The 144179-nt window shown below is 45.0% G+C and overlaps 2 protein-coding genes across 3 annotated transcripts; both read left to right on the top strand.

The window, feature by feature from the left end:
* Positions 1–6258: 6258 nt before the first annotated feature.
* Positions 6259–108461, top strand: DMRT1 (doublesex and mab-3 related transcription factor 1). 2 transcript variants are annotated; one of them, XM_005604978.4, is made up of 5 exons: positions 6259–7446; positions 10925–11108; positions 45697–45980; positions 66126–66270; positions 107298–108461. In XM_005604978.4, exons 1-5 carry the CDS (start codon positions 7114–7116, stop codon positions 107450–107452), a joined length of 1101 nt encoding a protein of 366 aa, XP_005605035.1. In that variant the 5' UTR covers positions 6259–7113; the 3' UTR covers positions 107453–108461. The 2 variants fall into 2 exon arrangements, with proteins under 2 accessions (XP_005605035.1, XP_005605034.1); XM_005604977.4 differs by having other exon boundaries at positions 6876–7446; positions 66123–66270.
* Positions 108462–116117: 7656 nt separating this feature from the next.
* DMRT3 (doublesex and mab-3 related transcription factor 3) lies at positions 116118–130229 on the top strand. The gene is given in 2 exon segments (NM_001317265.1): positions 116118–116615; positions 128532–130229. Coding segments are annotated over 2 exon segments (1425 nt in total). The 5' UTR covers positions 116118–116155; the 3' UTR covers positions 129497–130229.
* Positions 130230–144179: the final 13950 nt, after the last annotated feature.

Raw genomic sequence — 144179 nt, forward strand, 5'->3', positions numbered from 1 at the left:
GGAGTATTTATCAATAGTTGGGTAGACATGTATAAGTGAATGTAATTAATTTTTGTCATTTTATAGTTGCAAGGGATTTTTAAATCATTTGTGTCAATAATTGCAATGATTACAGTTAGTCTAATTCTTGGCATCAAATACCATAGTCCCCTTACTAATCTGCTTCTTCGCTCATCATTGTTTCTTCTGGAATTAAATGAATTTTTGTTTTTATAATGTATCTCTAAAACAGTGTAGTTTCTTCCATCCTTTGATGGAAAGTGGAAAACTGACAAGGTTTTCTTTGAAAAGAAAAAAAAAGGCCCAATAAAATACATAATAGCTGATATATATGTGTTTACTAAAGGTTTCAATTTTTAAACTTTGAATCAGCCACAAAATGTTCATTTTACTATTCCCAGCTCTCCAATTCACATAAATGGCCTTTGGTAAAAATACAGGCATACTTACATTGTTATTTATCCTAGCAGTATTAGCTTTGCTAATCTCTGTCTTGTTTTTATCTTGTTAGCAAACTGAGAAATCAGCAAGATAGTGGCTATTGAACCCAATGGAAAATGCATCTGAGCACCTCTGATGATGTACATTTTAACTTCCAATTCATTTGAAACTCTTCAATGAGATTTTATTTTAGGATTAGTTTTCACTGTTACCTCTGTTCTTTTAAATCTATTACAGCTGAAGGCACAGGAAAACTCTTGCAAGGGCCTTAATTTACCAGAGCATCAATTGTATAAGAAAGTACTTAAATAAGTAGATGGCAGTTTTGGGTGGCTTATTACATTTAAAAAAGTAATCATCTTTGTTTTTAAACGGTCAGTTAAAAAAAGGATTTGTAAGTTAAAATCTAAAATAGCAATTTGACATTTATTTCCTCTTCACAAATATCAAACAGTAAAGGTATACTATTACTTTTCCCCCCATCAAACTGTAAAATAAATATTTTTTAACCAGATTTCTTCTTGAAATTTTAAGCAATTGATCCTACGAGAAAAAGTTATGATGGTAAGCCAGTCCTTTTTCTTTAAGTTAATGGAAAAGGGTCAGTATGCTGTTGACAATTTCAAAATAGCAGTTAATACTGAAAAGTCATGTACAATTATCTTCAAAATATATTTTTTAATTTCTCTGGATTATGAGTACTTTTTCTCTAGATCACTTCATTTAACTTATATCATGTTCAGTGATTTTTTTTCTAATTAATAAGCTTTCTCCTTTAAATGTCATAACTTTCACATTTTCAGCGTTTTTATTGGAAGAGATGATGAAATATCTATACTCTTCTTAAACAGAGAGTAAGGAACTGAATGTGATTTAATCTTTTGTTGATAAGTCATGGGGCATTATTTGTGAAAATCAATCCTTGTGCAGTCTTATAAAACAGCGATGCTCCGGGATCCACTGTAGATGGTGAGCCTCTGCCCCAATGACACAGACCTGGCCTCCCTGCTTATGGCTGGGCTCTCTTCCTCCTTCCCACCAGCTCTCACCTTTGCTGTTCTGCCAGCGTGCTGCTTCTGATATGCCACCTTCTTGTGACTTTTTGTCTTCCCAAGAGCCTGAGACTGGCTCCAGATGCTCAGATAGTGTAAAGACGATGCGCTTTGAGACAGATGATTGCGACTCCGAGGTTCTGTCACTTATTTCCAGGTTCCAGGCTGGGCCCCTAATCACTGACCTTGCTGGGAACGGTTTCCTTGGGAGAAACTAGCAAACTGCCCAGATAAACTACTTCCCAGTTCCTCTCATCGTCAACCTGTGCTTCTCCATTCCTCCTATAGAATTCTAAGCCAACAAGACTCACGCTTAGATGGTGCTGACTCTCTCGCAGGCACTGCTCTAAGCCCTTCACATACATCAATCATTGCATCTTTACAACCATTCTCTGTTACTTCCAATTTCCAACTGAAGAAAGGGGGGGACAAAGAGAGTGGGTGACTTGCCCACGGGCACATCGCTGGTAAGTGGCAAAGCTGGGACTCTCACAAAGGCAACCTGACCACAAGGCCTGTGTTCCTGTACACAGTAGCAGCTTTCCAGGATTCTGACTGCTGCCCTCTGTCTATGTGGACACTGCGGGGAACTGGAATGCATAAAGGAAGGTGGCTGGTAATTAGATTTCCCAGCTGCAGCCTCAGGCCTAGCCATCTTCCTGAACAACTGGAGAATGCCAGCATTCTCCGCTTTCAACTTTCTCCCGCTCCTCCAATCCAAACTGGAGTTAGCATCAGCTACCCACAATGATCAAGCATTTTCTGTGTGGCAGGCCTGGTTCTGGGCATCTTACAAATATCTCTGATCCGCATGGTAGTGTTGTCTCCTCATGAAGACCGAAGGCTCAGAGACATTAAGTGGCTTGTTCAAATTATGTGGTGATTGGCAGACCTGCCACTTCATTCCTCAGACACCTCAAGGACAAAAGCTTCCATCATTCTCCATTTGCCTATAGGATAGAAGCCAAACTCCTCCCTGGCAGGCAAGGTGCCCTGCTATCTTTCCAACCTTATCTCCTGCTGGGCTCCAGCTTGACTCCTCTATTCCAGACTGGCATGTCTGTGCCCTCTCCCCCAACCCACAGGCTCACTCCCAGTGCCCAGCCTTCTGTCTGTTGTTCCCACGACCTAGAATGTCGTGTTTGCTTCTTTGTGCCTACCCAGATCCTGTGCCACTGCAGGGCACTGTCAGGTTTCCCTGTCGCACGGGGTACTCCTGCGGGAAGTGCTTCAGGCCCCAGCAGTCTGGCTTCTCTTTCATTCATGCTGCTTGCCCCAGTCCCAGAGCACTGGGCAAACACACTTGTCCACCGCATCGTTACTTTAGGCCGCTGGCTCATGGCTCCACACTGGACACTTGGGCTGAATGTTTTGACTCCTGTAGTATCTTGCTTCATATATGTGGTCAGAAGCAACACAGAGAATTTTCACTGTGACCTGTTGCGCCAAGACCAGGGGCACAAACTGCTTTCTATGGACAAAAGGCAAAGTGGATGAAATTTGTCATTGGTGCTTTCTAACACAGTTTCCACTCCACGTAAGTTACTCCAACATGAGGAAGGTTCTTTGTCTATGTACCCTGCTTTCTCCCTACTCTTTTTCTTTCCAATATGGAAATAATAATAATAATAATAATAACAGACACTTTTCTGTGTGCCAGTCACTTTTCTAAGCACTTCGTATTAACTAATTTAGTCTTCCTAACAATCCTTTGAGGTAGGTATTATTATTACTCTCCTTTTACAGAAGAGCAGACTGAGTCACAGAGAGGTTAAGAAACTTGCCTAAGGTCACACAGCTGGGATTCAGAGCTAGGCATTTATCTATGATGCGATGCTGCCTCACCACTAAAATAATATATTGTTTTTTTCTGATAGTGAAAATAATGCCTGCTAAGTATTTTTAAGAAATCAGATAATAAAAAAAGTATAAGGAGAATATCTTCCATAATCCTATCACCTGGGGAAAATTAAATAACCTGCTCAAACGGATATACTCATTAGTTCCTATTTCAGAAACGGAACCATACTGTAAATAATTTTTTGTTTGTCTTTTAGTTCAAAATTTTAAACAGTTTCATTGAGGTATAATTTATATACCATAAAATTCTCTTGTTTTAATCATACAAATAATTTTAGCAAATTTACCGAGTTTTGCAACCATTCCCACAATCCAATTTTAGACCATTGCATCACCCCAGAAAGATTCCTTATACATATTTGCATTCACTCGCCATTCCCACCCCCAGCCCCTGGCAACTGCTAATCTATTTTCTCTTGCTATTGACTTGCCTATTCTGGACATTTCATATAAACAGGAACATACAGTATGTGGTATTTTTAATCTGGCTTCTCTTACTTAGCATAATGTTTTCAAGGTTCATCCTTGCTATAGCACGTATTGCTACTTTATCCCTTTTGATGACTGAATAATATTCCATTGTATGGATATACCACATGTTGTTTGTTCATTCAACCGTTGATGGACATTTGGATTGTTTCAAATGAATAATGCTGCTATGGATATTCATGGACAAGTCTTTGTGTGGACGTATGTTTTCATTTCTCTGGGGTAGATAGCTAGGAGTGGAATTGTTGGGTCATATGGTAAAGTTTTCCAAAATGGCTGTGCCGTTTTACACCCCCACTGGCAATATATGAGAATTCTAGTTTCACCATATCCTAGCCAGTTGTCACTACTATGTTTTCGATTATAGCCATCCTAGTGGGTGTGAAGTGGTATCTCATTGTTTTGATTTGCATTTCCTTAATGACTAATGATATCAAGCATCTTTCCATGTGCTCACCACGCATTTGAATATTTTTTTTGGTGAAATGTCTATTCAAATCTTTTGCCCATTTTTCAATTGTATTATTTGTCTTTTTATCACTGAATTGCAAGAGTTCTTTATATACTCTGCATGTAAGTCCCTTATTTGATATATGACTTACAAATATTTTCTCACAGTCTGTGGCTTGTCTTTTCACTTTCTTAATGGTATCTTTAGAAGCACAAAGGTTTTGAATTTTGATGAAGTCAATTTATCAATGTTTTTTAATCCCTTGTGTTTTTGGTGTCATATCTAGGAAGTCTTTGCCTAACCCTGACATATTTTAGAATTGGTCCCCACCCCTGCTACTTATCAGTATGTCTTGGACATTTTTCTAAGTCAGCAGCTACAGATCTGCGTCATCAACTTCCTAGTTTGGGTTTCTGAGGTGACAGTTGACAACAGAGCGCATAGTACTCAAGATATCCAGGAGGATTCCCTTCATCCTTGAGGCTTTCATACTTCTCCTTTGGCTTGTCTGGTTTCTAGTTCCTCCTCTGTGGTTTGTGAATAAGAACTTTCCTGTAAGCTATTATCCTCACCACAACATTTTATATTTGGAGAGCTTGGTCACACAGATTCCTGGCCCCACGTGTTCTGTAGGCTTAAATCCTTCCATCACAGATTCTAGGGCTGGGATGCTCATGAGGAACATACGTTCCCCTGTAATTTGGGCTTTGACAGCCACTACTTCCTGCATCTACTTCATTCTCTAAAACTGGACTGGGCCTTCGAAGGTTTCAGCTCCGGTTTATGTATTAAAATGTACATGTGGAAAAAGAAAAGTAAATAGTGGATCACAGCAATTGGCATGCATGTTTTAATGGAAGACTTAGGGATATTCCTGAACCAAATAGTGGTTATCATTTAACAGGTTCCAGAAGGGGGTGAAGGGTTGCATCCTGGCCTCTGTCAAGACTAAAGCTTCACTGGCTTGATGGATAGGATATGAGGTATTGTGTAAAGCTAGAATCTTCTTTAGGAAGTAATTTTCAGACAGAGAATACTAATGGAGAAAATCCAGGCTGAGGGAAAGAGCCTGTGAGAGGGGCCTCAGAATAAGAACGGGGAAGGCAGGCTAGAGGATTTCAGAATGCAGCGATGAAAATGCTGACGTGCTGAAAGAGAGGGTCACTGGACAACCATGTTGATGAGAAGCCAAGTGAGGTGGCCAGATCTTTGGGAGACTTAACCCCCTAGGATTGGGGCCCAGAATTTGGAATCTGACTACTAACACAGGAGAAAAGCAAGGAGACTGGGGGAGAGATGTGAGGGCAGTCCTCTGCCTGGACAGTGGCCATTGCAAGATTAGGGAAGTGGTACAGAGCAGACAGGTACCTAAAGGCCAACAGAGCTCCTGCAAGCTGGTAGGTAACTACATGAAGCTGAGAAATGCAGAGTGAAATCACTCTAGGTCCTTTAAGACGCAGCCTTAAGTTTTCAACTTTTATTTTTCACATAGAAGACAATACCACGCCACTGTAGGGGCCTGCGGCTGTGTGCATGGAATACACTGGAAGACTGGAAAACAGAGAGACCAACTGGAAGCTACTGCAGAGATTCAGACTTGGAAAGGGGTGGCCTCAGAGAGACACATGAGTGCCTAGGAAGAAATGTACAGAAGACCTTAGGGATGGATTTGCTGTGCAAGTGCAGAGAGAGGAGACAAAAATGTGTCTGCGGTGGGGGTGGGGGGAAGGCTGTAAGATGATTGAGGGGTTTCTGGAGGTATCATTATATACTGTAAAGTGCACAGATCTTAAGTGTAGAATGAATTTTGATAAATGTCTACAACTGTGTAACTACTTTGCTAAAAGAGTGTTTTTCAGAGGCTGAGTTTCACACGCCTACAGAGCCTAAGCGAAGATCTCTACAAGGCAAGAAGCGATAGGCAAAAGGCAGCAAGAGCTGGACCTGCAGATTTGCAAGTTCTCTGGAGCCAGTAGGTGGAAACCTCATCAGCAAATGAACGCAGGTGCAGGAACAGCTAACTGCAGAACAGAAAGGTCCAACCTTTTACATTTTTGGCGCGCTTGAGCCCCCCACACTGAGAGTCTTATTTGCTGATAGAAATGCAGAGACTTCTCTTTTCTGAGGCTTTCAACCTCGTACTTAATTCTCCTAAGTGAGAAAGAAACCACTCTCCGAGTTGGCTTCTGCCAACGTTTGCCCTACGGAACTTGGAGCATAGGGCTCATTGCGGGGAAGGGAGTTAGAGGACCCCACAGGGTGGTCTGCACCTCCTCCAAGCTGCATGCACGACTATGATGCGCAACTACGCCCTGGACCTGGGGAGCCCAGCTTCCTCGATGCAGCGTGCGCTGGCAGCTCAGCCTGGGCACCTCAGAGAGTATAGGAATCACACTATCTCCAGGTCGCTCTGCACCTCTCGGTGCGCTTGCAGCGACCCTGCAGCAATGCCCTCGATGTTTGCAGCCAGTGCAAGCTTGCGGGTGGCGGGAACTCGGTGGCTAGAGTTGGGGGGCGGTGGGCGTGGCCGCGTTCCCTCGAGCCCTCTCCCGCCCAGGCAGTCCCGGGAACGTTCTGAAAAGTATCCAAAAGTTCTGCGCCGCGCGCGCGCGCGCCAAAAGGAGAAAAAAACCCTGCACAACCCCCCACCACTCTGGGAGTTGCGCGTCGCGACCTCGCCACTCGGGCTGCACCTCCGGTTCCAGCGCACACGCCTCCGCGCCTCCTTCTCGGGAGCCTTGCCGTCGGTTGGGTCCCTCCTCTGCAGCTGTGTCCAGACCGGAGAGGCCAGAGACTCCTCGCGCTTCTCCTTGGGGCACCATGCCCAACGACGACGCATTCAGCAAGCCCTCGGCACCGTCGGAGGCCCCGCACGCCCCCGGGGCACCACCGCAGGGCAAGGCCGGGGGCTTTGGCAAAGCGGCAGGAGGGCTCCTGGGCTCTGCTGGCGCCGGGGGCAGCGGCGGCGGCTCGGGGGCGTCGGGCATGGGCGCTGGGAGCAAGAAGTCCCCACGGCTGCCCAAGTGCGCGCGATGCAGGAACCACGGCTATGCGTCGCCGCTCAAGGGCCACAAGCGCTTCTGCATGTGGCGGGACTGCCAGTGTAAGAAGTGCAACTTGATCGCCGAGAGACAGCGCGTGATGGCCGCGCAGGTGAGTGCGGGCGCCCAGGAACGGAGGCTCAGCCCTGAACTTTTGGGATTAAATCTTTGCGGCGTGGCCAGTGCCACGTAGGACCCGGGTTTGGGAGGCAGGCAACTGTGCTCGCCGACGGCCGCATTGCGCTCGGGACGCGGAGCTCCCAGCCACGCGCTGACGCCGGCTCGGATGGCCGGGATGCGTCTCCGATCCTGCCGGCGGAGCAGAGAGGTGCGCGGGTTGCTTTTCTCGGGGAGGCCCCGGGATCCCTGACTCTGCCGTCTAGCAGAGTTGCGGGGTTCACCCCTTCAGGGCTTCCTCAGGATCCCCAGGATCTCTGATCCTCCTTTCAGAGCAGAAGTTGCGGGGTTCAGTCTGCTCGGAGTCCCCGGGGATCCCTGATCCCACCCTCCAGCGAAGAGTTGGCGGGTTTGCCCTTTGGAGGGTCCCTGGGATCTCCAACTCCCCGCAGCATAGAGTTGCCGGGTTCGCGCCTTTGGGGGTCCCCGGATCTCTCACTCGACCCCCCCAGCAGAGAGTTGTCGGGTTCGCCTTTTAGGGGACTTTGGTATTTCTGACCTCGCTCTCTGAGCAGAGGGTTGGGGGTTCTCTCCCCGCGCGGATCCCCGGGACCCCTGACTCCGCCCCCCCCTCCCCCGAGAGTTGCGCTTAAACTGGGGAGGGTGGTGGAGGGTGCCGGCGCCGGCTACGCGGTGAGGGCGAAACGGAGACCCAGCCTGGCTGCGGCTTATCCGGATAATGTATCGGGCGGCTTTGTCTTTCTGGAAAAGTCGCTGTAATGGACGCCAACGTGGCGTGGTCCGGCTTGTGCTCTTGGGTCGCTTTTCGTGTTCGCCCCCAGTGGATCCAGGCCGAGCGCCTCAGCCATTTTGAGCACTAGGGAAATTTTATTAGCATTTTAAAGTTTACTGTGTCGACCTAAGTTTTGCAAAAAGTGTGCTGTCTCGATCTAACTTATTCAAGTACGAATTACTTTGCGTATAGTTTAAAAAATTAAGAATTTAAAAAAAGTATGCGCAGGGGAGAAAATGCAAGAGTTTGAGGATTTGTCTGTCGTTCATAGCTTTTTTTTTAAGCATCATAAACAGAACGGTATTTAACGTTTTATCGGAAATAATTAACGGCGTTGGTATCTTAAAGGATTTTTAGAAGAGAATAATACGCATTCTTTCCAGGTAAAAGTTGTTTTATCTTTTTAAGACAGTTTTAAATCAAAAGACACCGAAGAAATGTTTACGAACGATGTGCTACTTTTGATTGAAAACGTGTAAATATCCTCCAGTGAAAATGATTAAGAGCGTTGAGCAGGACCGCACAAATGCTTGAAGATGATACTTTTTCTATACATCTGATTTTTAAAAATGTGTTTTAAACTAGATATATTTTGGCTTCACAGATGGCAAGCGCAGTCATGGAAATGTTATTTTCCTTAGTTTCTTCTTTATAGGTTTTAAGCTTCATTTATACTGAATGAAAAGAATACATTGAGTATAGCAGTCAAACGCATCAAAGTGAACTTACTGGAAAAAACTTATGGACATTTGAATTATATTTGTAGGGAGAAAAATAGTCTGAACGTCTAGTCGTTGGCTTAAATATTTAGTATGGAGAGTATGCTTGGGAGGGGAATTTTCCTCAAAATGTAATAAAAAATATTTATCCAAGTAGGGCCATGAATTTTGAATAAGCTTTATTAGTAGGGACACTAACTTGGCAGAAGGCTGTTTGCTATTTTAAAAACAAAAGCCATTTAGGATTACTTTTATGATATGAAACCTCAGTATTTTCTGCATCAGAAGGGTTGTCCTGTGCTGGATGAAATCCTTTAAAATCCATATAACACTCATTTTTTAGTCATTCTAAAATAGTTTGAAATTGATCTTAGATATGACTCTAAAATAATTGCATTTTTAATCAATTGCCCCACCTTTCTGTTTAGATAACATTTTCTAAGAACCCTTGAGAAGTCTTTTTGTAAAAATGTCCTTGGTTTATGGGGTATATAATACCCCGTGCGTTTTGTGCGTGCATGGGATTTGTGTAAATCAGGGTATAAGTATGCATTGACAGAATTTAGAGGTTTGTGGGTATTTTTTAAAAAATTTTATTTCTGGTCAAAACCTTCCTATTCTGTTTCTGAACGTCTTGGTTGATAATATAAAATCCAAGATTTAAGCTTAGTCATTTACTCTTCATTGATTACTTAACGATATTTTTTCTAAGTTGAAGACTTCTCTTGTTCTGAGTAAAATTACTTCCAAATTAATCAGCTTTCTAAATTTGGAATACAGTTTTTCTAACAGAATATATAAATTCCAGTTGTGTTTCTTGTTTACCATTCTAATTTCAACTTTTGGGTTGTATTTGGGCCTCTGAGGTATAAGTATGTCACTTTCTCATTTCATTATGGTTAATAGCCAATTTCAACAGAGTCTCCCTTTTTTGTTACATGTAGTAAGCAAAAAGTTTATTTTCTTTACAGCTCTTTTCTCAACCTTTAACAATGTGATTTAACACCACCTTCCAGCCCGTTTCCCCTTTGTGTCTCTACATGCTCCCTCCACCCCAGAGAACCAGGGTTTTCCCAAGCAGTCCCTGCCTTTCGTGCCCACTCTACTCACTTTTTCTGGATTGTTCTGCCCCTTCATCCTTGCCTGTCCAGGTCCTTCTCATCCTATTCTTGGAGGCCCTGTTGCAATCCGTGCTCTGGCCGATTCTTGCATCTGAAGCCATTCTGTCTCTGAATTCTTCAGTAGGACTGGTGTCTACCCCTTCTGGGGCGTTTGCCATATTTTGTCTTGAGTCGCAATTGCATAGTTGCCTTCCTCCTGTTTCTGCTTTTAAACAGCCAGTACCTTGGGATCTAAACTATTCTTACTAAATCTTGCTGGTCACGGTTCCCAGTACAGTGGCCTTTTACAAATTTGTGGACCCGAGTGCGTGAGCTGATTCTCCTTCCTTCCTAATCTCTCAGGGCTGACTTCCTTTACTCTTCAGATTGAACACCTCTGCTTGGCTGACTATGGTTTTCCTGAGCCTCCCTAGCCAGCATTATTCCCTGCTACACTACATACTCTCTTGGTTAACCAGCGTTTTTTGAGCACCTGCTGTTGGCCAGACACTCTGGTTCTAAACCATTTCTCATCGTTAGTTGTACATCATAGTTAACAGTGTAGCTTAAAAAAAAAAAGGAGAGGCCAGCCAGTGGCATAGTGGTTAAGTTTGGCATGCTCTGCTTCACTGGCCTGGATTGCGATCCATCCTGGGTGCTTTCCTACACCACTGTCAGCCACAGATGTTAGCTCAGGGCGAATCTTCCTCAGGAAAAAAAAAAAAAAATTTGGAGATTCCCAGGCCTCGCCCCTGGAGCTAATCAGCCATAATGTCTGGGGTGGGTGGGGTTTCAGTTTTCGCCAAGCTGTCCAAGTGATTCTGGAGTGTTGGAGGATGACCGGCTGCCCTGTGCTTCCAGGTGGCCCTGAGAAGGCAGCAGGCTCAGGAGGAGGAATTGGGGATCAGCCACCCCATCCCGCTGCCCAGCGCGGCTGAGCTGCTTGTCAAGAGAGAGAACAGCGGCAGCAACCCATGCCTGATGACTGAGAGCAGCAGCTCCTCGCAGCCACCGCCGGCCAGCACCCCCACCACCGCAGCGTCAGGTAACCTGGGGGCTGGGTTCACGTGGTGGCTGGGCGTGAGAAGAAGGGCTGTGGCCACGGAAACAGTCTCAGGACTGTCCTGAGTCACATATCACATTCAGAGCTCAGAGGCTTTTCTTCAAGGATTCTCCCTCTGAAGGTCTGTTTTTGGCTGCCTCACAAAAGAGGTGGTCGTGAATTCTAGAATTGGAAGTTTGAGAGCTTCGCTTTCCTGTTGGTTATTAGCCGAGACTGAATATGGACAGCCCGCATCCCAGAATGCCAGAGGGGTGAGATTCCAGATTTCAGCTCAGTCTTCTCCTCCCTTTTTGGGTCCTCTCCCTGGGAGCTAAAGATCCTTGTTTTCTAGAGCTGGAATTCCATTTCTCTGGCAAGGACTGTAGTTGATTTGGGGGGGTGTATCTTGAAAAGACTAAATTCTAGGTGTCAAGTGGCAGTGGGGACTGGGTGGTGAGGGATGCCTGACCCATGGCTTCAGTCCTCCCCCATGTGCTACGACTTTACCGGGGCTGTGGGTATGCTCATTCATTCCATTGCATTCTCTGAAGAAGGAGGTATTAATCCTACTTTACCCATGGGGAAACTGAGGTGTAGGGAGTTGAAGTGACCGGCTAAGTCTGCAGAACTGCGAAGTGACTGAATTGGTCCACCTGCCTCCGAAGCTCACTGTGCCTTCTGCACTGGGTCTCCAGTTTACCTCCAGAACCGTGAAGTCTAGACCTGCACTGTCCAGTAGGGACGCCCCTAGCCACATGTGGCTGTTTAAATTAATTACAAAGAAATAAAATTAAAACATTCATCCAAAGAAGATATACTCATGGCCAGTAAGCACATGAAAAGATGCTAAACATTGCTGATCATTAGAGAAATGCAGATCAAAACTACAGTGAGGTACCACCTCACACCCATCAGGATGGGTACTATGAAAAAACCCAGAAAATAATATAAGCAAGGATGTGGAGAAATTAGAAGCCTTGTGCACTGTTGATAGGAATGTAAAATGGTATGGCCGCTATGGAAAACAGTATAGTGGTTCCTCAGAAATTAAAAATAAAATTACCTTGGGGCCAACCTAATGGTGCAATGGTTAAGTTCACCAGTTCGGATCCCAGGTGCAGACTTATGCACTGCTTATCAAGCCATGCTGTGGGGGTGTCCCACATATAAAATAGAGGAAGATGGGCACAGATGTTAGCTCAGGGCCAGTCTTCCTCAGCAAAAAGAGGAGGATTGGTGGCAGATGTTAGCTCAGGGCTAATCTTTCTCAAAAAAAAAAAATAAATAAAATAAAATAAGATTACCCTATGGTCCAGCAATTCCACTTCTGGTATGTATCCAAAAAAATGAAAGCAGGGTCTCAAAGAGGTATTTGTACACCCAGCAGCATTATTCATAATGGTTAAATGTGAAAGCAGTGCAAGTGTCCATTGACAGATGATGGATAAGCAAAATGCGGTGTATACATACAGTGGAATATTATTCAGCCTTAAAAAGGAAGGAAACTCTGACACAGGCTACAACATGGATGAACCTGGAGGACATTATGCTAAGCCAAATAAGCGAGTCACAAAAAGGAAATGCTGTCTGATTCTGCTTATCTACTTAGAGTAGTCGAAATCATAGAGACAGAAAGCAGGACAGCGGTTGTCAGGGGCTGGGGGAGGCGGGGATGAAGAGTTAGTGTTCAATGGGACAGAGCTTCAGTTTTACAGAATGACAAGAGCTATGGAGATAGTTGGTGGTGATGGTTGCCCAACATTATGCATGTATTTAATAACTGTGCACTTAGAAATGGTTATGATGGTAAATTTTATGTGATATGTATTTTACCACAAGAAAAAATAAAAGAGATCGAAAACACTCAGTTCTTCAGTTGCACTAGCCACATTTCAGGTGCTCACTAGGCGCATGTAGCCGAGGCCTGTCCTGTTGGATGGTGTGCATTTCCATTTCTCACAAGGTTCCATTTGACGGCACTAGTCTAGAACGCAGGAGCTCTAAGAAACCAACAAAGATCTGTGAAATCCTGTTGGCAAATAAATACATATATTACGTATTAAATCCGTATGCTGAGATGCACAGAATATCATTAGAACCTGCTGAGGCTCCATGAAATACAGCCATGCCGCATGGTACCTCTTAACTAAGCTTTTCAAGAGTTGCTAAGGTTGCTGCACTTAACCCCTGGGCTAACGTTGCTCAGTTACCTGTCATGAACTAGCTGTGCAATTTTGAACAAGTCACTTAAGCTCCCTGGGCCTTTTGTTTCCTCTTTTCAAAAATGGGGGAAGAGGTTTTTGAGGGTTTGGAAGATTCTATGAATCTTGACCATTATAAAGAAGGAGAAGGTAAGCAGGCACCAGAGAAAGCAGATGAGAAGTGGAACTGTCAGCTCTGTGTTGCAGGTAGGTCTGTCTGTGTATCTGTCACTGAGTGTGTTACTGGGGCTATAGTTTGTAGTTTCTAAAGGACACGGTATTATTTTCTTTTTTTGGCTTGGCTTCTCATAATACATACTTATAACAGTTTCCAAACTTGCCTTTTCATAGGAAGGAAGGAGTATATTTATCAGAAATATGATCTTTACACTTTGGGATTTTAAGCTGTGTCTAAGGTTAATTACCAAATAACCCTGGTCAGGGCTGATGTGGTGGGTTTAGCTGGAGGGCTGAGTTGGGAACAGAGGTGTGTCAGAGGAGAAAAGAGGGGAGTAACTCATTTGATGTTCATAAACATCATATACGGGAGGAATTATTATTCCCTTTTACAGAAAAGGAAACCGGTGATAAGGAACCTGCCCCAGAATAAAGCTGAATGAGCTAAGATTCAATGCAGGCCTGTCTGGTCCCAAGGCCCATGGATTTTCCATTTCATCTGCCTGTGAAGAGAGGCTGTGGGAACAGTTGGCATGTTTTCTTGGAAAATGGACAATTATGATTAGAAGCTACGGTTTAATCCTCAGAAGGGATTTAAGGTTAATGGGCAAATAGGAATAATGTTAGGGGCAAAAGTCCCTGCCATTCTCCCTTGGCATGGAAGGCTGCAGCCACTGGTCTTCACGGGGAGAAATACCGGGAAGGGTCCTTGGTGGAGAAATGTCAGTGCTGGGCATTTTGTAGGGCAGCACAGATGAACCTGGTCTCGCCAGCTGTCCTGCGTTCCCCTCTGGTGGGAGGGATGTCAGAGTTTGAAATGCCAAGAGAGCAGAACTTTAGAGAAGGATTTGAGGCTGGATGGAGTTCAGAATGACAAACGAGTTCTCACAGGGTATTGGGGTGGCAGTAGGGAAGGTTACAAATAGGAGCAGCATGGGAGCGAAATAGAAGGTTCAGGGTCAGAGAGGATGTGACCAGATTCCCCTCCTTGCCTCTGGAGCTGATGGACCTTCGAGTCATTTTGGAGTCGTGAACCAGCACTCAAAGAGAGGGGAATATGGAAGCCAATGGTGTGTTGAGCGTGTGTGCTCAGGCCTGGGCGGGGCGGCCTCTCCCTGGAGACGGCCTGCCAGGGGAAGATGGGCTTTCCTGCGGCCGGTTCATCTCCACGGAGGGGGAGCCTCAGCTACATTGTCATCACTCCCTGGACCTCTCCCGCAGCTCTTGAGTTGGGAGTGATAACTTCCGGGCTGGGCTGGGATATGAGCTAGAGAAAATCAAGAATGCCAGTAGAATTAAACTACATAAATGTATAGAGGGAGAAAGAGAGAAAGGGAGGGGGGAGAGCGGGGGAGACAGACAGACTGACTGACTGACCCATGAATGTCCTTCCAGTTTATGGAGAACATGGGGCCCAACTTCTTAGATAGCTTGCTGTTAATAAATCTGTACTTACATTAAATTTCCAGAGATGAGGATTTATTTTAAATAACATTTAACTTTGTGCAGCTAAATGGTAAACATTTGTAGGCTATAAAAACATTTCCAACAAAAAATAATAGTTCTTCCAATCCCAAACTGTGGGTCTCTTCTATCCATCATCCCAGGGTTACTTGCTGCAGGTACAAGTTTATATGTCTGATTATTGTTTTCATGTATATATAGGATTCATATATTTAACATAATGGGAGTGTTTTGTTCCCACTCACGTATGATTAGTTTTTTTTTTCTCTGATTTAAAGTTGCTTGAGGGGCTGGCCCTGTGGCCGAGTGGTTAAGTTCGTGTGCTCCACTTCAGCAGCCCAGGGCTTCACTGGTTCACATCCTGGGCGCGGACATGGCACCACTCATCAGGCCACGCTGAGGCGGCATCCCACATAGCACAACCAGAGGCGCTCACAACTAGACTATACAACTGTGTACTGGGGTGCTTTAGGGAGAAGAAGAAAAAAACAGGGAGATTGGCAGCAGATGTTAGCTCAGGGCCAATCTTAAGGGAAAAAACCCAACCAAACAAAAAAAAAACCTGCTTGGAATTTTTTAACGGCCATTTTAATATAATTCCATTATATAGGTCCGGAAGGCTAGGATTTGAAATGATTTAGGGAGAGGTGAAAGTTGTAGTTGTCATGGATTAGTTAAATCTACTACCCTGGCTCGCATGGGGTCACGTTGTTAACCTTCTAAGACCTAATATTTAATGTCTCCAAGAGCAAGAGCTTAGTGAAATTCAGTAGATTTTTATGTCCTTGAAGTTTCTTCGTTATCTCAGTTTGGCTCCCGAAAGTGCCAAAAATGAGAGTGAGAAAGGCTCAAGAATTATTGCCAAGATTATTGGCTGGATTCTAAGGACACTGAAGAAAATGGATTTACCAAGCTGTTGTTTCCTTTATTGGAGAACTGACCCCTCTGAGGAGGATTAAGTGCTTTAGAAGAAAGTCTCTACAATCCTTAGCCAAAGATTGGCTAAGATTGACCAGAACACTGACGGGAGATTCCTCAAATAATAAGTATAAAAGATTTTTGTTGTGATTTTCATCTCTGATTGTGGGCATGACTGCGGAAGAAACAGCCTTTTGAAGAAATGCCCTGTTCGTTCCTGTTTCTAGCAGGATTGGATGTTAGCAGATGCACCATTGATGAACAAATAGTTTCTTCCTGGCCATTTTGGGGGCAGCCAGAAAAAAATGGTGAGCGTTTTTGGTCATAAATGATAATGAGTTAATAGCTACTTCAGCATTATCTCTGTAGTTTTACTTTTTAAATTTAAGCATAAAATATATATTCATTTCAAAAGTTATCAACTAACTTAAAAAAAAAATCTTTTGGGCATTCTTCCTCTTTGAGATTTGTGCTCCTCTTTGTTTTACTGTATACTCTGCTTTTCCTTCAACCTCCTGTGCAACTGGTAGAATGGTGTTTTACCCAGGGCTTGTGTTAGGATCTGCATACTTCTTTGCCTCTCCTTTTCCGTGCAGAACTGTCAGATGAAGGGTTGCATTACAGATAATTGGGTTCTGCACGTGTCCTTTGTAAGTAAGGACCTGAATGTTATCTCCCTTGGGGCCCTCCCTTCTGGAGCACCCTGGACTTGCACACACACACTCACATTCACACTCCCCCTTATCGAACCACCTCCTGCCCTCTCTGGCCTTCCCCGGCAGCCCAGCCTCCTGTGGCCTGGAGCCCACTTTCACTCACCTTTCTCCTGTTGGAAGGGTCAGTCAGGTCTGTGTCTGGTGATGGTGGGACCCCCTGCTTCACTTGCCTTCTTTAGCAGTCATTCCACGTCAGCACACAGAGAGAGCACATGCTGGTAGGGGAACACATTTCTTTGTGTGTCTTCTGAGTGCTTAAATACTTAACAAACATGTCATGTAGTAGTTTGAAAATGGACTGATGTCCCCATGCAGTTTTTCCCAGTAAGAACTGTGACTGATAAACTAACAATTGAAAATATTGACTTATTTAAATTTTTAAAAAATAAGCTTTATTCCTTAGAGCAATTATAGTTTCACAGCAAAATTCAGAGGAAGGTCCAGAGATTTCCGATATACCCCTTGCCCCCACACATGAACCTCTCCCCCATAATCCACATCCCCCAGCAAAGTGGTACATTTGTTACAATTGATGACCTACATTGACACATCATAATCATTCAAAGTCCACAGTTGGCATTAGGTTCACTCTTGGTGTTGAATATTCTGTGGGTTTAGACAAATTAATGATGATGTATGGCACAGTTTGGTTTCACTGCCCTAAAAATCCTCTGGAGTCATTTAAATTTAAAATCACATTTCCATTTTTGTCTTTTCAGTTTTCCAGTGTTGTACATAAAGAAGCACTTCATTCAAATGAACAACCAAAATGTTATATCCAGATTGGTTCAAGAGGTTATTTTTGAAGGATTCTAGTTACTTAGATGAGCTCCATCTGATTGTAGACCGAGCTCTCAATTTTAAGTAGAAGAGAAAATGTGTAGATATTTGGCTTAAAAAGGCCTTCAGATAAAAAAGCATTGGCCAATTTTACTTTCAGAGTCAAAGAAATTTCCAGAATGTCTAGCAAAACAAAATTCCTTAAACTGAAGCAATAGTTGGAGGCTTGAATGAAGGAAGACAGTTAAGATTAATGGTACTGATCATTTTGATAGCCTGTTGCTTTAAATAGTGCCCCAATCAATTTAATTTATTTTGAGGGCAGTCTTTGCTTACATGTCAAATATAGCAATTCACTGGCCTGATAGAACTTCTCTGTAGACAGTATTTCCATAAAGCAGTTACAACAAGAAAGTATATAGGAAGTAGCCATACTGGTCTCCCTTTGGCTAGAAAGGAAAGTTAGGAAACATCTATTGCCGCGAAAAAGATAAATACAAGATTTAAGGTTATGAATTAGTTTTGTAACAGCATATGTAAAAGACGTAAAAACATTTGATTGGTTTATACCTATAACTTCTTTGTAGAAATGTAATCTTAAGGGAAGGGATTGCATTTTATCTATCATTTTATTCATGTACATAGTACAGCACCTGGCTTTATAGTAAATAGTCAGTAAACCTTTGCTGAATGAGGGAATAATGATGGTTAAATTTGATTTGTTGTAAAACACTAGATTAGTGGTATGAATCCACCTGCAGATATCAGAGTAAAATCATTGATGTTCAATGTGCATTTTTGTTTTGTGATATGTTTTAAATGGATATGAATTTTTAAATGGCTAAAAATTCAAATATGATTTAGCAGCTTAAGGTTAATTTGTATACTACACAATTCATCTATTTAAAATGTACAGTTTATTGTTTTTTAGTCAATTCAGAGAGTTGTGCAACCATCATCAAAATCTAATTGTGGAACCTTTTCATCTAAAAAAAACTCTGTACCCATTAGCAGTCACTCCTCAGCCACTCCCCACACTAGCCCTAGGCAACCACTAATAGATTCTTTTTGTCTCTATAAATTTGCCTATTCTGGACATGCTATATATTCTGGACATTTCATATAAATGAATTATATGATATGTGACCTTCTGTGTCTGGCTTCTTTCATTTACCCTAATGTTTGCAAGGTTTATCCATATTGTAGCATGTATTTATTATTCCTTCTTTTTTTGCTAAATAATATTCATTATACAGATGTATCATATATATATTTATTCATCAGCTGAATGGACATTTGGGTTGCTTACACTTTTTGGCTGTTATGACTAATGCTTCTATAGCATTTTGGTACCAGTGTTGTATGAATATGTGTTCATTCTCTGGGGTATATAGTCATGTGTCGGTTAAGTACAGGGACACGTGAGAAATGAGTAGTTAGGCAGTTTTGTCATTGTGCGAGCATCATAGAGTGTACTTACACAAACCTAGATGGGATAGCCTACTACACACCTAGGCCATGTGGTACTAATCTTTGGGACCACCATTGTACACGTGGTCTGTTGCTGACCAAAGTGTCATTACGTGGCTCATGATTGTATACCAAGGCGTGGAGTTGCTGACTCAGGATAACACTATTTTTAACCTTTCGAAGAATTGCTGGAATGTTTTCCAAAGAGGCTGCATTATTTTACATTCCCACCAGTAGTGTATGAGGGTTCTAGAAAATTCAAACAAGTTTTTTAAAATTGAAAGATATAAGGTGCCTTCATCTTGGCAAGCCTACAGATATAAAACCTAGTGAGACTCTCTTTGATGACCAGCAGTTTAGATCATGGAGGATTCTCTAGGTTTGCATTTTATTGTCACTAGAAATATGCTAACATTTAGTCTTTTAAAAAAATTTCTTCTTTCACCTCATTGTCACATCCAGTTTGTAGTGAAAGGAAGTGTTTGTGGAAGTAAACCATAGAGGGACCTGGTGATGGGCGGTCTTTGTTGTCTGAAAGGCTGATAGAAATATGGTTTGTTTCTGAAAACCTAAAGTGACTTTTCAGACCTTGGGTGACAAGCATTTCCTCAGAAGGAGGGAGAGGAAATTCTATTGCCCTAGGAATTTGGCAAGAATAATTTTTATCATTGGATTTTCGAAAATGGAAGACCACTGTCACTTTTGTGGAAAGCAAAAGAGAAAACCTGAGAGTTGGTAAAACTGGACAGCTGTCCTTCACATTGCCGATGGGAAGAGGGTAGTTCATAGACTGTTCTAGAATTTGCTCCCACCGCTGGTCATAGCTTTGAAGGACTTTTATAGATGGCGACACTAGATGTTGTCGTGGTGTGGTACAGCCTTGCATTTGCTGCTGTAGGAGACTTTGGGAATGTCAAAAAGCTCATCTGTGTCGTCACTTTCGCTTGTCTGCTCCACACTGTCCACCGGAACCTTGAACCTGGTTGTCTGCTGCTTCAAGAATCCTGTGCATTGACCACCGCCTCAGCCACCTAGTACTGTTTGGATCTTGTGCCACCTTGCTGTCCGACCTGTTGTTTTATTAACTAACTCATTTTAAAAAATTGTTATTTTGACAAAATATACATAACATAAAATTGACCATTTTAGCCATTTTTAAGTATACGGTTCAGTGGCATTAAGTACACTCACATTATTTGTGCAACCATCACTACCAGCCATCTCCAGAATTTACACCTCCAGAAATCACACCTTATTTCATCTTCCCAAACTGAGTCTCTGTACCCATCAGGCGATAACACCCTCTCATTAACTTTGACTAATGACAGCCTCTTTAGCTAGCCCAGCTCTCTTCAAAGCACTTGGCCTTTGAAATCACCTGTAGACTCACGTGAGCTAAGATGCTTCCTTTTCTCTCTGTCAGCATCCTTTCTTTCCTCTTGTCCCTCTCCTAGGGCCTCAATTTTCCCTTTGTTGCTGCCTTCTCTCTCTTAGCTTCATACACTGGTCTAACCTGTGCCTCTGGGGTAATGAGGACTCTGAAGCTTCTCAAGGGACTGAGGTTTATAGGGAATGGGGTGCAGGGCAATGTCCCTGACGCCTTATGCAGGAGACTATAAATTCTGTACCTCGGCCGGGGGATCTGAACTCTGAACCTGGCAGGGCTCCCTGTGGTGCCATGAAGCAAAGGAAGCAGGGCAGGGGTGCCTGTGGGCCCCCCGGGGCTCCAGCTGCTGTCTCTGGTTCTTGACTTGTCAGGCTTCCTTTGGCCATTGTCACAAGCAACTGTGTTAAGTGCAGATCTGCATTTTGTGTCTCAGCCAGAAGGTGCTTTACTTTTCAACTTGTAAAAAGATTCAGCATGACAGCCTTTTTGACTCCCCTAAGGAAATTCACATGAATATTGATTCCTGTTGCTGAACCGGTTGCGTTTCAAACCCAGTTTAGTCTCTTCTGTCTCTTGGCGGACTTCCAATCACTCATCCAGTCTTATCACACAATACCACTGAACATGCTTTTCAGAAAAAATGCATAAGAAACAAAGTAGACTATGAGTAGCTGGTTTGTTGTCAGAAGAAAATATCGATTCAGTATTATAGTAATAGCAGAGTTTCTGATTTTTACTGGCAGTAGGAGTTCTTCGATATTGCTTCTGCCATCCTATGTCAGTTCAATCTGATGCCTATTAACAGATGACTCTTGATTGATTTCAGCACTTAGAAAACTACTTCCTGTTTTTGCACCACCCCTTACCTCTGGGCCTGAGGTTTGGGGGTTTACCTAAAATGTAGAATATGCTTTAATTCAGGGAAGCAGGTTAGATTTATCAAACACCAATAAATGTTTGCTGAACCGAATTGAATTCATCTTGCCTGGTGAGTCTTCTGTCTGAGCAAGATTCCCTCCCTCCCTTCTTCTCTATCTTCCTTCTATTTTTCTGTTTTATTTTTTATTGATTCGACACATATCCACTGTGTGACTACTTTGCGTCAGACCCTTCTCCCTAGGCGTGGGAATATACAACAGTGCAGAAAACCTCTGCCTCGCATGGGTCTTATATATTCAGCAGGGGAGACAGTGGATAAACAAGTCCACCAGTAAATAGGCAAAATATTTTCAGAAAGTGGTACGTGCTATGAAGAAAGACAAAGCGATGTGATGGATATGTCCGAAGGGACAGTGGCCGATGATGGGTTCTTTAGGGAAAGATGGCCTCTCTAAGGACATTAAGTTGGAGCTAGTTCCAAATGATAATGAGCCATTGTGGTCAATATCTGGGGAAAGCTGTGCAGGCAGAAGGCACAGCCAGGTCCGAGGGTGCTTAGAGCAGGAAGGAGGGCAGTGTGCTGGAGTGCTGAGAGCAAAGGGTGATGTCACTGGGGCCTGCATCTCGTGGGGCCTTGTAGGCCAGGGAAAGAGCTGGGATTTTATTAAGAGTGCAATGGAAAGTCATTGGAGTGTTGAAGCGGTGAATGGTGTGATCTGATTTACTTTCTTAAGGATCTCTCTGCTGCTGTGTGGGGTGTAGTGTGAAGGGGGATGTGTGGGAGCAGAGATTGAAGTGAAGGCTGGGCGGTTGCCCGAGCAAAGGGGAGAGCAGCTGGGCCTGGGGTGGTGGTAGTAGATATGGAAAGAAATGGTGGGGCAGGAGGTCTACTGTGGAGGGCAATTTACGTGTCATTTTGGTACATATTGTTGATGCCACTCCCTTCAGAGGGCGGCTGCCCCAGCATTGCCAGTACTAGGTTATCCCTGGGGCTTTACCAGTCTGAAAGGTGAACAGTTGTACATTGGTGTGGTCAGCAGAATAATAGCCCCTCAGAGATATCCACACTCCAATTCCTGGGACCTGTGAAGGTGTTATCCTACATGACAAAAGGGACTTTGCAAATGTGAAGAAGTTGAGGATCCTGAGATGGGGAGAGGATCCAGATTTCCCAGATGGGCCCACTAGGGATCCTTAGAAGTGCAGAACTTTTCCTGGCTGCCCCAGAGATGCCACGACGTAGAGGAGTTTCCGAGTGGGAGAGAGACATGACCTGTGGTTGCTGGCTTTGAAGATGGAGGAAGGGGCCCCTGAGCCAGAGAATGCAGGAGTTCTCTAGAAGCTTGGAACAGCTCTCTGCTGACAGCCAGCAAGAAAACTGGGCCCCAGTCCTACAGCTACAAGGAACTGAGTTCTGCCAGCAACTTGAATGAGCAGGGAAACAGAATGAGCAAGCGTAACTCTGTTGACACCTTGATTTCAGCCTAGAAAGACCCATTATCAGACTTCGGGCCCACAGAACGGTCAAGATAATAAAATTTGTCTCATTTTAAGCCACTAAATTTGTGGTGATTTGTTATACAGCAAAAGAAAACAAAAATTGTTGATAGAGTTTATGATCCACGTTTTCCTTTGTTAGTGAGGTTGAACATCTTTTCGTAGATTTAAAGGCCATTTGTATTTTTGTCTGTGAACCATGTGTGTATGTCCTTTGCCCGTTCCTCTACTGAGTTCCCCGCCTCCCCCATAATGTGGGAGTTCCTTATTTATTATGGAGATTGCCCCTTTGTGATGTGAATGGCAGTTTCCCCCCACTTCTTGGTATTTCAACCTGAGACTAGATGGAGTAGCTGGGGACAGAGTGCAGAGACCTAGGAGCCCAAGGACTGAGCCCTGGTCCCTGCGCTCTGAAAGTCAAGCAGAGGACCGAAACCTGTGACCCTTCTAGTTCCCTGTTAGCAGACCATTAGCTGAGTGAAAATGGCCATAAGAGAATGGCTAAACTTGTGCTCGTATTCTTCCAGCGTCTCCTCCTCATTTCAGTGTAATCAGGAGCAGATCTCAATTTAAGCTAATGACCCCAAAGATTAAACCGTTTCACCGTCACGTCATGTGTGTGGTCTAGACGTTTCAACACAGTAGTCCCCCCCATCCATGGTTTCAGTTAGTCGCAGTCAACTCTGGTCTGAAAATATTAAATGAAAAATTCCAGAAATAAACAACTCAGAAGTTTTAAATTGCATGCTGTTCTGAGTAGCCTGATGAAATTTTCTGTCACTCCACTTTGTCCCTCCTGGGACCAGAATCGTCCCTTTGTCCAGCGTATCCACCCCATATATGGTATCTGCCCATTTGTCGCTTAGTAGCCCTCTTGGTGATCAGATCGACTGTTGCAGTATCACAGTACTTGTGTTCAAGTCACCCTTATTTTACTTAAGAATGGCCCCAACGGCAAGAGTGGTGATGCTGGCAATTCAGATATGCCAAAGAGGAGCCGTAAGGGGCTTCCTTTAAGTGAAAAGGTGGATGTTCTCAACTTAATAAGGAAAGAAAAAAAGTCATATGCTGAGGTTGCTAAGATCTGCAGTAACTTTTATTACAGTGTATTGCTATAATTGTTCTGTTGTTAATCTCTTATTGTGCCAATTTATAAATTAAACTTTATCATAGGTATGTATGTATAGGAAAGGACATAGTGCACTTGGCCCTCTGCATCTGTGGATTCAGCCGATCTTGGATTGAAAGGCCTATGATGGTGGTATCTGTAATGAACATGTACAGACCTTCTTAGATCATTATTCCCTAAACAATACGGTATAACAGCTATTTCCACAGCATTTACATTGTATTAGGTATTATAAGTAATCTAGAGATGATTTAAAGTCTGCGGGAGGATGTGCGTAGGTTATATGCAAATACCGCCCCATTTTATATAAGGGACTTGAGCATCCGTGGATTTTGGTATCCCAGGGGTGCTGGATCTGATCTCCCAAGGATACCGAGGGACAATCGTGTATGTGGGATTTGGTACTATCCACGGTGTCAGGCATCCACTGGGAGTCTTGGAACATTTTCCCCACGGATAAGGGGAAACTACTGTATTACTATTTGGTGTATAATAAACTGGTGTCGCCATGACTGAGGAATGGGATAGGTTGTCTAGTCAGATATTCTGGTTACTAGAGACTGATCTTATTCTTATCAGTGTTACGTGAAATTAGACACACATTACCCATCAGCTATTTCAAAGGAATTTTACTGCTTTCTTTGACTGATGTGGAACACTTCAGGGCCGCACTTCCCCCAGGGTGAATCCTTATTATGGCATGGCAGGGCCAGGTTTCCCCCTGGGAGAGTGGTGTCTGGTCGTGGAAGCTTGATCAAAAATCTTGAAGATGGAAGACACCAAAAAAAAGAGTTTTTCTGTTATCCGGATAACTTTATCCCTGGGGAGGAAGCTCGTTGAGAGAATCTAAGATCTAGCGTCCAGGAACCTGGCTCGGTTACTCGCCATCTCTGATTTTCATCACTTCACGTAATTTCTTTGTTTATTTCCTCATTTGTGAAATGGATAAAATATTAATGCCTGCCCAGTTTATCTTACAGAATTGTTATGGTGCTCAATTAAGGTGTTTATGTAAAAATTCTTTGTAAACCACGATGAAGTACAGAAATAGGCCAGAGATCTTGAGTTTCAGATACTAATGTGAGGAGCAGCGGAATGAGCCTGGATGGGATCCACCCTATGGCCATAAACTGTTTTTGCAAAAATGAAGCTACGTGGACTGACCACAAGAATTATGTCTGTGGGTGAGGATTATGTCACATTTCCCTCCCCCCTGCCCCCAGCCCGGCTGCCTGGAATCTCGGGCATAGATCTTAATGCTCACACCTAGTAAATGTATTGAGCCCTCACTTTAGAATATGAGTAAGCTTCCCCCTTGCTTTCTTCTCTTCTCTTTCTCTTCTCTTTCTGTTTTATTAATTTTCCTGATCTATGTCTTTCGTGTTAGCCATCTCTTAGCCTTTCTAAAGGGAGTGGGGACTGTTGATAACCACACAAGTACTCAGGACTCTGAGATGAGGAAGTTACCTTCAGCAAGATGGGTAAAGACGGTCAATATCTTGCTGCCTCTCACAGTTTGGACACATTTTAGAAACCTTCGGACACGCATGTGGGATTAAGAAGCAGGGGCTCTCGGCACAGACCTGTTGGGTGGCAGACACTTTGACATCACCTTCCAGAAGAAATGTGGGGAAGCTGAGCTCGGTGAGTCTGACTATTGCCCACCGTGAAAGGGTGTCTGCCTGGTGATAAGGATAGTATTTTTTTTTTTTAAAGATTTTATTTTTTTCCTTTTTCTCCCCAGAGCCCCCAGTACATAGTTGTATATTCTTCGTTGTGTGTCATTCTAGTTGTGGCATGTGGGACGCTGCCTCAGCGTGGTTTGATGAGCAGTGCCGTGTCCACGCTCAGGATTCGAACCAACAAAACACTGGGCTGCCTGCAGTGGAGCGTGCGAACTTAACCACTCAGCCACGGGGCCAGCCCCTGAGGATAGTATTTTTAAGCGTTTAGTTTTAGAAGTTTTCCTTTTAGAAATCCTCCCCAAACTGTGTGTATTTTAAAATAAAGTGTCAGATTTTTCTTTAGAGGTAAAACAGAAGACATCAAGGGAGGCTCAAGGACACGCTTCTAATATACTCATATCGAATGCAACGGACAGGGAAGGAATTAACAAGTAGAAGTGAGGCGCACTGTGCCTAATTCCTCATTACTGAGTTGGAGATGCATCTGAGAGTGTCCCATCCCAGAGCTGCTGTCTTTTAGGGCCCCCGCCATTCACTTGAGGAGGATGGTGTTCGTTTCCCTTATCACTCTCTGCCTCAGTTTTTATCTGAGAGATGGAATTATGAGTTACAGGAGTAAAGGGCTGAGAAGCACATCAAAGAATTTTCTTGTGGCTTTTGAATAAGGGGCCTTATTGGTTTAGGGTTGTTAGCTTTGGGTGTGCTGTTTTCATCATGAAGCACCTGGGGTTTGTTTTTCTCTAAAAGATGTAGATAAACTAGAGAGAATCCAGGGGAAGGGCAACAAAAATGATGTATGGCTTGGAGAGAAGGAGAATAACAGTCTATAAATATTTGAAAGGTAATATAACAGAGGGAGAGAGATTATTTACAGCGATGGTGAGGAGTTTGACAGGGAACAAAAGCTTGCATCTAGGAGCGGGGAGAAAATGGGTAGAACTGAAGAAACAAAGCATAATAAGGGTGATTAAGCAAAGAAATGTAATTCTCATGTTAGTTCGTGCTGCCAGGAACCAGAATGGCAGGAGTAAGTGATGTTTCTCAAACTGAGGATCCACTCACGACTGTGAATAATGTTTCCCTAATTCGTCTGCGTGAAGTGGGGACAGTGGGCACTGCTTTATTCTTTCCCATCTGAGTGTGTAGTTTGTTTAATTCCCGACTCTTTGGCATTACGTTTTCAGAGGCGGCAGTAATAATTACAGTGCTCCTAGCTCTCATTTACTGAGTGTCTGCCTCATGCCAGGTATTGTCTTAGCCGCTTTGTTATTTATGTACTTATTTAATCTCTACAGCAACTCTGTAAAATAGGAACTATTTTTTCCACTTATGAGGAAATTGAAGTTCAGTAACATGGTCAAGGTCGCACGGGTATTAAGGAGTGGTGTTGGGATTCAAACCCAGGTCTGTGGCCCACAGCCCACACTCAGGCCATAGATTGGACTCCATTACCCGCGTCCTGGTGGTAGTAATTTGGGACCCACTAAATAGCCAGGTAAACAGTTTGTATCCAGGTACAGGGGTTAGAAAGATAGTAGATGTCCAAAGTTCTCTTTATTTTTCTTTTCTTGAGATACGTTTTCTCGGTATCAGTAAGTGCTGTTATTAGAATGTTACGTTTTCTCATTCTGTAAATCCAGTTATCCCACAAGCTTTTAGTCCTCCTTGTGGTTAGATGGTGATCTATACAATCTCATGGAGGGAAGCAAAGTGTTGTAAGGCAGGTATTATTTTTGATCTTATGTGCTGGTTGTAATGGGATTCCTTGGCAGTATTCTGTATTTCCCTTGGCTTTCTGATTCTGATATTTTATAACATCCAGTTATACTGATGAATACTAAAAAAAAAAAAAAAAGAGAGAGAAACCCAAAAACAAAATACACAGAATTAACTACTCAGAATAAAAGTGAAGAGCTGGGTGTGTGGGTTTTTCATGTCATTGTGAGAAGGTACCAAACCTGGAATCAAAAGGCCTGGGTTAGGACTGGCCCTGTGGCTTAGTGGTTAAGTTTGATGTGCTCCACTTGGATGGTGTGGGTTCAGTTCCTCGGTGGGGGCCTGTGCCACTCATCAGCAGCCATGCTGTAGTGGCAGCCCACGTACAAAATAGAGGGAGGTTGGCATGGGTGTTAGCTCAGGGCAAATCTTCCTGAAGCAAAAAGAGGAAGATGGGCAACAGGTGTTAGCTCAGGGCCAATCTTCCTCACCAAAAGAAAAAGAAAAAAGAAAGAAAGACCTGGGTTAAATCCAGATTCCAACTTCTACCTATTCCTTTGTATGCGCAGCATTTTTCTAAGCCACGGCCAGCTCCGCTTTCCAGGGAGGCATATAGTTCCTGCTCTTTCAATCTCACAGACCCGTTGTAGGTAGCAACTGAAAGAATCTATGTAAATTGCAGAATATTCCATAAATGAAAGATAGTATTAAAATTAAAAGTTAGCATCATTTGCATTAGCAGCTCTTTTCTTAGCTCACCTCCTCTAGGTTAAAATCTAGAATAATCAGTAATGGTTGAGATTTTTGAGGAAGTGGACATTATTCACTGGGGGCAGTGTCACATTTTTATTGGGGGCAAAACAGAAAGTGCCAAGTGAGTTTCAAGGACGCTTTTCTACTAATTCCATAACCCTTGCCTATGGTGGCATGTCATGAAGATCACACTGAATTTCCTAGCCAGAGGTTGATGGTATAGAAATCCAAAATGTGGCTCAAGGCGCTGTGGCGTTTTTCATTTGCACTTTTCACTTGCCAGTCCTGTTCGCTGCTCTGCATAGAAGTCCGTTCCCTTCCCTCCAGAGGTGCATGCCTCTTTAAAATAAAGAGCTTTTTGATTTCTGTCCCCATGCTGTTCTCGCAATAGTGGTCTCTCTCTCAATAGTGAATTTCTCTCCCAAGTCATCCCTAGATTACTTTTACTGTAAACTGTAATGATCTTACCCTGGTCGTATTTCTCCCAAGGTCTCCTATCTCGGTTACTTGTAAGGCTACTCCTCCCCTCTCTTGTTCTCTTTGATCTTTTATAATTGGCTTAAAACTCTCCATATTTAATCTGCAGTGACTTTGTTTCTCCTCCCTATTTTTGCTTTTTCAGTCCCTGAGAATTTAATAATCTGTTGCTTATTATTTTCTTAGTTTTTCTTAAGGTGTCATATTTTCTGTCGCACTGTTTAATAGTCTTTTTCTCCTTTGTCTACACATTTGTTTTATTTTAGCTATTAAGGCAAGGCTGCACTCTCTCTGTATTTTGGCTTGCAATAAATAAAATGTTACACATTCCGTGGAGTCGGTGGGCTTCCTCATTTCAGACTCAGCGGAATCTGAAGGCACCTTCCTGTGCATATGGTGATGTCATGATAAAATGACCCTTCCTGCCTTGGAGATAAACAGTTGAGCGCTCAGTTGGGAATGAATGAATGAATGAATGAATGAATTTGTTGAGGGCTTTTTCCCACAAGTTGACCTTTCTGGGTCAAATGATTGTGACCGCTCAACCTGTACGAAAGAACCACTCTGTTAGCTCCTCCGTGGCTGGCTTTTGTGCATCCTTCCTGTGGCAGCATCCGTAATGATCTCAGGAAACCCGGCCCTCCAGCTCTGAAATCCTTTCAGTCACAGCATTGTAGTCTCTTCCCAGCAGGTCAGCCTTTCCTTTCCTGGTCTGTGTTCAGTCCAGGGATGAAAGAGAACCCCAGGGGAGTCTCGAGACTCTGCCTATGTGGTTGTTTGCCTTTCCTGGGGGGTGGGAGGGGGGAACAACTTAATCTTAAAACTTGTATGTTTGTAGGAGTATGTGCTTTTTTGTTGATAGTGTTCAGATACTTAACCTTGCCTCATTGTTGGTTAAAAAAAACACTTGATTTTCTCGCTTGTCAATCCGGTATTGTTTCTGTGATAGAGTAAACCTTGAGAAGCACGGGTGTGGCTGGTGGTTGACGCAGCCACAGATGATACCACTGCTGCCCACAGCTTACCGACTCCTCTGCCGCAGACAGGGCTCCCTTTATGCAGGCCCAGTGGTTGCGGAGTTCCTGTCCTCCTCCCACTGTGCCACGGGCTGCCCCCCAGCGCAGAGCTGCTCCTAAGGCTCTGTGTTGACTTAGAATACTGCCAAACAGTCCCTGATCCTGGTGACGTTTCTGTGAAACGCAGTGTCTGAAAGTATGTTAGATTTCCAGTGATCCAGATGGACAAAATCCACAGGTACAACACAGGTCACTAGATGTGGACAACAAAGATAGAGGTGATGGGGTATGACGGTGGTTGTAAGAAATTAGCCAGTTACGTAGCTTCTGTTGTGTTGTTTCTTAGTCATCATGATAACATTTTAGTTGATAGGCCCACTTGGCTCTTGGTAATTGTTTCTTTTAGTTAAGATTGGGCTTTCTGTCCAGTTAGATGTTGATTGATAGATAGATTTAGGTATAGATATCGGTATAGGTATAAGTATAGATAGACCTCTGTGTGTGCATGTGTATGTGTGTGTGTGTGTGTGTGTATATGTATGTGTGTCTCTGGATATATGTACATATCCCAGGTTGTCAGAGCCTTCAGGGCTTTGCATCTGTGGCCTCTGCCACCATTAAAAGCCAGAAGCCTCTGGCTTCAGCCAAAAAAAAATAGAAAGGGCATTGTCTTAATTGAGGTCTCCCTTGGGTGATCTGATTGGCAGAGCTTTCTTTGCATGCCTTGGCCCTAAGCACACAGAGGCTGGGAATTTGAGTTCTGGCCCCCTACACTGAGGAAGCAGGAATTGTCATAAGTATGGCATTTTTCGCTAGGGCCTCCTATCCGTGTGGTTGGTGACGTGTTTGGTGGAGCAGGTAGCTGTGAGGAGATAACTGAGAGTGTGGAGACAATCCTCTTATATGGTGTGTCATGACTTGTGCACGCACTTTGAGCACAGCACAGTGGGTTGGCAGCAGCTGGCAGACAAGGCTGCAGGGTGCAGTGCTGAACGAGGACCCAGGGCTGGCGCGAGCTGCTTCAGGGAGGAGTCAGAAGAGCCCCCAGCTGGGGACTCTGGGCCGGTGTGATGTGCCCTTGGACCACGTCGCGGCTCTCAGCCGCTGCCCTACCTGATGCTTCCCAATGGAAAGGATGAGGTCCTGACCATTACGGTCTCTGTCTTCGCAGTCTGAGGACTCTCTTGACCTCTGTGGTTGATGCCCCTCCACGCCACTGTTTAAACAGTTAGTAGTCATTTAGATTCTTCTCCGGGAAATCATCAGTGTTGACTCCTTGTCAGTAGCGACAGATGTCTTTTAACTTACAAAATTCATTGGCCACGTCTGTGTAGCTTCCTTTTCCCTTAATGACACAGCCTAGTGGTGAAGTGTGAGGTTGAAGACGGGGGCCTCGGCCGAGGTCCCACTGTCAGCTTCACGTACTGTCTTGGAGTGGCTGCTTTAACTTCTCCAGGCATCGAAAGGAGGGATAAAATTACTTCTGGGTCTTCCCTGTTGTTGGATTCTGTGAAAAGCTATTAGCTTCAATTCTCTGTGGTTCGCCCTACTTGACTTTGGTAAAAATGATGGTTGAAAGAAGGGACAAGTGTTTATTTTTAGAATCAACTTCTTTTAATTTTGGAGGAGCTTTATTCAAAAGAAGGAAAGACAAAAGGAAAATAATGACAAATGCACGTGTAAAGAGTGGACACATGGAGGAGATTTGGTGGACAGGCTCAGAAGCAGTGGGAGTTGTTTCGATTCTAGCCGCGTACCCTCTTTCACACTATTTCTGCGAACTTTATAGAACTTCGAGGTACCTCTCAACCCTCACACCTGAGCAGTGCAGTGAGGGCTTCTGAAGAAGGTGAGGGATGATGAAGACACAGAAATGCCCATGACTAGCTCAGCATCTCGGCAGCCACGTGTACAGCCAGCAAATCCTCATCCCCTTTTCTCTTATCCTGCTAATGTCGAAAACTGAGATAAATGTAAAATGACGCTTTGGGATGTGTCACCTAAGGTCAGTTCTAGAATTAATATTTTAAATGCACATGGAATCCCCAAATCTCATTTTAATCATTGATTTGAACATAGTTCCTCCTCCCACTCAAAAAACAGTAAATGTAGGAGCATATATATTGAATTTAAGATTTAAAGTTTCACCCTTTCTCTCTTCCCTTTCCTGTCTCCACCTTCTCCAAGTAGCAATCTTTAAAAGGCATGGTGCAATTAAATAGCCAAATGAAAGACAAGGGTGTAAAAAGAGTTCCAGATAATTCCCAGTTTGGGTTATCAGCTCCCACATAGTGAAGAGTTGATTATGCTTTATTTTCCTGTTGTTTGAGGGGAGGTTAAACTCCGTGGAGGTGGGAAAGGTACATCTGGAAGAGATCTGAAATACTCCTGATTCGAGATAAGCATTCTGATATCGGCTTTGGAATATACCACGAAAAGGGCTAAAGGTCAGAAAAGCTTCCTTCACAAATTTGGTAAGAGAGCGGTTGGCTGTAACAGCGGTGCAACCCTGGAGGTCATAGACCAAGCTCGGAGAAATAATTATGCATGGTAATGGGCAATTACAGATAATGGCCTTCTGGGGGTGGCAGAAAATACACAGCCCCACCGTCTTGCCTGGAATGAACATTGAATAGCACATTAACTTTATAGCAAGCTAAAAGTTCAGCCCTGAAACAGCAGCAGTCCCCCCAAATAAATGAAATCCCTGCCTTCCCGGAGGGAAGCACCCTGGCTTCTCAGAGGCAGAATTGAACACACAAGGAGGCGGGGCTGGGGGAGCTGGGATTTGGGGAAGGGAAGGGGCGGCCAGCTCTTCTCCACCTGGCGGTGTTAGTCTCACTATGTAGAGATGGTTCCGGGCTCACGTCAGGTACACAGTGAAGAGGTTGTTTGCTTCCCTGGCGCCAGGTTCATATTTGACGTTTAAAATAGCCCTGTCATGATTGCCTTGTGGGAGAAACAGATTGTTCCCGCGTTTCCTGATTATGACTTTAGGGAGTATATCGCAGCGAATGCACTCAAGGCTACCGTCTGACCTCGGAGGAGGCCGGGAGCGGAGGACTCTGCTCCTCTCCAAGTTCAGTAGTACTCGGGCGGCCCTGCCAGGTGCAGCCCAGCCCTCCTGCGTCCCCCAAAGATGAGCGTTTGGAACAAGGATAACTTCTTTGCAGAATTACTTGGTGGCTCTCTTGCTTGATGGCAGGGAAAGCTATCACTGGGTTGTGATTGTGATCATGACAACAGCTAACCTGTCGAGTGCTTATGGAGTGTCAGAGCCTCTTCTCCACTCTCGCGGCATTATCCCCACGTGACACATACTGGGGCAAGGAAGACTTAAGTCGCTGGATCCAAGGTCACAGGGTGGTAGATTCCAGACCTGATGAAGCAGTTTGATTCGGGATCTGGTGCCCTCAACCCGAAGTCCTGCTGCCTGGCCATACTCTGTAGTGGTTAAAGTCTATTTCGCTGGAAGAAATGTTCCAGGCTTAAGGATAAAGCCAGAGGTGCCCAATTGGGACTTTACTGTTGACTGTGCAGCTCAGGGAGCTAGCTCAGAATCAGACTCTGGCCGTCAGTTGCTCTGAAGTCGGTCCTCCTGCAAAGAGAAGAACCTTTAGGACAGAGGTTCTCAAACTTTTTAGTGCCAGGATCCCTTTATACTCTTAAAAATTATCGAGGGCCTCAAAGAGCTTTTGTTTAAATGGGTTATATATGTCAATGTTTGTTGAATTAGAAACTAAAACTGAGAAATTAAAAATATGTTAGTTCCCTTAAAATAATAAATCTGTCACTTGTTAACATAAGTAACATTTTAATGAAAAATAATTATATTTTTCCAAAACAAAAAAAATTGAGGAGAGTGGCATAGTTTCATATTTTTGCAAATCTCTTTTATGTCTAGCTTAATAGAATACAGCTGGGTTCCCATATCTCCTTGTTTATTCATTCTGTTGTTTTGATTGAAATACATGAAGGAAATTCAGCTTCACATAGATGAAGAGGTGGAAAAGGGAGAGAAGTGTTTGAATAGCATTTTAAGATCGTTGTGACTATTCCTTGATACTAGACCAAAGTTTGACATGCGATTCTTTTTTTTTTTTTTTTGAGGGAGATTAGCCCTGAGCTAACGTCTGTTGCCAATCCTCCTCTTTTTGCTGAGGAAGACTGGCCCTGAGCTAACATCTGTGCCCATCTTCCTCTGCTGTATATGTGGGACACCTGCCACAGCATAGCTTGCCATGTGGTGCCTTGTCCGCACCCGGGATCTGAACTGGCAAACCTTGGACTGCCAAAGTGGAACATGCGCACTTAACCGCTACACCACAGAGCCGGCCCCCGATTATTTCTTAAAGATTCGTTGCAGTGTGGAATCTGAAACCATGCTAATGAGCTTTTCATGCTCTGTTCAATTAAAATCCATTGGTCTATCTTGCACTTTAAATGGATCTTCCACCCATGGGTTATTTCATAACGTCATGCATTGGTCATTTGGAAAATATTAGTTCATTGAGATGTACGGATCTTCCAAACATTGACATATTCCATTACAAAATATCAGGAAATCCCATTCATTAATATCACTACTGATCTTGTCAGAGGAGTCTTTAAGTTTGGGAAGTTGTCAAGCACATGGTGGCAGACATAAGTTTTCCAAATTCTAAGTTTTACTTGAAGCTCAAATTTTTGGCAATAAATTCTGTCGATTGTTTTTCTTGAAGGGATAGGCTCGCTTTGTACATTTTCAAGAAAATGTCTGCCAAATACCAAAGTCTCCATGACCGTAGTTTGTCGTCACTCGTTCTTCCGAGTACGGTCGTGTGTTGCTTCATGAAGGGATGTATTCTGAGAAATGCGTCAGCAGGCGATTTTGTTGTTGTGCGAATATCATAGACTGTACTTACACAAACCTAGGTAGTATAGCCTCCTACACACCTCGGCTCTATGGTACTAATCTTGTGGGACCACTGTTGTATCTTCCATCCATCGTTGACTGAAACATCGTTATGCAGCGCATGACTGTCTATTATGTTCCATAAAAAAAGCAGTGCGTACAGCTCTTAACTCAAACATTTGCACACGTGCCTATTTGAAGGAAACCACCCTTGGGTGTGCGCTAGAAGTGTGATGAGTCCTTTCCACTTTGTCACAGAATATTAAAAAGACTCACTCAAAGGTAGGGATTTAATCACGTTATTTTTTTTTTTCTGCTTCATCAAGGGCATCTTTAAGCAAAATTGGCATAAAAAGTTTTTAAATATTTTATTTCATAGCGATGAGGAATACAATGTCTCTTAGCACCGTTTGGCTGAGCTAAGGCACCAGTGGTTTTCCCCACCACGGCTTCCGCATCGTCAGTGCAAATGTCAACACAGTGAGAAAGGCAGAAGACATCTTCACGTGATTGTGGAGATGCTTTTGACCTTGTGGGCCCTTGAAAGGGAGTTGTGGACTGGATGCCTCCAACCACGTTTTTGGAAGGGCTGCAGGGTGAGGTGTCAGGTGTCACCTCGGGGCATTCAAACACCAGCCTCTGCTGGGTTTAAACCAGTTCTCGTCCTGCTGGTGCTGGACTCACCCTGGTCCTCTGAACAGTTCTGGGGCCTGCCCCCATCGCCAGAGGCTCTGTGTAAAGTGGTCTGGGGTGTGGCCCGGTCTCTGAGGAATTCCCCCGCCCACTCTGCCTCGTGGAGCATGAGAGCTGCCTGCTTACAGGCAGATTCTGTTCCTGGGGGCCCCAGTCCTTCTCAGCAATTGCTTAAGTTGTTGTTCGGGATGACGTGAAACATTTTACAAAACAAATACCTGACTGAAAACCGGGATGTTAAATCGAACTGGGTATAATCTCGAGTTGAACGAAAGCCGTGTGAAACAATATGTTGAGATGTAATTTGATTTTTTTTATTATGCTTATTTTATTGCAGTCACGTTGGTTTATAACATTGTGTAAATTTCAGGTGTACATTATTATATTTCAGTTTCTGTGTGGACTGCATCGTGTTCACCACCGAAAGTCCAGTCATCATCTGTCACCATACCTATGTGCCCCCTTCCCCACTTCTCCCTCCCCCCACACCCTTCCCTGCCAACCACCCATCTGTTCTCCTTATCTGTGTGTTTGTTCATCTTCCACATATGAGTGAAGTCAGACGGTATTTGTCTTTCTCTGTCTGACTTATTTCGCCCAGCATAATACCCTCAAGGTCCATCCATGTTGTTGCAAATGGCACGATTTTGTCTTTTTTATGGCTGAGTAGTATTCCATTGTATTTATATACCACGTCTTCTTTATTATTCACGATAGCCAAGACTTGGAAGCAGCCCAGATGCCCATCAACAGGTGAATGGTAATTTGGTTTTTTTATCTCTTCACGTTTACTTAGGAATCCACTCCTTCACATCACATCTCTGTCTCAGAACTATAGGGGCAAAGAGAAACATCTGTGATCTTATTTTTTAAAAGAAAGTTATAAAAGCAGAATCTAAATCCAGAGTCTTCAGGGGGCTGGCCATGAGCAAACAAAAACTGACACCCCTCTGTCCAGCACCCTTCATGCCTGAGAAAAAAGCCCCTGATAAATTAAGCCCCTACATTTTAAGTTGTCTGAATACAGTACAGAACAGACCTTTTCTGTGGAGACCTAAATATATGGACACAGCCAGTCAAAAATGCTCCTAATTTAAAATTTTCCTAATGTGAGAGACATTAAAAAGATCCGAGAAGGGATTTTCTGTAAGACCTCTTTTAGACTCGGCCACTTGATGGAGAGGAGATGTGTTGGGCATCTTCCCTCTCTTCTCTCATCCACTCTTGAGCTCGAGCCTTGTGGCTGGCCTGTTTGGGGCACCGCTGCCTCCTCCAGTCTGCTGGGAGGTGTTGACAGAGTCACAGACTGTCTCTGGCATCTTGCCCACGATAGGAAATTCTGAACTGGCCTCCAGAGAGAAAACCTCTTTCTCAGCCAGGAGATAGGCTGTCGCGGCCGTGAGACTTTTTCTCGTAGTCAGAGAAATGGCATTTTCTCCGTATCTGACTCCCACTGGAGGGCCAACAGTTTCCCTGGATGGCGCTTGGGAGTTCTGAGGCGCACACAGGGGAGGAGGCGGAGGGGACGCACAGAGCGAACAGGAGTCAGGGAGGGGAGAACAGAACCCCCTGAATAGGAATGTTGGCGGGTGGGTAGGTGTATGAGGGAGGCATTGCCACGATGCCCTCAGCTCCTCCTTGGGACCACACAGTGAAGCCTGCACTTTAAGCTCCAGTCTTTTCAGATGCAGTTAAGTTTTTCCCTGGAGGAGAGGCTAAACTCCATCCTACTGTGCCAGCAGCATCCTCCTTCTCATCCTACAGTGGACCCTGGCTCCCTGCTCTGCAGGCTGTTCTAACATCCCAGAAACTTTTTTTTTGCTGTCACCTTTTTTTTTCTTAACGTGAAATTTTTTCTTCTCTCTCTCTCTTTTTTTAGCGTCCTCTATGAAAACCTTTGCTGATTCCTTCAAGTCTCCCTTGTGCTCTCCATCCACACAGAGAGTAAGCTCCTTGAGGGCAGGGCTTGGCTTCTTGCTCATTCTTGCTGCACACAATGGAGGTGGCGGTTACTTTCCGGGCTTTTCAGTGGCCCCAGGGCAGCCAGTTTCAAATATTGCCAGCTCCCTTGAAAGCCCTGTATTTCCTTTTCTTCCTCTTTATATTTTCTCCATCTTCCCCCTGTACCTCTTTCTTTCATCTGATCATGCTCAGCAATCCATATCTATCTCTATCCTTCCTTCTCCAGATGCCTTTGCATCCCACATTGACATTTCACACACCTTTGAACCAAGCCTGCTCCTGGCTCTAAAGGCCAACTTCAGGTTTGTTTTGTTATGTAAAGGCCTTCACCCTAAGAAGAAAAGACAACTTGGCAGATTCCCCCAGGACCAAATTACATAGAAAAAAATTACTTGGGAGAAGGAGAAATTGGCTCTAACATACTCCATGCCTTTTGTTCAAGGGTGATGTTAGTGAGCTAACATCAGCAGAACTTGTACTTTGAAGGCCAACTTAATCTCGCTGTTCCCTCCACGCAGTTTTTGCATTTTCCCATAGCTTTGGTCAGTCTCTCCTTCTATGTGTGTGTTTTGAAGTCTCCCCTTACTTGAGAGCCTACAGCATTAAGCACTACATCCTTTGTCTGTCTCAAGGTACTGGACAGGTTGCCTTGCATATAGCAGGTGCTCAGTAAATTTATTGCATTGGATGGAAATTGTTACCCTGGCAGGGGACGGTGACAGTTGTGGTGGTGTCCCTCGTTCATCATCACAATCACCAGTTAGTCATGTGAACAGTAGACACATTGCCACCTCAACTGTCTGCACCAGCTCTGTTAACTCAGAAAGCCAACCCTTTCCCTTGGTCAGGATGGCAAGGATTTTCTCTTCTAGGATTTTCTTCTAGGAATTGTGTGAGTGCTTAGAGGGCCCAGGTACCAGCTCACAGAATGACTTTTCTCCCTGTGTAGCTCCTCTAGGTTCTTTCTTATGTAGGGGAAGAGTCATGAAGCGTCCCACTGGTTTCCCAGTTTTTCCTAAGTCTTGGAAATGCCAGGAGCCGCTTCACCTGGTCACAGGGTTGCCCTGCAGAGAAGAATGCCAGAAGCAGGGAGCTGAGCAAGCCTTCTTGTTCCAGTGAGGCACGCCCCACTGTCGTCCTCCAGACTCCATGATGAGTCAACAAACAACATAGAGTCTTTTTCTTAAGACCTTAATTTTCCAAAAAAAAAAAAAAAAGTAATGGGGAGAATGACTTGTACTTTTTCTGTACCCACCTGGCACTCAGCACGTGTTAGTTGATAGTGGAGAATTTTGAGATCTTGGAATTAATAGTGAACAGTTTTGTCTATTTGTTAACTCCTAAAACTGGAAGCTGAGTAGGACAGGCATGCTGCAAGGTATGCAGTTACGAAGACAAATAAACCTGGCGTACCCAAATTAACCGTTTACGTGAGATCGTTGTGAATCGCAAATAGTGTTATTGTTTGTAAATTGTAAGTTTCGTTTTCATTTGTGACGTTTCGTATAGGAAACTGCCAGGTTTGGTTTTGTCATTGAAAAGGGAGTGTGGCTCCAGGTTTGGATGGAAAGGACTCAGTGTGCAACCACTCTGGGAATCTTGACACTAGAGAAGAGTGGGAAAAAAAGCCTTCACAGACCTTCAAATGAATTACTGGTTAACTCCTATTAATATGCCATGGGCCCGGAGACCAGCATATAACACCATAAGATCAATAAGGGTATTTATCATCTGTGGGTATTGATCTCTCTTGAAGGAGTGAATCATATTTCATGTTGCATATGTTAGTGCAAAGAAAAGTAGCAGAGGAATCGGGAAGGCTGATCCAGGAACTGAACGTGTGGAAGGTAAACGTACAGAGCCACAGATAAAAACGTTGGAATAAGAAGTGGTTGAGTCTGCAAGCAACGCCTCTGTTGGATGGATGCTGTTGGTCACTTTCCTGATACATAACTTCTCCAGGGCCTGCTTCCTTTTCTAGCTGTTGAATGCAGTCCCACTAATCTTTCTTCCCTAGAGCACGAATTAGGACTCTACCAGTAATAAATAACAACACTTAAAACATCTAACTTCATACTTCCATTTGCATCTTGGCAGAGCACCTAGTAATTCCTATAAGAGACCACAGGTTCAGAAAGCTGCCACATTCTCTTGGGAACAATGCTGTTGTGCTTTCTGTTATTAATATCATTGTTAAGTAACCTTGGCCTGTTTTTATCCTAGAAAAAAAGAGTGAGATCCAGCTTAAGAACTTTCAGCAAACTCATTGGGATGCTTCCTTTGCAGGATACTTCTGTGGTCTTCGTACTTAGTCACACCGGCCATGCAGGTTGAACGTCCGTGTCACAGTGTGCATGGAACATGGGGAAGGACAGGAGGAATTGACAGTCACAGTGAGGGGCTTGATATATATTGGTGCATTTCTCAGATTTTTAGAGCCAGTTGTCAATTTTCACTCTTTTTGTTCCTGTAATTCGGAAAATGATTAGGAATAGCCTATTAAGAGCTTATACATGGAAAATTACTTTCTGAACATATACACATATATATTTCAAATTTTGAATGATTGGTTTATATATTTTGTGGCTTATGAGTTGGAAATCTTACTTGTGGGTTTATCCCCAATTAATAGTGGCACTAAGCTGGACTTACCAGCTTTGATGACATCCCAGTGTTGAAGAGATTGCCTCTATTCTCATGGGAATTCTGCTGTAGCAGAGGTTGGTGAGATGGCATATTCTGCCATCTATACTATACTGTGTGTCCCTTAGTCTGGAGTGAATATCGCATCGTCACTCAGCAGTTGAGCAAGGGTCTGAAAGGGGAGCTGGGTGGCTTCCCTGGTCCCTGGGTGACAGAATGAGCAGTGTAACTTGGTTGTTTGAAGAGAATTCCCAGCACACCAGATGTGCCAGTGATTTTCATGTGATTCCTTCTCTTATTCCCGCAGCCTCCCTGTGCAAGCTCATAATGACCTCTTCAGGCTGGATTCTTTAAAGAGCCTAGTCTATTCTAGTCTATAGACCGTATGTACATACATACAGTGGTCCTGCTTTATCCGCAGTTTCACTTTTCCCAGTTTCAGTTACTCGAGGTCAGCTGCGGTCTGAAAATATTACATGGAAAATTCCAGAAATAAACAATGCATGTGTTTTGAATTGCACGCCGTTCTGAGTAGTGTGATGAAATCTCTCGCTGTCTCCCCCGACGCCCCTCAGCCTGGCTCATCTCTTTGTCCGGCACATCCACACTGTACAGGCTGCTCGCCCATTAGCCACTTAGTAGCCGTGTTGCTTATCAAATTGACTGTCGAGGTATCACAGTACTTGTGTTCAGGTAACCCTTATTTTGCTTAATTATTTCACCAAAGCCAACTTTATTATTAGTTATTGCTAGTCTCTTATTGTGCCTAATTTGTAGTTTAAACTCTATCATAGATATTTATGTACGGGAAAAAGCATAGTATCTGTAGGGTTCGGTACTATTCAGGCATCCACTGGGGGTCTTGGAACGTATCCCCCATGGATAAGGAGGGACCACTGTATGTAGAATAGGCTGTTCTAGTCTAGTCTGTTCTCCTACCTCCTCATGCTCCTAGATCCATCTTTTGTGCTTGGATCAGATTCATTTCCTTAAGTATTTTTATGCTGCTTCCTTGCTCTGAAAGCCTTCATTGACTCCCTATAGCTTGAGGAGAAACCAGAAGTCCTTGGCTGGTGTTCACTTTCAAGGCCTTCCACCATTTGACCCAACGTAACTTTCCGTTCTCATCGTCTCTCATCCCTTGACGTGAACTCTGCACTCCAGCCAGGCTCATCTGGTCACTGTCCCTGGAAGATGTCTTGTCCTTTTCCTCCTTCCTGATCCTGTTGGTATTATTCTCCTCTTTTGAGTGCCTTCCCATCCCCAGCATCTCTCCAAAGCACCGCCGTCGTGGCTCGTGTCTCTGCCACCTTTGCTGATGGTGCATCTACCTGGACTGTCATTGTGGCGGTTAGATCCTTGCTTCGTAGGTTTCCTAGTCTATGCCTAATTTTCCCAAATAGATGGCACATCGTTAAGAAGCAGTGAAACATTTTGAACATTTCTTTGTGCCTTTTACAACATCTAAAGCAAAGCTTTGGACATAGTTGTTGTATGATAACTAATGAATGAATCAAATATAAATACAAAAATACAACTAAGGTCAAGAATAAATGATGTTTATATTACCCGCTCCTCTGCTCCTCTTGATTGTCCTGAAGCCTTATGAAGATTATTAAAGTTTGTCAGATAAGCAGTTGGATGGATGAATTAAGCTCTTCTGCATCAGAACCTACTGAGGGCCTTGCTGAAACTCAGATTGCTGGGCCTGAACCTCAGAGTTTCTGATGCCTTGGGTCTGTGGTGGGGTCTGAGAATGTGCATTTCTGCAAGTTCCCAGGTGGTGCTGATGCTGCTGATTCAGGACCGCACTCTAAGCGCCACTGGATGACACACAGGTGGTTTGCTGGATGTTTATTTCAACCTTGGGAAATTTCCATGTACTGGTAGCATGCACACAAAGGCTGGGAGTCATAAAGCTGCTTTTAACATTGGCCAAGAGTTTTAATTTAGAACTTTAAAATACATTTTGGTGATTCATAAAATACAGACTTTGGTGGTTCCATGTGTCCCTGGAACAGGTCCCCTCTCTTACTGCTTTTTATTTATTTTATTTTTATTTTTGCTTGAGAAAGATTGTCACTGAGCAGACATCTGTGCCAATCTTCCTGTATTTTATGTGGGATGCCGCCAAAGCGTGACTTGATGAGTGGTGCTAGGTCCACACCCGGGATCTGAACCTGCAATCCCTGGGCCGCGGGAGGGGAGTGTGTGAACTTAACACTATGCCGCCAGGCTGGCCCCTCTTAGTACTTTTTAAAATGTCACTTTTTAGGAGTGCTTAAATATTTTCAGAGTATAAAATATTTAGACATCTATTCTTATAAAGAGCAAATGATTTTTACATTTTACATACTGGTATCAAATGAAACTTTTCCAACCTAGATCTTAATTCATTCTTAAAGATCATTATAATTTGAAAGAGGAAATGAAATATGGGCAAGTGATGGCATTGTTAATTACAATCAGCTGTAGTAAAGCAAATCCTTGCTTTGACCTGACATAGCATTTTATTTGAGGTTTCCTGTGCAGTGTATTGAAGCCATTGTCTTGTTACCTGGAGAGTTATTACTGACATCGTTTTATTGCTGGATAAACTGAGGCCTGAGCAAAGGTCTTGACTAAGGTTATGATGCAGAAAACCTGTGCCCTGATCCTAGAAGGCTGGTGTCCTTGGGTTTGCATTTAATTCTTTGCCTGCTATTGTGTGTTACTTTCTTTATTAAGAACCTTGCTTTTGAATGGCAGGCCCTAAGGAGGATCTGGTTTCTCCCACTGCAGGGACAGGGTAAGCATCTGAAGTACCTTCCTAAATGTCGATGAGACTGTGTATGGATGTCCCACTAATGCATATGACCGGGTGACAAGAATATGTCATTCATTCCTTTTCTTATTTAAACATCTGTATAATTTGTCATCTTTCCAAAGTCTTTATTGCTTTTGTAATCAGAGGAACAATAAAAACATGACATTGAAAACAAAAGAAGTAGATGCTGAAAAACACCCATTATGCTACTAAACTGGTGTTTAAAATAAGAAAAAGGGCCAGTGGGGCCGGTGAGGAGGAACGACATGTACCTTCTCCAGAAGCGGTGTGGAATAATGGAGTTGGAATTTCTCATCTCGTTAGCTGGGAAGAGGAGGAGAGAAGAAAGGAAGGAACTAGAATAAAATAGTGGCCTGACCATGCATTTACAGGAGCATGAGGTAGATGGGTTTGGTATCCTGTCAGAGAAAAGGGACTCTAGTGCTGACTTTAAAATAAGGTTGTAAAACTCCGTTTTGTGGTAGATCTCACCCAAACCTTCCAGAGCTTCTGCTTCTGGTCCTGTGCTCCCTTGTGTATGTTCTCTTTCCCCTTCCACACATTCAGCCAAGGGACACTTTCTGAGCACCTGCTCTGAGCCATGCATTGTGCTGGCAATTTACCTCCACTAGCTTCCTCTCCCTACCTCCTTGTACTCAACCCTTCTCGGTGTTTTGAAAATGAATTACAGTAGTCTCGCTTTATCCACGGTTTCGCTTTCCGTGGTTTCAGTTACCTGCGGTCACCTGTGGTCAGGAAATGACGCTACACATCCCAGTGCCTGCGTCATCCACCTCGCTGCCGCTCATTGCATAGGCGCTGCATCATCTCACATCCTCACAAGAAGGGTGAGCACACTAAGATATTTTGAGAGAGAGACCACATTCACATAACTTTTATTCCAGCATATTGTTATAATTGTTCTATTTTATTATTAGTTCTTATTGTTAATCTCTTACTGTGCCTAATTTATAAATTAAACTTTATCATAGGTCTTTATGTATAGGAAACAACATAGTATCCATAGGGTTCAGTACTATCTGTGGTTTCAGGCATGCACTGGGGGTCTTGGAATGTATCCCCCGTGGATAAAAGGGGACTACGGTAACACCATCATATCACTCCTTGAAGCTTCTGTTTTTTCCTGACATTCATTTTTGGTGCCAGGCTACTTGATAAACCATCATTCCTTGATCCCTTCTGCAGATATTTACCACCACGTGTGCTGCACTGTGCTCGCATGCACGGGTGAGCCGGGGGGCGTGGCGCCTGCTTGCTAGATCTTACATTCTGGTGAGGGAGAAGGCTCTGCCTTGGATTCCTCTCCTCTGTTTTGTCAGTGCTTATGTGCTTCTCGCTCTCTTGCAGGCTTCCGCTCCTTCCACTACACTAAGACTCCAAGGCCCTAGAGACCTAGTCCTGTGCTGGTGTTTTCCAGAACTAATTTTCCTTGATCTCTTCGCAGCAGCTGACACCGCAGCCTGCCGCCTCTGGGATCTGCCCCAACTTTGGCCTCTCTGACATCGCGTTCTCCCTTCAGTTTGCCACGATTTCCTACCTTGGCTCTCTCTTCTTCTCTCAGAACATGGTCTTCCGTAACAACCCGCTCCTCCCCGTCCCAGATGCAGCCAGCATCTCCCGGTGGCGACTCCTAAATCTAAGCTGCCAACCTCAGCCTCCTCCCTGAGTGCAAGCCTCACATTTCTTGCCCACCTTCATCTCCCCGACCTGCGTGTCCCTCTGGCGTCTTGATTAAGCAGGACTCACCACCTCCCTCTCCTCCGCCCTCCCAGGCTTCCTCCTCTCCCGGACCACGTCCCCTGCATCTTCATTCCTGACGTCTCCTCAGTGCTCCAGTTCTGTTGCATTTTGTCTCCCCCATGTCCCTGGCACAGGTTTCTTATATTTGCAGTCTTCTAGGTCTCTGACTACTTCACTGGCTCCCTAGTGGGCGTCTCTGCCTCTGGTCTCTCTTCCCTTCACTTGTCTTAAGAATTGCCATGAGATAAACCACCCCAAAGCACAGCTCTGACCCTGTCCGCTCCTTACTCAGAAATCCTCAGTGGTTCCCACTGCTCCCCAAAGAGAGTGCAGCGAGCTGGACAGGCTCCCCTCACCTTGCTCCACCCTACCTGTCAGCTGGGCCTCTCTTTCCCTTTCTGCACCCGATTCGATTCGTCAGCCTGACTGCCCCATCCGTCACTCCCACTCTCTCCTCTCACTTTCCTGCTTCCATTCCTTTGCCTTGCTGCTTTTTTCTCAGTACTCTCTTCTCGTTGTTTTAGCTGTTTCCTGCTCCTCTTTTAAAGTGTGGCTCAAATGTATTATTTTCCGTGAAAGTCTGTAATTCCTTTCTAGGCTAAGTCGTCTTTCCTTCCTTTGAATTTCCATAAAGGTTTATGGGTGTTCCTGTATGAAAGTCCGTGGTGGTGTTATTTGTAATGCTGTCATATTTTTCATTGTAGACTGTAGACTCCTTGAGGGCAGGGCAGTCTGGCACCCTCCAGCTATCTCAGGCCCCTGGGCCAGCTGTTAGAACATTGTTTAATAAATGTCCATTGGAGGGATGACTTAAGAGTCCATTGGGTTGTTTCTTGGAATTGCCACAGTTTAAAGTCTAGACCTGGGGTTGGCAAACTGTAGCCTGCAGGACTCTGGCCTACTGCCTGTGTTTGTGAATAAAGTTTTATTACAACACAACCAGGCAGCAGCCTGTACATTCTGCAACTCAGTGGCCCGGGAAATCTAAAGTAGTTACTCACTGACGTTTTACAGAAGAAGTTTGTCTACCCTTGGTCTATACCATAGCCCAGACCTCCGAAGGTTAAGGTTACGGTATCAGCTGTGGAAGGAAGTGAAGGAAACAATGTTTGCTTAAACTCTCAACCTCTTGCTTTGGCTGTCTGACATATCTGTGTGGCACTGGGATTTTTTTTTTATTACTCCATTTATAGTGAAGCACAATTAATTTTGTTGGGAGAAGCTTGCAGACAGCCAAATTAACTAAATTTGATCTCTTAATTTCTTGACTTTAGGATAAGAATTCCTGGGTAGAAGTTAGACGGTCAGGCTTGACGTATTAGAATGACCTCTAAAATGTTTTTGGTATTCTTGATAAAAATAGTCATCAAGAGTGTCCCAGCTGTGCCACCAGTTACGCCAGCCGTGGAACCCCCCCCCCCGCCTTCTGGCTGCAGGAGAAGCAGCGTGCTCCGGCGCCTTGTTCTGCAGCTCTGCACATCTTGAGGAGGAAGGGGATGCGTTGCTGAGGTTTAGAGGTGATGTTTGGTGGGCCTGCACATTCATCCCATGTTCTCTCTCTTTCTAGAGGCACGCATGGTCATCCAGGATATTCCTGCTGTCACCAGCAGAGGGCACGTGGAGAACACACCTGACCTGGTTTCGGACCCCACATACTACAGCGGCTTCTACCAGCCGTCTCTGTTCCCTTACTACAACAATCTGTACAACTACCCGCAGTACTCTGTGGCCTTGGCTGCCGACGCCTCTTCTGGGGATGTGGGAAGCCCCCTCGGGGGATCCCCCATGAAGAACAGCCTTCGGAGCCTCCCAGCACCGTATGTGCCTGGTCAGACAGGAAACCAGTGGCAGGTAAATGTTACCCAGAGAGTGAACTGGATATGTGAAAACCACACACACACACCCACGCGCACATGCATGCCCAACTCAGCACACGTGTGCATATTATGCAAAATGTGTAAGAAATTTTCACTCTACCCATAACGTCACTTAACCCCAGAGATTGGGTGCAAGGAATTGTAAAGAAGTGTGCATATATTTGTTTGTGTTTTCAAATTTTACTTTTTTCATTTTTTCAATGACATTTTGCATAAATACCCAGTTGGCCAGAGTTGGATTCACAGTGGCTTCCTGTACAAGGGCCCACCTCCTCTAGTCTTGCCCACACTTTCTTTGAGCAGCTTGGAAAGTGCTGGGTGCAGACCCTTCTGGGTGACAGTAATCTTAGTGATGAACTTGCACCCTGAGAGGGAGAGGGGTTATAGGCTGTAGGTTTGCATGGAAGAATGGTAAAAAAGAATAGGTTGCTGCTGTGCTGGGCCAGCTGTTTTTAGCTGGGAATAGAGGTCAGTCTTTTATACACTAAGTAAGTATTTTTAAAATAGTGTACAATCAAGAGCTTTTGGGGGTAAAACAAAGCATTTTGCATTATCAAGGAAGGAGCGTTTATCTAGAGCTCTTCTGCTTCCTCCGTTTTAACATTTCCATCTTGCCAGTGTATTAGTAGCAGATTCAAAGCACTGAGAGCACTCAGGGGCTGGGTTCTGTGCACTCCTGAGCACTTAGATCCAACCCCTCCCATCCCCCTCCAGCCGTGCGATGTCACGATGCTGCGACAACTTGGTCTCATTTTAGGACACATCTGCCATGCTCAGGCTTTCTCAGCTGGGCTTTGATTCCAACACAATGCCATGTATATATTTGGGGAGTTTAGGGCAAGTTGCCTACTTTAAAAAAATGTGAGTTGAAATTTTCCTGGGAGCAGTTCTATTCCATTTTGTCTCTGCACTTTTTTTTAGGTGCAGGGGCCTTGTTAATATTCAAGTCACCCCACTTTTTGGATTCTCTCGCTCTACCCTTAGGGATTTGACTTCTTGGGTGTGTTAAAATGTCAGTTTTCATCCCCTGGGCCACACATTTTCCTAAGTTTTCCATATATTTCATTTTTAGAATCATACTTTTACAAAAAGGCACTGAAAGCTTGTTGGTGTTAGGATTGAGAAGTATATGCATAAAAAGGAAGTACAATGATTTATGGATCTTCAAGCTGGACCCCTTCAGGCCTTTCAAAGTGCCAGTTGGGTATGACTTGGGGCAGGTTTTAGGTTGATTTCTATTAGAGACCTCCCCTCTCTGAAAAGAGAAAGAAGTATGTTGTTCTAAAAAACCCAGCTCATCCCGCAGATTCCCAAGATCCGGGGACTACCATTGGAGTGTCCTGGTTTTCTGGATACTTCCAGGCTTTTAAGGATAAAGTAGGGAGGGTCTGTGAACCTGTTGGCTTCTGAGATAAAAGATGAGAAAGAAAAATCTAAATGTTTTTCTGAAAGAAAGACAGCTCGAGATCAGCTTTACAGGAGAGTCAGAGATCTCCTATATTAATTAACCCTCCCACTTTGTCAGAATCTTTCAGATGGCATATGATGCCTGACACACTGTTTGTTCTTACTCTACCTGGAAAACCTGGGAAGGGTATGGCAGAGGTCTTGGATTTCCTTGGAGGTCCCTCACCAAAGTCCACTTTCTCGGCCGCTGGGAAGAGGTGGACTCTTGGGCAGCAAGGTTGCCCAGTCTTAGAGAGCTGCCTCCATTGCTGAGCACAAGGAGAGAGTCCCCTGAGGGCAAGTTCTGGTGCTCCTGCCAGCAAGCATGGAAGGAAAAGTCTTGCCTAAACTTTCTTAGTCCTGTGGGGGGCGAGCAGTTTTGACGCTGTCAGTGCCTTCTCTAGAACCACCACTTAATAGACTGGAGAGAGGTGTCCCCGGTTAGAGGCCCAAGGGAGACACCGAGGCATCATTTACATTTGTGTTTGTTTTCCTGGAGGCCTGAGCTTAAGCCTTATTTCCTAGCCGGTCACCGTTGGTAATATATTCTCATGTAACAAATGATTTTGCAGAAATAGATCCTTCTCTGCCACTGTGGTTGATGCCCATTCCCCTTAGTTAGAAATAACATCCATTCTGATAGCTATCGTTTGTTGAGCAGTGAATCCTCCCCCACAGCCCTAGGAGGCAGATGGTATTGTGTCCTTTTTACAAAAAGTGAGGACATTGAGACTGACTTAGCCGCGGTCACACAGCCACCAAATGGGCGAGCTGGAGTTTGAATCTGAATCTGTCTGGCTCCAAAGTGTGTTTCTCAGCACTGTCTGGTTATCTCTGGGTCTGCAACTAACTCGGGGCTACAGAAACTGCCACCCAGGAGCCCTGGCTTTTGTGAGCTGAGACCTCTGAGGAGAGCGGAGACTGTCTCTGAGGCGACCCTTACCTGCAAGATCCATTAAGTACAAACACTGAGGCCCTCATCAGTTCCTTGGGGCTTAGAGTTTCTCCCTAAGTCCTTTGCTTTTCACTGGTGATCTTCTTGGAATTCTTCTGATTTCCTTTCCTCCCTTGTGGAGGTGAGAAGTAAGTAGAAACTTCTAGAACAGTGCTGAGGCGTGGTTACTTCAGATGGCTGAGAGTGCAGCCTCCAGTGCTTTCCTGAAATGTGCAGCCTCAACCATTAGTGTTTAAAATATGCTGAATTCCTTGCTCTTTGGGAGTTGCTTTTGGAATCTGCGTACTAGTTTTCTTTGCATGGGATTATCAGTACAGCACTTGTAGGCACACCTGCAGTGTGTGTGGAACGTAGAAAATTATCTGAACAGTTGCAGGGAGGGGGCTTCATCATATGGCCTCTCTCTGTCCCTTCTTAGTCTGACATTTTACGAGTCTGTGGATTAATCTTGTAACCAAATGTGCACACAAGCTTGACTTACAACCTTGTAGTCATGCCCACAAAAATTAGTTCTATTGGAAATAAACTCTTTCATTAAAAATACAAGAGCCAGGGGCTGGCCGGGTGCCACAACAGTTAAGTTTGCGCACTCTACTTCAGCTGCCCGGGGTTCGCCGGTTCAGATCCTGGGCACGGACCTCTGCACTGCTTATCAAGCCATGCTGAGGCAGGCGTCCCACATATAAAATAGAGGAAAGTGGGCACAGATGTTAGCTCAGGGCCAGTCTTCCTAAGCAAAAAGAGGAGGTTTGGCAGCAGATGTTAGCTGAGGGCTAATCTTCCTTAAAAACAAAACAAAACAAAAACAAGAGCCAACATGGATTTAAGCCATCAGTTTGTAAAATGACAGATGAAAATCAGTGCAGTGATGATTAGAGCTGAGATAGGTTCTTACAGAGCTCTAGGTCCTCTGCATCCTGCTTCAGAGAAAACTGAGGTGTGGAGCTGAAAGGATTTGCTCGGCGCCCACAGCTAGTTAATGCCGGAGCCTGGACTAGAAACCAGGCCTGTTGATTTAAAGGAACAATGCGGGTTGCTGTGAGGACCATGGATTCTGGCGCTTGAAGATCCGTTTTCAATTCTAACTTGGCGATTTAACTGTTCATGTAGGCTTGAGCAAAATACTTAACCCTGTGAATCTCAGTTTTCTTATCTGTAAAGTGGCATAGGACCACCTTCATAGGATTCTGGCATGGATACCTAAGGCGGTGTGATAACTGATGTGAGATGATGAGTGTATGTGCAAGTTTCTCTGTACACCAAGAACTCTTATGCCAATGTTAACTGCAATGAATTTATTGCATTAACCATTATTTTCACTTGCCTCTGCTCTTTTTTTAATCTATTTAATTTTCAGCCTTTTGTTCTCAATGAATTTTAGTTAGCTACCTCAGATCCCCTTTGTAACAAGATAGGGTATACGTAATGCACATTTTAGTTAATATTAAAAGACCGTGACACGTGAATATGGACCGAATAGGATGTGTGTGGAAGAATTTTTATCAGAGTTGGAGAAGAATTTGATCCAATGGCAACAGAACTGATTGCGTTCCTGCTCGTGGTGGTTTTGGGCTTGGTCTGAAGTGTCTCATGATATGGTTGACCACTTATGATCGTGCACCTCCCTGGAATGCATTCATTTATTAAGTAAACGTGACTGGAGGTCCTGCTATGTGCTAGGGATCTACCACTGAACCAGACAGACAAAAATGCAAAAAACGGTTCCTTGGGGAAGGCTCCTATTATCTCGTGCAAAATGAGAATTGATCAGGAGATAGAAAACTGAAAGTGTAGACAAGGGTTATACTGATTATACTGGATAGTTATAGAGAAGTATTAATTAAATAGTAAGCACTTACAAATAATCCTTATAAGCAATGTTGAAGGGAGAGAACTGGACAGCTCGCTTGTTAACCAGTTGCTGGGCAGAGGTGCAGAGAACAGCGATCTGGGATGGGATCTCCCCGGACCTTGCTTTTTTGCTGTTTCTGGAAGGTGCCCTGGCTCTGGTCTTTGGCCAGTGCCTTGCCCCCTCCTGGTGGAAGCTTCCAGCAGAAGGCTGGGTGGGCGCCCTCCCTTGGTTGTTGCCATGCCTGTCTCCTTTGTGGAAGGTGTCCCACATCTGCCCCTGGAGAGCACTGTGCTAGTCTCTCCTGACTGCATCTTCCCTTGGTCTGACCCCGCCTTAACCCGAGGGGCCTGAGTGTTAGGCAGCATCTCCTCCATCTGCTTTCTTGACTCTCTGTTGCTAAGACCCAGCTTCCCTCCTGACTCTTCACTGGAGCGAGTGACCCTCTGATACCCTGTCCTCCTTCCTTGCTGCTTTGTGTGTCAGTGTGTGTTGGTGGGAGCCGCGTGAAATCTTATTCAGCAGAGAGCTCCTTTCTGATTCCTAGAAAAAAATCGACTCTAGTGGAGATCTTCATAATTTTTTAAAGCTAGACTTCTTAGAGATTAATAGGGGCTGAATTATTTGCAAAGAGAAACACAACCATTGACTTTTTACTGTAGACTCGAAACTTCTTGCAAGTCTCCTTATAAAATCCAGCAAGCACTTACTAAGTGCTAAACCTATAAAATAAATTTGTAAAAAATTGAGCAGTCTAGTAGGTGAACATTCCAGAATCCCAAGGCTCTTTCGTGTTAATGCCCTGCATGCCGGCAGCTGCTTTAATCGCTTTTGGTCTGTCTCCAGCCTCTGGAGATTTGTGGCCCAATCAGAGGTTCCTGTCCTGTTGTGAAACAGGAATAACATTTGTGACACTGGAACAAACTCACGATGAATGGCTGGTTCCACTGACCAGCAGCTCAATTTCACTTCTGCATTTAATTGCCTGCAAAAGCTGTTTATTGCCTTGTGCACTCCTCCACGGCAACATTATCTCTTAAATAAACATGTTGTACCAGGTTGACAAGGGAGAGGTGCATATCAAGTGAGCAGAAATAAATATGGGAGGACTCTGAGCTGTACCTGGGATCTCCTTTCCGCCCCTGGAGCAGACGCCCTCGATAGCTTTTCAGAAGCTTGTGCCACCAGATGCGCAGACTCACATGCCCACCACAGTTCGGGTGTGGTCGCAATGGCAACAGGGCTGGTTGCCTTCCTTCTCGTGGTGATTTTGGGCTTGATCTGAAGTGTCTCATGGTATGGTTGCCCACTTATGATCATGCACCTCCCTGGAATGCATTCATTTATTAAGTAAACATGACTGGAGGTCCTACTATGTGCTAGGGATCTACCACTGAACCAGACAGACAAAAACGTGAAACACGCTTCTTAGGGGAAGGCTCCTGCTATCTCATGCAAAATGGGAAGGGAAATTGGGCATCATCTGGGAAGCTCTGGGTTTGAAACAGAGATACGGGCAGGAAGGAAACCAGGTTCTGGCATCTGGGCCTTGGCGCACAGAGAAAGGCGCCCCCTCTTGAGCATTTCTGGGATGGCCTGCAACACCTTTGCCAGCTGAGGGCCAGAGGGCCAGCCAGGGCACTTCCCAAAGCCGCCGCCTCCTGACTGCCTGCCTGGCCTGCCCGCTGATGTTCTCAGTCCTATGGTGAGCAGCCTGACGGGGGCCCTTGTATTCACACACCCTCCTCTTTTTATTAGCATGGCTTAGCATCAGAACAACCTGTTAGCTAAGAGGATGTTGAGAAGAAGGGACTTCTCCAGCATGTGCTGTGTGGGAGCAGCTGTATCCCTCCACACCTGTGCTCTGGTGGCCCCCCAGGAGGGTCCAGCCGTAGGGATGGTGGGTATAAAGCCAAGGCTTAATTCTGCCTCCTCTTCCCAGGGAGGCAGTTATAATTAATAGTCATTATTTTAAGATATTCCTAAATTTAAAAGACGTTGGCAAGAAGATAGTAGAATGCAAACTCCACTTCAGTTTTTAAGATGAAATAGGGGACTTCAGATAAATTTCTGTGCTCCCCTCAGACCACCGAGCTGTACTGTCAGGGCCCCCAGGATTAGGTGCATCTGGCCGCCTCAGCCTCCTGGGTAGTTCTGGGCTGAGAACGTTGAAGTGACTTGCCTGAGGACCACAGCTGCTAAAGGAAAGCCAGGCCCTGAACCCGGGCCGCCTCAGCCTTGGTCAGGTGCTCTCTCTACAGACAATCTTGTGGTCCCCTAGGCTGCCAGTCCCGTCACCCATGTCATCAACAGGTTAAACTAACCCTGGCTCCCCTTTTTAGAGCAGACGGGTTATTGGTCACTCTCTGTTGGTGGACAGACACTGACTGGCTTTTTCCTCTGGAAAGACACATTGGCCAAGTTTGCAAGCAGATACAAGAGGAATTTATAAGACATATTCAGTTTAAAAGACTTAAAATAATTTCTTTGCTCAGAAAAAGGGAATTAAAATAGATATGGTATTTGCCTTGGGCTATTAGGGCTAACAATGATAATTTGGTTCCTTAAAGGGGAATTATACAGACCTAAATTTCTGTTGATGACTGAAAGGGGTATGCTCCTTCTGTTGCCATGATGGGGTGTATTTATTTTGTATCTGGCCACTTTTGTGAACCGTTTAATCCTAATAATTTTATAGTTGCTCATTTTGGGGTTTCTAGGTTAGTCATTTCATAGAAAAATATTAATACTGACATTTTTCTTCCCCCTGAATACTTCCAGTTCTAATTTATGTTTTTAGTGGGTTATTCAGGTTAGATCCCAGTAGAGGATGCTGGTTGTCCTCTTGTTCTTTATTTTACTGGGAATGTGTCTAGGAGTTCACTGTCATCTGTGCGAGATGTTACCTGTGCTAGTTTACAGAGAAATGAGGGGAATAAGGACAGGTGGGTTTTCCTTAAAGCTAAATTATTCCATTCAAAAAATTGTTTTTATTGAGATTGTAGCCTTCTCACTTTTTTTCCTTTAAATAAAATGATGATCCTATTAGAGGGCAGGATTTCTTTTTTCATAAATGCCCTTACTCAGCAATATAAAAAGTTGGCGACACTATTTGTGTCTCCCCACCCTTTAAAAAAAAACTTGACTAGTCTGAAGTCTGGAAACCACCGCACCCATCCTTGTGTCACCATGACAACAGCACAGTTCTCCAGGGTCCTGAGGATGCTGCTTTTAGCAGGTGTGTCGACTTCACTCTTAGCTTGACTCCTTGGGGCAGAGTGCTTTGGTCTTTCCCTTCCTTTTTTTTTTTTTGAGGAAGATTAGCCCTGAGCTATCATCTGCTGCCAATCCTCCTCTTTTTGCTGATGAAGACTGGCCCTGAGCTAACATCCGTGCCCATCTTCCTCTACTTTATGTGTGAGACTCCTGCCTCAGCATGGCTTGCCAAGTGGTGCCATGTCCACACCTGGGATCCGAACTGGCAAACCCTGGGCTGCTGAAGCGGAACGTGCGCACTTAACCACTGTGCCACCTGGCCAGCCCTTCCCTTCCTTTTTATCGCAGCCCTGTAAACGCTCTCGTGCTAGCCCAGCAATTTGTGGGCCTCCTTCTCATGTACCCCAAGTGGGTCCCTCCTTCTGGTACAGCGGGGACACAGGGATTGGCCCTGCCGGGTCAGAAGGCCAGTCTTGGAGACTCTTGTGTTTAAAGAAATGTGAAAGTCACTCTAGACCACTGGAAGTTTAAAGCCAGTGAAGTGTGAGGCTTCCCCGAGGTTGGGGGTCACATTGCCTCTGCTATGAACTTTCCCTTCAGTGGCTTGTCAAGTCTTAGCCACATCTGTAATTTTCTCTTCAGAAACATAATTCCTCATTAGCTTCTTCTCTTTTAAGGAGAAATAATAAACCCAGTTCTCCTGGGCCTTCACAACCTACTCAGCCTTGCAGGGAGAAAGCTTCTGTTTGCCAGGAGACACTGGGAGGGGCAGCAGTAGGTCTCCAGCCACCTGTCACACCCTCTGGAGCTGTGCAGCCCGGATGAATGCCATCCAGTTCTCTGTTTCTAAACTACCTCCTTATTTACATGCACTTTCACAAAGGAATTGCTATTTTATCTCATTCTAGATGATTACGAGTGATGATCACGACAGCCGTCATCTGATTTTTATTACACCTTTTCTGGAAGGAATTGCTGTTCTGTTTCACACATGATGAAAGTTTAATGACTTGCGTGCTGTTGATCCTGCAGCAAGGGCAGTGGTTTGTAGGACTCGGTACCTGCTGTGACCGTATTCCTGGTGGCTCTTGGTCTGGTACCAGAGAGGAGGGAGGTGGTCGGCATTTTAAAGGCTGAACTCAGACAGATGGTGAGAGGTGGGGCTGGGGAATGTTTCTTCGCTACAGCAGTGCGCCGTAGAGTCCTTTTTGCCGAGTGTTTTAGTTGAAAATGTGTGGATTACAGAAGAGAGTGGAACTTGCCTCTGGAAACGCAGGTGCTGGGAAAGGCAGCCCTGATTCTGAGAGAAGATGGAGGGGAGGGGGCCAGGCCCTGGACATCCTAAGGGATTGTCTTCTCAGCCTGGTGAAGCCGTCCAGTAACATCCCAGGAAATCCAGATAGAGTGTAACCTCAGATTCTTAGAACTCTTTGGGAGACTCCAGTAAATGCTGGGCCGTCCTGTGGGTTCATTTCCATTCTTCCATGAGTTTAGTGTGATCTGAACTGAGTTGGAAAGCTCTGGAAAGGGCTAGTGTGCTCCAGGGACTGCTCCACAATTCAGTTGGAGGCAGAAAGAAATACGTCATCAGTCTTTTGGGAGATTGTTACACAGCCTGATCCCTGCCACAGCAGCATCAGGTTAGTAAATAATACGGTCATTTGGGGATTCTGTATCGGCTTGCAAATTAGATAATTAGATTACAGCTTTGGAAAACGTTCGGGTTTGATTTGGTTGGACTGGTGGCCAAAATCTTATCTATTTATGTTTGCCCTCTTAGCTTGCTGTTTTTCCTCGGTGGATAAGAATATGATATAAAATTAGTTGCTTTTCAGAATAAGTACGTGGATGAGTGTTTCTCACATTTCTTGGGAGTCCTATTTCTCTGGCTTGTTAGGTGTCTGTCCCTTATTAGTTGAATAAAGACTAAAATCAAGGGAATGCATGACAGGCTGATTTGTCCTATGTTTTAAAAACTATATGACATATGAATATGATAGTAGAAAAATAAAAAGAATAGGGTTACAAGAAAATCTCCAGCGTATTACAGAGTGAATGTAGGAAACCCCTTCACTCATTCATTATCATTGATTTATCGAGTGCCACTCTGGGCCCAGGACTGTGCCAGACTATCCAGACTCTCACGTCCCAGCTCACAGTGGAACGGATGAGAAAGAATTACAGGACATGCGTAATTCTAATTCTCTAATCAGTGTTGTGATCAGTCTGGAGATTTCCCAGGGAGGTTGGTGATGCCTGTGGAAAGGTGGGCCCTGTGCAGTGGCATGCCAAGGGGTGGGACAAGGTGGGGCAAGGACAAATATTCTATCATAATTTAGAATTGCTGCTGTATGGTGATGAAAGCAGATGGGCTTAGGGATCATCCCAGTGGTCGCATGGTTGGGTTTGTGTGCTCCACTTTGGCGGCTGGGGGTTTGTGGGGTTGGTTCCTGGGTGTGGACCTACACACTCCTCATCAAGCCATGCTGTGGTGGCATCCCACCTACAAAATAAGGGAAGATTGGCACAGATGTTAGCTCAGGGACAATCTTCCTCAAGCGAAAAGATTGGCGGTAGGGCCAATCTTCCTCACCAAAAATAAAAATAAAAACAATAAAGGCAGATTGGTTTAGTAAGTTTTATTATTTTTAGAACTTCTCTACAAAGAGTGACCCCCCCCTTATGGCCTGCACCCAGGATGGGTTGCTCTCAGCACCCCCTCCTTGGTATATGCTGATCCTGTGAGCATCACCCTTGAGGTAGGTGCACAGCGTCCTGGGAGGGGGCTTTATACGAAGATTGAGAAACAAGGAAAAAGGGATTATCTCCTCATTTTATTTTTCACACCCTCTTTCATCACAGTTCATCTCACAGACATTCTTTTTGGCAAATCCCAGTTGTTATTAGCCAATACGGGGAGAAGGAAGGCAGACATAGTAATTTCATGTCTTAAGTAGTGGTAGAAAAGCAAAAACTGTTAAAGACCCTTTTCTCTCTCTGTGTTAGATAGCGTCACTGTAGGATCTTGAGTTTGTTTTTCAACTTTTTAAGGTTGAAAAGTAGGAAAATTTCAGAGAATGGATTTTTCTTTCAAATAGCAAACAAAACATATACTTACGATAATTTTTAAAGTATGCCGTGGGCAGGTTTTCCTGTCTCCCTCTTTGTTACTGGATTCCTGATGTACCCGTGATAGGGCTCGGAGGTATTTGGTAACAAACCCAAAAGAAGGGTCCTCGAGTGTGGCCACCACCCTCCCACTGATGCTCCCACAGCAGGAGGCCCCATGAGGAGAAGGGGAGGATGCGACAGGACAGTTACTGAACAGCCTTATGGGGCTGGGCCTGTTATGTCTCATATTCTGCTTCACCCTTAAGCACAGCCGTGTCAGGGGTTGGGAGCCCCTCTGTGGGTGAGGAAGCTGAGGCTCAGGGAGACGAAATAACCTGCCGGTATCACACAGCCGGTAAGTGGGGGAGCTGGAGTTTGGACCTGGGTGTGCCTGACTGCTGAGGGCATGTTCATTGCCAGTGGATCTCTGCCTTCTTTATAGGGCAGCGCAAAGTTCTTGGTTTTCCTTGTATGAGGCCTTGAGAAGTGTTATATAAGATTTTCTTGTATCTTATGGCAGATGTAAGATTTTATAAGACATAACATATCTTATGTAATGTTTTCAGAGACTTGACATGTTAGAGAGAGTGGAGGAGAGTCCTGTGTCTTGATGGCATTAACCAAATTTAAGGCACTACACATATGGCTCTCAAGTGTGGTCCCAGACACACACACACACACACACACACACTCGCACTTCTGTGTATGTTAGAGAAACAGATTTGGGGTCATTCTTGTGTCGTTTTGGTTACTTAGAGGTGGACTCTCTCCATCATGGTTTCGAAGTGGGAAGGGCCCTTCCGTGCCACTAACCCACCGTGAGTTAGATGTGCCCATCTGCGGGCACCAGCCTGCCTTCAGATTTTCATACCAGTGCGTGTAAAGTATGTGAGTGTGTGTGCTTACACTTAGAAGGTGGCCCCAGACAGTCTCACCTTGCCCTCCCAGCAGTCTGTCATGTTCAGTACTCATAAGATACCCTTCACACTGCTGATTGATGCTAAAAGTATCCTAATGTTTCTGACAGCTCATGTGTGACATGAATATAACCCATATTTCTTAGAGCGGCTGATCCAAGTGGCTTATTTCCCGATAGTGCTGATAGAGCCATCTCTCTTGGCGTCACAGCCATTCAGATTCTGATGGTAGCATATTGTTTGTGGGTCACTAGTTTTGTCTCCACCAGTAGGTTGGGACAGAGTAGCAAAGGTTAATTAAGTTTGTCCATCAAGATGGGAACAGATATGGATCCCTCGGATAGTTCCGTCCAAAAATCAAAGTTCCTGCATGTGTGGTTACAAGCATCTTTTCTTCTCATTTTCAGAGTCTCCAGAAAAAAAAAAGTTTCTTATTTGATCTTGAAGCAGTGAAAATGTAAAGAGTAGTCAAAAGCCAAAGGCAGTGAATAGGTCTTTATATAAGCAGGTATCTTAATTTAAAATAGAAGCTTCTGAGACTGAATTGCTTTGAATCCTGCCTTCTCTGCTTAATCCCTTTGTGAGCAGAACTAAGTTATTCCGTCTCTTTGAGCAGTTTCTTCCTATGTTAACGATGATTACGTTATGAGGACTCCATGAAATAACAGGATAAGTCTCTATAGTATCTTTGAATAGATGCTCGTTTTTTTCCTCTGAAATTCCATTAGTCCTTCCATTTCTCAGGAAAGTTGCATTAAGAATGACATCATTACAAGCCCCCTCCATCTATCTTAAGAAGTGTTAGGTAATGCTTTCAGAGACTCGGCCTGTTAGAGAGAGTCGAGAGTCCTGTGTCTGGATAGTTATTAACCCAATTTTAAAAATATAAACTTTTTCATGCCCTCTTCCACCAGCTCTTTGTGTTTGTTTGTTTTGTGAGGAAGATTGGCCCTGAGCTAACATCTATTGCCAATCTTCCTCTTTTTGCTTGAGGAAGGTTAGCCCTGAGCTAACATCTGTGCCAGTCTTCCTTTATTTTGTATGTGAGACGCCGTCAGAGCATGGCCCGATGGTGGTGTGTAGGTCTGTGCCCAGGATCTGAACCTGTGAACCCCAGGCTACCAAAGTGGAGTGTGTGAACTTAACCACTGTGCCACCAGACCAGCTCTTTTACTGAAGCTCTTGCCTGTTGGCTTTTACGCCCATCATGCTGCCTGCCTCTGTATGACCTCAGTTGGGAAGTCCGGGCTTGTGTTTTAGATTAGTGAATCACACAAATGTAAGTTTCTGAGCCTGGAGCTAGAAAATCCTGCATATAGATTTGTGATTTGGGAAAATGAGGAAGGCGCTGGGCTGGTCCCAGCTGGAGACTGTGTCCAAACGGATGGCCCCTCTCTCTTCTGTGAGCCCCTTAAATGTATCGAACCCTTCCAGGTTCCAGGAAAAGGAACTGTTCTTAAAATTGGCTTTTTCTTACTATGTACCAATTTTAAAGGTCCTTGCTTTCCTTTACCTGATTTATATACATCGGTTTCTTTCAAACATTTTAGATCAAGACCCACAGTAAGAAATGTTTTATATTGTGATCCAGTATATATTTATACATACATATAAACACAAAATGAAAAGTTTCATAGAACAGTTCTTACCTATACTGTATACAGTAAATTCTCGTATTTCTATTCCATTTTATTCTATTCTGTTTCATTCCATTCATTTCCATACTATTCTTAAAAATATATATGTCGATTGCAACCCTCTGACCTATTTTTGGACCCACAAAAGGGTGGCGATGCTGCATTTTGTAAAACGTTATCTGGAGGAGTAAACTCTGTTCTGTCAGTACCGGGATGCGGATGGTCAAGACAACCAATTAAGCGACACAAGTTTTAAAAAATTAATTTGGGTTTTTTAAAATGTGGAAATATTCACATCTTAATTGTTTTTTAGTAAGGACGAACAAAATGGACCACTAATAAACACAATACTGCTATCAGACACAGTTTCCATCCTTAAAGTTCATACCAAGTTTACACACGCTTGTGAGTGATATGACTCCCTGTTCCGTGCTCTCTGAGGATTTCTGTTTTTCTCTGTGGTTCATCCTCTGGGCTGTTTTTTATGTTTTTAAAATCTATTCTGATATTAATCCAACCTGGAATTTAGCTTTTCTTCAATCCTTTTCGCAGAGCCCACCCACACAAGTTTGGTTTGCCTTTCATGTGTCACAGACTTTACTGAAGCTTTGGGGTTTTAGACTTCAAACATCTTCGATGTGTCATTTCTTGAATGGTTTGTCCTCTCTGCCATGTTGCATGGGCATCCTCCTCCTGTCTTCTCTCTCCTTGTGTCCCCTCCCACCTCCTCTCTGGGGAGGAAGAGCATCCCTTCCGTCTGTGGGCAGACGGCTCTTATGCTCCCCAGCGTCTACGTGCTGACCCTCCAGCTCAGCACCTTCCCCCTGGCTCCTTGAAGGAGCCCACCCAGGCTTTGTGGGAATCCCTTATGAGGGCCTGAGTCCTTACAGGTCCAGTCTCCCTCTCTCTGTCTCCTTGTCTCTTTCTCCCTCTAGCGAGGAGAGGGCTTTCCATAGATTGAGCACCTAAGAGAAAGCAAGGTTAGGAAGAAGTTAGCGGAGAGAAGAATGACCCCCAGAGGACCAGAGGGACAGGCGGGGAAGGAAGTATTGTAGTCCTAGGGAATCGCCTGTGTCACGTGACTTAGCATGTGGCCTGTTGGTGTGCCGGTCATCTCTGAAAGCTGTGCATAATAGCAATCATTTCTAGCCTGTGTGTTTAAGAATAATTCCTTGCAGCTGTGAGGTGTGAACTCCCAGGGGATGAGCCAGGCATTTCAGGAGGTGAGTGGGCACTTGCAGGTGTGTGTGTGTGGGGGCGTCCCTGGCACAGGGAAGGTCTGTGGACCAGGAGGGCACACAGTGTGTGATTAGGAGAGCGTGGGGACAGGCATCCCATTCAGAGAGTTTGAAAAGAAGCTTTTATTACAACTAAAGAAGTCCTTTAATGAGGGCAAAAGTCATCCCCAACCCTCACTCTTAGCATCACCAGGAGACCAAGAATTTACCACAGCGTGTGATGCGCCCTGCCTTCTTCTTAAAAAAGCTTTCTGTTCGTAAAACCAAAGGCTTGTCCCAAATGCAACTTTCGCAGAGTTTAAGAGAGTGTGAGCCACGTGTCAGTGCCACGGGGATCTTCACGTTCTCCGTTTCACCGTCGGATTTTGCAGTTAGGAATTTGTCCTAACAGTCACTCTTCTCGTGAAGACAAGTCCCTTTCTTCTTCAGTTGTCATCCTGAGCAGCTGCGCCACGCTCAGTAAACAACTAGACAACAGTTTGGTCTTCAGGAATCTCTTTTCAGTCATTACCTAGATGGAGTGGCCAGTTCAGCGTAAGAACAGACTCTCTTCCTATCTGAAGCATTAATAGACAGATAACAGGTCATGAATAGTATTTAGGAATTCTTTTTAAAGGAAGTGGGTTCTAACATTTCTGTGTTTTGTTGAGATTTTATTGTTACTGTAAAAAAAGGTGACGGGTGTATATAAAGGAGAGCTGTGGTTCAGATTTATTGTGCTGTATGTTGTCAAACAGTTTAATAAAATAAAAACCCAAAGCCCTGAGGTTTTCCTCCGGGGTTAATACTAACACCGTGCACGTTCTCTGCCAGCCCAGCTCCTCTTTGCGGGTCATCCTCTGGTTCAGAGACTTGGGGTGAGTAATAAGACTATAAAACATGCCTCCTGCTTGCCAGCTACCACATGCTAATAATAATAGTAGGCATAATTCACCTGGAATCCTTTTTTTAGGTTTTACTTGGTTTGTTTGCTTAATTTAAAGGAGTGAAAAATAAAATCTTAAGAAACACGTCAGCATTGTGTAAAGGAAAAAGATTATATCTTTTTAGCAGAACTGAACCGTTCCTTTAATTTGTCTGTGACTTCTGTCCCTCCATGGAACTTTGCTATTTTAGCTGGAGGCGAGGGACTGAGCACAAGGGGGTAGTGTTAGGTTAGTTTAAAGCAACTTTTCTCAGTCTGGGCACTGTTGAAGTGTTGAGCTGGGTAATCCTTTGCTGTGGGGCTGTCCTGTGCATTGTAGGGTGTTTAGCAGCATCCCTGGGCCTCTACCCACTGGATGCCAGTAACATACCCCCTCCCTTAGTTGTCATAATCCAGTGTCTCTAGGCTTTGCCAAATGTCCCCTGGAGACAAACTGCCCCCAGCTGAGTACTACTGGTTTAAAGTAAAACGCGTTTCAAAGGTTTCCTTATTTACTCATCTTGTCTAAGCCAAAAGTAGTAGGACTGTGATTTTTTTGTTGTTGGAAGAGAGCAAAAAGTGATCTAGAATTTTAAATCGCATTCTGCCACGCCCTTTTCTGGACGAATCATAATTTGATGTTAACTTCATGTTTCAGAGGTTTCTTCAGGCACTTAGAAATACATAGAACCATCCTTCTTTCTTATGGTCAAGTTGTTACATGGAGGGTTATCTGCAGATTATTCTTCGAGTTGGATGTAGCTGGAGTGGTGGATGGCCTCTGTAAGTTCACCTTTTAAGAACCTCACGTGGAGTCTGACCTTTGCATCTCTTCTCTACCTGGAAGTCTTTTATAGCTCAGTGATCTTGGGGAAATTGAATGTGTAAGTTCAAATAACTCAATTCCTGTTTCTAAATAATCTTTGTTGCTTGGTGCTTTCTAAAAACACAGAAAAAGAATTAAGTGAAAAATAAACACATGCGTGGATTTGAAATTGTGTTTGTTTTCCTGTAAGCTTTAGTTAAAAGAAGGAAAAAAGAACTCCATAGTTGATCTGAATCTCTTTTCAAATAACGTACACGTTGGGATTGACAGCAGTTGACCTGTCTGTTTGTCAGACCTAACCTTTTGCATTTTTGAGTTAATCCTGGGCATGTTGGGATTTCGTACTTCTCGGGGTGTGGGAAGTATGTAGGCAGTTCTAGAATAGAACTAGAATAGAATCTATTCTAGAATAGAATAGAACTGGTTCTCAATCTTGGTGTCACAGTAAAATTACCTGGGGAGCTTTGAGAAAACTCAAGGCCTAGGGCACCTGCCAGCCTGGTGACATCAGATGCTCTAGGGGTGGAGCCCAGGCATCGGTGCTGGGTCCCCTCTTTCTATTTCAGTGGGAGTGAAGGTTGAGAGCCAGGGTGCATTTTTATAAATAAAGTTTTATTAGAACACAGCCACGCCCATCCATTTACCAATAGTCTAGAGACCCTGTGGCTTGCAAAACCTAAAATATTTACTGTTTGGCTGTTGACAGAAAAAAGTTTGCTGACTCCTGCTCTAGACTCACAGTGAACATTTTTCAAATATTTTGAAAAGAGATTTATACAAAATTCATAGTAAGAGAAAAACCCGGCATTTTGCAGAGCCTGCAGGCTCCTATCCTCTGTTTTCTTGTACATGGGGAAAATTGAAAAGCATTTTCCTTGAAGAACTGACTCAAAGATATTGTCAAACAGGAAGGCGATGTGGCCAACTCAGCACCCAGAAGGGAGAGGCTCTGTCATTTATTTATTTTTATTTCTTTATTTTTCTTGTGCTTTTTCTCCCTAAATCCCCCCAGTACGTAGTTGTATATTTTTAGTTGTGGGTCCTTCTAGTTGTGGCATGTGGGATGCTGCCTCAGCGTGGCCAGATGAGCAGTGCCATGTCCACACCCAGGATGTGAACCAGCGAAACCCTGGGCCGCCGAAGTGGAGCGTGCGAACTTAACCACTTGGCCACAGGGCTGGCCCCATCTCTGTCATTTATATTATGGCGCTTCATACGTACTTAAATGTTCATGGCTTAGGCTGTATAATTGACTTGAGGGAAGACTATAGAGGCAGAAATGGCTCTTTAACGCAAAATATGTTTGAGTTTGTTGTTACTCTGCAGCAGTTCTAGATGGCGGAAGACTCCTGGAAAAAAGCTCCGGGGAATTTCATGTATAAAAAGAAAAACAATAAAATTTAAAAATGCTATTTACATCATTTCCACCATCCCTCAATTCAGATGGAAAGTGGATGGTTGTAAACAGTTGTTTAAAAGAGTTTTTTAGAAGGTCCACCTTTGGTCATGGGCCCCTGCAGGCACTAAGTATGAGAGACAGGATCATGTATCCTAGTTCCTTGTGACCAAAGCAAGGTTTGTGAGCCAGCAGAATCAGCGTCTCCTGGGAGCATGTCAGACTCTGGAGGCCCCACCCTAGACTTACTGAATCGGAATCTACTTTTTAACAGGATCCCTAGGCTATTTATAGGCACGTTCGGAGAGGCTGGAAAGCACTGATCTAATTGATAACTAGGCTCTGTGCAGTAAACTGAGCATTGATCACCGCTTCCCTCTTAAAGGCTTTCATGGCCCCTTAATGACCCTCCCAACTTGCACTCACTCATTAAGGCAGCCAGTTTTCCCCTTTGGCTATTTCTGGTATAGCTGGCTAGCCATCTTATTTAGTAAGGATTTATACGATGGTGCAAAATGAAAATTGGGTAATTAAGCTAGAAGAGATACCATTTTATGTGCTTCAGAAAAACAAACTAGAAAGGATAAAGGGAACTGCCAGATAAACTTCTCTTGAGAGGAAGTAATCAGGTGGGATGGAGTCTTCTTTGCTTCTGCAAGAATAATCCACGCATCAGAAGATAGTTGCGCTGGGAGCAGTTGGGAGGGTCAAAAATGAGCTCCTCAAATGAGCACGCGGAAATCAGGGACTTAGGCCTTTCCACCAAGCACTGCCAGAGTAGTCGAAGTACACTTAGGCCTGTATTATTTGGGATATTGTCCAAAATTTAGGTATTCATAGAAAATCTTGAATAAGCCCAGTACTTAATTTTCTCCTGCCAGGCTCTGTCAAGTTACTACTATTTTCTTTATCAGGTAGCCTTGTAAAGATTTGATTCAAAAACATGATTTCGAAATTATTCCTTAATCCTTGAGCAAAGTTCGTTTATCCTGAACAGTCCCTTAGATTGGCTTTTTAAAAAGAAAGTTTGTACCATCTAAATGTAGTTTTTCAAAGGCAGTATAAATAATCGAAGTCCAGCTGTTCTTACTGTGAAGATAGGATCACGTGTTTAAGGCTCAGAGTCTGTACCAGAGTCTGAGGAGAGAACAGAACAATTCTAGATGTTTGTGGAAGTAGCCAGGAAGGGCCGAGAAAGCAGAAATCAGGGCCCCTTCTCTGCTTTCAGGCCGCATCTCCTTAGCTTTGAGCGAGAGGTCAAGAAGCTGTGGGGACTGCTTCTTATGTAAAAGGTGCCCCACAATCCCAAAGGCAGGGTCTGATTGCCGGAAAAATGCATGACTGCTGAACGTCAGATGCCACTGCTGCTGGAGGGGCAGCATGTGCCTCCCTTCTGCCCTCTCTTCTGCCTTCCAGGCCTCACTCCGTGTCTTGTTCCAAAATCCACATCACCTGCAGAACCCTGATGACAGGAGAGCCCGGGACACAGAGATCCCAGATTCCCTTCCCTGCTGCAAGGAAAAGCATAGAAGGGGGTGGGGAGGAACGCCGAGTGACAGTATCCAGCATGGCATCACGCTGATGACAACAGCTTACCCCTGCCCTCACTCACAGTTTACATGTTGTTTGTTTTTTAAAATATTCTCTATATGAATGCTTAAGGTAACCAAGATAAGATGACAGTTTCACACATGAGAAAACACGTGAGGAAGTTAACTTGTCAAACAGGCTGCTCAGTGTTACAGCGGGTTACGTTGGCTCCTAAGCAGACCTGCTCCCTCTCTATGACTCTGTTCTCTTTAGTACTTATTAACTGAAAATCAAATGATCACCTGGAATTTTAGGGGTTCTTTAGAGGGGACCCCAAGGTAGAAAAGGCACCTTCAGAATGCACCTTCTAATATTTCTAGGACCAGTGCACTGGAGGGGCAGATTTGTGGTTGAGGATGCTTCCAACTTTAATAGGTTATCCTCTTAATTTAAAGAATTAGGCAATTCTTCTTTTTTTCTTTTTTGAGGAAGATTAGCGCTGAGCTAACATCCACTGTCAATCCTCCTCTTTTTGCTGAGGAAGACTGGTCCTCAGCTAACATCTGTGCCCATCTTCCTCTACTTTGTATGTGGAACGCCTGCCACAGCATGGCTTGATAAGTAATGTGTAGGTCCATGCCCAGGATCCAAACTGGCAAACCCAGGCTGCTAAAGTGGAGTGCGCAAACTTAACCGCTACACCACTGGGCTGGGCCCTAGGCAATTCTTTTTTTAAAAAATAAACTTATTTTTATTGAGATATAATTGACAAAACATTATATTAGTTTCAGGTATACAACAGAATGATTCATTATTTGTGTATATGGTGAAGTGATCACCACAGTAAGTCTAGTTAACATCCATCTCCACACATAGTTACAAACTTTTCTTTTCTTGTGATGAGACCTTTTAAGATCTACTTTCAGCAAATTTTAAATATGCAACACAGTAGTATTAACTATAGTCACCATGCTGTACATTACATTTCCAGGGCTTACTCATTTTGTAACTGGGGGTTTGTACCTTTAGGCTTCTTGTAATAATTATAAAATGCAACTTTGATCTCAATGTATTCTTTCTTTTTTCTTAAGCAGATGAAAAACTCCGAGAACCGTCACGCAATGAGTTCCCAGTACAGGATGCATTCTTACTACCCGCCTCCCTCCTACCTGGGCCAGAGCGTGTCCCAGATCTTCACTTTTGAGGAGGGCCCCTCTTACGCGGAAGCCAAAGCAACTGGTAGGTGTCTAGTTACACAGACTAGATCTGGGGTGGAGAGAGGATGAGCATCCAACACTGGGTCTCCAGCCCTCTCTAACGGCTTACTGGTTAGGAGCCGTTGGAAAGTTTATTGCTGTGTAAATCTTACATAAGTATTCTCTAAAGTGTTCAGTTATGGAATGGTTTTGCTTTGCCAGACTTTTCTCTTTTTTTTTTTTTTTTTTTGAGGAAGATTAGCCCTGAGCTAACATGTGCTGCCAATTCTCCTTTTTTTTTTTTTTTTTTTGCTGAGGAGGACTGGCCCTAAGGTAACATCCGTGCCCATCTTCCTCTACCTTATATGTGGGACACCTACCACAGCATGGCGTGCCAAGCAGTGCCATGTTGGCACCCAGGATCTGAACTGGCAAACCCCAGGCCACCAAAGCGGAACGTGTATGCCTAACCCAGCCAGCCCCACTTTGCCAGATTTTTAATGTCATGTTTCTCTTTTCTGGATGCCCAGAGTCACAAGAATAAGATGAGAGACTCATCAGAAGCTAAAAGTATATTTTCTGGAGGATCAGTAAGAAACACAGGGGCATTTTAGATATGATTCAAGTCCTGATATTTTTGGTGAAGTGAATTTCTGTATATCGAATACTTGTTTTCCAAAATTTTCTCATTTTAAAATTGAATGTATATTCGTCTTTTGAGGAGGAAATAAAATAACATAATAAAACATTTTTGAATACAATAGGTCTCAGAGTTTGTGCAGTAGCAAATAACTCTGATATAATGCTTTAAAATAAAAAATGACTGTTTAATGAACCAAAGCACTTTGAAATATACAATTCCTCAACTTCGGGTTTAACCTTCTCCCCAACATTTATGCTGCAATGATAGGCAGGTCTTTTATGGCTGCTGTGTTTCCAGGCCCTGTTTTTAAGCTCTTTATATATAAGCATCATCTTTTTTTTTTTTTTTGAGGAAGATTAGCCCCGCGCTAACATCTTTGCCCATCTTCCTCTATTTTTTATATGTGGGATGCCTGCTATAGCATGGCTGGATAAGCAATGCGTAGGTCCCCACCTGGGATCTGAACTGGCAAACCCCGGGCCATCAAAGCGGAGCACGTGAACTTAGCCGCTGTGCCACCAGGCCGGCTGTATAAGCATCAAATTTTGATCTAGGAAAATGAGAAACACACAGTTGAGGCAGTAAGTGGAAATCAGAGCAATACTGAGTGACTTGGTGGAGAAAGTGACTACTAGAACTTACCCTGTACGAAATGAAAGAAGTTTGTTTTCTCAATAATTTGACTCTCTCTAGAGAACTTGTTTTCTTTGTAAAGGAAGTGTTAGAAAATGAGAATCAGAACCATGCTTTCATTTCCAAATTCAAAACAATGATGTCTAAAAAAGCTGGGCAAGTTATGCTTTATTTACTACACTAAAATAAAATAAAGGATTCCATTAATATGGAATATATAGGTCAAGGGAACTGATCAATTTGAACTGTAGAGAGACCGAAGTTACACGTTGTTGATTGCACTTTGACTTTTATTAATAATTACTTTTTGTCAGGAATGGACAAGCATAATTCTGTATTATAAATATTCATACCATGTAATGTATGCCCATATGGTCCTTCATTCATACTGCTTTTGATTCTGTATAGTTTTCTAGATGGTGTGTTCCTTAAGGACAGAGAACACATCTTACATACCTTCTTACCTGCTATGATGCCTTTTCCTTTTATTTATTATTTATTGGTTGAGTGAATGAATGAATGAATGAATGAGGTAGTATTTTCAAGTAAGCTTGTTCTGTAAGGAAACACATTGCTGAAAGGTCAGTATCCTAACTCATTGTTTGTCTGATGGAGCCAGCGCACAATTTAGAGAATGAAACAGTTAAAGAAACGTTTGTTCATATAAAAAATTAGGAAAGAAACCTGCTTTCAGGAAGGAATTCCCTGAGTTTCTTGCTCCAGGAATAATGGACTATTTTTAGAAGCACTGGCATTCTTGAGACAAAGGTGTAAATTCAGAGAAGGGCAGTAAGACCAACAGATAAGAGGAAATTTATTAGAGCAGAGAGGAACGAATTTGGAGAGCAGCAGTAGGCATTTGAATTTATAGCAGAAAAGGAAAAGACTCAGAAGGAAAGAGGTTACAGTCTGGGAAAGAGGAGACAGCGGCACCAGTGTTCCTAGGGAAAGACTGGGTGACTAACAGCTAGGATTTCTTAAAACTTTTCTGGCGATGTGTACGTTGGAAAGTGTGGTGTCAGGAGACCTCAGGCCTAACCTTGTGGTACCCCTCTAACTCACTGACAATTCATTAGGAGGGTCAAGCCTCAGGCATAAGCAGGTAGCTAGGAAGAAGTACAGTGAAATCTCAGTGATGCCTACTTGGGAATTGTCATGCAGGAGGAGAGTATGAATTAGTAGAAAATCCAAATCTTAGGTAATTTTTAAAAGAAATGTGGCTTTCTGACTTCCAAATATTTGTTATTTGAGGCTTCTGCATTGCAAGAAATTTTTATAGAGCAGATTGGGAAGGGAAGAGGAAAGAGAAAGTTGTGTTCGGGGTCAACGAGAACACCCCAGGATCATCTCATGGGGCGTTGGATCCTCAGTTTTATTATCAGGATTGACACAAGTGAGGACGACTTTGGGGCAAGTTAGGCCCTTCTGATAAGTGGGGCCGTGGCAGGGTGCAGCGGTGGGCATGGGACATCAGTGTTTTCATTTGTGAGAAGGTGACAAAGGCTGGCTGATAACCATTTATCAGTTACATTCATCAGTTTTATCAAATTTGAGTTGAAGTCCTTTGGTTGGTTGTGTTAATAAATAAGTTATGATTTGCAAATAGTGTATCAGTTATTCTAAGTGAGGACTTCCAAGTAATTGGAGAAACTTTTCAGTAGGTTTAACGTTTTCTTTAAAGTCTTAGCTATAAATTTGTCCATTAAATCCATTTTTCTTTAGTTTCCTTAAGGATAAGCTTAACCTCTCTTTACCATCTAAAGAAATGAGTCCAAGTTCAAGATTTTCCTCTGGTTTTGCTGAAGATTGCAACATGAAAATAGAATGTAGGGGGGAAAGAATTACAGGGCAAGGTTTTCTTTTGCCGTGTTGCTACTATTTAATTTTTTCTTTGTAAAAAGGCTAGGAGCCATGCCCTCTCCTTTCCGTATCCTGAAAAGTGTTAGGACGGAGATCAGAAGGATGGCAGGGCCCAGTGATGGAGGACTTGGTCAGCCATTGCCAGCACTTCGGCTTTTATTTCAAGCGAGATGGGAAGTCATTGGAGGGTTTCCAGCAAAGGAGTGACGTGTTTGTCCCTTTGGTTTTTAAAATTCCTCTGGTTATGGTTTAAGGATAGCCTGTAGAGATGCGAGGTGAAAGCAGGGAGGCCAGTTACAAGGCAATTACAGTAATAATTGCAAAAGACAGGGGCCGGCCCTGGTGGCTTAGTGGTTAAGTTCACGCGCTCCGCTTTGGCGGCCCAGCATTTCGCCGGTTCAGATCCTGGGCGTGGACATGGCACCACTTGTCAGGCCATGTTGAGGCATTGTCCCACATACCACAACTAGAAGGATCCACAACTAAGAAATATACAACTATGTGTCGGGGGGATCTGGGGAGAAAAAGCAAAAAAAAAAACAAAAAAAAAAGATTGGCAACATTTGTTAGCTCAGGTGCCAATCTTAAAAAAAATAATAATAATTGCAAAAGATGACAGTGGCTTAGTCAGGGTGGGAGTACGGTAGCGATGACAAGTGGTTGAATTCTAGATATATTTTGAAGATAGAACCAGTAAGATTTGCAGACAGATTTGTGATGTGCCAGAAACAGAAGAGTGAAGGATGATGCCGTAATTTTTTACCTAAGTAGAAGGTTGGAGTTTCCATTTATTGAGGTAAAGAAGACCATGGGAAAAACAGGTTTGTGGGAATTCAGAGTTTAGTTTTGCACATGTTAAGTTGGAAATGTTCATGAGTCGTCCAAGTGGATCGTCAAGTATGGATTGGATGTATGATGTCTGAGGTTGAGGGGAGATACCCCTGCTGGAAATAAAAACTTGAGAGTTCAGTGCACAGATGTTATTTGAAGTTAATATGATGAGATTGCTTGGAGAAGTGAGTGTGGATGGAGAGGAATAAAGGACTGAGGATTGAGCCCTGGGGCCTCCAGTGTTGAGAGGTCTGGCACACGATGGGGACCAGCCAAGGAGAAAGTAGTAAGGAGCAGATGAGCTAGGAGGAAAACTGAGGGTGAATGTTGTCTTTGAAGCCAAGTAACGACAGTGTTTCCATGAATAGCCAAATAATGCTGATAGGTCAAGTGAGTTGAGGGCTGCAATTGACCATTGGCTGTTGCAAGGTAGAAATGATCAATGACCTTGACCAGGGGCCACTGTGGTGGGGAGGTGGGAACCACTGCCTGACTGTACACTCAGGAGCGTGTGGGAGAGAAGACTGGGGCTGTGAGTACAGACAGTTCTTCAAGGAGTTTTGCTGACATGGGGCCGTACTGGAGGGGGAGGTGAGTTCAAGGAAGGTCCTTTTCCCCTTTTTGTGAAGAAGGGAGATATTATAATAGGTTTATTTGCTGACGGGAGTGATCCACTAGAGAGAAAATGAGCTAGTGCAAGGTATGTGTGGGGGCACAACTGTTGGGGACAAGGCAGTGTCCCTGAATAAGCAAGTATGGGATGGGATCCAGGGCAGTGGTCCCTAGGGTGGGGGCTGCGGACTGGTGTGGGTCTGAGGATGTTTTGTCATTGATCTAAGAAGAGATAAGGGAATTAAGAGTAAACAAAAACTTCATTGCAACTTGTTAGAGCAATTTTATGTCTGTTAAATCTAATAAAAAAAATTGGGGCTTGGATTTTTTGGCTTTTTACTTTTTTTATTAAAGTAAAATCCACCTAACATAAAGTTATCCATTAACCATTTTAAAGTGTACAACTCGGTGGCATTTAGTGCATTCACAATGTTGGGCAACCATCCCCTCTATCTAGGTCCAAGGCATTTTCATCACCCCAAAAGGAAGCCCCATACCCATTAAGCAGTTACTCCCAGTTGTCCCCACCCTAGCCCCTGGTAACCACTAATCTGCTGTTTTGATGGATTTGCTTTTATGGGTGTTTCATGTAAATGGAATCATACGATATGTGACCTTTTGTGACGGGCTTCTTTGGCTTAGCATAGCATTTTCAAGGTTCATCCAAGTTGTAGCATCTATCAGTACTTCATTTCTTTTTATGGCCTAATAAGTTTGCATTGTATGGATAGACCACGTTTTATCTGTTCATCAGTTGGTGGACATTTGGCTTGTTTCCACCTTTTTTTTTGGTATTGTGACTAGCACTTCTGTGAATATTCGTGCACAAGTCTTTGTTTGAATACCTGTTTTCACTTCTTCCGGGTCTATACCTCGGGGCAGAATTGCTGGACCATATGAGCATTCTGTGTTTCACGCTTTGAGGAACTGACGAACTGTTTTGCACAGCGGGTGTGCCTTTTTTTGTCCCCATCACGGTGGATGAGGGTTTCAGTTTCTCCAGCCAACACTTACTGCTTTCTGTTTTTTTTAAATTATGACTTAGCAATTCATTTTTATTGTATTTTATAAAAGTATCAGACCGTAGTGGTTTGGAAACTGAAAAGAAATTTTTAAACAAAACAGGTCTCTCCCCACAGATAGTTTGAGAAACACCGATCTGGTGTTCGGGTGGCAGGTTGGCTGGTGTAGGAGTGTGGCCTGCTCCTGGTAACAGGGGCAAGTTGTTCAGAAAGTGGTGGAAGGGCAGCCTGGAAATAATGCTTCCTCAGCTAGGGTTAAAGAGGTAGGTGCCACAATAAGACCTCTGTGTTAATAGACGCACACGTGTCTGCAGGTGGCTGGCAGGCATTTCGTATCTGTAAATAGGCATCTTCCTCTATATGTTGACTCCTTGAGTATAAGTTCTTGGAGTACACCTAGTTGGCCAACACCTGCAAAAGGTTTAGGTTTAAAATGGTAAAGATGAACATACTTAGATCTTTGGGTCTGTTTATTTTGCAATCCCAGTTTGAAAGTTAGAAATGACGTATCCTATTTCTTCTGATTCTTTGGCCTCTTCTGGCTCAGATATGGTGGTATTAGGTCCCTGTGCAAACTCAGCCTTCCTTTCTATTCAACCTTTGCTCTTTCCAGGAGAAAGAAGCACACATTTGAGGTGCTTATTATGTATCATGAGCTGCTCGTGTATTATTCGTCTAACACACAAGGGATGTCAACACCTCTGTACAGCAAGGGGCAGAGCATCTGCATTTTACCCCAGGTCAGATGGCCAAGGTCAGTGGAAGGGCATCTCTGGGTTGAAAGCCTCATCTCCTTCTGTGATGTCTGGGTAGCTTGCAGAGGCCTGTGTGTTCCCAAATAGGACTTTTTGAATCCATTCAGCAATAGCAATTTTGTAGGCCAATGTGTCTAGAAGTGCTTGATTTCACTGATGGCATGTGCTGCCTCCCCCACAGTTGTCACAATTAATTGCAAAATGGTTAAGCTGTCGCTCCATGGAATGGATTTGCTTAATGCTACACGTTAGAGTTGGATTTTAGCAAAAGGTCATCCGGCCAAACCTCCCAGTTTTGCAGGTGAGAACAGTGAGGTTGTGCTGCCTGTTGGAAGCACCCTCAGATCTCCTTGCTCACAATCCAGGATGCTGAAGCTGGCTTCTAGGTGAGGGGATGAAATATTCTGCCCTGAGTGGCTGGCTAGGGGGGTAAAAACATTCTGTGCTTGCTTAGCATCTGCAGGGAGCCATGACTCGCCAGCCGTGCAGCCTTGGGAGTGTCAGACTCTGGTCTCTAAGCCTTGGTGTCCTCACCTGTTAAGGGAGGAGGCTGAGGGGGTGGGCTCTGGCAATCCCACACAGGTGTTGTGAGGATAAAATTGTGTCCCGTATGTAAACAAGCTCTGTAAATCAGAAAAGGCAACAAGAGGTGGCAGGAGGCTTTTCTTACTTTCGCCGTTCCTTTCTGCAAGGGTTGTGATGATGTTTCAGGCCGTTCTTCTTGTCAGGGAGAAAGATGTTCTGGAAATGTTTTAGAGTCTTGCTCAGAGAGGAAGGAGAGCAGGCCAAGGCATCTGAGGGCTGCCTTTGTTGTGTATGTTCCACTCTGAATTGTATGCCAAGCCTGTAGGAGGCGAACAACATTGGCCCTTTTCTTTTCCTGCTTTTTAAAGAAAGCTGAATGGGTTTTATGCCACATTTAGAAACTGTTGAGTGTAGCTTGGTACTTTAGGAAACGACTTATCATTTGCTACATTTCGAAGAAAGAGCACTGGGCTGGTAAACCTGTTTTCCTTATGTACCTTTTTATTCTCAGCTTTAGTGGCAACAGTGGTGGAGGCCACTGTGCAAGGGAATAGATGCCCACTCAGGAGAAGAAATCTGTCTCGGATCCTCCCAGCTCTGGGCTTGATTGCAAGATGCTTGTTTAATCTCTCGGAGCTTCAGATCCCTCATCTGCAGTGTTGAAAAAAGTAGCAGCTTTACCTATTTTTATATATGGATCACACACAAAATTATGTAAAAGCACAATAGAAGCTGTCGACTCCCTTATTTTAACGTGAGGACCTGTCACCATGTCTTAAATCTCTGTATTTCAGCAAGTGCCTGGCAGTGGGCTGTACAAGTGAAAATGACGACAATCGTTGAGGGGGGCTCATTTTTAGCCCTACAGGGCCCCTTTTTGAAGCTAACCATATGTGTATTGTGATTCTCAAAATTAGCTAGACATCATAGTTTGCCGAGTGAGCAAGATGAAGCACACTAATTTTAAGCATATTGTAAACATTTAGAAATGGCAGCTTTGACGGCTTATTTTTAATATATCACACGTATGATACGCTTCCTAAATAAAGCAAAAGAAACAACCAGAGGAGTATATAAGGATACCAGAACCCTTTATAGAGAGAGAATAGTATAGAAGGCAAGCTGAGATGCTGTTTGATGAGGACACACAGATTTCTTTCTGGCTTTTCTTCAAATCTGTTTTTCTTCCATGAAAAGAGAGAGAGCTGACAGGCCCTTATCATATCCTCTGTAAAACGCTGCCTTTTGACAAGGCCACCGCCAGTCTAGAAATAGCAGGCACTTCCCAGGGGCCTGTCCGAGGGAGGTCAGACTCACTCATGTAAGGAAAAAGTTCACTCATGGCAGCACGTTAGCAAGGATGCTCAGGGTGTATTCTCACATGGAGGGCAGGGATCAGAGTCATTCAGCTTCGCATTTCTCCAGGTGCCTAGCATCTTGCCATGTTCTCGGAGGGCTTCTGGGATGGTTCGTGGTTTCTTGAAGGAATAAGCAACTGAAGCTTTCTCCTGGTGCATCCAAGAGATTAGAGTTAGGCATGCAGATGAAGCACTCAGTGAAATAAATCAGACGTGACAAACACAGGGGGCAACCCTCAGGCTGCAACATATCCTGGATTTGTATCATGTAGAATCTTCTGTTTGGAAAACTCAAATTTCAAAGACGTAATTCTTTGCATATTATGATTTTTGATTAATAACACTGTCCTGGAAGAGAAGTCAAGGTAAGGGGGAGCTTAATCAGTATTCACACTTGAGAGAGATTGGGTGCAGTTGCAGGCAGAATGCGTGACGTCTTTGAGCCTCGTTTGTGCTGTTTAAGAAGACCCGGTGGTGTAGAGGTTAAGTTCCATGTGCTCCGCTTAGGCGGCCTGGGTTTGTGGGTTTGGATCATGGGCACGAACCTATACCACTCGTCAGCCACACTATGGTGGTGACACACATATAAAGTGGAGGAAGATTGGCACAGATCTTAGCTCAGGGTGAATCTTCCTCAGCGGGGTGGTGGGCGGTAGGGAGTCAGGGTTTGGGGGTGGGTGCAGGGAGGAAGAGGAGCTGGCAGAGGAACTTGGGTCTCTGAACCACTTCCCTGTGTTCTTTCTGCGAGTGTATCCTGTGGTTTCCTCCTCCCTTCCCCTCCTTTTCCTCTTCTCACAAACACCGTGTAGCCCTCAGTGTCTGTAAGACAATGTCCTGTGCATGTTATGAGGATGACTCATTTTATTCTCATAATAACGGTAACATCCCCATCTTGCAGATCAGGACACCGAGGCATAGAGACAAGACCTGTGAGGTAGGGAGGAGAAGGGGTCCTCATTTCCACGTGGCAGGTGGAGAAACTGGTGATGGCTTAGCTTGTTGTCTGAGGCCTCCCTCGGCTACGATCTGGTGTTCTCATGTTTGAAATATTTTCAAGGAAATGATGGCTGTGATTGGAGGTTGAGAGTGCACTTGGAAATGTCCTCTCTGCTGGACTGAAGGCGTGGATGCAGTAATGCTCCTTGTGCTGTAACGATAGCATTCCAGAATCTGCTCCCCCAGCATGTGCCTCATGCAGAAATGCCCCCGTCTAGGGGTGTCTTTCTGTTGCAGGCTGGTGATGCAGCAAAAGAGCCTGAAAAATCGCCTTACAAAAAGCCACCATCACATCAGGTGTGGTATTTACCTTGCTGTTCCGGAAGCTGGATGTAAACTTGAAAACCCCTTTATGACTTGATTAACACAGTAAACTCACTTCTAATTTTGTGGTTATATTTACATTTTCTTTAACGAGAGTGAGTGAATGCAAGTGTTAACATTTGAATAAGGCAGACATTATAAAAGGAAATAACTAGTTATTAGCTTTGAAATTGTAAGTGCTAATGGGAACACAATCAACTACTTTTTTTTTTTTTTTAAGATTTTTAAAAAATTTTTTCCTTTTTCTCCCCAAAGCCCCCGGGTACACAGTTGTATATTCTTCGTTGTGGGTCCTTCTAGTTGTGGCATGCCGAACGCTGCCTCAGCGTGGTTTGATCAGCAGTGCCATGTCCGCGCCCAGGATTCGAACCAACGAAACACTGGGCCGCCTGCAGCGGAGCGCATGAACTTAACCACTTGGCCACGGGGCCAGCCCCTCAACTACTTTTTTTATAGTTCTTTTTTTTCCTGTAGATGTAAGCTATCATTTTAAAATTAGAGTGAATAAAAGGCCTGTCGATTTTCCCCAGATAATTTCTGAGAAAGCTTTTGACACTCTACTTAGTCTGTCAGTGGCTTATTATGAGGTGCTCTTACAAGTTTAACTTATTTTTTAAAAAGTCTAAGTTCAGTATACAGGGTACCTTTGAAGGGGTTTTCCTTTGGGCTAAAGATTACGGTCTGGGGCAGGACTCAGAGGGAGCAAGCTCTGGAAAGTACGCTTTTAGGAAGTCCTAAGTGGCCTGACCTTACCAGGTTGAACATAAGGACTAGAAAATTGCTTGCCCATGTTTCCAATGCTAATTGTATCTTGATGGAATTCAAGTATGACATTTAGTCTCCTACCTGCCTGCTCAGAGCAGGGAACCCAATGTATTGTAGGTACATCACACATCATCAAGTTTGCTGATTCTGTCACTCATTCAGTGACCGTCTATTTTTAAGAATTCTGAAGCAGCAGCGCCCATGGAGGCATTAACTTGGATATGACAGTAGCCCCTCGGGTTAGAGCATCCGACGTCATCACGCATGAGATTCCTTCACTCTAGCCTGACTTGAATCCATTGGGCCTCAGCAACTTTTTTGGGCTTGGTATGGAGTAACTCCGGAGTTTATTTTCCCTCCTCGGCTCCTCAGAGGCACGGGCCAGGCCAAGTACAACTTGAATAACCTTCAGGAAAGCTGTGCTGTCCTTCTGTCGGCCGCTGTCTTTGAAAATTGCCTCCAGAGTTAGTGAGCGGGAACAGTTAAGATTTACAAACAATGATGAAGCTTGTCATGCATCTTTCACCATTCATCATCCAGGTGCCGTGCCTGGGCGGTGAAGTGTTCTTCATAAAAACCAGCTCAGTGTGAAATACACCTCGCTGCAATGTTTACTGCTCTGAAGCTCGTCAGCGGCCCTTTATAGTAAATCCAGATTGCGATGTGACATTACAGTATATCATTGCCCGGCGCGCTGGGGTTTACACTGGAAATGAGTACGGTGCACACCAGATGAGGTGTCCAAATTGAGTTATGTCAGAATTTGGCTGTTATATGGGGATAGCTTTTGTTTTCTGAACACTGAAAGTTAGCTTTATATGTATTTATATTTATATATAGGCATATACTTCCCATCCTGCACATATACACGGGTATACAATATATGCTGAGGTCAGGTTCCAAGTGGGCTTCTGCTGTAAAGAATGGCGACCAGCTTTTATGTACCTTCCAACTGTTGTTTCGTTGAAATTGGCATAAATGGAATCTTTGGGGGGAACTAGAGGAGATGGTTATTTCATCGTAGAAGTGGGTTTGATTTTGCTGTGTGTAACGTCTCATATTTACCATCCTTTCTTATAAAACCAGGGACCCCTCTCTTCTGGGACTATCGTGGTACACTAGCATGATCCCTTTGATATCAGGGCAAAGAGAAGAAACTCATAGGACTCTTCCTCCTCCGCTGTCGAGCACCTGGCCTGTCCTGCTGAGCACATGTGCTTGGGGAGGTCTCTGAAGTCAGTTGCTTATTTATTATTTTTCTAGTGGGTATCAAAATCCTAGCTGCCTCTGTTATCTTGAAAGATGCAGCTTCCAAGAGAAGACTTATGGTGTCTTAGCTTCAATCTGTGAAATAAAAGAGCACACTGAATTTATTGCATGATCAGGTTTATTTACATTCACCCTAAAAGTGCCGATATTAAAAATGAGCTCCATAAAAAACTAATATTCAGAGATAACAGCAGACCCTGCAGTTCCATGATCATCTTCTTAACACACATATTTTTAAATTCTCTTTTCAGTGTAGCAGGGTTGTTAGGAGAACCATTTTGTGGTCTGTACATATCTGGTGCCACATAGAATCCAGGATCTCTCCCCTGTTTACACCAAGTCTAGGGTAGGGCTGCCTCCCCCTGCCCCCTTAAATGCAGAGGTAAACACAGCCTTCCCGCCATGCCCCTCTGCTGTTTCTATGGCTATGTGTCCTCTTAGTTGCAGTGTCTTCCTACTGGAGATTGATTAACGGTGCCCCACGTCTGAGCTTCCTGAAGCGGCACAGGACACAATTGCAGGTGTACAATGCTGGCCTCTAGGGGTGGCTCAGGGGCCAGGGCCAGAAGCTCCATGGGGGAGAGAGACTAGCCCCAAGTTAATCCAGTGCAGTCACTTCATTTTGCATTGTGGGATCAAACACAGGATAGCCGGTTACAGTTAAATTTCGTATAAACCACAAAAATTATTTTAACATGAGCATGTTCACAGTATTTTATTATACCAAAAATTATTTATTGTTTCTGAAATTGAAAATTTAATTCAGGATCCTGTATTTTTATTTGCTAAATCTGGCAACCTTGTGTTTCATGCACATCTTCTCCAAACCACCATTTCAGGGCCCTGCAGTAGAAGGCGAGAAGGGAAAGTAGACGGAGGAGGGCAGCCCTTTCTCTAAGCATATTCAGCAGTTTTAAGAGTTGTTTCATTTATATTTCTACAACAACAGTCCCAAAGGCCGTGCTGATCCTGCATGGAACGGTTTCCTGTTTTAGTTGAAGCCATTCACGGGTTTCTCAGTGAAAAGTTTCTGGATTATAGTTTATCCCTGCACATATTAACTGTATTGTTTTAGCCTCTTTTTAGGTAACTAGTAGGTCCAGACATTTCTTTTTTCGTGTTTTATAGGTCCGCTCCTTTAATATAACCCACTGCTGCTCAGAATCAAAATGGAAATTTATACTTTTCGTGCGTTTGGGTCCGTTGTCCCCTTGTAGCTTTGCCAGGCGTCACAGTGATTCTTGAAACTCTCCGGTAGGACTAGCTCCTCTCTGTCTTTTTCCTGAAGCTCCTCCCCCCCTACGCCCCCCCTCCCCCACGCCCCAGGCTATAAACTGATGGCTCAGTCAATAAGCAAGTAATAAATTCATCGAGTGCCAATTATGTGTCTGTGGACCTAACATTATGCCTAGGAGATGAACCATGGCAGAGAGCATCTGCAGTGATCCCCAAATGTCAGCAGGTCTTAGGGACACGCGCCCTTCTCTTCCTGTCCGCAGAAGAACAACCTTGCCTCGAAGCCTCTACAGGGCGTGCAGGGGAGTAGCCACATGCCCGGCTCTCTCACTCTATATTTAAGCCTTGGTTGGGGTCTTCGCCATGAACCTAAGTGAGAGTTTCCTTCCTAATTTAGAGAAACCAGTATCACAACCAAACTCTGTGGATAGATGTTCCATATAGGCAGCCCTTTCCAGGTATGCTTCACCTTTGTTATTTATATGGCTATGGAGATGGGATGGGCTTGATTTTATTTGTTTGTTCATAACAGCTTTATTTAAATAGAATTCGTATACCATAAAATTCACCCCTTTAAAGCGTACAGTTTAGTGGTTTCTAGTATACTGACAAAGTTATGCAACCATCACCACTATCTAAGTCCAGAATATTTCCATCATCCAAAGAAGAATCCCATATGTACTCATTCCTCATTCCCACCTCCCTCCCAGCCCCTGCAAACTACTTTTCTAGTTTCTGTCCCTGTGGATTTGCCTGTTCTGGACGTTGCATATAAATGGAATCATATAATATGTGGCCTTTTGTGTCTGGCTTCTTTCATTTAGCATCATGTTTTCAAGGGTTGTTCAAGTTGTAGCATGTAATAGTGTTTCATTTCCTTTTTATGGCCAAGTAATATTCCATTCTGTGGAAGGGCTTGGTTTATTTTGAGTTCAAAAACTATGGCAGGGCCCAGCAAAATTACTAAACCATAAGATTCTCAAGGTGAAATATGTGTTTTATCCATTTTATTAAGCTTTCAGCTCTTTCAGCTCAACACGTGCATGTCTGTGATGAGTAGAACCTACTGCATGCAGTGAGAGGAGTGTGGTGTGCGTGTGTGGACATGGAGTAAGCTGGGTTGTGTTGTTTTCCTGTTTTATGCTGATACTGTTTATATTTGTCTGCTCAAGCTGCCATAACAAAATGGCACAGACTGGCTGGCTTAAAAAACAGACATTTATTTTCTCACAATTCTGAAGTTAGCAGTCTGAGATGAGGGTGCCGTCAGGGTTGGTATCTGGTGAGGCCTCTCTCTTTCAGCCTTTGCTCTGTGTTTGCAGAGAGAGAGAGAGAGAGAGCGCAAGTGAGCTCTGAGCTCTCTTCTTCTTCTTATAAGAACGCTAGACCTATCAGGTTAGGGCTGTGTCCTGAAGACCGCCTTTAACCTCATTTATCTCCCTAGTGGCCCCATCTTTGAATACAGTCACTTTGGAGGCTGGGGCTTCAACATAATGAATTTGGGGTGACACAGTTCAGTCCATAACACTGTTGAAGGGTTTAATGTCTCTCGAAGTCTTCTCTTCTCAATGAGGTTCTTCGGAACTGGGAGAAGGATGCTGAGATTTGGTGGGCCAATGTGTATAGAATGAATAGAGTATCTTTCCTGATGTTATGGCCTAATATCTGGCCTTTGCTGACTGCTCACTCATCCCACAAGCTCTCCAACGTCTCAAGCCCATCCGGTGGCAGGCCTCATCTGCAGGTGAGACCGGGACCCCAAAGCAAGGATTTTTTTCAGAGATGGAGAGCTCCATGGTTAAGGACATTCCACTCACTTGGAGCACTTCTTTTCTAGTTTCTTGCTCTTCTTTTCCTCATTTTTCCCCCCTAGAATTCCTTTTGTTTTTGCTCTGTCTTTGAATTTGGGAAAAGAATTTCTGATTCCTTGCCATCTTTTATCTTGAAGTGCTCTGCGTAAGCTTAGACGATTTAACTCTGATGTACTGCTACAAATTAGAGTCTTTGCCGGTTTTCCTGGCAAATGTGGCAGAGAATTAGGGCCTTCCCACATAGGAAAATGAGTGAGAAAGCAATGCATCGTTTCCAGATGTTATTATGAACCAATGCAAAGGTTACTTCATGGTAAACCTGTCATGGTTAGCATTTATGAACTAGCTCGTTCCCTTACTTATCAGCCAAATACGAAAAATAATCTCTTCCTCTATGAAGCACTTTGACGTACATCATTTTGTTTAATCCTAACAACAGTCGTATTGGGTAGTGAGAGGTTTCTTCCTCCTGACACCAACCAATTCTGACACCAACTGGGTGTCCTACAGTTCAATTCAGTTCTGACACGAACTATCTGAAGTTAGCCCAGAGCCCGTAGGTTAAGGGCTCAGTCTCACAAGACCGCCCCCCACACCCAACTTCAGATGCCAGTCACAAATGGGGTGCCCAGGCTATCCACATTTCTACCTGGCCTTCCACAAATTGGGGGGTTCCCACAACCTCTCCTCTGGTTTGATAATTTGCTAAAATGAGTCACAGAACTCAGGAAAGCACTTTACTTAGTATTACTGGTTTGTTGTAAAGGATGTAAGCCAGAAACAGCCAAATGGAAGAGATGCGTAGGGAAAAGTATGGGAAGAGGGTGGAGAGCTTCGTGTCCTCTTAGGGGGCACCACCCTCCCAGCACCTTGATGGGTTCATCAACCTGGAAGCTCTACAAACCCTATCATTAAGGGGTTTTTATGGAGGTTTCATTACTAGGCATGGCTAAGTCACTTGCCGGTGGTGATTGACTCAGTCTCCAGCCCTTTTCCCCTCCCTCAAGGTTGGGGGGTAGGGCCGGAAGTTCCAGGCTTCTAATCAGGGCTGGGTTTTTCTCGTGATCAGTCCCCATCCTGAAGCTATGAGTAGCCCCCATCCTAAAACTATGTAGGGGTCCACCAAGAAGTCAACTCATTAGAACCAAAGATCACTCAGGAACTTCCAAGGGTTTGGGGAGCTCTGTTCCAGGAACTGGGACGAATACCTTTCTGTGATACCACAGGTGAGTAGAGCAGAAATCACTGACCCTGTTTTAGGGAAGAGTACGTTGCTGAATAGAGAGAATGGGTGACACAGCTGGGAGTCGAGCTGGATGGTCTTCTCCCTCTTGACTCCATGTCCTCTGGGACACTGTCCCTCTCAGACTCACACCAGTATTGAAACTCTTCTCTTTAGCCTGCTATCTGAGACCTGCACCATCTAGTGCAGGAGCTTCTAGATGCATACGGATCTGTAAATTTAAATTAGTTCAAATTACAAATCCAGTTCCTCTCTCACAGTAGCCACCTTTCAAGTGCTTGGGACCTATGTGTGGCTAGTGACCACCATGCTGCCTAGAGCAGAAATAGCACTTTTCCGTCATCACAGACTCATCTATGGGACAGCACTATCTCAGACAATTAGGTGAAGGCTATTTTGTTATGGACTTTCAGAGTGATGGGAAGGGGCAGCACAGTGTTTAAACATGAGACAAAGGAGTGACACAAGTACCCTAGGTTCGACAAACACCACTGTAAAAGTGTTACTTTTGAGGGAATATCAGCTCTTCTTCAAATAGCCTGTCAAGTTGAGGACGACTGATTGAGAATGGGCTAATTGAGCACTGATAAACATTAGTCGATCTTTGCATCTAACTGTGGTGCACACTTTTTATTTTTAATAGCAGATGGACGTGAGTGAGTAATCTAGAACTTGGTTGATCTCAGTCCAAGAATGATAGTACTTGCCCAGGGTGGAAAACTTGTCTTATGGCCATATGCAGCCTTTGCAGACTTGCCAAGGATTGCTTACATTAAAACCTAGAGGGTAGGGGCTGGCCCTGTGGCCTAGTGGTTAAAGTTCTGTGTGCTCCACTTCAGGGACCCAGATTCGCCAGTTTGGATCCCAGGCACAGACCTACACCACTTGTTAGCCATGCTGTGGCGGCGACTCACATACGAAAGAGAGGGAGATTGTCACAGATGTTAGTTCAGGGCTAATCTTCCTCAAGCAAAAAAGACCCAAAAAAACAAACCAAGAGGGTAAAGTGGCACTGATCCCTTATCAGATATATGATTTGCAAATGTTTTTTCCCATTCTGTGAGTTGCCTTTTCACTCTGTGGATTGTGTCCTTTGATGCACAAACGTTTTTAATTGTGTTGCAGTCCAATTGGTCTGTTTTTGCTTCTGTTACCTTGCTTTTGTGTCATAGCCAAGAAGTCATTACCAAATCAAATGTCATGAAGCTTCCTCCTATGTTTTCTTCTAAGAGTTTTATAGTTTTCACTCTAACATTTAGGTCTTGGATCAATTTTGAGTTCATTTTTATATATGGTATAAGGTAAGGGTCCACCTTCATTCTTTTGCATGTGGATACTCAGTTTTCCCGGCACCATTTATTGAAAAGACTGTCCTTTCCCCATCCATTGGTCTTGGCTCCAAGAAGGGAAAGTGGCAGAAGAGTTAAGGTTTGACACTTGCCTGTTGCCTTCCCCTGTAACCATCAGAGACCACTAGACGTTGAATATTGAATCTGCACAACAAGCCTGTAAGGTTGCTGGTAGATGATTCACCTGGATCTCCGTGTGAATAGATTTTCTCGGTTACTTTTTAATTTTTGTTTTGTCTCTTCTGTCTCAACTGTTATCTTTTTTTCCACTCCTTACAAGTTCTGAAATAAAGAATAGCATAACAAGGGAAGGGAATCCTTCCAAAATGAGGATCAGAGTGCTGCGAAAATAGAAATGTTTGTAGGAGACTGTGGCTGATTTTCCATTTTTCTAATGGAAAATGACAAATGTTAATTTTTAAAATACTCAGTTTTTAAGGGTCATCTGAAGCTGCTTATATGTAAGAGAGGGTAGAACCTCCTTAGGTGAGCCCCAGGGGCAAAGCTCAGAAATCCTTTGGGGTCCCATAGGGGAATCTTCCTAAGGAACCAGACTACAGAGCTAAGCACTGATAAGCAGAGAGAGGCGGATGATAATGCCTGGCTGGCTGCAGCCCGAAGTTGTCAATCACCCCTTAATGTTTACAGAAGTGAAAAGTCAATGTGTAGTTGTTTTAATTTGACACACTCTTGGGTTGAGAGAGTGTAATCGCTGGAGGGGACAGTTAAGTGGCTGTGCTCCTGTCAGCTCTTCTGGGTCTGACTCCCGTGCTAAGCGCTTTTCTGATGAGCGATAGATTGGGTTAAATACGGCGTAATTGCTCGCTTCCGCAGACTGGTCTGGCAATGCCTTGTACTACATTTCCATCAGCACTTGCCTGAGGCGGTTGGGGTTTATGCTGCAAAGAGAGTCCGTATGTTCATTTTCATGGATCAATGTCGGTTTTTGAAAAGCAGTTGTTACAGCTCTAAGTGGACTGTAATAAATTACACCGCTTCCAGACCCATTGGAGTAAATCAGAACTGTTTATATCCATCCAAGTGGTCTTTTGCGTATAAATGACTTTTTGTTTACTTATCAAACCAAATGTTTGTCTCCAGGAAATGGAGGCAAATGATTTGCTCATTTTTTAATCCTGTGAGTAGCACTTTGCTCCTGTTAAACCAGAGAGGAAATTCTGTGTCTTGTTAGGTGGAAAAGTCTCCCCACACAGTAAGTGAAATTATCCCAAAGTCATTTTCAAGGCTGGACTCTTGTTATTGAAATTATACCAACTCTAGGTGTCAGCCTCGTCTCACACCACTACTTAATATGTGCCAATAATGCACTGAGCTCTGAAAAGAGAACATGGTCTCTTGCCCCAAAAGTCCTTCCTCCAGGACACATGTGCAACTCAGAAGTGAGGGGGCTTAGTGCTTCAGCCACTGGGGGATGGGAGCTATGAATAAATATTTCTCCTGCTTTATCCTCAGGTGGACAATTCTGAGAGGCTTTCTTGGAGCGCCTCAGAAGGTTCCAGATCTAACACTTGCTGTCTGTAGTGACTTCAATAACATAACTTTATGTTGGCTTTTCCTCACTCTTCCTCCTCAGAATTACCGTGCGGTATACTACATACACAAGTCCTTGTCTTGAGTTCTGCTTTTAAGTAGAACCCAGGTGAGGACATAGATGTCCTTTATAACCCACCAAGCAGTGTAATACAGTGGTGTGGGGAGAGCGAGCTTTAAAGATTGATCTGAGTTTGAATCCCGGAGGAAGGATACTGTCTGTGGCATCAGAGAAGCGCTGGGGCAGGAACTAAGTGACCCATAGTCTACTCTTGATGCGAGATGCTGTCACAGGGAGGTGAGTTGAAGCTTGCACAGAGGTCTTACCTGTAGAATGGGAATGGGGCACCAGAGACATCTAGCACAGTCTATTTATGGGAATATATTTGAACTCACGCATGACAGTGCATTTACCCAACTCTGATTTCCATGAAGGTAACTCATGGCCACCCAACACTTATGTCCTGGATTTTTAGGTAGATGAATTATTTTTATTTCCTTAAAGTCTGAAATTCATTGGGATGGTGGGATATATGGTCCATTGCAAAATGGACTTCCTTTTCTTCTGGGAATGTCAACCAGGGGAAGAATGCCTGGGAGGATTGATCGAGAATAGTATGTGGAAGATTTACCAGCAGATTCCAATTTACTGATGAAGTGTACTCCATTTGAGAACATTTGTTTTGGTAAGGCAGAAAAAGCACCATGGGAAAGAAGCTATTTTTACCTTTCTTAACCAAAATATATCTATTTAAAGAAAAGATGAATTTAAAGGTATGAGTGACCCTTCAGAGAATGTGGTTGGCTTTGGGGCTTAAGCACTGACTTGTGGTCAAAGTACTTTATCTTCCTTTGTATTTTTTAGGGGGCAGGGGTGTGAGGCATCATTGCGTAATGGTTCAGAGCATTGAGTTTGTTGGCTCCCAGACCTGGGTTGTCACTAAGCGCCACATGGCCTTGGGCAAGTGTCTTCCTATCTCTGAACCTTAGTTTTTCCTTCTGTTGTTGGAGGTGATAGTGTGCATTTCATTTTTTTAGTGTGAATTAAGTAAAGTAATGTATTTAATGGGCTTAGCACTGCATATGGCACATGGTCAGTGCTCAATAAGTTGTAGTTACTTTCATGGGTTTTTCAGGAGTTCCATGATCTTTTTAATTGTAAGCTCCTAATTGAGTTTGCGTCTGCCAAAATTCTTAGAAAGATTGCAGTTGAAAGTGTTCCAGGCAGGACCAATTCCAGGAAAGAAACGGAAGGATTAGTAGGGTTGGTCTTCCATCATTTCTCCTCCAACATCCTGGCACAATAAGGGCACGTAACACACATAGGACTTTTTCTTACTTCCATTACCCTACTCCCATCTTGCCCCTCCCTCTTTTGAGAAAAAACAATTTGATAAATAACATGGTAAAATAATATCAATTTCACGCCTTAGTCCTCCTGATTATTTGCATTTTGAAAGGACGTGGGTCTTTATTCTGAAGAAATAAATCTTTAATATTGGGATTTCAGATATTTTGGTCCTTAGCCTCCAGGCATATTTTGAGGATAGAATCTCTTGTCTCTGGAATCTCAAATCACTTTTATAAGTAACCACCTCTTTTGCACAGATGGAGCCAAGCCGGATTCTAACATCCTGGTTTTGGAAGTGCTTTAAATTTAACTTTATTCCAAATACCATATTTGTGTCCCTATTATGATATCACACCCTTATAATAACAGGCTATGTGTCACAAAATACCATTATTTTATAATATTTCAAACATAGACATTGTAATATATTCTTATTGTAAATGTCAGTTGTTTGCTTTGGAAGGTGCATGACTACTTACTAAGTTAACAAGATAATTTAGTTAATCTAGTTGTCTCAAGCACACATCCCAAAATGGTTAACTTAACCTAAGGAATTGTGCAGACCTCTGTTAGGTGAAGACCTGCTGCCTCGTAACAAATCAGCAACAATAATGAAATCCATTGCAAATTTCGTCAGCAAGTTAGATCTTTCGGAAAGTACCATTTTCAAAAATCAAAATAGTTTAAAGTGATTTATATTAACAGTGTAAGTAGACTCCAGGTAATGTTTTTCTCTTTCATAATAGTTTATAATCAGCCATTTCATACTTCTATCAAGATGAAACTTGTTATGCAGTTATCTTTTGTACTTTATTCCTCTAAAGAGTACCTTTTAAGTCAGAGATTTAAAAGCAAGTAGTTAAAAATAACTTTGGTAAACTGTGGTTTTTTAGAATGTGTTTCTAAACGTACAGTTAAAATAACTTTATTTTTTCTTAAATGAACAGAACAAGACTATTTTTATTTTCTATTATAATTCCTGACAAGGGTTTTTTTAATACACATATATATTTTTTTACCAGTTGTAATCTTGATGTACATACTGTGTTATGCCTACTGTTCCTTTATTTTGTTTATTTTAACAGTTGCCTCAAGAGCTAAACTTTTTTTTTTTAAGATTTTATTTTTCCTTTTTCTCCCCAAATCCCCCCGCTACATAGTTGTATATTTTTTTTAGTTGTGGGTCCTTTTAGCTGTGGCATGCAGGACGCTGCCTCAGCATGGCCTGATGAGCAGTGCCATGTCCACGCCCAGGATCTGAACTGGCGAAACTCTGGGCCGCTGGGGTGGAGCGCGCGAACGTAACCACTCGGCCATGGGGCTGGCCCCCAAGAGCTAAACTTTTAATGTGTGTCATTTCAGACTTTTTGCTATGAAGTCACATGCAGATACATGTTTCTGTAGAAATATATAGTTTGCTTGGCTTTTTAACATGAGAGGAGTCATGGTGAACATGTTGATGCCCAGATCTACTTTTTTCAATCAACAGTGTGTCTTAGAGATCTTTCATGTTAGTACATGTAGGCCTGCTTTATTCTTTTTAACTGATGCATACTACTCCACAGTTTGGACGGATCCTATTTTACTGGTTAATTTCCTTATTTATTGACTGTCATGTTGTTTTACACAAATGCTGCAGTCTCCTTGTACACATGTGCTGCTGTTTTCCTGTGGAAGTGCAAAGAAGACGTGTTTCAAAGAAAGCCTGCATTTTATATTGTGTTAAATCCTGCCAAATTAATCCCGAGACTGGCCGCACCAGTTTCCATTCCTAGCAGCAGTATCTGAAAGTACCACATTCAGACAACCTTTGCTAGTGTGACATTATTGTACATCTACATTTTTCTCTGGCCGCTGGGTGGAAAATGGAGTCTTTCAGTGGTTTTCATTTCCATCAGAAAGCCAGAGTACCTCTTGAGTGGCCTGGCAGTAAGGGAGGTGCCCCCATCCAGCATCTGGGCAGTGCCTGAGACGCCAGGTCATCCACCAGTGCTCCTTCCTCTCCCTGCAAGAAAAGTGCAAGAGCAGATCACAGGTCACAAAGACAAGCCCCCCAGCATAGTCCGTCTCTGCCTAACAGTCAGCTTGCCCTGAATCCCAATCCATCTCCACATAAAAACACCAGCTCTTATACGAGCAGAAGTGCTTGCAAAGACTAGCGATTTTCATCGCTTGTAGCTGCTTTCTCATTACTAGAGGATCTAGTCTGCTATAAGACAGCCCAAAACCAGAATGCAGAAGGCGGTTTCACCTGCTTTCTCGTTAACATAGTGTGGGGACAACTGTGTTTTCATTGTGGCTAAAAATGTGCTGCCTCCTCGGTAGGAAAATATAGGGACGTGTCCACTCTGTGCTAATGGGTAGGCATCCAGGTCTTCGAGGTCACAATGGCCAATAGTTGAGATTCACACAAAAGACGGTGATTGACACTCCACCAAAGACTGGATTCATTGATTGAGCCGATCAAGATACTGAAGAACTGGTAGTGTTAGGACATTTGTTGTGAAAAGTTAGCTAATGATCTGATTTCCACCGAGTCATCATAACATGATCAGCCTTTGATTTTGAGGCAGAGGCTGTCACATGTCACCTAAAGCTACTTTTCTACAGCAGCACCAAGATGGAGGAATTGAACCTCCCTTTTAGTGGCAAAATCTCTGTGATTGGAAAGAGCTTAGTCCATTATTGACAGAAAATATTAATATCTCTATTAGAGAAGAAAAAGTCTTAATTTCTTGATTTGGAAGTAATCGCTTGGTGCTAAATTACCCAGGTCTGTTTTTACTCATTAATTCTGACTTTGAGCGGGCACTTAAACCTTTGGAGCTTAAAAGAAATGGAGATTTGAGAAATCATAACACAATGAGAAACCATAATGCAGAGAATTTTAGTTCTGGGAGAGAAGTTAGAAGTCATCGAGCTCAACCCCCTCACTTTATAGATGTGGAAACTGAGGCCCCAAAGATGACTTAGCCGAAAAACAGGATAGTCTTAAAGACATACCGTATGAATCTGAGAATTTATTATTGTGCCACGAACCGTTTCGTGATGTCTAGCTTTAGATTTGAGCGTGAGCTGGACTCTCTGTTAGTTTCATTGATTGATAGAGTTTTCCCGCTGGTGGCCCCGGTCAGGCACCGCAGCATTTCTGTTAGATGTATCAGGAGCCCTTGATACTGCTGACCGGGAGGTGCTGGAGCCTGCTGGGGTGAATTGGTTCATTTTTCATTGTCTCCATCCTAACTTCATGGAAGGTCACATGAGGTGGAATTGGGTAATTACTTATCTACTCTGAAAACTCACCTGTATGGATTTGCCCAGAATTCCGCCCTCTTGTGCCTCCATGTGCTTGGGGAATGTGGCGGTGAGTGTGAGGCCCCGGGGGTGGAACTGGCCTTGGTGCCAACCCACCCGCTGCGTGCTCAGTCCCTGCTCTCCTCCTTCTGTCGGATGTGTGCTTTGCTGAACAATGCATGTCATCATTATCTTGAATCAGATGAAGGGGCAAAGATTTTGTATTGGGAAGGGTCTTTGTCCCCCTTTCCTCTCGTCTCCCCAGGCACCTGTAACTTGGGAAGAATAAGATCCCTTGGACGCTCTTGCTTGACATCTTGGTGTCTGGTAGCTCTCAAATTCCCAGATCCTATGGCTCCGTTTCAGACTCTCCTACCAGATGCTCAGGAGTCTTAGTAGAGTCGGCCTCCTCTCCATGGCCCCTGGCAGCCTCCTTGCTGGCCAGGACAGACTGTCCATCCTCTGTGCCCTGCTGGTTTGGAGCGCAGAAGGCTCTGCAGCAAGAGATTGCTCTTGAAGAGAATGCAGGGTTCTGCCAAGTGGACCCCTATTTTCTGAACCTGGAATCTGATAGGCAGCAAACTGCTCAGTTCCCCTGAACCCTTCACTCCACTGAATCACGTGATGGATCCTTGAAGTCTCTTCTGCTTGGAAAGTCGATTTGAAAGATGTGGGAACTGGGGTCCCCTGGAGTCATTTTCAGAAGGCAAACCTGCAGCTCTGGCAGTGCCTTGGACTTCAGAGCTGTCCTTTTGTAGGAAAACCATGGCTTTCTGGAGAAGAAATCGGGCAGCAACTCCATGAATGTGCAGAAGAGGAAAACTCATGACAGAGAGTCCCCTGGGGCATGTCAGCAGTAGGCAGTCAGAGGAAATAAACCAGCAAACCTACCACAATGTCCCGTGGCCTAGTAGCGGACAGTCCCATGTTCAAGTCCCGAGTCTCTGACACTCTGCACGTGTGTGACCATGGATGCTAATTAATCATCCTCTCTGAGCCTCAATTTTTAAAATCTGTCAGAGGTGGATATTAATAGTCACCTCCCCAAAGCGTTTTTGTGAAGATGATAAGTAAAGTACAATACCTGGAACATGATTGGGGCTCAAGGAATGATAGCAATTATTATTAATAATTATGCTAATAAATAATGTGGGCTGAACCGCATTTCACAAGCCTGCTTACCTAAGTCAGCACTAACCAGCTCCTGCCTGAGGCTGGTACACCAGCCTTGCTAGGATAGGAATTCCTGTTTCTCCCAGTGTCCACCAGCCACATTCATTAGAGCAGTTCACTCCTCCAGTTCAAGAGAGGAGAGCCAGGCTTCCAGCAGTGGCTTCTGTTGTCTTTGATTTCCTGTTATCCTTGTTTTCTGCCTTTTTTGTTACTACAAAAATAATGCATGTTTATTAAAGCAAATTAAGTCCTTTGTTATTTAATAGCTTGTTTTGACACAGAAGGTTCTAAGTATTTTTTATGTAAATATTTGACCTTGGTTTAGCATTATAAAAAATTTTTCCCCATAACTACCAAACACCTTCCTTAGCTAATGCTAATATTTGTGTTTTTTCCTTTTCTCTCAATTTTATCTGGTTTAGTGTTGTAACTAGTCATATTTCCTAACAAAAATAATTAAAAGTTCATTTTATTCAGCACTCTGACAAATACTTCATTAGAATTCTGGAGCCTCGTTGAAGCACTGGAAAACATGAGAATTATTGTTAGCAGAAAGTAATAGTCTTGTAATTCTATTCTTTAAATACCTGTTGTTTTCTAGTTATCCATAGGACTACGTTCTAATTAAGTTCCTGGAAGGCAGAGTGAAAGGGAAGCGGATTATCAGCTTGAGATTCTCTGTGACTCCGTTCTAGGTGGGGATGCAGACCAGGCATGGACCACAACGTCACTCCTCAAGAATGTGTCTTTTCTGTAAATTACGAAAACCTGATGTAGTACAAGTGAAACTCAAGGATTTACCCACTTAATAGCAGTGCATTCTGTATACTAAGTGATATGGGCAACACTTTAAAAATTTGCCCGGCCCCCAAAGATGGCGATCTCTGCAGTGTCTAGAAGCCACCCCTTTGAAATGAACTGTCAACAAGAGGGTTAGAGCATGCGGCCTGCACTTCCCTCTTGAGTGAATTAGTTTAATTGGATGCTTTTTATCAAGAGCTCCAAGCGGTGTACTCCAAGAGTACAACTATTTCTGGAGTGGGTGGAGGGGAAGAGAGGCAGGGAGGAGACCAGGGGAGAGGATGAGAGAACACAAGATTCCTACGAATAGAAAAAAAACGTTCGAAGAGCGAGGGAGACACAAAGAATAGTTGAGACAAGGATTTTGCTTCACATGGTCCCTGGTGTACATTTAAAGCACTTCCTGATTGTCTGACCTCTTATTATGGAAAGGGACAAGCAGAGGAAGGAACTAGTGTCGATTGAATCCTTGGTATATTTTAGTTTTAATTCCAACAGCCTTTGACATACTGTTTTCCATTAATGGATGAGGAATTGAGGTTCAGCGTTGTTAAGTTATTGCCCACAGTCTCTAATAAGTGACCCAGCCGAAATCTGGTCCCAGGTATCTCTGATTACAAGTGTCCCTGGCGTTTTCCTCAGGAGAACAGAGACTTGTTTTATTGACGGCTGTTTCCGGTGTCTGCAACAGTGGTGGGCACACAGCAGATGCTCAGTAAATATTCTGTGAATTAAGTAACCAAGTAGCACTCCACTGCCTTCTTTCATGCTTAAGAAGAGTTTTAGCCCATTCTGGAGGTAGATTAAGAAATGAAGAAGACCAACAGTAGTCATCATGTTCCTGAGACTACTCAGCTCCCTAAGAGGCCTCTTCCAACACCTTGGACTTGAAATAAAGCGTGTTCTGAAATTCACGCTTTAAAAATTATGGTGTAATCAAAGGGCCAGGCAGCGTGTAAACTTGACAGTTTATGCAATTTAAATAACGTTTCTGATTCCCCGGAAGCTTGCAGATAACTGTGGAAAACATTTGCACATGTAAATTGGTTGGTACCTTCTGAAATTAGCAGATTACTTAAGCTTGAAGGAGCTGAGGTCGCCATTTGTTATTTGACTGCTCTTTGCTCTAAGCTTCGAGGGCAGCCAATAATGTAGGGGGTGCTGGACTTCCAGTCTTGTTTTCAAATTAAAGATTTAATTACAGTCTTCACTGAAGATGAACCAAGTGTGAAAATACCTGATCTGCTTGGAATGTGGGATGGAGGAGGAGTATGTGGGTTGGAGTCAGTGCCCAGGCATTTAAATACTTTGAACAGTAGCATTAAGGGTGAAATCAATTATATTGTGACCAAATGTCGGCCTGTTGGTTAGTCAGAGTCACTGAAATTTATATTCTTCTTGTTTATCATTTTTTAAAGCTGGAAGGTTTTCTCCTTAGTAGTTATTCTGACAAGAGTACAGACTTAAATCTCCAAGACTTCAAAGGCTTGAAAGATATACATCTTTGAAATTTGTGGAGACTGGCTTTGTGGACTAGTCCACGCTCATTTCGTATTGATGTTCCACGCGTGCTTGTGAGGACTGTGGGTTCGCTCATTGTTGGGGCCAGAGTTCTATGTATGTCTGTTGAATCAAGCTTACGTAGTGTGTTGTTCGCATCTTCAATCAAGCATCAATCAGTCAATCAATAATAAAAGCAAATCCACATTACTTATTTTTTTAAGGTAGTAGTTTTAATAAGCTTCTTTTACTATGGAGAAAAAAATGTCTATAGGGGCTGGCCCCATGGCTGAGTGGTTAAGTTTGCACACTCCACTTTGGTGGCCCGGGGTTTTGCTGGTTCGGATCTTGGACACAGACATGGCGTTGCTCATCAGGCCACGTTGAGGTAGCATCCCACATGCCACAACCAGAGGGACCCACCACTAAGATATGCAACTATGTACTGGGGGGGATTGGGGGAGAAAAAGCAGAAAAGAAAAAAAAAAGAAGATTGGCAACAGTTGTTAGCTCAGGTGCCAATCTTTAAAAAAAAAAAAAGTCTATAGACCTTTCTGTCTTCCAGCTTAAGTCATTGTGATATTTCTGTTAGTGTCCAGAGTAAAGTTACATCCTACCAAGGACTGAGTTTATGAGTAGATTCATGATGTCTCCTTAACTCGCCATCACTGAGAAATGATCTGTTTCACATAAATGAATTTTCCAAATAACTGACCATTTCTTCTGCGATTGCCAAGAGTTCCCTGCCTCCCAACCTGTGATGGCAGGGATGTTTATAAAATGGGTCCTCTTCTTTCTTCCCTTCAGGATGCTGGTCCTTTCTTGAGGGTTCAGGTTCACTGTCACATCTCTTATTGTACTCCTGCTCTCCTGGTTCCCCGCCTGCTTTCTAGGTTTTCCTCACCCCTTCCTTCGTGTAGGGCTGGCAGCTGTCACTTCTCTCTTGTCGTTATAGCCGCCTCTCCACCATTCTTTTCAGGCATCCTCATAAAGTATGCTGGTCATGTTTGATTGAGGGTCTAGGAAACAGATCAGCTGGTTTTGACCAACTGCTATGACTAGTTCATTCATTCATCTACTCCACCTTGTTGAGGGCTTACATGAGTAAGGCTTTTAACTGGTGACCACTGAAGGCCTCAAAGATGAATGTGTCATGGACCTACCCTGTCCTATATGGGAGTTGTTCATTCTCTAATGGGAGGTGACAGGAAGGTGAAAGGGATAGTGCCACAAGAAAGGCACAGGCAGAATACTTGGGGCGTTAGAAGGAGGTGAGGTTGTTTCTACTGAGGGAGATTGGGGAACGTTGGCTTTTGAGCTGGGTGTTGAGCTGTGGAGATTGGGGAGACAGTGGGACCAACATGAGCTCAGTGTCAGAGGAGCTGAGAACTGAGATCTGTGCTAGGATCAAGAGCAGGAGTGAGTCTGGAACATGGCTAAGTGCAGGGGAGAGGTAGGAAATCGGGGTGCTCCTCAAACGCCAGGCCAATGACTTTGGACTTTTTCAGAAGCCACCAGTGTCTTGTTAGAGACATGCTTTTGGAAGTGTAATGGGCCATCCTGGGTAAAGTGAAGTAGAGAGAGAAGACTGCATAGGGCAACCAAATGCCAGCAGATGAAGTACAAGATAATAAGGGCGGCAGTTCAGACTAGAGTGTGGTGGGTAGGGCAATTGAAAAGGAGAGAGACGTGCAAGAGCTCCGTGGAGCTCAAGAGAGCAGGACTTAGCAGCTGCTTATGAGAGAAGGAGATGGGGAGTCGGGTTCCTAAGATAATGCCTGAGGCTCAGAGCCTGAGCAGGTGAAGTGGGTGTCCTCAGAACCCAAGACAGGAGGGAGGGTCAGGTTTACTATTGGAGGAAAAGATGGTGGGTTCAATTTTAAAGACAGTTTGCACTGCAGGAGGTTCATGCAGGTGAAGATGTTGAACAGATATTTAAAATGCAGAAGTAGTCTTCAGTGAGAAAGCAGGGCAGGAGATATAAATTGTGAAGTTGTTTGCAAGGAGGTGATATTGAAAGCTTGTGTGACAAGAGAGGACCAAGTCAGGTAGTTTGGAGAGAGTCTGTGCTTAGGGTACGGGTTAGAGAAGAGATAGTCAGAGGAGGGGAGAAAACCTGGAGAGTGATGGAGGAAGATGGAGAGAAGAGGGCATGGTCACTTGTCCAGTGCTCCTGAGGGAAGAAGGAAAAGACTAGAACAGGCCATTGGCTTTGGTGATGAGCAGGTCCTGGGTGACCTTGAGAACATTTTTCTGGAAATAAGAGCGCTGCGTTTGTCAGACGTCACCCAGTGAGTGGCGGCGAGGCAGACTCTTCAGTCACCTTTGGTGGTGATAAAATAGAGACAGGACAGTAGGTTAGGGTTGGGGAAGAGTGGGAAGAAATGGAGGAAAGGGTTAATAGAAAAGGATCAATAATGGAATCCTGCACTTCACACCCATTAGGATGGCTATTATTTTAAAAATAAATAAATAAACATAAAATAACAAGTGTTATTGAGGATGTGGAGAAACTGGAACCCTTATGCATTGCTGGTGGAAATGTCAAATGGTGTAGCTGTTGTGGGAAACTGGATGGCAGTTCCTCAAAAAATTAAAAATAGAATTACCATATAATCCAGCAATTCCACTTCTGGGTATATACACGAAAGAATTGACAGGGACTTGAATACGGATGTTCATACCAGCCAAAGGCAGACACAAACCCCTATACCCATTGATAAATGAATGGGTAAACAGAATGTGGTATATACATACAATGGAATATTATTCAACCTAAAAAAGGAAAGAAATTCTGTCACATGCTAAAACATGCATGAACCTTGAGGACATTATGCTAAATGAAATAAGCCCCTCACAAAAAGACAAATACTGTATACTTCTCCTTATATACTTAGAACAGTCAAAATCATAGAGACAGGGGCCTGCCCGATGGTGTAGCGGTTAAGTGAGCACGTTCCGCTTCTCGGCGGCCCAGGGTTTGCCGGTTCAGATCCTGGGTGCAGACATGGCACCGCTTGGCATGCCATGCTGTGGTAGGTGTCCCACATATAAAGTAGAGGAAGATGGGCATGGATGTTAGCTTAGGGCCAGGCTTCCTCAGCAAAAAGAGGAGGACTGGCAGTAGTTAGCTCAAGGCTAATCTTCCTCGAAAAAGAAAAAATCATAGAGACAGAAGGTAGAAGAGTGGTTGGGGCTGGGGGAGCAGGGAGTTAGTGTTTAATAGGTGTGGAGTTTCAGTTTGGGAAGATGAAAAAGTTTTGGAGATGGCAGGTGGTGATGGTTGCACAACAAATGTGAATACACTTAATACCACTGAATTGTACACCTAAAAATGGTTAAAATGGTATATTTTTTATGTGTATTTAACCATAATAAAAAATTAAAAACAGAAAACTTAATCCTGAAAGGGAAATCAGTTTGTTGACCAATGGAAGGAAGAGTTAAGTAAAAATTGGTCTCGTGCTTTGGTAAATAGCTGCCAGCGTTAGGTTCCTTCCTTGAGGTGAGAGCTGAGCCTGGCTGACCAGCGCCCGCAGGCCCTGTCCGGGAGCCTCTCACCCAGACACCATTGGTGGTTATTCTGAGAAGCCCTTAAAGAAAGGCTACCGTTAAGTTTGCCTTCAGACTGGATGCAGTTGGGGAGAAAAAGGAAAACTTTTCTTGAAGGCAAACTAAAATACTTGTTCAAACATGAACTTTTCTCTCCTGAAACAATTTAAAAATAATCATAAACACCTGGAGAGGGCACGTGCCTTCACATTCCCTGAATGCCTTCCAGCACCCACAGATTAACAGCTTTAGGGTGGAAGTCCTTTCTTGGGGGCTAATGGAACAGATGGCATTTTAAAGAAAATATTTTAAGAAATACATACATTCAATTTTTTCAGTTGTTGGGGTCTTATGCAAAGTGCAGAAATAGTCTTTTGGAAAAACGTACCGTTTGCACTATTTTCTTATTTCTATTCACCCTTAATGTGAACCATTCCAAAAGAGTGTACTCTCGCTCCTGTAATCTGAACTCCCTTATCCATCCACGGTGCCTGTGTTGTATTTAAGTGATAAAATAAGTTGTGTGACTGCGAGGAGGCATGTATTCTCCTGTCTGGAGATGCCTGGAATTTTCTGTCCTGATTGATTTCATCCGATACATGTTTTATTTAGATGTGTCCTGTTGTTTGCCAACTTCTTCTGTATCAGAGAAAAATATTAATAAAAACACTGCATAATGACAGTCAACGTCATAATTTTAACCTTGCATTATGCAGTGACGGTCACTGCATAATTTTGGTCAACGATGGACCACATAGATGATGGTGGTGCCGTGTGCCATAAGATCAGCACCATGTAGCTGAGGTGTATAGTAGGCTGTACTGTCTAGGTTTGTGTAAGTACATTCTGTGAGGTTCACACAAGGACAGAATCGCCTAACAATGCATTGCTCAGAACATGTCCTCATCATTAAGCGACACATGACTAATTACTAGTCTTAAATTTCTTGTAATGCTAATTAGAAAGAGAAGGAAAAGTTGGCATAGTATGATAGCCAGTACTGACAAAGTTTTGTATTTGCTTTTTGAAGAAGACTGAGTCTCCTGGTAGTAAAGATAAGATAATGTACCTGACACAGTTCTCTACCTTGCTACTAGCATACAAATTGGGGCACAGTATTTAATTTCACACTATAAGCTGCAAATTTTATGCAAGTTTTACTTGAGAAATAGCTGATGAACTTTCTCTTATATTCTTTCAATTGCAAAGTCTCAGAATATTTTTAAATGAAAGAATTCCTAAAAACCATATAGCTAAAGCTGCGCATCTTCCCTGTTTTGAGTAACTGTGTTTGCTGGGAGATGATGTAATTCCAAAGTGAAAAGCTGACTGCAGCCTGGCACATTAGCGGGAAACCGAGCTGATGGTGGGCCCTCATTTAGAAGGCCGCGTTCACTCTCACTGTGACCCGCTCTCCTGGCAGTGGTATTGACTCCAAAACCTTAATCCTTTTTCTTAGCCTTAGTAAGATGCCCATCAAGGTTGAGGTTTCCATCGTATATTATCCCTTAGGGTTGAAGCATCTGTGACTCTTTCTTCTCAGGGAAAGAAAATTCTCTGCAAGGTTACTTGAAAAATTTCTCTTGTTGCAAAATATCTGGACAGGGCCACCCCAGTTTCTAGGATGGCAGATGCCGCAGCCTGCTTTATCTGAGAAAACAGCTGTCCCAGAATCACATGGGAAATCTATGCCAGGGAGGACTTGTAGAGCCTCTTCTTTGCCTGGTCTTTCTTATTTTCTGAGATGATCATACCTGCATTTGAACTCTGTTTTCAAATCCAGTTGCTCATGTGACCACCCAGGCATGGCACTGGATGTGCACTTGAGCCCTCGCTTGCATTGCAGAGTCCCAGCGGAACGTGGTCCCGGGTGCTCATTGAGAGCCAGGCTCTTTGGCCTCTGCCCCGGCTGAGGTCATGGTTCTACCACTTGTCCCAGGGTGTGTTTGTTGCAGCTTTTCTTTTTGCCTCAGGGCCTGGGCTTTGCATAGAGCTCTGTGCATTAAAACAGACAGACTTAAATAAAGTCTGGCACTTTTAAGTCCTCAAAACTGGTTTTAGGCTTGAGACTGTCTTTGCTGATGTGTGGGTCAGCCCTGTTTTGGGGTGACAGCATGTGTCGTGAAGACTAAATTCCATAGTCTTTCCCACTCATCCCTCCATTATTAAACACCTACTGTGTGCACTGCACTGTGCTAGACAATGTATGGTGGATGTTCTCAGCTTGATTTCAGTTTGCCAGATGCTGTCTTGAACCTTGTAGGCTTTCTTCCTATTTCTGCCACAAGGTGGTTCTCATGGCCCTCCGTCACAGCCTGGTTCAGCCAAGTGTCCTGGCCCGTTGGCCCAGGCTCAGGAAACGTCGTGTGTAACTGAAGGCCTGTGCATGATGCTGTCAAAAGCACAAAATAACAGGCTCGGGTTTAAGTTTGGAATTTATCTTAACTTTCAGTCTTTTGGTCTATAAAGTAGGATGAATAAAGTAAAAGTCACCTTTCCCTGAACATCAGAATTGAAACTTGTTGGAGAACATTCCAGAATGTTGGAGCTGTCTTGTCACTCATTCTTTTTGTTTCTTTACCAATCAATATTTAATAAAAATCTTAGTAATTTCTTGGTCTTGTCTCAGACAGGGGAGTACAGAGACTCACTCATACTTCTTCCCAGAGAAGTATACAGGCTCCTGCCAGAGGAGAGGCAGCAAAGAACATTGTGACAGATAGGTGTATTGAGTCTTCACATTGACAAACTATTTTGTCATATATCCTCCTCAATCCTCAAAGCAACTTTGTGAGATAACACAAACAGTTGAAGAAACTGAGACTCGGAAGTGTGCGTTGAGGTGTTAGTGTGTGATGATGGAGCTCGTGGTCTTTCCACACTGATTCTCACACGCCCACTCTCTTTGGAGCAGGGCTTGGCTTAGCCTAATGGACCCTCCAAAGCGAGGAGAGCCCAACCTGGGAGCAGGACAACCCTTGGCCCCTCTGCCCTCATCAGTGCACTTACAGGGTGGGAAAACGGTCTGCCTCCCCAGAACTGAGGAGCTGGGCTGGGAACAGCGGCCCGATTTTCCTCAGCACTAGCCCCTCAAGCGCTCAAGAAAGATGAAGCAGGGCAGGAGTGGCTGTAGACGAGGGCAGAGGAGAGCAGGATAGGGGCTGGGAAGTCACGCTAGGAACAGGGCTTCATTCGGTCAGCATCCGCTGCTGAGGTGCTGATGTTGCCAGGCCACACGTGTGGGTGACCACATGGTGAAGCTGTGTGCAATTGTAATGTGGGTTTTTTCAGCTGTATCGGGCTTAATGGGGCCTCAGTGCTTTTTGTAGAACCATCTACTCTGTCTCCATTTTACAGATGAGGAAGCTGAGGCATGAGGAGGTAAGGGACTTGTCCAGGGGCTTCCTCCACCTCCGGAGCCCACACGCCTACCCCTTGCTCTGCTCCGTTGCATTTGGACTGAGGGGCAGCTTCTGGTAGCCCAGCGAGCCGCGTTCAGCCAGGGCTCCAGGGACTCAGCCATTGGAGACTAGGGACTGAGCAGAGCCCTACTTCTTTTGGAACTCAGAAGCCCATGACAGTACTTCCCAGAGTTCCCAACTTTTAGGACAAACTTAGGCTCAAAAACAAGAGATCCTGCCTGCTGCCAGATACTGCTGTCTGAAGGGATGGTTTGCTTGATCATTGCGTAACAACACTACTTTTTGTGTGGTTTATAAAGCATGTCTACAGACATTCTGCTGTTTGATTTTGACTTGACACCAGCCATCTTCTCAACCCCTCCCCCCAAAAATGAAAAAGGCAGAGCTTGTGTAACGAGGGACCTGTCATCAAGTGAGGAATAGGTTCTATATGACACTTCGGCTATTACATAGACCCAAAAGGAAGTTATCTCCTCCTCTTCCTGGTTCCTGGCGCTCTCCAAAAGGTGCACGTTTGTGGCCTGGAGTGAATGGACCTTGTACTAAATCCTGATTGAATTCTGGCACCTTCAAAAACAAGAATCTGGGGGCCAGCCCTGTGGCGCAGCGGTTAAGTTCGCACGTTCCGTTTTGGCAGCCCGGGGTTTGTCAGTTCCGATCCCAGGTGTGGACATGGCACCTCTTGGCACACCATGCTGTGGTAGGTGTCCCACATATAAAGTAGAGGAAGATGGGCATGGATGTTAGCTCACGGCCAGTCTTCCTCAGCGAAAAGAGGAGGATTGGCAGCAGATGTTAGCTCAGGGCTACTCTTCCTCAAAAAAAAGGCAAGAATCTGGGGGCCGGCCCCGTGGCCGAGTGGTTAAGTTCTCGCGCTCGGCTTTGGCAGCCCAGGGTTTCACTGGTTCAGATCCTGGGCGCGGACATGGCACTGCTTGTCAGGCCACACTGAGGCGCCATCCCACATGCCACACCTAGAAGGACCCACAACTAAAACATACAACTATGTACTGGGGGGATTTGGGGAGAAAAATAAAAACAAAAAAAAGATTGGCAACAGTTGTTAGCTCAGGTGCCAATCTTTGAAAAAAAAAAGGCAAGAATCTTCTAACTTTAAAACATTGAGACTTAGACTGCAGACAAAGGAAGTAAGGGAACTAATATATACTCAGTATATCACAGTGACCTGTTGTTAGCCTCATTTCACAGCTGGGGAAACTGAGGCCCAGGATGCTTAAGTTCGTCACCCAGGTAGTATAGCTGATTTCTTCAGAGTCTGCTTTGTGGTTATTTCACTGAAGAAGAAAACAGAGCTGAGTCAGCCGAGGTGAAGATTTACCTCAGGATGTTGTTGTCGAAGAGAAGTAAAAGGCACACTATGTTTAGGTTTCGAGACTGAGCATATTTTGGTTAAAACCCAGTGAATTGGAGGCTCTTTGAATGTTTGGATTGTGTGTGTCACCAAATGCTGCCTCCCTGCATGAGACTAGTCAGTTGAGCCGAGGATAATGAGTTAACCCATCACGTACACACTTGCTCACTTCGGAAAGTATTCGGGAAGAAATAAGTCAGTGAGAAAAAAGTTTCCACAACTGATGGGTGACAGTTTGGGGATGAGGGAGCAGCCAGGAGCATCACTGCTGCTGATGGGCAGGAGGTTTTTGGGAGGTGAGGAGTGAGGACGTACTTGGAGGGTGCTGAGCCCCTGTCTGGGGAGGGCTGCTGTCATGGATGCAGTGCTCATTCATGGGCTGGCTTTGAGATTCAGGTTGGTTTTGGTACCCAGTCTATGAAATAAACAAAGAGGGTGGGGCTTCAGAAGCTGCCATGCTGTAGTCTGAGAGGGTCTATCGTGCAGGGCATGGGGGTGGGGGTGGAGGAGGAAGGCCTGGCCCCAAGATGCTTCTGCCTGGGTCCCAGGTGGCGAGGAAGCCTGAATGGTGTCCCTTCTCTCTTTTCCCTTTTTGTGTACTATATAAAAACAAAGAAAAAAAGATTCTTCCCTTTATGCTGAACTCTGCAGGTGGGTGAGGGAGTAGGTTCGGTGCATGTCCCTTAGTTTCTCAAGCAGCAGGATGGCTAGCCTGCAGCACAGCTGTGCCACGCTGTGAGCCCGGGTCCGCAGACTCCCAGGTCAGCGCTCTCTCCAACATGCTACAGAAGGACGCTTGATAGCCTTCTGTTTATTTTGAGAAGTAAAAAGCTGTTCTACTATTATTTTGTGAATTGTATATAAATGTTATACAAGGAATTTAGAGGGAAAGAGATACTGTTGATATTGCATAATATGTACTTTCTGTTGTAAGTTCACTTAGTTTTTAAAAATGGTAGTTCCCGTGACAAAGGCTGTGATAGTCAGATCAAGGAGGAAGCACTGATAATGGACGTGGTTCCATCTGCAGGAGCTCTTGTCTGCCCTGGCTTGGCCACTTCTTTCTCCATTATGCAAAATGTAGAGCTGGCCCCTCTCAAAACTGGTGTTAGATTTTAGAACTGACAATTAAGATACATCTTCAGGAAAAGCATAGTCCTAAACAGTCCCTCTCTCTCATCACTACTCTCTGATTACACTTAGTGGAAAAAACACATTTAATTGTTTCAAAGATTATTATTTTTTTTAGTAAATACGTAGTAAATGGGGGAGATTAATAAAGGGCTATTTTTTCTCAGCTTGTGGTTTCTAATTACATCAGTTACAGCTCAGCCTTCCTCTTAACTAGAGTGCAGGCATGAACTGGAAAAGAATGAGCTAATCCATGATAGATCAGGTTGAATAAAGATCTCCATTCATATCTTTACCTTTCATCCCTTGTTCTGAGTGCCAAGAATTAATGCTGTTTCAAAGTACAAACTGAACCTGCCAAGCCTCCGACGGCTCAGATAAACCTAATTATTTTAAATGTTAGTGAGAAGGGCAGCAGTTCCACTTTGGAAAAGAGTTCTATTGTGAAACATTAAATATCTGCTAAGTGGTATTTATTGGACATGATTTTATTTCCAAACACCATGGTTATCACAAAGCGGAAGAATTTGTTGTTGAAGAAATTTTCACCAGACTCTTAAACGCCTGCAAATTCAAGGAAACCCAAGAGGCCAGCACTTTTATTTTCTTCCTGTCACCATCTGAGTGAAGAGTTCCTAACAATTGAAGAATGCCACTTACGTGTTTTATTTTGAAATGGTTTCTTAGTGGGAATTTAATAGTATTTAACATACAGAGGAAGAAAACTTTTTTCCTCAAGAATGAATACCCTGTTTTCTCACATCACTGGCAGAGAATTATTCGTTCCAGTCCATTGACTTCCAACAGATCATTCAAGTTAAAAGTCAGGGGTCTTTGCCGTGTCAAAAGATTTAGCAGTTAGAGACGTTTTTGTTTTGTTTTTTAGAGAGATTGGCGGGGGGGCAGTATATAATATTTTCCCAAAAAAGAGTACTGATGTTTAGATGGCATTACTGAAATCATCTCAAGTTTTTTTTTTTTTCTTCAGCATAGGTAAAAGTGATTATGTGTAAGATTTTTGTTTGTTTTTAAATAATAATAAAGGAATACTCTAGCTTCTGTAGACAAATCGGCTATTTGAGAGAAAACCTATCCTAGGCTTGCTGGTTCAGACAAGGGTCAGTCTCAGAGGTTTACCCACCTTTCATTGTAACAGGAAAACAGATCAGTTTGGGTAGGTTTTTCTTTTTCTTACTTTTCAGTCTCTACTTTGGTCTCCAGAAGTCATTTCTTCCATTTCTGTAAGTGCTGGGAGCCTACTGATGATTACAGGGTAGCATAATCCTGATTGTTTATTGCCTGAGAATGCTTCCTGCCCCCTGCCAACCCCAACACAGCTGCCCCTATCCCCACCCCCACCCCCTTAGCAAAGCGCTCACATCTTCACTGATGCAAATAGTGGTGTGTTGAGCATCTCTGGACCAATTATTCTTTCTTTCTTTGGCCTTATTCCCCAGAGTAGAATTACCAGGTCAGAGGGTATGAGCAGTTTTACGGTTCTTATTACATGTCACTAGATTGCTGTCCAGAAAGATTGAGCCAATTTCTAGTGCTACCAACAGCGTATCTTTCCTCACAGTCCCACTGACACTGGGCATTAGCATTCTTACAAAATAATTAAGAGGAACCTTTTGAGTTGGAATTAGCCTTGTGCAGGCAGGGCTCATTAAAATCAACTTAAAAAGCAAAAACAGTAATTTTGACTTTTGAATTTTTAATTGGTATAAAATGATTGACAATGATCAATTATTACTCTTTCCCCCCAACAAAGTTTAGTGAAGCTGTATTAAAATGGGGGGGGGGTACCTTTAAGGATGCTAGTAAAATAGATTTTGGACATTAGTCCCTAAGATAAACACTTACAAAATCTTTAATGTACTCAGAACTGCTTTTATGAGGTGCTACACAAAGTGAGTTAAACAGATACCATCCCTGACTGCAACAGCCCATTACTCAGAGACAAAGCTAAGCCTTGAACAAAAGTAAAAATAACATGGATTTAAATTTTGAGTGGAGAAACGCTTTAAAAAATACAGGTGTTGTTCAAAACAGGCTGAGTTCATTTATTTGCATCTTCTCTGGAGTGCAGTCATGCATTAAGTATGCTGGGAGCCTCCCTAGTCCATGCAGGTGACATACTCTGCATGTCTTGTAGCCCCAAGTCACAGGAATACTTTCCAAGAAAATACCCACAAGGCAAGTGAGAGCAAAAGGGGGTCATCCCCTAATTCCTTTCTTTTGCAGAATTCCTGCCCCTCCCTTTTTCAATCCCAAATAGGCTAAATGGGGAGTGGGAGGTGTGTGGCTGGAGTGGAGGGCATCTCCTAGGTCAGCTGCTGTCTGAAGGAAGAAGGCAGGCCAGGGGTTCAGAATATGTCAGAAGGACACTCACCTGTTCCTTTATAGCCTCTGCATTAGTCTGACAAGGGTCCGTTATTTTGCCTCTTTAAACTCACACGGAGATTAGGAAGGTTCAGTGGCCAGTGACTAAATGGGGTACCCAAGGGTGGGATGGTGCAGGGACGGAGCAAGCCAGAGAGTGGGGCTGACCCGTGCCACACTGCCCTCGGCAGCTCCACAGGGTCAGTCCCCTGTGTAAAATGGAGAGAAGAATTCTCTCAATGAATGGCTTGAGGATTAAATACCTCATTAAAGTATGTGGCATCCAGGAAGTAGTCAGTAAATGTTCACTTCCTTCCCCACACTTGTTTGTAGAGGAACTTCTGTCATTGGTTTGAGGTGGGGATGGGGGTGGGCAGATTAACTCATACTCTCCGGTTGGCTCTTCATCGCTCTCCGGATCTGTGTATGGTGACAAGATGTCAGAGCAAAGTCTACCGCCTTTGGAAAACATTTCTGTGTATATACAACATCCCTGTGCATGTAACACAATTCATAAATCAGCTTGGATTTGCAGGGAATTTTAAATCCATATAACAATTCAAATGTAGTAAGAAGCCTTTATGAACTGCAATAAAATGAAGGCTTCAGATTTCATAGGTTCCCAGTTTTTCTTGGTTGCCACTATATATTTATATATTCATGTGCATGCTTTTCTGACATCTATAAAATACTATTGAATGGCTCTTTACTTTTTTTTTAAAAAAAAGCTTTAAAATATTACCCTTGCTTTTTATCTCAGTTACTAAACAAATACTATCAATATGAAAAGTAATTGCTTGTCAGGAAATTGCCTAAATTGTTTTTCAAATTTATTCACTTACTAAGCTTTCAGATGATACCATTCCTTATTGGATATTGACGTAGCTGTACAAAACTATCCATCCATCTGTCTGTCCATCCATATGTCACAATAGAGGAAAGGGGTTTTCTGAAATAATTTGGTCCAGTGGAGTGGTTAAAGGTCTGCTGCTTAAATCCCAGCTCTGTTCTTCTATTTCTGTGTGGTTCCACTGGCTGAAGCAAACCTTTTCCAAATCCATAACAAGCGTAAATAGCGTTCTCTTGTAAAAAGGTCTCTTTTCAGCATGGTAATATACCTTATTAAATTCCAAACATAATAAGTATTGATGGCAAACACATCAGGACCCAGTACAGCTCCTACTATGATTTAGTTCTCTACAAATGACTTCAGCACGCAGCTCCCAATGCATTTTGCTAATTACATCATAGATTTCCCTATTGATGAACACAAGCTGAATTAACACAGGAGCACTAATGTACCCTTTCACCATTATTGTTGTACAAGAAGCCGTGGCAGATGCTGGCAGTTAGTTACACAAACATTAGTATTAACGATTGGCCATTTGGAATTGGTGACAAACTACTGCCCGGCAAAATCCTGAGGCTGAAACCAATCAGGAAGTTAATGAGGAGAGAAATTACCACTGCAGCTTCCCCTTAATTACATTCACACTAGGCAGGAAGGGAGTTCTGGGGGTGGATCTGAACTCAGCTAAGGTTAAGAAGGTCAGAGACCCTTTTGCTTAAATTTTGTATCTACTATGGCTTGTAAGGTTGCAAAAATTGTTCAACACATTATTACTTTTGCATCCTTCCTATTTAATGTCATTTTCCCAGTGGAGTTTTATGTTCACAAGTTTGCTTTTAAAATCTTCACCTGACTAATATTTTAGTGTGGTATAATTCAGTTTCTTTTACTTCTTTTGTTTTTAAAAAGTTTGCGTCCCAGTTACTGCTTTTTAGTTTTTAAAAGTTGTGTATGCTGACCCCCTCCCAAGTGTTTGTCCTCCTCTATCCAAGAGAAATAACAAGTTGATAAAATATCATCTTCACTTGCTATCTATTGAAAAACTAGAGTTGCCTCTCAAATGGTGGGAAGATGAGGGTGGAGTCTTGCTTGGCACCATAATTTGTCAGGGGATCACTTGACAAGTTCCGTTAGCATCCTTTACATAAAGGGGAGGGTCTCAGTGAAGGGTGGAAATAGTTTCCCCAAAGCGGAGGGAGCAGACTGTTTTTTGTTTTTAATGAGCATAAAACTGGAACTATATGCTTCCTAACTTTCCCCTTGAGTTAAATAGATGTATTGTGCAGAAATACTATTTTTTTATTCCAAAGAAGCCCTGGGTATTTTAATGTGTCTATAAAAACCCTTTCAACTTGGAGTAGAAATGCAGAGTGCCTCTTTGTGGATCCTAATTGAATAGTGAATGTAGAAAGACCAGCCACTTTTAACGGACTCTTCTCCGTCTCTCCCCACTTCCCAGTGTTCTCGCCGCCCAGCAGTCAAGATTCTGGCTTGGTTTCCCTCTCCAGCAGCTCTCCTATTAGTAACGAGAGCACAAAGGGAGTGCTCGAATGTGAGTCCGCCTCGGAGCCCAGCAGCTTCACGGTCACTCCCGTCATCGAGGAGGACGCGTAAGCAGCAACCGATGCCTTTGGCCGTTCACTTGAAATAGCAGGCTTATTCCATTAATACACAGGGTTTGTTGTTAATATTTTGCCTTGACTTAACTGTTGAGAATGTGTTTGGCTTACACTCGTTAGAGCTTAGCCCAGAGGCTAAAACACATTTGGAGTAGTTTAGGATCCGTGACTACCACCGGCCAGAATTAAGTGCCTCGCCCACAGAGTTAAATAGCATTGTCCCTTTTTTTTTTATGACACTGGTTTACTTGTAGTTTTCAAGAAATACAATCATTCACTCAAGTCGAGCAGTATGTTTGCATCTAAATGTGTCATAATTAGATGTTACTTTTAGTTTTAAAATGAAATCTTAGGTGCCGTAGATGTTTTTGAATTTTAGTATTTTAATAAAACTGCAAAAATATAAATTTAGCCAAGGACCTGACCGGTGAGAAGAAAAGAGCAGACATAGTTACTGATTATTTTAGATATATGCAGAAGGTCAGAGTAAATGGAAATACTGTGTGGCTGTTGGAAAGCCTAACCCAGCTCCAACTCCAAAACATGACTGAAATATAGTCAGAGGGAGAAAAACATGAAAGCCCTTAAGAATCACTACCTTTTCTGTAAAGGGTAATTTGAAAACAACACAATTTAAAGTAACCCTAGTAATGCAGAGTTCCTGGGTGTTGTTTCTAGAATAATTTGAGTTTATCATACTTATTCTTTCTACTAGGGGAAAAAAATGGATGCAATCTAGACTATTTTGTAACCTTAGGTTGTAATCTGATTTGAAAATAAGTACATCTCTAAAAGTTACTACAGATTTCTGAGTTCATTATTTTGTTAAAAACTGCTTGTGAAGTACTTCCTTATGTAACAGAAGCCATCCTGAAATGAAACTAGTCTTAAAAAAATTCATTGTTCTGTGTAGTTGCAGCTGTACCTGAAATAAAAATGTTATTGATGACTGAATTTTCTTGTGTGTATATTTGGTGAGCGGTATTAAACAGGAAAAAAAGAAATTACTTGTATTTTCTTCGCTCTGTGCTTTGAAAACATCTATTTGATTTCACCCCCCATCTGTTGTAATCAATAACCTGACCATCTTGTTTTTTATTAAATGCACTTACTCTTAATTTCATCCACCAGTGGTTTTAGAGAGAATAATGTGGAGTTACCTATATAGGTTTGACATTATAAATCACTTCTTGGGGCTGAATCGTATAGCGGTATCGATTGATCCTGATATATCACAGAAATTTACTGTCACTTCTGTTTTCAATTAAAGATACAATCAGTCAGATAATGACTTAATTGGATTTTACAGAAGATTGAGTTTTATTGCCCAGTGCTTTACGAGTTTAGTTAAGGAAGATCATTTTATCACACTTGTCAGGCTGCTGCTACTGCAGCCGTGTGCCCTTCGGGGCGGCTGTAGCTGTAGCTATTGTGACGGCGACGCCGGGAGGCTACCGGGCGCGCAGGAAAGGGACCCGGCCGCGGAATCGCCACCTCCAAGGCGTTAACGGTGGCGTTCTGGAGATGAAGACCCCTCGCTCACCCGCGCACTCGCTACCCAGGTCCCCCTCTACTTTGAATAATCCTGGCTTCTGCGGATCCAGGAGTCTTCCCGTTGCCACCATTCCTTAGATGACCCCAACACACTCATTTTGTTAGGTGGTTTTGTTGGAGGAGCTCGGCACGCCCCCTCAGTGGCGGGGGGTGTATGTCCCCTCCAACACAGCCTCCTAAAGTGCCCCCGCGTTTCTGGAAAGCCAGGCGGAGCCCGGAGAAGCGTGCCAGCGCTCTCAGAGCCCTGACTGCTGGACCCTTGGCGCGCCCCGAGGGCCGGGCTCCGGTTTCGCAGGCAGTGCCCCTCCCGGCCTCCTGCTGCTGGCCCGAGCTCGCCTCCTGGCCGCCAGCGCTCCGGGATCAGGCTGTCGGGTGGGCAGCGCCCATTCTTTGGAGAGGTCCTTCTGGTTCCCTGGCCCCGAGGGTCCACTTGCCTCGCCTGACGTCTAGCCTGGTTCCGAATCCGGGCCGCTGCCGCGCGGGGCCCCCTGTCGAGGATCCCGCCCCAAAGGGCTACTCCCCAGGACCACGACAGGCCCAGGCGGAGCCGCGGGAAGATCTGGCTTCCCTGCGCAACAGCCCCGTAAAAGACGGACCTGGGGCCTTCCTCCCGCGCCCGTGGGGTGGAGTGGCCCTGTGACGTTCATGTTTGCAAGTTGGCTGTTTATTTCTCGACTGCTTGGGAGGAGGGTGCTAGGCAGGCCAAGGGCCAGGCCAAGGGCCTGGCCCCGGCGGACTGGGCTACGAACTTCTCAAATCCTGAACGCACAGTACAGCACAGACAGGATAGGTTTTCACCATATTTTGATACACACATCTGAGGGGCAGCCAGTTTCTCAGAGCTCTGCCGCTGCGAACAGAGACTTGCCACTTCCTTGAGCTGGCGGTATCCGTGATGTGTACCGTATGAGTGCACACGTGTGTGCAAGCGTGGGCGTGCCTGGCATCCTGTGCGCGGCTGGCGGGCTGCCGGGATAGCCCTTTCTGAATCTTTACAGGCACTTCTGTGCTCCAGCGGGGAAACCAAGGCGGACTCGCCAGGCCTTCCTCCCCTGGGCGCTGAGCAAGCTGCCGCCACGCGACGCGGGGCTGTGGGCAAACGAAGGGCGCGCCTTTTCCCAGGGTCGCCTCTGGCTCCCGCAGTGGCTGGGGGCGAGCGTGACCCTTCCCCCCTTACAGCGGAGGGGCCGGCGCCCCACCGGGTGCCCCTGGCCCTCACCCCACTAACGTGCTGTAGACCCCGCACTGCGCAACGAGGGCCTCAGGGAAAGCCACCCCGGGGCCCAGGGTGCCGTTGGTGACACTCTTTCTCGCTGCCACAACCACTGCCATACCCGCAAACCCACGCACGAAGCCGCATTTCGGGCCAGGAGAGTGGGCCAGACTCGCCGAGTCCGAACCATCGTCTCCCTCGCGCCTAGTGGAAACGAGGCGCGCCCACGCGTAGAAATCGAGCTCCCTCTGCGCCACGCGAACTGCAGTGCCGAATAGACGGGTTTCACACGCACACGGATACTGCACTGCATCTTGACGCTCTGCATCAAGTGGTTGTAAAAGCGCTTTATGGAATGCGCTTCGCGGCACAAAGACACTCGGAGGGCAGTCTGTCGAGGGACAAGGATTTCAGCGGCTCCCCCCTTGGCCCGTCCGCCCGGCCGGATAGGGTCGCGGCTGCCTACCCGCGCGCTGCCGCGCCCCTGGGAAGTTTGCTTTGGCGACTTGCGCGGGCCCTTCGCCCTCCCCTCTCCCTCCGCGCGCACGCACGCAGACGGGGCCTGAGCCCACTCGGCCCTGCGCCGGCCGCGGGAGGCGGCGCCCTTGGCGCTCAGCCGCTGCCATCCTCCTCCCACCCCCCACACCCCAGAAACCCTAATGGCCTTTACTCAGCCACTGCCTCGTTAAATCTCCCCCACCCTCAACAACCGGCGAACTTTTCAACGGTTCCAAGCTGCAGTCCCGGGGGCTGGGGAGGGTCCTGGAAGGGGGCGGGGCGAGCAGGGCGGGGGCGGGGCGCTGGGCGAGTGGGCGGAGCCTCGAGTGTTCCCGATATCGCCCTGCGCTAGAAGTTCTGGCGCCGGCAAAGCCAGCGAAGGGGGCGGGGCTCGGCCGAGATTCCCCGCTTTGGGGCGCCCCTCGAGTCTCCCAAGCCCCAGGCACTTCGTCCCCGCGCAGCGCCTCGGCCTTGTCGCGTTATTCTCCCGCCACCAGTCTGGCCTCGTGCGTGATGTCACACCCACTTTCCCTGGGGTGCCAGCGGCGCCCACCGTTTCCCCTCATGAGTCCCGGGCCCCTTGAACTGAGCAAAGACTTCTTTTCACATCCGCCCTCTTTCTCTGCAGCCGGGCGTCGTTCCGGGACAGCAGGGGCGGGGAAGCAGAAGAGAGTTCTGGAAAAAGGGCTCGTCCTGGGATAGAACTGCACCAGCTCCGCGAGAACAAACACTCTGGGGAAAAGAAACTGTTATCCCTTGAATGTTGCTCTAATAAACTAAAAGGATTTCCTCAGCCTTTTTTGGGTTTGTTTTTAATTTTAAATCGCAGGAGAAAGGTTATCTTCCAACTGTTTTAAAGTCGGGACTGCTTTCCTTTTACCTGGGCGGGTACGTGTTTCTTTTTTCCTTTGCACAAAAAGCAGAGTCTGCAGGCCGACCGTTGAGACATTCTTTCACAATGGGGGGGAGGCGTGCCCGACGGCCTCAGCCCCCCACGCCCTCCTGCTGCGCGGCGCAGGGTGTCCCGCTCGCTCCGGAGCCCCGAGCGCGCACGCGCTCCTGGGCGCAGGGCGGGAGCCCAGAACTCCCCCGGGGACTTTACGGCAGTGGACAGGCCGAGGCCAGAGCGGGAGTGAGCGGCTGCGCCCGGGCCTCCAGGGGCGAGAGGCCCAGTGGGGAGTGCTGCGAGGGCGCTCTTTTCTAGTCCTTCCCTTCGGAAGTGGGGGGGTGGGGTCGCTGCTCAGTGGGAGCATCCGTTTGGATGAAGTAATGCAGGAGCAACACCCCCACCCCAAAATGTGAGGGCGCGCTCGGCCTAGTGTCTCCTCTGGAATCTGCACTGGTGGGAGCGCTCGCTCCCGGGCGTGACGCCACTGCTGGCTTCCAGAGTTTCAGAGCATGAAAGACGGAGCAGCACCTGCCTGGTCTGCACAAGGCCAGCAGGGTTGCAGGCCGTTCTACGCCCGTTTGCTCCAAAAGGCCTCAAGTCTCTGAGGAACCTCAGGCCGTCCACTGCCCACATGATGTGAGGACGTGACCGTCTAGGCCCTTCCTTCTGCTCGGCGGCGTCCCCCGGGGCCGCCTGATGCACGTTCCCTCACCCCCGGTCACACGCGGTCTCTGAGCTCTGCCCCCTGCCCCGCGCCCCAGAGGGTGGCTTCGGGGATGCCATGGGGGGGGTGCACACGAGTTTCTCCCCAGTTAATTGAGGGAGAAGAAGGGCATTACTGTCACCTTAAAAGAGCGATTGCTGGTTGTCCCACCGCCTCGATAGACATTTGTTCCTCCCTTCCCCTTAGAAGCTGGTCAAAGAGCGATGCCAAGAGGCACGGACAGGGTGAGAGCTGAGAAGTTCATCCGTGAGGAGAGGGTTTACGTTTTCCTGCAAGGGGTTTCTGCACGCCCTGGCCTCCAGCGACACGGCGGTTGCGATTAAAACGGCAAAATAGGAACCCTGACCTGCCCCTCCAAGAGCGTCTAGCAAAGCAGAAAATTTCCTGACGTATACATCCGGGACAATATGAAACCGTCCTTTTGATTAAATGTTGCTTGCAGTGAGGAGCAGCCACCAGCACTCCCAGATGTGAAGGCAGAACATCCTCAGTTTCTCAGCAAGGACACCTGCATTCCCAGCTTTTAGATATACACACACCATGTGATTGTGTGTGTGCCAAGAGAAAGAGAACCACATACGCACGTCATCTTTCACCCTTTCACTGTTAATACCTGTCACAATTCTACCTGGTTAATTGTGGTTTGAAAACACACACACACACACACACACACACTCCCCACCCACAGCAGAACGCGAGTGGATCCAGTCTAGTCAGGTTACATTTGTAATTCTCCCCTCCTCCCTTTCCAATTTCTTTGATGATTTTTCCCATAAGTGTATAAGCTGCTGGGACTTAGTAGAAGTGAGCCGCTCCTCCTAAATGTGATTCGGACCATATGCTTTCTACATTCATTCCCGCTCCAGGCTTTTCTTCTCTGCACTAACTGCTAACACGTTATAGTCACCTTGAAATTTCCTCTGCTATTTTCCAATTAAAAGCTTAATAGCCCTGGAAACGGAGTTCATGTGGTGAAGTTTACCATAGCCCCTTGTTCTGAAAGGCTTTCTGCTGGGATCCCATTATGTGCTTGAATAAACCCTTTCTGCAAACAGAAATGGGACTTGGGGTTGTCAGGTGTTGGGTTACAATAGACTTTGAGGCAGGGGACATTTTACCAACATAAATACAAACCTGTCCCTATAGGGAGATGTTGTCAAATACTGGGATATGGAAAACATTCCCATCAAATATGAGAAAAGGATTATTGCGCTATATCAAATGAGTATTTAGATCTCAGCCCCCGATGTGCACTGGAGTGAAACGGGGCCCCGGAGCAAATAATGCCAGACTGTTTGAGTGGCAAAGGGATAGGGTGGCTAGGTGACCGAGGAAGGAAAGGGGGTCATCTTGGTAGTGGGAATGCCCTCAAACCTGGTGCAGAGCTCTGATGCTTTCCTTTAAAAAATTCTTTACTCCCAAGGCCCTTATACTCCCCCGGGTTCGCTGACCATTTGGAGAAAATCGGGAGAAATTTGGCTTTGAAAAAAGTCCATGTTCCTCGCGTTCCCAAGCGACCTGGAGATGTCAGTGCGGAGGTTCCCAGATTCAGTGTCATTCTAGGCCCTGTAGGTCTCTCATCACTTGAAGTGACTGGCTGCCAACTCCCCAATTCCTGGCCTCTGGCCCACCAGGCTGTGGGCGACCTCTGCCTCCAGTCCGGAGAACATATGAAGTTCCTTCTCGTTGTAGTGTTTTAGGGCTTGTTTTCCTAGCGAAAGTTGGGAGGAGAGGAGATATTGAAGTGGGGGGGGGGGGAGGGGGGTAAGGGGCAAGACCCAGGTGTCCCTGCCCGACGCAGCTTTGAGGGGAGCCCTCCCAGGGTTAGCACGCTTGTGCAAGAGTTTCCCGCCCACGTCCCACCAGGGCAGCCTCCAGCGATCCCCAGCTCCCGGACAGGGCTGAAACGGGGGACGCCTAAGGGCTTCAAAGGAAACGCACTCAAGGTTCCCTTTTTAACCCTCCTGCCTCCCAGAATCACCCTTCTAGGCGGAGGGTTGGCTAGTAGAATGCGTGGCTGTACTTTTACTTGAATTCACAGAGAACACAGAAGAGACAGAAGAGACGTTTTCGGGTTGCCTGCTTGCTTCCAGGACAGTACAGAGAAAAGTGGCCTCCCCGAGGGAACAAGGGCCGTGGTGAAGCCTCAGGGTTGGCCATTGCAGTGAACTCGTCTCTGCTCTCCTCTCGAATTCGATTCGCTCATACCGCCTAGTGATAAGCTCATGTCCGCTCTCAGAAGCTTGGGGACCGACGGCTCCGGGATTGCCATCTCACCCGCTTCGCACAGAGCCATTGAGCTACCCTGCGCCGCTGAATCCACCTGTTTTTTGTCTTTGTGTTTTGATTTGAGGTCCCTGTGTATTGGTGGCAGTAGTCTGCATTAGGTCAAACGGGTACTCGGAGGAGATTAAAAATATGCAAATAACAGTTTAAACAAAGTTTCATACTATCCAAAGACGCTGGGGGCGGCAGGGACGAAGTGACCCCATCCTTTATCTATAACTAAATCACTGAGTCCGTGGGGGTTTGAACTGCGTGACGCGAGACCTCCGTTTGCTGGTTCAGTGGCTGCTGGGGAGAGGGAAGGTCATGTCCGGTAACTTTCCAGACGCTAACGTGGCTCCTTGGTCCACTCTGAAAGTTTAGATGCAGTACTTGAGCAAATCCTCCACACGAACACTTCCCCGGCCTTTCAGGACAGAGACTTGTTTTTTACTAAAACGTGGTGAAGAGTGTAGAAAAATAAACTCAGCGCCAAAGGAGGAGGACTGTTTTTCCCTTTGAAATAGCCTGCAAAATGGGTTGTCATCTTGGGCCAGCAGGTTTTCAACAACATTCATTTTCTTCTACAGCAGCAAGACAAAATATGTTGCAAAAGGAAATCAAGAAAGAGCCCAAATTTTACAAATCACCGCCCTACTGCCAGTGGCCCTGCGCGGGGCCTGGCTCGCCCCAACTTAAGACCCTCTCGGCTCCTGCCGGGTCCCCAGTGCACCTGCCACGCTCCAGTAGGCTCTGGCTCTCGCCGAGCCGAGTTTCTCGGCAAAGTGTTGGGATAAAAGCGGCCTCGGGCCTGGTGCCGCCAAATCAGCCTGGAGGGAGAAAAGAAGAGCGTTGGGGAACGGCCACTTAACTCGCCTACGGGCACCCCACCCTCACCCCCGCCGGGCCTCCCCATCCCCGCCCCGTGTGCACCGCCGCGTCCCGAAGCGCCGCAGTCCCTCCCGCCGCGGGCAGGGGAAACGCAGAGAACTTGGCGGAGGGGGCCGTGAGCGCCCCCGCGAGAGGAGCCTGGCTGCAGGTGGCAAGGAAGGTGAAGTGCAGGGACTCGAGAGGCACAAGGAAGGAGAAAGGCGTGGAGTAGGGTGGGAAGTGCAAGGAGACCCGGACCTCGGGGGGTGGGGGTGACGTGAGGGAGGGAGGAGTGGGGGGAGGGCGGTGGAGGAGGCGCTGGGCCTGGCCAGCGCGCGCGGGAGCTGCAGACGAGCACGCTCAGACCCTAACCCGAGCTGTCGCCGGCTCCTCGCAGCCGCGGCAGCGCCTTGGCGAGGGAGGACGTGCCGGCCAAAGCAGCGGCTGGCGGAGACGTGACCAGCGTGGGATTGGCGGAGCACCAGCGGGAGACTGAGGCTGCGAGCGCCGCAAAGACGGGTGCCGCATCTCTGGCCAGCCCGGAGCGCACGCGGCCGCCGGAGCTGCGGGACCAAGGACCGCGCCGTCCGGAGGCCGCCCCTGAGCGCGCCTCCCAGCCCCGCCGTCCAGCGCCCCCTGGCCCGCTCCCGCCGCCAGCCCGCCAGCTCTTCCGGGAGCTCAGGGCATGAACGGCTACGGTTCCCCCTACCTGTACATGGGCGGCCCGGTGTCGCAGCCGCCGCGGGCGCCCTTGCAGCGCACGCCCAAGTGCGCGCGCTGCCGCAACCACGGGGTGCTGTCCTGGCTCAAGGGTCACAAGCGCTACTGCCGCTTCAAGGACTGCACCTGCGAGAAGTGCATCCTCATCATCGAGCGGCAGAGGGTCATGGCGGCGCAGGTGGCGCTGCGCCGGCAGCAAGCTAACGAGAGCCTCGAGAGCCTCATTCCCGACTCGCTGCGTGCTCTGCCCGGCCCCCCGCCGCCGGGGGACGCCGCCGCTGCCGCCCCGCAGCCGCCGCCCACCTCGCAGCCGTCTCAGCCGCCGCCGCCGCAGCGTCCCGCCGCCGAGTTGGCTGCGGCTGCCGCGCTGCGCTGGGCCACCGAGCCGCAGCCCGGGGCGCTGCAGGCGCAGCTCGCCAAGCCAGGTAAGAGCTTCCGCGGGGCGGGCGCCAGGCCAGGCGCGTGGGCGCAAAAACTTCGGAGCTCTTGCTGCGGCTCTGCTTGGGAGGCCTGGAGGCAAGGTTTCGGAAGTTGGCCTGGCCGGGCCTTCCTCCCCAATCCCCGGCAAGCCGGTTCTTTCCGGGCAGAAGCCGGCCATCAGTCTGGATACCGGGCAGGTAGAAGCCAGGCGCCCGTGGGAAAGGCGCCACGGGCGCGCCAAATGGCTGGACTGTGTGTCCGGATCCCAAGTGCCTTCCCCAGGTTAAACGGGGACTTATTCGTTTCAGTGGTAAAGAGATCGAGACGGCACCAAATTAAAATCCGAGCGGGCACACACAGCCCCTGCGCGGCAGGGCTTTTCTGGCGGCGGGCTTAGAGGGCCTTGCATTTGGAGGTTGGGACGGGTAGTTCCAGGAAAAGCGCCAGGGCCCAAGGCTTGTCTGACTTTGACCTGGGCGTGCTTCTCGGCCCCGGCCCGGCCCGGGGTTAACTAGAGCGACCCCGAAGCCTTTCTAGTAGCACTCTGTGGTCTCCACTCTCTTGCAATTCGTTGAAAGAAGCCCCATTTAGAAGCAGTAGTAAAAAAGGCCAGAAAGGTGCCTAAACTGATAGCGAGGACCCAGAATCTGGCGCGCCCAGAGTCAGTTCCTTTTGCAGAACCGCTCAGGTCTTTGACGACTGTTCCTTAGGCCGCCCTCAGCAGTGTTTGTGGTTTAAAGAAATAAAAACAAAACAATCTACAGCGCGGAAGCCCTTTCCCCCGTTCGAGGCGGGGAAATCTGCTAAACTGCCAGTTTGGAGCCAACGATCTCAGACTCCTCTTCCTTCTCCTTCCCTCTCGTCCTTTGCTGTGCTTTAGAGAGAATTTACCCTGAGCCCTAGGGTAGACAGATTCCCCCCCCTCCCCCCAAGCCTCTATCTCCTTCCCCACTCCAGGCCTCCGGAGCCTGCGGCGCTGGCAGTTGAGTCTCTTTCCTCATGAGGAATCTCTAGCTTGCCATCCTGCCCAGCCCAAGTGTTCCTTTGATTTTAGGATCTTGGAATTCAATGGACTTGTGGATGGTGTTTCTTCTTCACTTGGGCGGATGTACAAAGGCAAAGAGGCAGTCTCTCCGGAAGGGGATTAGAGGATATGTTGGAATTCACAGAGAGAAGGCCTGGAAGGCCCAGAGCTCTGTGTACGTGGAACTGTGGTAGAACTTCTGCCTCCCCCTCCCCCCAAAAAAGACAGCACCTCTGGCTTCTGGAGAGAGGCTTCCAGGAGCACTGGGCTGCTGTGTGGAGCTGGGGGAAATGCAGACTTACTGGTTTGGGGGTGAGTTGATAGGCAGCCTGGCAGGCATAGATGTGCTGCCCTCTTGCTCAGTTATGCTCTCCAGGCCTGAAGCTTTGAGAACATCTTATGAGAAGAGCACAGCTGGGTATTTTAAGGACAGAAGAGAGGTTGCTGAGCATGGATTTTGTGGCAATTTAATCCAAGGTAGGATGCAAGCATTTCTCTGAGTAATGCCCCTCCCCACCCCCACAGTTCTCTTTTGTCAGTTAGTTTATAGATATGCCACAGAGGAATGGAGGGTATCGTGTTTTGTTTTTCTCCTTTAGGTTAGAACAAGTAAGTAGAAAAGTGTCTCAGTTCTGGAAGTTGATCCATGCCAGTAACTTCCCAACCTTTCTGTTTCCAGTTTCCCTGTCTCCATTTCCCCCAGTACCAGGGCAGGAGGCTGAGTTCATGTCAGTGGTAGCATTTTGCAGTGGCCGCTTGCCCAGCGGCACCCCTGTAATAGGGGCATTGGGTTCTGGGGTCCTTGTCCAAGAATCCTTTCCCATCCTTTGCTCTTCAAACCATTCCGGCATAGCCAAGTTGGTGGTTTCTGAAGAGTCAGAAAACCAAACACAACCCTGGGAGGTGGGTGGTGAGGGCAGGAAGGAAAGCCAGAGAGCAGCTGCAGCAGCAGAAGGATACATAGTTTGGGAGAATGAAAGAGGGAGACTGATTTCAACTGGACAAACCAGGCCTGGTGCTCTCTCTTTTCCTCCCACCTAGTATTCAAGAATAGCCTGAGCCCTCCAAACTGAAAACAAGTGATTGCAAAGGAGAATAGGATTTATCAGAAGGAGAGGTCAGAGTGATGTCTTTAGGAGACTGAGCCATCAGGGACCAAGGCTCCGTTCCCACCTGGCCATGCTGCATACCTTGCACATTCATTTATATAAGTTTTGTTTTTCTTCTTTAAATTGATTTGACCCCATAATTCCATTCTTTAAAAAAAGGCAGCCTATCATCAATCCAATGAGGGGGGCAAGAAAATAACAGATAATTGTTTTCCACTAGGAAGGCAAGCACACAAGCGGATCATTTCTGTACAATGCTTTGTAAGAAAGCCCATTTGGAGTTTAAGTTTAGAGAAAACTTCGTGGATGAGACTAGCTGGTGCTGTCTGTATTAGGCCTTTTTTTGCAGTTGTTCTTATAATGTATTTGTATGTAACACACCACGGATATTTAGAAGTATATCAGATACTCCTGGACAAGCAGCTCCCCGCAGGTAGAGAACTGAGTGAAGCTCTGTTCTAGTGGTAGGTCTCCATGTACAGTAAGTTCACAGGCCATGAGGAATCTCTGAACATCTGCTGGCAAATCGTGGAGCTCTGTTTCTTTCTGATCTCTGTGTCCCAAACGTGGGTTGTTCTTTTGCAAAGGGCCTCATTAGTACATAGCTTGTAGAGACATATGCTTTTTTTGTTGGATACAAATGCAGGTGGACAAGTCTTTTTCCCTCATCAGAAATTCTTGAGAAAAAAGTACAGGCCCTAAAGAAGGGTATGTTTGCTGGGCACCACTGGAGGAAAAAACACCCAGTTCAGGGAGCGACACATTAACACCAAAACTTGGTTGTGTAGCTGGGTGAAATCTCTTCAGTTTCTTTAAAGGAAGAGAGGTTATTTTATCTAACGGTGTAGTGTGTTGAACATCCCTTTCAACGTGGTGGTGGTTTTAAGGAGAATATTCATATTCTAATGGTTATTACTTCTAGCTATGGATTGAAGCATTTTTTTCTTTTGGGGTGTAGATTTCCCATGCTTCTTGATTATCATCTATGACTGGCCTGGAATTATTAGATTGTGATTCACTTATTCTCCTAAATTCCCTCTTCATCCTCCTCACACCCCTTCCCCTCCCCCCCCCCCCCATGAAAATGTGGGAAGCTGAGCATGTTTCAGCTCTTAGTGTATCTGAGTCAGCACCGTCAACCCGCCAAGCCAGCCTTTCAGGACCTGGGCTTGAGAGCTGAGGAAAGTTAAGGGTCACGACCAAGGTGAGAAGCTAAAGTTACATTCCTGAGTTCTCGCTCCCTTCTCCCACCCCCAACTTTTCCTCCAGGAGGTGGGGGTGCTGTGAGAGGAGCGATCTGTGGCTATAGATACTTCTAGGTTCTACATGTGCCCCATCAAAATAAACATGTACACAAGTTCTTTAAAGTGTCCTTAAGGGTAAAAGAAATTGAAAACATCCTATTTGGTTAGGAATAGGAGAGCAGGGTCAAATAGGAGTGTAGAATCTCCTTTCCTGTTTATTTCTCCTGAAAAGGAGAGAACAAGAGAACTATAGGGAGAGAAGTTAGGAGATTTGGGAAAAGTGCCTTTGTTTTATCTTGTCTCCTGCCCGGCAAGGCACCTCCTAGCATCTTTATGCGTGCTCTGGGCCTTTGGGCTCCTGTTTGACTGAGTCCTGTCCAGTCTGCTTCCTTATTTTTATTTTTAACTTAAAGAGAGAGAGGTATCTGCAGATATACTGAGTGTTACGGGATTATCGGTGCAGGCCAGGATGGGAGACCCTCTGTGACAATAGGCTAGAAGCAGACAAAAAGTAGGGAAGACTTCAGTCATTCATGAAGTGAACCTCTGATTTAAAAACGGGGTCTGGTTTTAAGATGACTTCATTTGGGGCGAGGGGCCTGACTCAGAGTTGCACTTTAAAACACAAAACGGCCTAAATGAAAAGGGATAAGCGGTACCAGACTACTGGTCTCTTCCAAACCTTGCCCAGGGCTGGCTGTTGGGAGTGGGACCCCGGGACGCTCACAGCTCCCGGCCTCTCCCGCGGGCGCCGGGCGATCTGCGCGCCAGGCTCCTGAGCCCCCGCGGCCGAGCGCCGGGCGGTGTGCGGGGCAGCGGGCCCGGCCCCCGGTGGCCCGCGGCGCAGGGGCTGTCCTCTCCCCGAGCGGCGCTCCGGGAACCCGGGACAGGCGCGGGCGGCGGCGCGCGGCTCCCCTGCGGCTGCCCTGGCCGCTGTTCCCTTGCCCCCAGCCGCGGGCCGCCTGCGCTCGGGCGCGTTGGCCGCCGCTCCCGGGACGCCCCTGCTCGCCGCACGCCGCCGCGGCCCGGGCTGCCTCCCCGCTCCCTGCCGGCGACCCGGGACGCGGCCGGGAGCGAGACGCCGGCGCCCGCCCCGGGCCGGCCTCCCGAGCCTCGGTGGGTTGTCAAATTTAACAAAAAACATGCAAATACACGCAAAAAACCACCCCAGGATGCCAAATATTGCATGGGGCATACTTATACGAAAAAATTCGTTGTTTATCCGAAGTTCATATTTAACTGGGCATCCTGCTATTTCCGCTGCCAACCCTAGGCCGAGGCGGTCCCCATCGAGCCCCAATCGCCTTGCAAGGCGCCCTGGGCGTGGGGGGCACTGGTGCGCGTCTCCCCGCCGCTTTCTCTCCGTGGAGCCCGAGCTGCCCCGGGCAGGCATCGGAGAGGCGCTGGTGACCATGTTGTGGGTCTGAGGACAGGGATGAAAGCAAAAACGAGAGCGTTTTCGGCGTCTAGGAACCAGAGTTCCACTCGCGGGGAAAAATCTCTCCCCACAGCACACTCCTCCGGGTTATAAATCTGGCGGATAGCCATGCTCTCGACTTACACAACCAACTTTTCTTTTTCCCTGATGGATGAACTCCCGGGTTTAAAAGATTACAGTAATCACAGGAGGACAGTGTAAATCGAATCCGATAGCAATAACTTTCGGGGAAGGTCAGGCTCAAGTGAAATGTTACCAAGCAACAGGCATTTTGTTTGCAAAATACAATCAAAGAGCATTGATGAGAAATTCTTTGCTGCAGCCAGTCAGCACTTTCCGTTAACAGCTTTACAGAGGCAAAGGGAGTAAATCTTCATAAATCAGCGTCCCGGGAGGACTTGGAGCCCCTTTCTGGAAATGTTGCAGTTCTTTCTGACAGAGGAGGACAGAGCTCAGTAAAAATCTGTTTGCTTGCCTGCCTCCCCTTTCCCTCTTCTCACCTCTTCCTTTCTTCCTTGCTTTCCGTTTTAACCTGTTGTGACCCCTCAGCCATCAGCCACTCAGGTCCCTGGACCCCTATGTCTAGTGCAGAGTGGGCCTTGAACGGGGTATGCATGGGCACTCATGGCAGAGGTTGAGGCCTGAGTGGTAGGACAGCTGGTCATCACAGCTCCATCCACTTGGGATTCTGTCATGTCACTCCCGAGTCCATATGGCTTTAGTGAGCCACCCCTTGTCTGAGCATTGCAGACTGCTGCTCTCTGAAGAAGCTATGGGAAACTAAAACATAACTAGGTGGGGTTTCTCTTTTTGCATTTTATCGTAAGTTAAACAACTATAAAAAATAAGCACAATCAACTACTGAATAACAATATTACAGAAAACATTCAGAACATGAGTTCTTTACTGAATCTCTAATCTCTGTTGATTCTAAAGACTAAGCAGACATAAATTTGCAAAGCTGGGATCTGTGTTCTGCTCCCCCCCGCCATGACTATTTTAGTTCAGTATGAATATCTGTTGCACCCACAGTCTTTATATGAGAATGTTTAGAATAAAATTCCCTCCCGCGAACACACCATGGTCTGCCCAGCTCCTGGCCTTTGAGTTACGTGTTGTGTTTCAATGTAAAATTTGAACTGCACAGATAACTTGGACATTTTGCAAAAGATTAGTTAGTATGCCGTAAGCCTCTCAGTGGCCAAGAGGCAATGCTTTAATTTTCTCTGTGTCATCTTACCTAACATGATGCCTGGGCACATCGTGAGGGCTTGAAGGATATTTCTTAAATAGATGGATGAATGAGTAGCCAGCTGCCATTTTGTAAGTACCAAATAAACATGTAGATTAGATTTATAGGTAATTTCCCTCCTGCTTCTTGAAAAGTGCTCCTTTGTAACTCAAGGAAGAGGTCCAAACTAAATTTTTGCAGGACATAGGAAGTGCACAGTTGCAAGCCAAACTTCCTTAAGTTCAGCCCTTTCTATACCAGTGTCCCCCAAAATATTGGGCCCCAGGAACCATCTTGATACCTCCATACATTATTAAACCAGTGTTGTTAACAACTTTTTAAAAGCAAAGCATGACTATTTATTTTTGCTTTTCACAAGTTTTCTTCTCCCTCAGGAGGAAAAGGAAAGATTTGAGACCGACATTCCTGCCCTGCTCTACTTTAGGTTTTTAACCATTCAGTTTTTATGATTCAGCACTTCTAGTGGGAGGTAAAGATAAGAGAAATGGTGAAAAGCACGTCTCCTGTTAGAATTCTGACTGGGCAATGGATGCCCCGTCCTGCTGGGGCTCCCTCCCTGCTGTTGCTTTAGGATTTGTGTGCTTTGAAAACGACCCATCAGGGAACAGTTATTCAGAGGTGTGTCCCCAAGGCTCGAGTGAACAGATGAGGACATGACAATCCATGTTTCAAAAGGTGTGACATGATTTCAAAATTAAAGAAAAAAGTCCCGTGACTTTTGCACTAGGAAACATTACTCTCTATGCTAATGTTTTTGTGTTTTAATTCTGGATGTAAGATATGTTTTGGTTTTGATCATTGGATAGAATGGATAAAACCCACCACATTTAAGTCAGAAAGATTTTCCATTTTATATGTCTTGAGCAGAATGTTTGTTTCACGTATGTGGTAGTCTTTTTAAATATCTGAAATGAATACCTGCAATTTTTAATTTAACTGCATTTTCATATGAAAAAATTCTCTAAAGAAAGTTAGATTTTGCAAACTATAATTTTAGATTGGAAGTCACTTTTGTGTGTGTTCATTTTCTCTCCTTAGTTAAAATCTTGTAGCTTTCTTATGGCATATACATATTTTGAAGTTGGTAGTATTATTACTCATAGAAAAATATTCCATCTTAATTGAGTATCTACTCCTTTTACCCAGCGAAGAGTTTATTTCATGAGTGGCTCTGAGTGTTTCTACATCATGAAAAATATGAAATTGAAGAGTGAACATTTAGTAAGATTTTCAAAATATCCAGGTGATAAGCATTAGAAACAGCAGATTGTATCACTTTCAAAGGTGGTTTGTAATATCAGATGAAATTGATTTCTTTCTACTTTTTATCTAGTAGTTTTTGCTTTCTGCACCTGTATATTAGGGGTAAAAATATTATCAGTTAAAATATACTCTTACTTATATGTTCAAGGAATTAGGGTGTCAGTTTCAAGAAGAAAGAGGGTAAAGTGTTGGGTGAGTATTTCCTTTTTCATTTTGTTAGTTGGCAGTTTCACATTTCTATATCTAGAAAGGCCTTTGTATTTTAAACCAACACGAACAATTTATAAAGTTCATTTAGGAAAAAATTTAGAGATGTAAAGAAACACCTGTTATTAAATTACGCTTTATCACTGGGCTCAGAACTCACCCTCTATAATTACTTGTGAAAGTCTGTATTTATAGTAGAATAATTTACAGTACATCTCGTTTGGGTACAACATTACAACCAATACTAGACACAAAACTCCAGGGACTGTATATTCTGCCCTTCAGAAATTGCTGTTGGCCAAGAAGTTTTCTTGGTCAAGGTGAGAGGCTAGTCCTCCCTTCCCAGTTTTGAAACCCAATAGCCTCGGGTGTGGATTGGGGTTCTGCTCACCCAACCCCCCCTTAGCAAGACTTTATGTGCCGCTCAGGTGTACGACACTATAGGTGTGTCTCACTCATTGCTTCTTTAGACGTCTTCTATCTTCCCTTTGAGCTCAGTGTAAACAGTGCTGAACTCTGATGTTCTGAATTTGTAGATTTGATTCCTGTGACATCTTGCTACCTTTTCTCACTTTTTGACATGATCTGGACTTCCATTGGGAGAGGCTGATCAGCCCAGAACCTATGGAGAGAGTCTGGATGAATCAGCACCATCCACCCCCTGCTCCCTGAGAAGTACCCAGAAGCGCATGCTGCACTGTTCATTTCACAGTAGCAGGGGCAAGGGGTAGCACAAGGAAATAAGAGACAGGCTTTTGCAGTCTGGGGTTCACAATTGACGAACAAGTGCGCATCCATGTAAGATTCCACTGTGGCCTGTTGTGCAAAACAGGAAAATTGGTTCAAAAGTGGAATTTCGTGTTGTCAGATTTATAATCCTGCCATCCTAAATCCAGTTGATTGGGACAGTGTGTCCTTTACCATCTTGAAAAAAAATACTACATTGTCGTCATGGTAGATATGTCAGATTAGCCAGAATATCGTTCCCTAGTTCCCCTGCGACTGAACTTCTCTCTGAATCACTTTCCTCTGGAGCCTGTAGCGTTCTGTGGACGAGTGAATTTGGTTGATAGACCTCAAAACATTTTCCTCAAATGTGAAACTCATCCAGGGTGGGGAAACGTTTGCCTTTTAAAATGGGATGCTGTTTTTAGGTTCACATGTCTCTTTTAAAAATAGGTAAGTTTTGAGCTTTTTAGCTGTACTTATGTACCTTTTATTTCCTTAGAAGAACCAGTTGTTTCTCCTGCTTAAGGAAATCTCACCATCTCCTGTGTTACTGTGTGTCATATTTCTCTTTTCTTTTTATTGTGGTAAAACATACATAACATAAAATTGACTATTTTAACCATTTTTAGGGGTACAGTGTGGTGGCATTAAGTACATTCACGATGTTGTGCAACCATCACCACTGTCCATTTCCAGAACTTTTTCATCACCCCAGACTGGAACCCTGTACCCATTAAACAGTAAGGCCCCGTTCCTGCTTCCTCAGCCCCCCATTCTACTTTCTGACTCTGAATTTTTCTGTTCTAGGCACTTCATATAAGTGGAATCATAGAGTATTTGTCCTTTTGTGACTGGCTTATTTCACTTAGTGTGTTTTCAAGGTGCATCCATATTGTAGCATGTGTCAGAATTTTATTCCTTTTTGAGACTGAACAATAAATATCGCATTGTATGTACAGACCCCATTTCGTCTGTCCGTTTATTCACTGGCGGACACTTGGGTTGCTTCCCCCTTTTGGCTATAGTGGACAATGCTACTATGAACATTCATGTACAATGTGTGTTATATTTGATGCTTAGCAAATTCTGCCTGCCTGGGTTTGCTTTTCCCCCTGCACATGCGTCTTATCTCACCAATTCACTAAGAAGTTCCACAAGTTAGGGGCAGGTCTTATACTTCCTGGTATTTTTCTGCCCTTTTTTCTCTTTCCCTCTGTATCTTGCATATCATAAGGATACAAATACTCGATACTGATAATAATAGATAATGAAAGCCAAAATTAAATAAGACTGTTTAGAGATGCATAGTATTTAAAACATTATTTTATGTCCATATTTACCTGGGGAGAGTATTTGACTTGTTTTCCCAAGCTCTGTTGAGCAGAGGCCAGAATCCAGCTGTGTGTTCAGTTCACTGCCAAGCTAATACACTGTCACTGTCCACTCCTTTTCGAGTGTTTAATAATAGAGTAACAGCCAAGACATATGCATGGGGTCACGAGTCAGAAAAATTTAGATAGGTCTACCTGATTAGAATGCGAATCTGTAGAAACCTTTTTGTTGCTGTTTTTCTCTTTGGGAGTAAGGACAAGTACCACATTAACTCAAGAGATGAAAGCTGGGTCCCGTCCTAGAAAGTTGCAGGAGAGAATACGTCAAATTTCTTTTGCAAAACAGGTCTTTTGCGCATCTCAGAGCTGTTAAAGAAAGCAAAGATGGCTTGATATGAGTGGGCCGCAAACGATCCCCACGTGGAAACCTTGTATTTTGCATTGGAAAAAGAAGCAGTTTACTTAAAATGGAAATTTGAGATAAGTGTGAATTCGTATCAGATTTATGATTGAAACTTGCACTGATATAGTTTAAGAATATTTTTCAGAGTATTTATTTACACTTGGCACATATTTATTGCTTCATGAAGAACCAAAGTTTTGTTTTTCAATCATAGTTGAGATATATCCCGTATTAGAAAAATGTTCATAAATGGGCCGTTGTTTCAGGCTTTTAAAATCAACAACAACAAATGGGAGGAGATGGGTTTTTAGAAGCTGCTTTGCTGAAATTTCAGCGGCTGGCTATCTACACATAATCAGGTGTGCCCACAGAGAAGGAGACAATGAGGCGATTCAGGCAGGGCCGCTGAAAACACAGGCCAACAGGTTGTTTACAACTGGACCACTGGGTCATGAATAATTTTCATCTTTAGATCAGTTACATTGGCTTTGAGTAGACACAGATAGTACTTGTTTTAGAAAGGATAAAAATCCGATTGCATATAGCTTGTTAATAAAGAATATGTTCCTTTATTATAAAGGTCTTTTAGAGCTTTCTTCTGCAAGCAAAACAGTCTTATCTACTGGTTTCTGCCTGCTTTAGCACCGTAATACCCCTTTGGAGATAATGTCTTAGGTCAAAATGTTAAATTTGCAACTGGTTTACTTCATGGCAAATCTCTGCTTTATTTGGGAAGCTTTTTTTTTCCTCTCAATGTAATTCAAGAAGGTATCCTTAAGTCCTTTCCCTGAACTTTACTAATAAAACTGTTCATGAAAACACACCCACCTCTTGCACCCCATTGTCCTGGAGTTCCGGACGCATTGTTTCATGGATGGGTCACGCTCCCTGTGCACTTTTTCAAAGGCCTTCTCCAGCCATTTCCTTCTTTCTCTCCTGCAGCCTGTCCAGAACTCAGAGCTGGTTTTGCTTGGCCTCTCGTGCAAGTTACAGGCAACCCACAGTCAGTCCCTCAAGTGGCTTTTTAAGACAGATTTCAACCACTAGAGGCTTCTTTCTTGCACTCTGGCAATTATATTGACTAGTTCTTGTACATGGTAACCTGATGACACATACTGAGTACTAGTTCACAAGACATATTAAACACAAAATCAGCCTGTGAGAAAGTGGATTTAGAATATTAGAAGCCCCTGTGGGCCTATGTGTCATGCATCAGCCAATGCTGTCCTTGGATTACAGCCGCTGCCTCATTTGGAGAAGAGGAGCCAAAAGACAAGCCTGAGCTCATTTCCCTATCCTTCCCTGGGCCTGTTTATCCGCAGCCCCACAGAGGGTTCCTATTTAGAAATTGTCACTGCCACACAGTCACATCTTGTATGGTTAGAGGTATCACGTCGCTGTTCTGTGTTGAAGGCAAGTTTCCTTGCACACATCCTTCTGAGAAATCACTCTGATTTCCAGATCTTTTTCTTTTCTTTTCTTTTTTTAGAGGAAGATTAGCTCTGAGCTAACATCTGCTGCCAATCCTCCTCTTTTTGCTGAGGAAGACTGGCCCTGAGCTAGCATCTGTGCCCATCTTCCTCTACTTTATATGTGGGATGCCTGCCCCAGCATGGCTTGCCAAGCGGTGCTGTGTCAGCACCGAACAGGTGAACCCTGGGCTGCCGAAGCAGAATGTGCATGCGCACTTAACCGCTGGGCAACCAGGCTGACCCCTAGATCTTTATTTACAGGGTCTTTTTCTTTGCCATTTGCCAGTGACATAGTTTGGATTTTTTTTTTTTTTAAGGCTTGCACTATGTTATAACCCACTGAGATGCATTTCTCCTTCCAAGAAGCCTGTGTGGGGCTCTCCTGAGCACATCTGTTCCCTTTTATGCACACCAGGAAAGGATTAACCCAGCTGTTCTCTGCTTTCCAGATTTGACTGAGGAGCGACTTGGGGACGGCAGCTCCGCAGACAACACAGAGACCTTCAGCGACAAAGACACCGACCAGAGGAGCTCCCCAGATGTGGTGAAAAGTAAGGGCTGCTTCACCCCGGAGAGCCCCGAGGTCGTGTCTGTGGATGAAGGCGGGTATGCGGTCCAGAAGAACGGAGGCACCTCCGAGAGCCGCCCCGACAGTCCCAAGTACCACGGGGAACAGAATCACCTCCTGATCGAGGGCCCCTCGGGGACCGTTTCTCTGCCCTTCAGCTTGAAAGCCAACAGACCGCCCCTGGAAGTGTTAAAAAAAATCTTCCCCAACCAGAAGCCCACGGTGCTGGAGCTCATCCTGAAGGGCTGTGGGGGCGACCTGGTGAGCGCCGTGGAGGTCCTCCTCTCCAGCCGCTCCTCGGCCTCGGCCGCCGACCGAACTTCGGCAGAGCCCGAGAGCCTCGTGTTGCCCTCCAACGGGCACATCTTTGAACACACCTTGAGCTCATACCCCATCTCCTCTTCCAAATGGTCCGTGGGATCGGCCTTCAGGGTCCCAGACACGTTGAGGTTTTCCGCAGACTCTAGTAACGTTGTCCCCAACCCCTTGGCCGTGCCCCTGCAGCATCCTTTCCCCCAGCCGCCCCGGTACCCTCTGATGCTGAGGAATACTTTGGCAAGAAACCAGTCGAGCCCCTTCCTGCCCAATGATGTCACCCTGTGGAACACCATGACGCTGCAGCAGCAGTACCAGCTGAGGTCCCAGTACGTCAGCCCTTTCCCCGGGAGCTCGCCCAGCGTCTTCAGAAGCTCGCCTGTCCTTCCCACGCGCGCCCCCGAAGACCCTCGGATCTCCATCCCTGACGATGGGTGTCCGATTGTGTCAAAGCAGTCTCTTTACACCGAGGATGACTATGACGAGAGGTCCGACTCCTCAGACTCTAGAATACTCAACACATCATCTTAAAGTGGTACCGGGTGGCTGGTGACCAGGTGACATTTTCTGTGCATTTGAACTCTGACCCCCTGCCCTCCCCAGGAGAGGCCTCGTCCTGTGTATACCCTTTCCTTCTGTTTGACAAAGTGACTGTGCTTGATTCTATACCTTAGCAATAAAAACATAACTTATTTAATTTCTTGCACTTCACTGGAAAATGCCAAATAGCTCTGCTCTGCGGCTTTAGTGCTGAATGTTTATTGTAAAAGAGAGTCTAATGCTAAGAATAGTCTTGGGAAAGCTGGGTCCACGGAAGATTTATTTGGGGATGGAAAGCTGAAGGTCAGCCTTGCTCCTAAACTCAACCTGGAATGTTCAATAAAATAGTATACTTGAATGCAGTTTTGTAAAAAAGGATTCCTCAGGATATTTGAAACCTAAAGGAAGTGGTTTGGTTGCAAATGGACCAGAAACAGGGACATTATATTCTTAGGCTAAAAACCTTGCATTTAAAAGAGAGACTGCACTTAAGAATAGAGTGAACTGCTCACATGCTTATTTAAGCTTGGACAGTTTTCAGAGACAAATTCCATTAAGAATTATTCTTTTCACATGACCGAATCGAAACATGTGTAATGTCAATGTAAAACCAATCACAGCTGTGAACTGCATGAAATGTATTGTGAAATGAACACAAGATTAAGCTTTGTCAGGTTAATGTAGCATGCTAAGGACTCTAGAAAAAAATAAACTAAGGAGATGATCTTGGTTTATGTCATTTCTACTTGTGGATAGAGGATCTCTAAAAATAGAAAGTTGACATAAAAGCTACTTAGTAGTGCACGGGCCAGAAATCGAGGTCTGAGTTAAATGAGACATTCATTGGGAAATGTGAGTGGGAAAGTTCTGGGGCTGCATTCAGAAGGAGAATTTATTGTTCAAGAATAGAGTTAACTCAATCCCTCCATCCATTCCTTCATTTCTTCATCAGATACTTACTGAATGCCTACTGTGTATAAGAGAATGCCATTTGTGCATTATTGTCCAAGTTACTGGCCTGTGAGTCCAGGATAAGCAGTGAGTGGACTGGAGAATCCCATCAAAGACAAAGTAAAAAGGAAACACTTATAGCGAGGGGAGGAAGTAACGTGGTACCTGACACAGAGAAAGCACTCAGTCAATGAGAGCTGTCACTCCTGTTATTAAGTTGAGTAGCTGTGCATTCAGGATGTGGAAGTGAATTCCCGCATTCTCACTTGGAGAAGATGCCTTTGCAGTTTGAGGGATGACCACACCAAAACCTTGAAAACCAGGGCTTTTTCCCTTCATTTTAGAAGCGTTTTTGGAGGTGCTGTATATGGCAAACTGGTGGCTCAGATATTTTTAAAAGTGCGTTTTCAAACTATAATCAATGGCGCCCACACCAACCACTTCTCTTACTGTTTCCGTTCTTCAAAGTGTTTGAAAGGAAAGATGACTGCTGAGTCAGACTGCTTAGGTCGGAATGTGGGAGGGACAGTAAATAAGCAAATAAATAAAAGCCTCTGCATGACAAGGATGCAGGGCAAGGATGAGTCTTGAAAGGCCCTTCTGTCTGGGAGGGAGAAGGGCTGATCATCTTGGCCTGAGATGCTCCTTCAGCTGGGGACAGGCGCTGACATCAGTTGCCGCCCCCACCCTTCAATGGGTCCCAGGAGAAAAAGAGATCTTTAAAACAAAAGAACCATCTCATTTTTATTTCTATAGATACTTTTGGAATGAGAAATCTTTGAGGGAAAAGAATTCCTTATTTTAGTTGGACTACTGTGTATTTAATTGACATAGTTACATATCAGAGTGTTTAAAGGTAAACACAGTTTGTTAGGATTATATTTCAACATTAGATTTTACGTAAAAGAAGAAAGGGAGGGAGGGGAGAAGAGACTAATTTGACCTCTGATTCTAAAGACACATGTCCAGGACTTTTTTGTGGTAGTGATGGGCTAATGTCTGGCCCTACCTATGACAAATGTATTTTCAAAGATATCATATCTCAAAAGTTTACCTATGTTATTTAACAAACAACACTGATAACAAGTCCTATGTGAGCCAATGGTGCTACAAAGTCTGTCTTTTTGTGTGTGTGTGTGGGGAAGATTGGCCCTAAGCTAACATCTGTTGCCAATCTTCCTCTTTTTGCTGGAGGAAGGTTGTCACTGAGCTAACATCTGTGCCAATCTTCCTCTGTTATGTGGGATGCCAAGCGTGGCTTGACTGAGCGGTACTAGGTCCGCACCCAGGATCCAAACCTGCGAGCCCCGGGGCCTCCAAAGTGCAGTGCACGAACTTAACCGCTGCACCACTGGGTTGGCCTCCAAACTCTGTCTTCAGCTGTTACTTCTTCGGGTTGAGTGACCCGAAGGAGCAAAACTCGGCTTAAGATACAGTGTCCTTACAGCTTGATTTCGCCCACAGATCATCAGAGTCGTTGAGTTCTTTTTACAGTGGCCAGAAAAATGGAATTATCTGTAAGACAGCTTATTCATGGGCTAGTGCAGGTATGTTTGATTCGCAATATCATCTTCTGCAGCAAAAAACGTCGTCTTAGGTGGGATGCTGGTGGTCGGGTTAGAAGGGAGAAATTGGTTGTCGAGATCCTGTGTCCCGCTTCCAGCTGTCAATTTTGCTTCCTCTGCAGTCCTGCCCACTGAGCCCCCTCAGTTAAAGTGACAAAACCTCTAAGATTCTGGCTCACCTCTTGAAGACCATCCTACTATGGCTTGTAGAGTTCAAGGGAAATGAACACTCATCTGCCCATGGCTGCTTGGTTACTCTTTCACATAAAACTCAACATCTGGATGAAAAGAGAAAAACAAAATGGCTCCTTCTAGTTAAATCTCAGCTGTCACACAGACAACATATCTGGATGCTCAGCTGTATAACTGCAGTTGAGTCAAGCCAGCCTGGTAGAAAGTTAATTCGCATTACACCACAGTGCGTGTCTCCCCTTGTAGTGAGGCCCTGCCCACTGCTAGTCTTGGAGGAAATGCTTCATTCATCTAAGATGTGAGTGAGGGTGGGTTAGTCATGTTGTTCTACAGCAGTTTGTCTCTAAGTGTGGTCCAGGCCCCCCAGTGCTTAATTTTGGTCAAGTTCAGAATCCCTCGTAGCCTGAGCACCTGCATTTTTACCATCCTCTCCAGGTCATTCTTAAACTCACTCAGATTTGAGAAGTACCTCACTCTGCATCACATCCTCAGGTTTTCTTCTTAGATGTATGCCAAGTAAAAGAGCTGAGGGATAAAAACTCTAAGGCTGGAGATTTCTAAATTCTCCCTCCACTGGCGTCTACTTTTCTGTGGCAAGAGTAAAATTCAACATGCAAGCAGTCTTAGTGCACGCCCTAGCTCTAGTTCAAATAACTTCGGCATCAATGTTAGTGACTAGATTGAGGACACATTTGGGATCAGAAATGCCTGTTTCTGGAAACTTCTGGTTGAGAAAGGACCAGATATTAGCATACATGTGCCACCCTTTCCTGTAAGGGGAGTGCACCTAAAGGTCCTCAGGTTTTTTAGTGCTGCTGATCCTTCACTTCTTGCAGGATCCCCAGGTTACTAGAGACACCTGGAAATAGGTTTTTCCCAGGAACTTGGAGTTTTAAGAAATCTCAACAATCTTTTTTCCCCCTCAGCTTTATTGAGATATAATTGACATATAACATTGTGCAAATTTAAGGTGCACAGTGTGATAATTTGTATACATATATATTGTGAAATTATGACCACCATAAGGTCAGTTACACCCATCACCTCACATAATTACCTTTTGTGTGTGTGTGTGTGGTGAGAACATTTAAGATCCTCTCCCTTAGCAGCTTTCAAGTGTACAACACAGTATTGTTAACTAGAGTCACCATGTGTATATTAGATCCAAGAACTTACACATCTTATAACTGAAAGTTTGTTCCCTTTGACAAATATCTCCCCACCCCCTCCCCCAACCCCTGGAAACCACCATTCTAGTTATTGTTTTTATGAGTTTGGCTGTTTTAGAGTCCACGTGTAAGTGACATCATATAGTATTTGTCTTTTTGTGACTGGCTTACTTCACTAGTATGTAACGTTTTCTTTATCTATTCATCCATCAATGGACACTTAGTTGTTTCCATGTCTTGGCTACTGTGAATTACGCTGCAATGAACATGGGGATTCAGATATCTCTTTGAGATAGTAATTTTATTTTATTTTTGGATAAATACCCAAGAGTGGGATTGCTTGATCACATGATAGTTCTATTTTTAATTTCTTGAGGAGCCTCCACACTGTTTTCCAAAGTGGCTGCACCAGTTTACATTCTCACCAAAAGTGCACCAGGGGTCCTTTCTCTCCACATCCTTGCCAGCACTTGTTATCTCTTGTCATTTTTTTTTTTTTTTTTGAGGAAGATTAGCCCTGAGCTAACTGCTGCCAATCTTCCTCTTTTTGCTGAGGAAGACTGGCCCTGAGGTAACATCCATGCCCATCTTCCTCTACTTTATATGTGGGACGCCTACCACAGCATGATGTGCTAAGCGATGCCATGTCTGCACCCGGGATCCGAACCGGCGAACTCCAGGCCACTGAAGCAGAACGTGCGCACTTAACCGCTGTGCCACCAGGCCAGCCCCCTCGCTTGTCTTTTTGATAATAGCCATTCCGACAGGTATGAGGTGATATCTCATTGTGAAATATTGACACTCTTGATGATGGGAAAAACAAAACTAGTTTCACACAAGGTTGAGAAGCAAGGCGTTTGTTGGCCAGGTACACAGCTGTGGTTGAAACTAACAGTAGAGCGACCTGGAGAGGCAACAGGTGCCAGGGAAAAGGGACTGTGATTCTGGACCTGTGGTCCAGGCTCTTATGGTTAATTGGCAGGCTTGGAAGAGCCTGGAACATTTACAACTTATAAAAAGAACTCGGAGCAGAGGAAGGGGTATACAGCGTGGCAATCACATATTATGGAGCTTGCTCTTCAGGGACTCATCTGCCAAGGTCCCCAGGTTGCCCTGTGGCTTAGACGGGCGCGAGGTGCTGGGAGCGGGGGGTGTCTTGGGAACATTTGTTGGGTGCCCAGAAAACAGGCGCTGACTGCATTTGAACTGACATATTTGAAAAATGAACTTGATTTCACTGCATATTGTTTCAGTGATTCATTCTTTATATGTGCATTTACTCAGCAGAAGTGAGTCGAAAAGAAGATGGATGCTGAATTTATATGTTAATTTTAATATTGAAGCTATCCTGTATTTGAAGAGTAAGATCAATGCTTCAATTTCATTTCTTAGGTGGTACTGAACGTTGTCATTATGGGGAAAAAAATCATTTCCCAATGCATCCTCCCCAAACTCCAATCTTAGAGGACAGAGCAGCCTCGGAAGAGGCAATCTTGCCTTCGCTGATGGTCTGTTCAGCAGAGTGCTTCAGTATCCCCACAGTATCATTTCCTGTTTCAGTGTGAAGGGTAAATAGCAAGGGTAGGGTTTTTCCTTAAATCACAACAGAGCTTATTTACTACTTGGATGCCGAGAGTTTCCGGGGTTGTTAGACCGTGTCAAGAGTTTCCTGTATCCCACGGGCAAGGCTACTGGACTTACCCAAAAGTAAACCTAGCAACTGTTCCGAAAAATGATTCCTGCAGAAGCCTTGAGTCCCTGCTTCGTGGCTTTAGACCACGCCCTCACACTTACACTGTGATTTAAATGAAAGATTCCAAAGGTCTGTGGAAGGTTCTTTGGGGGAAAGAAGGAATCTCTGTCTCCCAGCCAAACATAGTAGAACCGGATGAGTGATGGCTTCTGTGGAGGGAGGGCAGGTGAGTTTGACGTGTGATGGTTCCTGTTCGGACCCAAGGCTGCTACGGCTGATACAAGTGGGCTGTGTTTCCACTAGCAGACCACTGGCTCCCCATGCAGGCCCTGGCCCTCCTCATTGGCTTCTACCTTTGGGGGGCCCTGGTGACACTGGCGCTGTGGGTGGTGGTGCATTTTGTGAATTGCACCAATGGGCTCAGTTAAGAGCACAAGTGGGGGCTCAGATCCAGAATGAGTGGTCTTTTCTAATTTGCCAGACAAGGAAGGGTGCATTTTGAGAGGTGCATTTTTCCACTTTGCACAAAGGTATAGTAAAGTATAGCAGGGACCCTGGAAAAAGATAGGGAGAAGAAAAAAGAGTGAATGAGTTGCAAGAGAACAGCTTGAACATTGAAGGAATTAGTGATCAAAGCTATTGATCAGTCTTTGCCACCCCGTCTCCCTTGGCTGCCCCTTTGAGAAACTAGGAAGTAGTTTCAGTTCAGAGTTTCAAAAAATCTCACTCACGGGCGTTGAGATAGAAACTTGTGGAGATGTGGGAGGACTCGCCTTTATTGAGCACTACTACTTGCATTTGCTATCTCAGGCCTCCATTCCGATGTCAGTGTTCTCTCAGGATAGTCTCTGCTCTAGAAACAGCTCAGGCCACCAGCAACCAGGCAGACAGATAGCATCTGGGGTTGCCTGAGTAGACAGAGTGTATGGAAAACAAAGCTGATGGATGAGTGAAAATGCCTGCAGCCAACACAGATGCCTACAGTTTCCTATCTCCAAGAGCTCTGGACCAGCCCATCTGCATATCTCCAATACAGTAATATCTGGGACTTTCTGCAGACCCCGAATCTTCAAGAAACATTATGTCTTATGTGGTTGAGTATTAAAGATATTTTATCACATGCAGAGTTTTGAAAATTGCAATTGAGCATGATGCATACATAACTCCCGATTAAATGGAATATTGATTTGCCAAAGTACCCTGTGTGTATCTGTCAGAAACATATTCTATATGTCCATGTATTCCCATAGACAAAATCTTGTTTATCCAACACAGATGTATTCAAACTAGCAGTTCAAAGCACCTGTTAGATATTATTTAAAAATATCTGTCTAAGTCCAATGCAAATGCAAATTAATTCATTAAAACCAATGCTACCCAGAATCCAGCATTTTCCAAAAATGGTTTGGAGTTATGTGTGACTCAGGAGCAGTCATTTATAAAGCACTTAGTCTGTGCTGGCCGATGTTCTCAGTGATGAACGTCTATGAACTTATTTCATCTCCCAACAGCCACATGAGGTCGGGAGTATTACTATTTCCCTTTGTTGGATGAGGAAGCAAAGAAGTAACCTGCCCAAGGCAAGTGGGGGTTTCAGGCTCAGGGGTTTGGATCCCTTCTGCGGGCTTAGAGCTCACAGGGTTTTTTGGAGCTCCTGTGCCTTTTTTGCTCAGCCCCCTGGTTTTCTCTTGGATCCCAAGATGGCTCCATCAGAGGTGGGAAACGCGGCTGTGGCTGCAGAATGCTGGGCATTCAAGCAACCAGAACCCTCGCTGTGTTCCTTTTCCATCGGCGAGCCAGTCAAGTACAGCTGGACGGATTGATGATGACGATGAGCCGCCTACATCAATGGATGTTCTTCCTGGCTCTGCTGCCCCCTGGAGGTCCGTGGGGGTAAAATGGATGACATCAGCATTTCCCTCTGCTCCTTGGTCATAATTAATCCCTTGGCCAAACAAGAAAGGTGTGAGGCTATTTCAAAGGCATCTTTGCTGTGTTCTATTTCACTCAAGTTCTAGGATCTCTCTTCCGGGACAGCTGTGATTACGGACCAAAGCATTCACACACCCCGAGATACTGGACCTGCAGGAGATTCCTGAGAAGCCCCCACCTATTTACGAGTGAACTCATCCCGGAGCGATTTTCTCTCCCGCTGGTAGCTGGCCTGTTTACCACAGAGATTCCGGAAGCACGGATCTCCAGTAAACTGACAGGAAAATGGCACCTGGATTAAATTCAAATATGTTCTCTAAAGCCACCAGGAAATTTTAAGTCACCTTATTAAAGCTGCTAGACAAATAATATAAAATCAGGAAGGTCATTTAATAAGTTTCTCAAAGTGTTGTCTATGAATTCCTGCATCGGGCATGTCCTGAGACGTCTGTTAACAGTCTAGATCCCTGATTTCTCCCAAACCTTGTCAGTCGGAACCTCTGGGAGCAGACAGACCCCTCCCCCAATCCACAGTGGCAATGAGAACTGCTGAAACCCTCTCCTGTCTGCAGAACAGCCTTCCAGAGCACACTCCAGCCCTGCAGAGAGGGAGGAAAAGACACATCTACTCATAATCTTTGAGGCTAGATTGCTCATCTTTAAATTACCCACCCAGGTGAAGAAAACACTCTCTTGGGGTAAAGGCACAAATGAATTTGTCCAATCACTGGGGGCCAGGGGAGGATATTAACATCAGAGTTTGCAAGTAACTAGTAACATTAAGTGAATCACCCCCCACAGGGCTTGGAGTGAGGGGACAATTATTTACCCTTGACAGTTGCAGATTGATTTGCTCAATTACAAGAAAAATTACTCCGGGAGAATTTTCTTCTCTCTAAACTTGGAGTTAGATCCAGTCTGTAAGGGTTTTGAAATGTAGGTGGAGGACCAGGTTGCCTTACAGGGGGACTCCTTGTGAGGCGGGAGGAAGAAGAGGGGAAAGGAGGCAGTGAAGATAGAGATTGTCCCTGGGGCAGAGTGGAGCTTCCACCATGGTTAGCTGTGCAGTTCAGACCCTGCTCGGTTGTGAGAGGTCTACGGTCTGTGCCAGAGTTTGAGGTGGTAGCGGTAGCGTCTGGGACCTCTGCTCAGCTTCCTGGCCGACAAGAATATCCACCACAGCTCCAGGAGCAGGCGATGAAGGGGCTCAGAACATGCCACCCCAGAATATGCCACTTTGGCATAAGGATTATTTTGAGCTGAAGGCAACTGAGAATCAGCAGATGCAGGAAGAGTTCTCTGCCACGCTACATCCGCATCAAAGCAGGGCATTGGTTTCCCTTTGAAGAAGGTGCCTGCCCTGTTCTGGGGAGAGAAGAGCAACTCTTCTCATTGAAGATGGGGAGTCAACACCAAGATGAGTTTGCATACACAGACCTTACTAAAATAGCCCTTATCTTCCCTCAGTTCCCCGCATATATTTCCTAGTCACTTCCCCACAATTTATCACCTTTGAAGCTAAAACCTTCTTTCCTTTGTTAAAAAAATGCAAAAGCCCCTACATCTAACCACTTCTTTGAGTTTCACTTCTTTTCTGTGAACCCACATGTATGTAAATATTAATAAAAATTGGGTGCCTTTTCTCCTGTTAATCTATCTTTTGTCAGTTTAATTTGCAGGTCCCCAGTCACTTAACGTAAGAGCATAGAGGAAAAGTTTTTCCTTCCTGACGATGGACAATGTCAGATGGTAAAGTCCACTGGAAGGAGGAGAGGATTGCGGTTTCTGAGCTGGCCTCCTTCTCTCAGGGAGTGGGAGGAGCAGACCTGGAGCAACCCCAGCAGAGCTCCACAGTGCCACGGGGCCCCACCAGGACCCAAGGGCATGAGGAGTGTTTGGAGGGCTGTGGGCCTGGCCCCTAGGGCATTGAAGGGCTGGGGAGAGTCACATGTACTCCCACTGTGGCCTGAAGACCTACCTGGAGGGAAACCAGCTTGCTTAGGGGGCCTGAGCAGATAGCCAATTCCAGTGGTCCAGGGCCCCACTTGCCCACGAGCATCTCTCTCTGTGGGTAGGATCAAGTTCACTCCTTCCTGTACTGACCCAGGCGGTCATTCACACTACAGAGCTTTGGTGACTTGCTCTAAGCCTAGTTGGCCCCAAACCCCTTTGTTTTCTAGATTTCCTGGCCAATCGAGGTAAAAGAAAGAAGAGCTCACTAATAAGCTGCCTCGGTCAGCAGCCAAATACAATACACCAGGTAAACTTGAATTTCAGATAAACAGTGAATAATTTTTTAGTATAAGTATGTCCCAGGCAATATTTGTACCAGCATCTGTGTATATGTATGCATACATGCATCAGTATTTGTAGAGTATAAGTTTGTCCTGGGCAATATTATGTAAGTAATGTTTGTGCAGTCATGCGTCGCTTCACGATGGGGCTACGTTCTCAGAAATGCAGGGAATATGTTCGGAGAAATGCATCATTGGACGATTTCATCGTTGTGCAATCATGGAGTGTTCTTATACAAACCCAGATGGTATAGCCTACCACACACCTAGGCCATATGGTACTAATCTAATGGGACCACCATCATAAATGAGGTCCATTATTGACTGAAACATCATTATATGTAACTATCCATGCTTATACTAAACAATTACTCATTGTTCATCGGAACACCTATTTAACCGGATGTCCTCTGTTTTTATTTGCTAAATCTGGCAACCCTACCAGGAACACAGTGCTTTTGTGGCCTGACTGTGGCCATGGCCGAGGTCGTATCCTTGCAGTCAAGGAAACAGGAGAGCCGAAGGCCTAACCAGCTGGGCTGGAGGGCTCGTCCAGCCCTCAGATGTATTTTGTTTGACCCATATGGAATTTTTATTTTCATTTAAAAATAGGGAGCGCTCACAAATATGCTGGGTATTTGGGCTTTTCTGGAAAAAGTGGGAGATCTGGCAATATTGCCTGGAAACAAATCAGTTGGTGCCTGCTGTGGTCTCGCGCATTTGCTCCTGGTTCCTGTGGCTGAATTGGGGATCGACTCATCGGAAACACACAGTTTCCTAAATCTCGCCCTAGGGCAGGGAGGAATTTTCTCTGGTCCTGAAAGCCCTGAGTGACTCTTGGCTCTGATCAGGTTGATGTAAGGCGTGGGGGCTCTTTGTCTCTCACCCCCCACTTCTGACCTGGTAACTTGCTCCTCCGAAGGGCCCAGATGTGACATGGGACAAGTCCCTAACCCCTCCCTCTGGGTCTCCATTTTCATCTCTAAACTGCGGGGGAGGCGAATGCATGTTTCCCAACATTTTCTTTGTCCCCAAAGTCCTGTTTTATCAACCTTGTGCCGCTGTGGACCCAATGTTTTGAAAGATCTTGTTTACCTGAGAAAATGACATATACTACAAACAGCCTGTGAATTCTGGCCAGCCTGAGAGCTCACCGGTGTCACCACACCTCATTGATCAAATTCCCTCTAAAAGCAAAAACATCTTGTAAGCTCGTGTAACCTTGCTGAAAACACATTCAGGTCCCCCATGGCTGCCTTTGGAGCCACTAGCGGGTGGGGGGTCTTATCCGTCAGGTTAGTCTAGGCTAAGCTGTGGTGACAAACAAACTCCAGAGTTTCAGTGGCTTAACACAGAAACGTTAAAGCCCATGCAAAATGTAGCTCTGTAAGGGGTGACCCAAGGAGCCAGTTTCCTTCTCTCCTGTGGCTCCGCCATCGCACCCTGTGGCTTTTGTGGCAGGGGACAGATCGCCAAAGGGCTTTCGATGCCCCCTCCTCTGCTCACATTTCACTGGCTGGATGCAGTCTCATGGCCTCCATTAAGAGCAAGGGCTGCACATTTTTCTGTATGCCCGGGAAGGAGCAGAGAAATGCATCTATGAGCACTAAAAGGGGCTACCCCAGGGCACGGGATGGCCTATGGGACCCCTTTCAGCTCCAAGATCCTGCATCCTGTCCTTTGGGGTGGTCATATGGTGCAGTTTGTAGATGCACCGGCTCGCCCTTTGCAAGGACTGATAGCGTCCAGCAGAACAGATGCCCCGGGTATTCTGATCTTTAAGCATTCCCAGGCCCCGTCTTTCCTTCCTGACACTGAGAGCTCCCCTTTATTTTAATTCTCACTAGATGTGTGCATTGACTCATTGATCTTCCCAGCAGCCTACCCGGGAGATACTGTTTTTTCCTGATAACTATTTTATTTTTTTACAGGTACATGTTTTATAGATTTACAAAAACAGGCGCTGTCTGTATTTGAACTGACATGCTTGAAAAACGACCTCGATGCCACTGCATACTGTTCCAGCGATTCATTCTTTCCGTGTGCACGTACCCAGCGGAGGTTGCTTCCTCAGGGTCACACAGCTGGGTGGCGGGGACTGGTCTTCCTCTCCTGAGGGCGGCATTACAGAGCCCCGCTCTTGATGGCTCTGCCATTGCTGACCCGAGGAGCACTGGGCTTTGGGGCTTTGACGGCTCCAGCAGGCTCCCAGAGTCCACTGCTCAGGATTTCAGAGACCCTCTCATCTGGAGACTCCAGCCTGAGTGTAAGACGACACCAGCGTTAGTTTGACCAGCTATAATGACTTGGCTTTAGTTTGACTTCAAATGGATTATAGTTTCCCCCTCCAGGGAGCTTGAACTATGTTTTGTTCTTTTTGCTGCATAGTAGCCCACATTCCAGCAAGCACATTTTCCAGCTCTCTGCCCCAGCCCAGCCCTGAATCCAGACAACAACTCTTTCCCTTTAAACTCCATTTGCAAGTCAACGGACTCTGTTTTTGGTTGTTAGGAAATTATTTTTATCTTTACTTTTGGAACAGTCCGTACATTTACAGAGTTCAAAAGTCAGGAGAAAAACCCCTCTCCTGCCAGCTACCTGAAGTCAACCAGTGTTACTAACGTGTCGGGCATCTTTCCAGAAATATTCTGTGGATACGCAAGCAGAGGTATTCTTTTTTCCCTTTTCTACACAAATGATTGTATACTGTATACACAGTTGCTTTATCTTGTTTTTCCCTCACTTTACACGTCTTGGAGATGGTCTGATATAATTATAGAAATGATTTCTTCATTTAAAAAAAGTTCCATAGTGTTCCATTGTGTGTGGCTGTTTCACAGTTTGTTTAGCAGTCTCCTGATAGGTATTTAAGTTTTCAGATCATCTACGATGACAAGCAATGTGGCAGTGAATAACCTTAGACAAATGTGGTTTGAGGTGGGGGTGAGTGCCAGTTGGATAACTTCGTACAAGAGGAATTCCTGCGCCAGAGGGCACAGAGACTGGAAGCTGATACCAGATGCTGCCAAACCGTTCCCCATAGGATTGTCCCAGTTTACACTCCCACTAATAGAGGATGAGATTATCCATTTACCTACATCTTCAGTGAACGTGTTTTCAATTGTTCTGATTTTCTACCACCTGCAAATCTCACTGTTTTAATTTGCGTTCTCTTATTATGAGTGAGGGTAAGCATCTTCCATATGTTTTAGAGCCATCTTCATCACCGAGCATTTCTTTCTTGGAGTTCTGGAAGAACACTTGGCTTTGAACAGACCCCTGACCCAAGCTCAAAGCTGGCACAACCCGCTGCGGCCAGTCACCGAGATGCAGAGGTGACTGTCCTGGGTAGCAAGTTGCTCATAGTGCATTCCACTGGAAGTGCTTGGAGGCACCGAATCCAGTGCTAACTAGGCTGATGGCGCCATCTGTCCCTCTGAGATGGATAAGCAGTTTGATCCAGGGGACATTTGGGTCCTGGCTTAACACTGACGGAGCCCTAGTATCTGCTGTGGGTGTGTTCCTTCAAGGCAGAAAGTGATCTCATTGACCCACTGAGTTTCTTTTGTCCCCCCGAATATCACGGAAGTGGGCATGCCATTTTTACTTTTTGGTTATTAGAAAACCCCTTTTTATTATGAAACAAAAAATACACATATAGAGAATAGCAGGGTGAGCCCCAATATACACATCACCAAGATGAAACCATTCTAAATATTATGCCACACTGGATTCATTGATCCCGTTTCCTCTTTCTTCCTTTTGATTCACATTTTAGGGCAAATATCTGCTTCAGTAAACCTCTCTGAAGAGGGGATGTATTCACACAGAACTGGAATGCCATGATCAGATCTGACAGGATGAGCAGTGAGTCCTTGGCGTCTTCGAATGCCGAGTCCCGGTAAAAAGTCCCCATTGTCTCAGGGCTCCGTCCCTCTCCCGTCAGTCAGTTTCATGCAGGGTTTACACAGTGCCTTGGTTCTGAGGATTCCTGAGCGTCCTCTGTCTCAGAGCAGACCCTCTCCCCTTGGTGAGGAAACTGAGTCCACTGCCATCCATTCGGCAGAATGCCATCCATTCTGAATTTGAATATTTGCTTCCTTGTGGAGTCATTTAATTTGTTCCTGTACCCCTTGTATTTCCTCTAGAGGAGAAGCTGGTTCTAGAAGCTTATTTGTTATGGGCTCAAACATTCGGGTGAGAGTTCACAGGACACACTGGGCACCTCCTACTGCATCGGTTTGGAAGGCACACAGTGGGTCTTTTGTCCCACTGTGCAAGATCAGGGAGGTCAAGTGATGCCAGCAGACCCCTCCACTGCAAATTTCCCCTTCAGTCCTTCCTCTTCAACTGTCCACATGATGGTCTCCTCCCCCGACTGTGTCGCCTGAGTCAGTTATTTCATTAGGGGTTGACAAATGGAGATTTTCTAGTTCTGTCATTCCTTTCACTTGTATTGGCTAGATTTTTTTCTTTTTAATATAAAGAAAACCAGAGGGGCCAGCCTGGTAGCTCAGTGGTTAAGTTCTCACGTTCCTCTTTGGTGGCCTGGGGCTCGCCGGTTCGGATCCCGGGTGCGGACATGGCACCTCTTGGCAAGCCATGCTGAGGCAGGCATCCCACATATGAAGCAGAGGAAGATGGGCACAGATGTTAGCTCAGGGCCAGTCTTTCTCAGTAAAAAGAGGAGGATTGGCGGCAGGTGTTAGCTCAGGGCTAATCTTCCTCAAAGAAAAAAAATAAAGAAAGAAAACCAGGGCCATTTGATCATCCTGGAATAGTTTATACCATTCTTAAAATGGCCAATGATTTCCTCAGGTTTCTTTGCTTCTTAATTAGTCTCTCCTTTACCTGTTGAGAAAAATATAAAAAGAGGAC

The sequence above is a fragment of the Equus caballus genome, chromosome 23 (assembly GCF_041296265.1).
Source record: "Equus caballus isolate H_3958 breed thoroughbred chromosome 23, TB-T2T, whole genome shotgun sequence".
Taxonomy (NCBI): domain Eukaryota; kingdom Metazoa; phylum Chordata; class Mammalia; order Perissodactyla; family Equidae; genus Equus; species Equus caballus.

Excerpts from the sequence above, each read along its gene's own strand:
- DMRT1 (XM_005604977.4), top strand. The coding sequence starts at position 7,114 with ATGCCCAACGACGACGCATTCAGCAAGCCCTCGGCACCGTCGGAGGCC. Across the intron at positions 11,109-45,696 it reads CCCCACCACCGCAGCGTCAG|AGGCACGCATGGTCATCCAG; the intron begins GTAACCTGGGGG and ends CTCTCTTTCTAG. Across the intron at positions 66,271-107,297 it reads CGCGGAAGCCAAAGCAACTG|TGTTCTCGCCGCCCAGCAGT; the intron begins GTAGGTGTCTAG and ends CCCACTTCCCAG.